Genomic DNA, 144,179 nt, shown 5'->3' with positions numbered 1-144,179 from the left:
ATTGGTGGAGCTCTCACTGTCGCACTATAGGATGGTGGGTAGTGTATTTTTTTCCTATCTGAGAGCAAGTTTGAGGGGGGCGAGATGATAGAATTCTAAATACTGTCAAATTGTATTTGAGACACTAGAATTCAGAAAAATGTCACTACAACTACCATGTCAGTGAAATGTATTTTTTTTCTAGCAACATTGTAGATTTTGTAGTGAATGTGAGGAGAGCATGGCTGGATTCAGAAAGCTCCAACTACATACTGTGATGGAAGTTGGGTGACTCTGGACTGAGCACAGATTCGTTGATTGAAATGATTGGATTAAACACAGGTTAAGGTTAGCAGACAAGACTGGTCAGATGAAGAGACGCAAACAAGATGAAGAAACAGTAACAGCTGGAAATTAGGAACAGGTTGGCCTGATCTAGCTTGAAGCTGCACTAAGCATTTTCTTAACTACTAAAGGGTGACAAACCTAACACATTTTAAAAAAAACATAAACCAAAGACTAAGGCCTTGTTTACACGTAGCCGGGGATCTGGGAAAACTGTGATATTTATCTGCGTTTGTACCTGTCGTTTACACGTAAACGGAGGTTTTAACCCACTGAAAACAAATATGCGACAGAAAATGCATTGCGTCAGGTGTGCAACCTTTGTTTACAGTGTGTTTGGTCCTCTAAATAATACAACCAAGGTACACACTCAACAAGTGGAGAAAAAAAGACAAAGCACGAAAGCATGGAAAACTTACAAAATGGCACAGGAAACTCCAGGGACAATGCACAGCTACAGCAAATAATGAACAAAGAACTGGGCTGGGGGAGCTACATGTAGGCTACATATACACAGACTAAGCTGGGAACCAATCAAACAATCAGTGGCACGGGTCTCCTCTCAATCAGAATCAATTTAGCCAGTTGTAGTCATAGGGTCCGCTATTGGGGCGGGGTTGCCAACAAAAATGTCTCTGATTGGTGGAAACATTGCTGTTACACTATAGGATTGTGGGTATATTTTTTCCTGTATGAACAGCAGTAGTTTGAGGGGACAAAATGAGGACATACTGTACTTCAAAATACTGTCAAAAGTTCAGTTTTTGAGATAAAATTCTGAAAAATGTCACACTACATCTACTGTACCATGTCATGATAGCTCCATACAGTAGTTTATAGTAAACATTTGATGCACTGTGGGCTCAATTTTTGATATTTAAAAAATATGTGAAGATTGTTTGTGGAGGACTGTATGAAGATGCAATGTAGCAATGGGGGTATCAATTGACCAAAAAATGTGGGAGGAGAAGGGTTTGATAGGTTTTACAGTTATTGAGGAACAAAACATGGATGTATTAATAGAACTGGATAGGGTCACTCCATTCACTGACTGCTCGAAAGAGTGAAGAGCGATGAAAAGCGGCTTGCTTATTAATGTACTTTCGTCAAATATACTGTATCCGTTGGAAAACATATTTTTTTATCCAGGCATCTTAGTTTTAACAGTATAATTGTGACTGAACATGTTTTGTTTGCTAGTAGGTGGTATTCATTCTGTTCACAACAACGTGATGGGCAGCCAGGCGAAATAGCTCCAGGGGACCTGGTCCCAGGCGAGTTGAACAGCTGTCCACCCAGAGACGGGATCTCTTGTTGCAGCATGAAGCTTGCGGCTAACCCTCCGAGCTCGAAACAGAATGAATACCACCTATTAGCAAACAAAACATGTTCAGTCACAGTTATACTGTTAAAGCAAGCAAGCCGCTTTTCATCGCTAACTCAGAGCGGGCAGAGCAATCTGTTCGTGGACTACAAGAACGCGTCATTGATACCTTTGACTGCGCATGTCAAAGGTATCAGTGATGCGTTTTTTTCAAAGATAGCGCGGTTCAATAGGGCTTCACTTTAGATTTAGAATCCTGGGGGCCTGGAAAATACGAGTGATGGACTTCAGAGTTCCTGCCAGCTCAAAGCATATGGACGTTTCTACTCACTTCAGCCTACGTTTTGGTGGTGGTTGCAGTGATAGCACCTACGGCTGATTTGTTATGATCTTTAAACGTTTTAAACATTTTACTGTTGCTGTAGCGCCACCATCAGGAATATTGGCCCCCAATGCCAGTTGAGGACTTCTAGAATAGGACTGGACATATGTGCAGCATTTGGTGATTTTTCATGCAGTCAGACTTCCTAGTTAGATTCAGATTCAGAATATTGGGAAATACAAGAGAGACCAGCAGCTGAGCTGCCAGCCCCTGAATAGATATTTTTCAAAGAAAATGCTTCTGAGTCTGTATGTTTCTCAGAATGCCTGAAAGCATTCCTTAAAACTTGGTTGTACTGTAGTAGTGGTTGGTAGACATGTTTGAAAGTTAGCAAAATGGGTGGAAAATTATGTCTAAAAGGGGCACTATACAGTATGGTGGCCCTTGAGCTTCATTGCATCATTGGCACCAGCAGTGCCCTGCTGAGGGATTTACTGTGCAGTATGTGCAGGTTATAAGCTCAGGGACAAACCAGTCAAACACAACAGACCACTTGTGGGTGGAGGACACCTAAATTGACTGACCCAAGGTGAGAGATGTTTTTCTAGCTGTGACTGCTGAAAAACATCTATTGAAATCGATATGGACTGCAATAGACTGTCAGGAATGTGAAACATTTTAAAGAGAGACCATGCTGTTTTAGTGCACACACCAATGTAAAGGGTGAGGTAGAATGGGAGTGGAGGTGAGCTATTGTCTGTTGGGCTGTAAAATTACTGCCAAAACGTCCTTTGTGTCTTTACATAACATACAATGCTGTGAACAGGTTTAGTGAATCTCTCACTAATACAGCAACACATGAGAGACATATTTTATATGTATTATATCTTTGATACCGGTCTGTGTACTGTCAGAATCAGAATCGATTTATTGCCATTGTAGTTTTGCAACATACTAGGAATTTGCTTTCTGGCGTGGTGCATAACATTGAGACAACATTGGACAGGGTGCAGAGACGAGACAGGACAGTGAAAGTACAGGGCGAGTAGAAAAGTACTGTCATGGGTTGAAATTAAAAAGAACACATTGTTGCTTTCACGGTTCATTGAGATTGTGAAGGGTGATGTTTGATGAGCAAGTGGACCAATCTTCTGCTCTCAATGCTTTACTTTACCCTGTACAGTAGATGCCCTGAGCTGGATTTCTACAAAACACACATGCATGCAATTAGCATTAATCTGGTTTCGCTCAAACAAGAAAAGCATAATTTTCTCCATAGCATGTGACAAGGGTATTTTGGCAAGGGTTTTGCATCTTTGTATCTGTTGATACTTTTGGAAAGAGTCTGTTGTCTTGATGTCAAATTGAGGGATAATGTGAAGCTGGCTTTGTCTCTTTCATGTACTTAGTGTATTGTTGCCCAGACACAAAAGATGTATTAGTTGCATTTAACAAAAGCTAAACTTGCCAATGGGTAAAAGCACACAAAGGCATGAAAGGGCTTTTAATATACTGGTTTGGCTGCTTCCACAGCTGCTTCACAGTCCCAGCTATGTTTACATAACATGTTTAAATGCATTTTTAAATATGTAATCACTCTAATACTTATTTTTCAAATGCAAATTACTCGTGCCTGAATATTTAAACTAATATGTGATTCCACTGTGCCCTGCATTCCATGTCTGTTTAAGAACGCTCGCAAAATCCGTTTTTTATCAAGGGATGATCAGAGAGCTTGTTGGAAGGTACAGAAATCTAATTGTTATCTCAATACTCAATAGCACTGAGCAATAAGATAAAAAGTCCTAAAGCTAAATTATATGACATTCTCAGCCACATATACTTACACTTACACCATACAGTACTTGTCCATATTAACATGACAGTTATTCTTGTCAGATGTGTGTGTGTGGGGGCACTGACTTTTCATGTTATCTTAAAAGGTCTGTACTAACAGTGATATCACTAAAGGCGCACCCATGTATACATTGGTATGTATTGGCCCTTCTTCTTCTTCGTCGTTTGGGTGAGTTGATTCGTCCTTTCCCCCCAGGCTCGGGGCTGAGGGGCTATTCTTTTACCACCGCGAGCCTGGGTGAGGGGGTCACCTAGGTTATATATCCGGGCACACCTCCAGAAGCCACGTCACTGTTTCGTCATCCATGACCATCAGGCCACGCATTCCATTGGGTGCGATATATTGGACAGTCCTGGATGACGTAGTCTGCCGTTTGTTCCTCGGCGCCACACTTGCACGCCGCACACGATGCCAAGCCCCATCTGTGCATCGATGAGCGGAAGCCCTGAGAGGAGTGAACAACACCACTGGGATGCCATATATTTTAAACCTTGGGGAGAAGAGATTCGAATCAACTTCTGATCACTGCCATCTGCGTGGCAAGGGTGCAGTCCAAAGAAGATAATCAGTCTTGCCAATAAAATCCACCCCTTAATCTATCATCTGAGTTGACAGCAGCAACAGTGATGAATATCCCTGCTGAGTGCCTTCTTTCTGCAATGTGACACCAGCCTGAATGTGAACACTAGGGCATCCATACATAAAGGCCCAACTGTATGTATAGTCATTGTACTTCTTTTTATGAGTATTTCTACTATGCACAGTCTGTACAGTATCTGCATTTCCAACCTCTGCTGTAATTTTTCCACTGCTGAAACGCCAAATTTCCCCCTAGGGGGATCACTAAAGTATCTATTAACAAGACACCAGCGTGACATTGGACAGGTCGCTCACGTTCCGCTGACACCTCGAGTCACTGCGCAAGAGGTTAACAGCTCGTGTGGCGTTGATGAGGCAACTGGTCCGATCAGGCTGGAGTGCGGGCGCAAAAACACTGCGTATGGCAGCCCTAGCCCTGGTCTACTCGACCAGTGAATACTGTGCACCGGTTTGGTGTCGCAGTGCTCACACCTGCCTCATTGACCCGCCTATCAACCAAGCCTTGCACATTGTGACAGGATGCCTGCGTCCCACTCCTGTGGACAACATTCCCATCCTCGCAGGCATCCAACTCGCTGGCCTCTGCCGCACAGGAACCACAGCACGTCTCGCCTGCCGGGCCGTGGAGCATAACCATCTGGACCTCGACAGACTCACTGTAACAGCAGAGCCTCCCCGGCGTCTCAAGTCGAGACACCCTTTTGTGCCTGCCACATGGGATCTCCTGCAGCAATACAGAGATCTTAACACAGGCATGAAAATGGGTCAGGGGTGAAAAAGGTGAGAAGGGCGTGCACAATTTTATGGGGGGTGCGCTTTCAAAGCATGCCCTAATGGGAGGTTTCATGACACCAGAAGGGCACTGAGCATTGGCATTTTTATATGTAAAAACATACAGGAAAACTACAGTAGCCCAGGCTACTGTTGTTTTTTAACACATCAACAAAGGCCAATAATTTGAGAGCGAGTGAATAAGAGGGCAATATTTAGGCCAAAACAACCAAGCTTTTAGGGACACTAAATAAACTACAGAGCCATTATATGACAACAATGGCCAAGCACCACGAAGAGGAATGACAGGACGATAAAATACACCCCCTTAGGGCACAGCACTCAATAGCCTACGCCCCTACTTCACTAATCAGTGTTTAGGCTACTACTAGCCTACTAGGCCTATTAGCCCACTCTCCAGGAAGCAAAGTTCACACTCTTGAGTGCTGATTAAACTAGGCAAAGCAAAACGCACAGCCATAACCACTGGTAATTAATCACAAAAGGCCTACCTTATATCCTAACCCAAACTCATTTAATCCATTTCATTTTGGAATCAACTTTCAACATGTACTCAAGATCTCCGTTTTCCATGTTCATTGATGCTGCCAGTAGCTAGATAGCTAAAGTGGGTAACGTGATTGACAGGTGATGTGAATGACGGGATAGTCATGACAAGTTTTGATTGGATAAACAGTCCCAATGATAAAATGTCAATGGGAACTCCAATGTAAGAACTTCGAGAACTGGCTTACCCTACACCCACTTTTAAGCATTTTGACAAATTACAGATTAGGTTTCATATCGGCTGATGATGACATTGTTCGCGGTTTTGTATGTGTGGGCTAATTTGAATGGTTGATTCCTTTTTTTTAAATTAGTCAACAATACACATTGTCTGTACCGTCAACAGCTGTACAGCTGTCTTTCTGTAGATAAGACTCCAGAATCCTTTTACCTGGCCTACAATGTTAAGTGAATGACGAGCTAGTAAGACTGCTGTCAACAGACCGTAACGTGGACTGTATTTTCACGAGGCCTGTAGGGGGTGAAGGAGCACTACCAAAACAGTAAACACGGATGAAAATGAAGCAATATAGCAGAATACAAGATGCATTTAAGTCAAAAACAAAAATCTGAAAGTCAATTTTCGTGAAGGCGCAAAAATCATTTTTATTAGCGATTTGTATGGGTAAACCAGGTTTACCCTGGCTTATAGGAGCAATCGCCACTGCTGCTAGGGCTATGTAACGTTAGTAATGTTAGTACCAAAGTGAGCCATCTAACGTTAGCTAGCAATTCATGTTTCGTTAACGTTACATTCTTACCTCGGGCTTTGCAACTACCATAACCAGTTGAGCGACTTGAGTCCTTGTCTTCTTTCTCTCAGCAATCAAAAAGGGTGGCTGATATATTTATCAAAACGTGCAGACAGACCCGGCGAGTACTCCACGAAAACGATATAGCAGGCGAGAAAATGTAGCTTGCTACTCAAGTCAGGTGACGGGAATGCATGGGTTATGTCGTTACGCTCCACTGGCTGGCTAACTTAGCTGGTAACATTGCGTTTCCATGGCTACAGGGCTACTACTGTAGTTAGCTACAACATTGTGAGTTCTCAAAATCTAATTTTTACCTCACATATAAACACAAAACTGTATTTGTAGCTCTGTGTCGTTATAACTAAGATATCTGACAGAAGAAAAAAAAAGTATCTACAAATTAAGTCAATACTTAGATTTACAACATGTTTTTTGAATGATTTTTCACGGTGCCCAGCCACATCCATTGTATGACCAAAACGGTGGTAGAGCAATTATCAGACTTTCTCAAAAGTGTTAGTTTTGTCAACGTTTTGATCTGAACCATTGTATATGATCATAAGTAACCTTAAAACAGGGCTAAACATACTACTCCTTTAATCGTATTAAAATTCATTCCGGTCTTTCTGCGCAAACTCATTTCCTTGCCCTTCTGGTGCGATTACATACATAGCGTGCGAGAAGATGGATCTGTGCCTTGTTCTATGCAACTTATATAAATTTGTCAAAAATGTTGATTATTTTTTATGTAGGCCTATAATGTGTGCATACGACCTTGATGCAGTTACACTTTTGTAGTTATATTTTCTACAATAAATGGAAAGAAAATAATGTGTTGTTGCTCTGAGTGTTTACCTCTGGGGGATGTACAGTGATGCCCCCGATATGAGTGGTAAATGACCCGCTACCGTTAGCAGGTCCCGTCATAATCCCTTCTCCTCCTCAACAGACGAAGGGTAAGCAGTAAAAGGTTTTGGTCGTACTGCTGCTTCACAAACAGAAGCAAAATTAGTCCGAAAAAGGCACTAATAACCAAGTTATTGATGGTCAACCATCAACCATCTTGCTGCTATCCGGAACAAGGACTACAGTGTTTTACTCTGGTAAACGTAAACCCCTGTCCAATCAGAAGCCTTCCCAGCCCCAAACCCTACGCGGACCCGAATAAATGCAATTAAAAGTGTCTCCCATGTAAACCCTCATTTGGAATGACTATTTCCCATGTAAACTCGCAGGAAAAACTTTAATTCCGAATTATTTCATTTGGATTATTTCATTCCGAATGAAAAGCCATCATGTAACCGCAGCCATTCTGAGAGAAACGGCTTTCTGAGAGAAAGAGTTTAATCTGCGGTAAAGAGGTTATTCAGAGAGCGGTTTTCATTGTGTTTTGTTTTCATTATTTTCCGCAGTACTTGGGCATATCTGTGAAGGGGCAGGGATGAATTGTATAGATGGGGATATCTCGGAGAGCCGTTCCTCTACTCATTGACAGCCAAATGTCAAATGACAGCCAAAACCAGGCCCCCAGGTTTCGAAATCTAAAGTGAAGCCCTATAGGACCGCACCATCTTTGAAAAAAACACGTCATTGGCGCCTTTGACATGCGCAGTCAAAGGTATCAATGATGAGTTCTTGTAGTCCACGAACAGATGTGAAACGCAAACGCGCGTTCATGGCTCTCCCCGCTCTGAGTTAGCAATGAAAATCGGCTTGCTTATTAATCTACTTTCGTCAAATATATCCGTTGGAAAACATATTTTTTTATCCAGGCATCTTAGTTTTAACAGTATAATTGTAACTGGACATGTTTTGTTTGCTAGTAGGTGGTATTCATTCTGTTCACAACAACGGCGATGGGCAGCCAGGCAAAATACCTCCAGGGGACCTGGTCCCAGGCGAGTTGAACAGCTGTCCACCCAGAGACGGGATCTCTCGTTGCGGCATGAAGTTCGCGGCTAACCCGCCGAGCTCTGGGGGCTCACAGGCCAGTGCGGAGATGTATTACCAGTAGGCTAAGTATAGTGGAATTGCTGAATGACAGTTTATCATTTCATCTTCATGCCTACACAACATCAACTCATTTCCATGTATGTGAATAAAGTTAATTCCAGTTATTTACAAAATATCACGTCTGTCCATTTCTGGAAAAGGCAAATCATTTCTGTCAAATGATCACTCAAGTTTTATCACCAACCCCACAACTATTTTGAGTGAGTATTGTGAAAAGCGCTATATACATAAAATGCATTATTATGCATAGGATGTTATGCTGTGGTCATTTTCAATAACACATTTGATTAATCAGTCAATAGTATTAAGCCCTTTTTGATCGTTTTCTGTTTGCAGTGTTTAGTGTAACCTTATGCAGCCTCAAAAATGTAATGGTTACAGCAGTCAAACTGTGAATGTCTTCATGTAGTTGTTTGTTCCAAGGTCCATCTGGCTAAGCGTTGGGCCTGGCCTCGACTTCCCATGTCTGCGAGGAACCTGGTGGTTGTTGTGCCCATGAAGCCTCTGCAGCCAACTTCCACAGGGCAGACCTTGGCTCTCCAGCCATGTTGTTCAGCATCGACCGCCAGCTCAGCATACCTTAGGCGCTTGCGTTCGTAGGCCTCCTCCACGGCATCCTCCCAAGGCACTGCAAGCTCTATGATATAGCACAAGATCTGGTCTGAGGTTGGTCGTTGTGATCTCTGGTGGGAAGCAAAGCTTCTGTCCCAGGTCTGCCAGCAGCTTCCAGTCCCGTGCTGCTCCCAATTGGCCCATATGTGTCTTTGGTGCACAGGCCTTGGGTAGCTGCGCACCTTCACAGACAAACTGGCATGTACCCGCCAGATGGGATGACGTGGGAGGCAGGACATTGATGGTTGCCCGTCTGCTCTCCAGCGTAGCTGCTAGACACTTCAGTACCTGGTTATACCTCCAGGTGTACCGGCCTTGTGTGAGGCTTGTCTTGCAGCCAACCAGGATGTGCTTCAGGTTGGCTGGAGATGGACAGAGGGGGCATGTAGGGTCTTCGCCATACCATTGGCTGAGGTTCATAGGAGATGGCAGGACGTCATACGTTGCCCGTATGATGAAGCTGGTTCAAAACGCCTCCATGTCCCAAAACTCCTTCCAAGAGAGCTTCCTTTTCTCAACTCCCTCCCACCTCATCCACTGCCCCTGCCTTGCCTGAGAGACAGCCTTTGCACACCTCGCTGCCTGCTCCTGCCGGTGTACCTCTTCGACCACGAGGGCTCGCCGCTGAGATGGAGTTGCCTTGTACCAAGCAGGTTTGCTCTCGCCAAGGCCTCCTCTCCCTTGTTGTACGTGGCCAACGATGTCCCTGTGCTCGAGGGCTGACTTCGCCTGCTGAGTCGCGGTTGATGGGGTCCATTTCATCCCCGTTGTCAGGGTGGGAGCAGTTTGGGCCACACATGGGTCACACGAAGCCGTGTCATCTCCAGCCCTACTTTAGAGCAGTTGAACTCCTCTGAGAGACTGGAGATGGGCAGTTCCAGCAAGCCTCTTCCATAAAGCGCTATACTGCTGAGGCATCTGGGGACCCCCAGCCACTTTCTGGCAGAGGTGCGGATAATTCTCTCCAGCTTCTCGATCTTTGAGATTGGGGCCTCGTAGATGGTCATAGGCCATATCAGCCGGGGTAGGAAGCCAAACTGGAGGCACCAGAGCTGCAGACTACCAGGGAGCAAGGACTTGTCAATTGTCTCCAGACCGCTGATGGTATCCTGCCTGAGCTGGTCCACTTGGTCTGTGTCCTTGAGGGTTGCATCATACCAACGTCCCAGGCTTTTGACTGGTTTCTCTGACACTGTTGGAATGGGTTCGTTACCGATGTGGAAATGTTGATTAGCCAGCTTCCCCCTGACAATTGATAAGCTCCTGGACTTGCTCGGCTTTATCTTCATTCGGGCCTCATTCTCCTGCAGCTTTCTCAGCAGTTGCATGGTACACGCCTTGGTTGTAGTGAGAGTAGTCATATCATCCATGAAAGCCCTGATGGGAGGGAGACGTAGGCCTGATTTTAGCTGCTCTCCTCGCACCACCCATCGTGAGGCTCGAATAATGACCTCCATGGCCATAGTAAAGGCTAGTGGGGAGATGATATAATCTGCCATGATGCCCACTTCTAGTCGTTGCCATGCTGTGCTGTACTCTGCTCTTGTCAGACATAGCTGCACGTCCTGGAAGTAGGCTTTGACAAGGGCGGTGATAGGCTCTGGGACCCTGAAGAAGTTGAAGGCCGCCCAAAGGAGGTTGTGGGGAACTGAGCCGAAAGCGTTGGCAAGGTCCAGGAACACGACGTGGAGATCTCTTCCGTCCCGTTTTGCGGCCTGGATTTGGTCCCATATCATACTGGTATGCTCCAAGCATCCAGAAAAGCCTGAGATCCCTGCTTTCTGCACTGATGTGTCAATGAAGTGGTTCCGTTCTTGGTACGCAGACAGCCTCTGGGCCGTGACGCTGAAAAAGATTTTGCCTTCAATGTTCAGGAGGCTGATTTGGCGAAATCTCCTTTGGGATTAGGATACCTCCTGCTCTCCGCCACACTGTTGGTATTGTCTGCTTCTGCCACACCACCTTCATCAGTTTCCACAAGAATCGTAGGACGTCTGGAGCGTACTTGTAGACCCTGTATGGGACCCCATTGGGGCTGGATCCAGCTCTTGCCTGATGAATGGTTATTTCCACTTCACTCCACTTAGGAGGGCTGACATCCGTCTGGTGTTCTAGGGGGTGTATTGGTGGCATGTCCGGTGGAAGGGGGACATGTTCATGGTGTCGGCTGTCGGTGAGGGTTTTTCCCAGGTGGGCCTCGAGATCTTTCTTTGATGTTACAATCTTGCCGCTTTTCTCCTTTGTGAACATGCCCTTAATAAACTTGAAGGGGTCTTTGAAGAAGCTTGACCTAGCCTGTTCCTTCTTCCTGCACTTCCTTCTCAAGTTCTCCGCTTTCCTCAGTGTTTAGTCATTCCTTGATCTCTGCCTGCAGCAGGTCAATTCCTACCTTCTCCTCCTCCGAGGCTTTCCTCCACAACTTCTTCAGCTGCCTTCTCTCCTTGATCAGCCGATCAAGCTCTTGCTGCCTCCTGGATTTAGGTGAGGTGGGTGATGTGTTGTTTTTCTTCCCTGCTGCTTCTCCAAAGCGTTTGGCTCCATAGCCCTAGATCAGCTCTTCCATCCTCTCCAACTTCTTTACTGCTGTTCCTCCCATGTGTGACAGTATCTGGTAGAGGTCCAAGTTGACCGTTTCCAACTCTTTTTTCTCACAGGCTTTTGGCCACTTGATTAGCGGCTTCCGCCCCTGCATGGGCCTTCTATCTAGCTATCCAATCACACTTGAGCGACAATATGTGACGGAGTCAGCGACATAAGAAAATAAAGTTGGTGCGCGACAGCCCTCGGCGACCCTTTTTTTCCAGTGTCGCCCATGACGTCAAAAGTGTCAAGCGACGGTTTTAAAAGTGTCAAGCGGCAAAGCATAAATTCAGCTTAAGTGTTGACTAACTCGAGATTTAGTCACTACTAAATTTAAATGGGTTGCACCACTCACGACTAGTTCTAGTAACAACTAAATATTTACACCACCCTGGAAGGTGGTGTATGTGATGACTAGTGTGAGGAAGTAGCTAATATTAGCGTCTTCAACTCTGCTATTAGGACAGAGGTGGGTGGAAACATTGTAGCTAAATCTGTCGGTGGGAAAAAATATTTTTTTAGCAGATGTCTTAGTTATAAAGATTAAGCTAACTATTGGTACCGGTGTGCTTATTGGTGTCATATTTATTCAGTTTGAGTAATTTCACGATCGAGCTTGCTCAATTGGCTCAGTTGCTGGTTAGCGAGTCCCAGCCCAGTTGATGACCCTCCGTTGCGGGTTGGGGGGATGCAACGGTCAGCTGGGATCCTGCTTATCATAGCTAACCAGCAACTGGTCAGTGGACTGTACCAGGCAGCCTATGTTATGTCTGAATCAAATAACGTTATCAAACAAGCTTGGGAACTAGCTGGCTCCGATAATTTATGCATAACACTCCAACGGCTAACTCCCCCAAAAGATCCACTGCACAAGCTTCTCACCAACCAAAATAATAATAATAAGCGCTACCGAGTACAACGTTAGCCCTGCTAACGGAGATAATGAATTTGGAGGAGAGTGTTGCAGTTGGTGCTAAATGAGGCAAAGGAAGAACATTTTGTGGACTATTATCACAGCCATCCCACAGTTGGGATTAAACAGAAAGGTGAGGATCGAGCCTGTTGGATCAAACTCAAATGCCTGGCTAGCTCAATATGTAAGTTTAACATGAATTGTATGCGAGCCGGAGCCCGTCACTTTCACTGGATGACTTGAGAAGCATGCTACATTTTTCGTGGAGTCGTATGTACTAAATAGCATGTAGTAGGCGAGTTGCAGTATGTACTATATAGTATGTAGTATGGACATTAGGACAAGGCCCAAGCTCCTTGGTACTGTAAGGGCTGGGTAAGGGTATGGATGTATTAATAGAACTGGATACATCCACTCCATTCACTGACCGCAAACCGTGGGGGCTTGGGTAAGGGCGATCAACTTCCTTGTTTACATTTTTACTTGCTTGCGATTGGCTATTTGGATCCTGACGTCACAGTCATACGACGACTATTTTTTAGTAACTAGTTAGTAGTTACTAGTTAAGACAACGCCTATATTGCCGTGGTGCAACCAAAATTAGACACCAACTAGTATGCGACTAACTAGTAGCAACTAAGAGTTTAGTCAGGGTTTAGGCGTGACTAAATGCTTGGGTTTAGTCACACAATAAAACAAACTGGTGCAACCCAGTCCAGGGCTTGTAGGCACACTTTAGACCCCAAAGTACACAAATGACATCATCAAGAGATGAGTCATAATGCTTTGCTTTTGGATAACTGAGTGTTACATTTGGTTGGAGGCATGGACAGACTGAGGTAGCGGTTTGTTGATGGAATTATCATTTTGCTTTGCCACTTGGCAGAGTGTCCAACTTATTCATAGTTTGTCATGTTGAATTCTGAAACAAGTAGTGATTCTAGGCCTTATCATCATGTGAAATATGGACTTTTGGATAGAGTTTGTGGATGCTACAATCACACTCATTTTGAGTTTTGACATAGATATACTCAGAGCTACTCTGCACACACGCACATGCACACACACTCTCTCTCTCATTGTACCCTTTAACCAAACCTTCATATCACTCATTTTAAGCATATTTTTTGACATAGTGAATAGACCTACACACAGTATCCTGAATCTCACTCAACACCCTCTGACCTACGACCCCTATACTCAGTACTTTTGGTGTTTTCTTAATGATGTTTCTTTGTCTGTTGGTCTGCGTTGTGTTTTTCGAGTTCAATAAAGAAGCGCAGCATCACACAGCTAAAACCACAATCTTGTTTGATCTTCCAGCAATGAAGAATTCCCTCCAACACGGGATTGAGGTGGTTATGAACGCAGGTTTATTGTACAATTTCTGCATACTGTACAGAGGTTATTAGACATTTGCTCTCTGTCTGTCCCTCGCTGCCTACCTGCCACGTTGAATGCCTGCCAAAATTGCCTTCAAGGCCAGAATGCTCTCCTTAAGTACTGTACTACCCTGCATATCAGTATCAGATAGGGTTCTGATAGAAGGTGCTGAGGGGTACAGGGTGACCTTTACTCCTATGCTTGCCTGCTGTAGCCCTCTCACCCTGCACTCCGTCACTCTCCCCAGACACTTTGTGCTCACTTGTCACCATGTAATGTTTGCCTGCATTTTGTCACCTTTGTATTATTTTGCCTCCTAGTGTGTATTGTCCTGTGTTCGTTGTCCTGTCTTCAGAATCAGAATTCATTTATTGTACATAGATACATAGGAATTTTTTTCTGACCTGTGGTGCTTACAGCGATACAACAATGGACAAGTGCACGGACAGGACAGTGCATGACAAGACTCGGAAAGTGCATTGATACAAACATAGTGCAAAAACTACAGTTTGTTTGTTCCCCCTTTCTCCTCTAGTGCCCCTTTTAGTTCCTATCCGCAGTGTCTCCACTAACTCCCCGTCTGGTTTCCCCTAGTGCCCCCAGCGTTTTTGCCCCCCCAGCTCCTAGTGCCCCCTGCTCTTTCACTCCTCTCCTAGCCCCCTCAGGTTTCCCCCATGTGCTCCCTGCTCCAGCCCTAGTCCCACTCCTAGGGTCCCTAGTACTAGCTTCTAGTGTTACTCCCTCTAGTCGTGTCCTCTAGTCTGTAGTTCCCTCTCGCTCCTCTGGCCCCTCTGTTCCCCTCTCTAGTTCCCAGCCCCTAGTTCTGTTCCCCTCTCTAGTTCCCAGCCCCTAGTTCTGTTCCCCTCTCTAGTTCCCAGCCCCTAGTTCTGTTCCCCTCTCTAGTTCCCAGCCCCTAGTTCTGTTCCCCTCTCTAGTTCCCAGCCCCTAGTTCTGTTCCCCTCTCTAGTTCCCAGCCCCTAGTTCTGTTCCCCTCTCTAGTTCCCAGCCCCTAGTTCTGTTCCCCTCTCTTGTTCCCAGCCTCTAGTTCTGTCCCCCTCTCTGGTTCCCAGCCCCTAGTTCTGTTCCCCTCTCTAGTTCCCAGCCCCTAGTTCTGTTCCCCTCTCTAGTTCCCAGCCCCTAGTTCTGTTCCCCTCTCTGGTTCCCAGCCCCTAGTTCTGTTCCCCTCTCTGGTTCCCAGCCTCTAGTTCTGTTCCCCTCTCTGGTTCCCAGCCTCTAGTTCTGTTCCCCTCTCTGGTTCCCAGCCTCTAGTTCTGTTCCCCTCTCTGGTTCCCAGCCTCTAGTTCTGTTCCCCTCTCTGGTTCCCAGCCCCTAGTTCTGTTCCCACTCATGTTCTGGCCCCATCCCATTTCCAGTCCCCTGTTCCTTCCTAGTTTCCTCTGCCCCTTTGTTGGTGTCTTGTTCTTCTTCTTTGTGTGGGTTTCGATGTTTCTCTCCCCCCCCAGGCTCGGGGCTGAGGGGCTATCCATTTACCACCCCGAGCCTGGTTGAGGGGTCACCCGGGCTATATATCCGGTCACACCTCCAGGAGCCAATCGATATATTGGACAGTCCTGGATGACTGTGCATCGATGAGCGGAAACTTTGCTGAGTTTTGGAATAAAAGGCCTGTTCCGTATAGACACCTGTCCCAAATATAGGCCAGTTGAGTTCAGCAATTGAAGAAAATAAAAACCTTGAAGTTTTACAGTATTCAGAAAATTGCCTGTCCCATTTACAAACAGCAAACATATACATTTTAGTCATTTAGCAGACCCTTTTTATCCGAGTCGTCTATGTACCTATGTAACAAATGGGAATTCTGTCATGCACAGTATCAGGATGATGTTGTGAGATACAGGAAGAGTTGGCCAGTGAGGAAGGTTGAGGTCGGGGAAGGGAATAATGCCAGTCTAGTCCTGACCCTGAACCTAACCCTAACCATAACCCAACCATTATTATCCATTTAGAATTTTTTTTCTAAAATGGATGGTGTACTGCGTATCAATCCGTTTTAACAGACAACATAATAGTACTGCTGTATGTCGATGTAAAGACATTGTTAATATTACAACATGACAGGACATCCCCAATGACACCCTCATAGCCAAGGCTGCTGTAATGAGGTTTTTCATCAAATCAGAATTTGACTTTGTTTTGTCACAAGTAAAAACTGTTTAACTTTGAAGTATTGAAGTTGTGTTTGAAAGTCGGCCTTTTTATTTTTAATTTTTGAATTGTACCCTTAAACTGAATGAGTCACCACCCTTGAGCAGAAGACCAGAGCTTGGTCCAAAATAGAGCTTTCATCACGATTATGATCCAAAGCAGTCATCTCAACCTCAATAACTCGACTCACTAATAGTAATTTATTGAAAACAATGTTGTCCCTCTGCACAGTCCTTCATTCAATACATAACATTACATGATATGACAAACAACCTGACCCAATACGTCTATAAATATTATTGATGAATGGAATTCCAATTAATTTTAAATAAATACATACATACATAAATAAGTAAATAAATCTGTAACATATGACTTACTGACCGTACTACCAACAGTCTTTTTTTTTTTTTTTTTTAAAGATAACTCAGATTGAGCTTGTGATCGAACTTAAACCATGACTGACTCATGTGTCCAGCTGGGCCCCTATCCTGGAATTAATATATTGAGCAATGGAGGAATGGAGAGAGTTCAGTGAGCTGTTCAGATGAAGGGAGGGTGTGAGAGAAGGAAGGAGGGATGGAGAGATGTTCAGATGGAAGGAGAGAAGGGTGGAGGGATGGAGAGAGTTCACTGAGCTGTTGAGATGGAGGGAGGGAGAGAAGGGTGGAGGGATGGAGAGATGTTCAGATGGAGGGAGAGAAGGGTGGATGAGAGTTCACTGAGCTGTTCAGATGGAGGGAGGGAGGGAGAGAAGGGTGGATGAGAGTTCACTGAGCTGTTCAGATGGAGGGAGGGTGGGAGAGAAGGGAGGAAGGATGGAGAGAGTTCACTGAGCTGTTCAGATGGAGGGAGGGAGGGAGAGAAGGGTGGATGAGAGTTCACTGAGCTGTTCAGATGGAGGGAGGGTGGGAGAGGGGTTGAGTGTTTCAGCCCTCTGCTGACTCTCTTGGTGTATCCATGTTGTCGGAGGGAGAGATTTTGTTTTGTAAGGATGATTCTTGTTTGACTCTCATTAGCCTGTGACCTACATCTGAGAGCAATGTGCTGAGAAAACTGAATAGATAGCATTACCGCTTGCTTCTATTCTCTTCAAAATGACTGCTCTTCAATTCTGCTCCTCCGGGGACGAGCAAGGTTATCTGTAGACAGTTTTGGAACAAACTGCCCCAAGTCAATAACTCCATTATTGAAATGTGGAAGTCATTGAACATGATAAAGATATTGCAATCACGATTGCTGGGGGATGACTGGATCTTAGTCAGACAAAGACATCTATTCAGAGATCATTTCAAGGAAACATGCAAGAAAGGCCTTGAAATCAAATTCTAAAACAACTTTTTGGCCATTTTCAGTGTGTCCTTTTAATACATACATTCAGGTGCAAATCTTCAAGATTATCTTAAGCCAAAGAGATCATGATTGCCATTTAGGTTCTTCAATGCCAGTATGGGTTCCCAAACAGCAGTAATCTAGACAATACAATAGGAAAAGGAGACTTACTAACTAACTAACTAACTAACTAACTTTCCTGCTCCCCGGGAAGCAGAGCTACACACTCAAACAAGGCCTAGTGAATTATAATAATGAGCCATGCATGTGTTTGTTGATGTGTGTGGATGATAAGCATGTTGCGTGCCGCCCCCAGGCACAGTATATAGTGTGCAGGGTAGTACTGTACTGTATGTGCAGTATGTCTAGAGAGCGTGCTTCAACCGATAGGCTACAATGTGCCCTTCCATCAAGTGATCTGAAAGGAATGTGGCGCTCATAATTTTTTTTTTTTTACGTTTTAAAGTCCTGCTCCAAATAACAAAACGGTATGAATTTGCTTAAGGTGTTGGTGTTGAATGAAGCATGTGTTATGCTGGAAGCCAAGGCTGGTATGGGATTTAATATGTGATCAGCATTGTTGCCATAGTGCATCTGGTCTTAAAATAACATTTGGCCTACAAATATGGAATACTTAACTAACCCAGACGCTGTTACACATACAGACCATGCCAGCCCATACTGGCACGTTCACACACCCACACGGACACACAGACCAGCATGTGGACACACACAGACCAGATACACATGCACAAGCACAAACTCTCTCCCACATACAACCCTGTCCCTAGACAACCCTCAATGTCTAAGGGCCTGTACAGACTACACAATTTTTTGGGTCTTTCACAATGTCAGATTAGGCGATCAAAGTTGCATAAATTCTTGCCGTGTTGTGGCTGGTGTAGTGGTGTCGGACATGACGCCGTTCTACTGACCACCAAATAGTTCTACTGTTATTGTGGGAGACTCTCCCTCAGGTTGGAATGTGGGATCTTGATAAGAGATGCTCAGAAACACACTCTGTGCTCCCCCATCCCCCTGCGACCGGTCAGGCCACATTCCACATCCACAGACACTCACAGTGAGACAAAGGAAACTCTATTCTTTGCCTTGTTTCTTTAATAAAGTGAAATTGCTTCATCTCCACCATGTGATGCAAACACCACGTGAATAAGCCCGGTGAACCAAGTTATTGTGTGATGCACTGTATTGGTAATGTAACTGTACTGTGTGTTATAAATAACTGATTATATGCTGCTAAGTCTACCATAGTCAAGTTTGGTATCCATCTTTGGCTAAAATGAATCAGTTGATGCATGTTGTGGAAATGTCATATCATGTTGAAACCATAACAAGGATATGTGATGATTTCTAGACCCCTGAGCTCAGCTTGCATAGCTTGGCTGCTCAGTTTTACGATGGTAGCAGGGGCCACTGGGTGATCTGACTTTGTGCTGGCTGGTGAGAATCAGCCTGTATCTGGAATTCTGAACTGCTACTTAAGATCTCTGAGTCGACACAGGGGCTTAGGAAAATACTCTTCAACGATCCACCTGAGAGCAGAGGTTTTGAATGAGATATTTGCAACTTGTGAACTCTGACACTGAACTTTGAACTCTGCGAACATCAACTTCATGCAGCAACGCTACTATCACTGTTTCAATGGGAGTGCAGGCGCACTGCCCCCTTCATCAAACCGAGGGACCATCAGTCACGTGCCTCCTCCATGCTTCGAGCCAGACAACACCGCCCGGACAACACGCTTCACACACCACTGTAAGGTTGACATCCATGCATTCTCTTTGATGTGGGCTGATGCCAAAGTGTTGTTTAAGCTTAGAAGATTTAGGATAGGCTGTGATAACCGCGGTATAATCATAAATTATACCAAGTCATAGTCATAGTTCTAGAACCCTAGAACTCTACGCTACACTGGGACACTGGTAACACTACACGAATGACCGCAACAAACCATCTACAGTATCTTTTTTTGAGTTTTGAGTTATCTTTTGACTGGCTAACCATGATAGCCTATGTAGGCTACCACAACTAGGCTATATCTGTCTCATTAGAACTACAGTTGATACAGTTGAGGTATTACGTTTCCCCTGGGATTCATCCCCTTTTATCTACCGACTCAGTAGCCTACCATCCAGTGACAATACATGTGAGGAGGGATAAATAATAGTCTATGACTTTATATGAATAGGCCTATTACTTGTAAACTATTGTAGCCTAGGTTCTTATTCCAAGTGCTCTCGTAGTTTATTATCGTGGATGTTATAGCAGTAGCTAGCTATAGGTTCGCATTGCGATGTGATCATCTTAACCTAAAATAGCCTCTCTTTTCGTGACAAGTTGCTATCTTGTGATGTCCTAGTCTTTACCGAGTGGTAGAAACTATAAAAACTGACTCGTTTTGTCAGAAGAGCGCAGATCGAACTAAACGCAAATGGGAGTGGGATTCAGCCAGGGAGTCGGAATTCAGCGCAAGCTGGGCTCAGAGTCGAAGAAGAAAAATAAACTAGTGCTGCGAGCAGCAGTGAGCGGGCCCTCGCACCCCACGCGGGTCGGGGTGTGGCGCCGTTAAAGGGTGTGCTATTTCGGTGTCCAGTACTGACAGAAACTTCCTGTCACCAGTAGGTGGCGCTCTAAGCGTGACTCAATACCGACGCATAGATGTGTTCAGGACAGTACCTTGATGAAGCGTGAGAAATGTTGTGTAAATCGGACAATGTATGTAGGAGTTATGATGACTTCCTGTAAGCAGTAGGTGGCGCTATTTGTATGACCCAATGCTCATGCAGAGATGTGTTCAGGATGCGACCTTCATCAAGCGTGAGCAATTTGGAGTAAATCGGATAACGTATGTAGGAGTTATGAGTACTTCCTGTTTCACCAGTAGGTGGCGCTGTAAGAGTGACTCAATCCGGACGCATAGATGTGTTCAGAATGCGACCTTCATGAATCGTCAGCAATTTGGTGCAAATCGGATAATGTATGTAGGAGTTATGAGGACTTCCTTTTTCACCAATAGGTGGCGCTATAAGTATGACGCAGTACTGACACATAGATGTGTTCAGGACTGAACCGTCATGAAGCGTGAGATATATCGGACAGATTGGATAATGTATGTAGGAGTTATGAGGACTTCCTGTTTCACAGATAGGTGGCGCTATAAGTATGACGCAATACTGACACATAGATGTGTTCAGGACGCAAACATGATGAAGCGTGAGATATATCGGACAAATCGGATAATGTATGGAGGAGTTATGAGGACTTCGTGTTTTATGGCGAAATGTCAAACTTTGGCGGGGCGCCACGGCAAGGGTGTTTGGTGAAAACTCAATTTTTTTGATAACTTTTGATCACAAAGGTCTTAAGATGAAGCTGACCCGATATGAAGTTGATCGGATGAAATCTGTAGGAGGAGTTCGTCGAAGTACGAGGCATGGAAATGGTCAAAACAAGGACAAAATGGCACATTAAGAGCAAAATGGCGGCCTTCCTGTTGCATGTTGGGTATAGCTCCAAGAGACATTTTAGTGCGTCTCGATGAACTACATATGCCCTCCGAATTTCGTTCGCCTACATCAAACTGAAAGGTGGGGCTCGCCATTTTAGATTTTCCAGGGGGCGCTCTTGAGCCGTTTTGCCACGCCCATTTCCGTCACCCATGAATTATCAAATTTTTCACCGGGACTGACGTATCTGCAAAGTTTCATCCGTTTTCATCGATGTTTAGGCCGCCTAAAAGGCATTTGTTTGGAGTAAAGAAGGAGAAGGTAGAAGGTAGAATAATAATCCTTCGAAATACAATAGGGCCTCGCACCGCCAGTGCTCGGGCCCTAAATAAAGAAAAAACAAGTGTGGACCCGTTCCTGGCTGTCAAGAAGAGGACAGTATGGGCTGTCTATCCTTCAAGGAGAACTTGAGGTAACGGATGTGTTAACAAAGATAAAGAACACTGTCATCCTATTGGTCAATGTCAAGGTATGTCATAGGCATGGTCGCAGGAGATGTCAGACTAGGCAGGAAAATACAAATAATTCTGACATGCTAGACTTTTCATCGGGGAGTCGTAGGGCGTCCCAGATGTCAAATTGCTGATCTTCGATTATGTCACACTGCGCGGCTTTTCATCGTACCCGATGTTCAAAATCAGGCCCGACGCTGGACACTTTGTCTGCAACAAAAAATCGGCCCAAAATCAGCCTGAATTTGTGTATTCTGCACAGGCCCTGAGAGGGGCCCCCTTCCCTCTCTCTGGTCGATAAGAGAGGGAGGGGAAAGGCTGATGGACATCTGTCTTTTCTACAAATTGCACTGTACTTTAGATTGTGATTCTTGCACTTTGCCTTCAGCACTAGATTATGCTCTTAGTCACTTGTTTGTTTTAGAAAGAAGATGCACTTGTGAGTTCTGGCAAGTAGTAGTACATTGGCTCTTCCTACGTTAAATGCAATTATTGTTAGTCGCTTTGGATAAAAGCGTCTGCTAAATGACTGTAATGTAAAATGTAATGTACAATAATACCTCCATGATTGTAGCAGGCTACTTCGCTGTCATACCATCAATCAATCAATCAATCAAAGCTTTATTTGTATAGCGCATTTCATACCCGGAGGCAACACAATGCGCTTTACAGAGAACAAGGGAGGTGGGCATACGACCCACTCTCTACATATTCCAGAGGGAAGCAAACTAACAGTAATCACCCGGGGGCCAGATAAGTGAGCTGTAAAAATTCTTCCCTGACCCCTCTCAACAAGGCAATCGAGCAAGCTCCAGGAGTATGTTTGTCTAAGAACATTTATAAAGCAATACATTACATTAAATTACATTTCAGAGTAAGAGAGGCTAAAAACCATCATAGGAGAGAGAACATTCTACGGACATGCTACCACATCCACAGCAGACACGGGGGTATCTATCGGACTCCGGGAGGTCTGCTGGTGACAGTGGGGCATCCACTGGACCTGGTTAGAAGATAGGAGGGAGAGAGAGAGGCACTAGGGAGAGGGAAGGCAGAACAGGGTTAGTAGCACATAGAGCCATACAGACCACACAGATATTGAAATAGGCAACCTGGGGCAAGCTCCTGGAATATATTTGTCTAATGGCTAAGAACATTTAAAGAACAATAAATTACATTAAATTAAATTTTCAGAGCAGGAAAGGCTACCAGTTGTACTAAGCACAGAAAGTTATATTTTGTGTCCTTCCTTTAGGCTACTCCACATTCTGTTAAATCAAGGAAGAGATGCAGCTAACTGGGCAGCTAACGTCAATATCTTTAGTAGCCTGTAAATAATTGACAAAATGTTTTTGAATAAATTATTAAATTTGAAGACACTCATTTTGAAGATTCGTTGAGCATATTGACTGTCACAATATAAGTAGAATTTTCTCCTCCGTTCATTTCCATTGTTTTCGAGATACCCCTACTCGAGTTAGAACAAAACACAACAGTGTTTTTTCATATCCCATTAGTCTCCCATTAATTAAATGGATTGTTGTTGTTAGGTGATGAGCGCACGCTCAAGGCTCTCCCGTCTTACTATCTAGGCTATATTAAACTAACTTGAAACGAAAAAGCACCTCTGTCAGTCTTGTTAAATGTCTAGAGGGGCGCCTGGACTGTAGAATGACCAGCGGCTGCTCGAAAAGTAGGAATATTAAAGCTAATCGAGAACCTCCAGCAACGCGTTCTACTACAAGTAGCTTAGCAGTAGAGAAGCTATCAGTAATGGCCGCGGGCGGAACAGGTGCCATCACTATGGAGCAACTAATTGCGGAGCTGGATAAACAGCAAGGCAGTTTAAGAGCGGATACGTCTACTTTGATAAAAGAGTTAATCCAGCCTATTCAGACTGGCTGGTGAAAACCTTGAGAAACTTACTGCAGCTGAAGCTACTATAACTACTCCAGACGCAGAACATTTTTCTACTTGACCGCCCTGATGACCTGGAGAACAGATCCTGTAGGGCTAACCTGCGCATCCTGAATATCCAAGGATATCTGTGAAACCCAGAGGCAGGCCATCTATTTGAAAAGCTTCACACGGTGCCTCCTCTTAAATTTGTCAATCGTATATCTTCAAGTGGTCAAGTATCACAGTTCTCCCTTTGGCCCCTCTCCTCTTGCTCCGTTCTAGATGCTCTGCTAGGTATCGACCGACCCCAGGTGTTCCATTGGGGAGGATAAGATGGACCCATTCTATCTTAAATTAGCTGCCCCCTTTATTGTAGATTATATGACTCATATATTTAATTTATCTTTTGAAACAGGCAGTTTCCCTTCTATCTAGAAAAAGGCACATACAGTATACTCCCTATACATAAAGGTGGAGACAAATTGAATGTAAAAATCTACAGACCTATTTCAAACCTATGCTTAACTAAAACTCTAGAATCACTGGTTAACACTCAACTCAAGTATTTTCTTACCAGTCATTCAGTACTGAGCTCTAACCAGTCGGGATTCAGACCCAGTCACAGTACCACTACAGCAGTTACCTTGGTTACTAACAGCATTATGTCTGCCTTAGATAAAAAGAAACATTGTCCCGCCCTTTTTGTAGATTTAGCAAAAGCTTTTGATACTGTCAATAATACATTACTTCTACATAAATTGGCCGATATGGGTTTTGATGATCTGTCTTGTGATTGGTTTAGAGATTATTGTCTGTCAGTGATGTCGGGTAGCTCGCATTCAGATTTGTTTTGTCTCCAAGGGGGTTCCACAGGGCTCAGTCCTTGGCCCAGTCCTGTTCATGATCTACATTAATAATATTGTTAGCTCTCTACCACTGTGCCACACCCATCTTTATGCAGATGATACAGTCCTATATTTTATTGCTGATTCCGTTGATGGTGCTGTTGACAAGCTACAGCATGCTTTTAATGCTCTCCAAGATGCTAGTAAGTAAGTAAGTTAGTAAAATTGTATTTATATAGCACCCTTCGTGTGCTTTACAGTGGGAACATTAAAAACAACATAGTCCAATCATATACATACATGCACTGAATACAATCAAGAAAAAGAGTGCATGCTCTGATTGAGCTGAGGCTGTTCCTGAATGCGAGCAAGACAAAATGGATGTTATTTTCTAGATCATCAAATTCTATGCATAATAACCTGTCTATATAGATAAACTGGATAACTATCGTCCTATCTCCAGATTACCACGCTTAGCCAAAGTTCTGGAGACCTTGGTAAATAACCAATGGAAATCATTTATTTCAAGTCATATCGTTTTAAGTACTCACCAACATCTGGATTCAGAGCAAATCACAGCACCCTTTCTGCTGTTACTCTTGTTACTAATGACATCATCTCGGCATTAGACAACAGGAAACATTGTGCTTCCCTCTTTGTAGATCTTTCAAAAGCATTTGATACAGTTGACCACTACCTGCTTTTAAATAGACTATCTAGTATTGGTCTGGATAAAGGTGCTTGTGATTGGTTTCAGGACTATCTGTCGTCAAGGTGTCAGTGTGTGAAATTGCGATCTGATTTCTTGTCTCTAACTAAAGGTGTGCCCCAAGGCTCAGTATTGGGTCCTGTCCTTTTCACCATCTATATCAGGGGTCTCAAACCCCCGGCACGCGGGCCATTTCTGGCCCACCTCACCCTTCCATCCGGCCCGCAACATGATGTCAAAAATATAATAGAATCCGGCCAACAAAATAATTTTTTCTACAGCAGGCAGGCCTACAATGTGAAATTCAAGCCTCTCATACGTGGGGCGAAATGCTGTTATTGTGTGCAGCGCACGAGGTGAATGCTGCCAACGTGCAGCATACAGTCACAGGTGCGATCAATCCACACGCGACTATGAACTATGAACATAACTATGAATGCAGCTAGCCACTGAGAGGTTTTTTGTGGTTAACTAACGTTAGGAACACACACAGTTTCAAGAAAGATGGACATTGCAGTATGTTTTCATGGAGTTCAATGGAAATGCTACCTGCCTGATATGCAAGAAAAAGCCGTTCTAAAGCAATATAATGTCAAGCGTGATTCATTACTGAACATGGAGAACAGTATGAGTCGTAGGGAGATTTTAGGAAAAAACGAGCCACGCAACTAAGAGGGCTGACGTCGCAGTCTTTCAAGATAAGTGTCTGACAAGAAATGGAACAGCAGCCTTCAAATGTACATTAGGCTATTCAAGTCATGTCTGGCAAGAAATAGAATAGAAGCCTACAGATGTTGGCTATTCAAGATAAGTGTCTGGCAAGAAATAGAATAGCCTACAAATGTATTCAAGTGTCTGGCAAGAAATGGAAACAAACTTGAACTTTAATAAATAAAAGTACAGGTCCAGGCCAGGCTTAAAGTAGTGATGCACATCAAATAGAATACAAATGTAGGCTATTCAAGATGAAAATAAAAGTAAGGAAAAAATATTTGCACTAACTGTTAGAATATATAAAAAGGTACAGTACAGAAACGGTTTGAATTTGTATGATGAAGATGTTAGTTATGGAATAGTCTCGCAACATTTAAAGACTTGTGAGTTTAGTTATGGAAATAAAAAATGTCATTTTCAGAAATATTGCACTTTCTTATGGTTACAGTAGTAGTATTTGAACATTTAAGTGGCCCTCCTATGTGATGGCAATACCAGCAGTGGCCCGAAGCCAATTTGAGTTTGTGACCCCTGATCTATATTAATGAGATTGTCTCTGCACTAGCTGGCTGTCATGCTCATCTATATGCTGATGATGTCTATTGTATTGCATAAACTGTTCAGGAAGCCATTGAGAACCTGCAGCTTTCTTTTAATATGCTACCAGAAGCTCTCACTAATCTGAAACTAGTCCTTCATTTTAGCAAATCTAAATGTTGTTTTCTAGAGCCAGGATTACAGATTATGATAGGCTCCATTTATTAACGGCTAATGGTTTGCGTATTGAGAGAGTCACTGAGTACAAATATCTGTATTTGTCTGTGGCTGGATGATAAACTCTCTTTCAAGTTTCATGTAGACAGTCTACCCTCTAAGCTGCGGCAGAAAATTGGCTTCCTGTACAGAAACCTTTCTAGCTTTCCTATGTTCAGCAGGAAGAGAATTGTTCAAGCTGTCTTCTTATCAGTATTAGATGACACAATCTATAGAAATGCTTCTTTGACTATACTGAAACCCCTAAACTCTGTCTACCATTCCGCCCTACGATTTATTATGGGTGATAGTTATGACACCCACCACTGTGTTCTTTATGATAAGGTAGGCTGGTCTCCTCTCTCTTTAGGGCGTACTGTAACTATCACTGTAACTGGAAGGGTTGCTTTTTTCCATGATGCTCCTTATACCGGGAATACTTTACAACAGACTCTCAGAAGCTTGAGGTCCTTTCTTCAGTCGCAGTCGGAGTTTAAATCCATGGCTCTTGACATTTGTACTTCGACCTGAAACTGTTTATTATTATTATTATTATTATTGTTTATTGTATTTGCTCTGTTATTTGTGTATTTGTGTGAACTTGTCAACACTGTAAATGAGGGAAACCTCAGTGCTTTACGAGTATAAATAAAGGTTTGAATGAATGAATGAATACAGTAGATTAGTAAAAAATAAAAAAGATGTATAAAATAAAAAATGATTTACTTTTTTTTTTTAAGACCTACCCCAATCTCTGAAAAAGAGACAAATTAGGCCAGTCTGAATAGGGGATTGGAGAACTTGAGAATGCTTACTCTTCACCAGATTTGCTGAGGTATGTACAGGTTTGTACCAGGTGTCCTACATCACCAAAGAGTCCGAATGTAATTTACCTATACAAATACTGAAATATAGTACTGTAAACATAGCTTTAGTTTAGGCGGAAATTGTACTTTTGTGATGATAGGAAAAGAGGACTCCTTTACTTTTCTCTCATTTATCAGAAAAACATAACTTCCTCTCAAATACATGGTTACTGAATTGCCTAGGGTGCTATTGAACAATAGCCAGTGGTTGTTTGGAGATATCTAGTACAGTTTTATTGCAAATGAGATTTCTTTAGACATACCCCTTCTCTTAAACGTCCAAATTACTGTAGATCATTCCAAATGGGGGATAGGTGGTATAATAGCTTATAAATTGAGAATACTCACTCTGATAGTCATCATATTTAAGGAGGGAAAGACCAGGTGGACGTACTACATCACCTAACAGTCAGAAAGTGAGTAACTAATGTAAAGTTTAACTACAATCACAAGCCTATAAAACATAGAGATAAGGTGTAAATAGCATAAGTTTTATTGAAACGTGTTTATTAAAACAAACCATTTAAATCAGTATTTCCTACTTAAATCCAGGTAGGAGATGCCATTGAACTTGTCTTGACATGACAAAATAATATAATTATTATCTTATTATTATTATTATTACTATTATTATTATGATTGTGATGATACATGTATTTTCTATAGTGTCAAATCTCAAAGTGATTTATGTAATTTCATAGCCAACGAAAACTAGAAAACATACAAAAGAACCATCAGCCTCTACAACAAGGATTGTGCACACAAACTCCACCACCGCTGAGAGACACTGTCGATGTAAGCAGACGCTTACAAATATGAAGATTTTGAGAAACTGCATTCTCGGTGCCCCGATTACCGTCATTACATGGATATACTGGCTCGCGCTGGATTTTAAATTTCTTCTACAGGCCTCCGAACTACACCAAAGTGATCTCGGTGAGTCAAACTTCTTATAATATGTCGTAAATAAGGTCCAGGTTGTCAAAAACGAGCACTGCCCTTTAAACCAAGTGTATGTGTGTTTCAGGTTGGAGCAGACAATGTGAGGGCCCTGTACAAGAGGCAGCTGGAGGTAGACATACGCCTGAAAGAGGCTGACATCCTCCTAAAAGAGAAGCAGCGGCTGAAAGTGAGCCTGGAGATTAAGAAACTGAGGCTGGAGGTGGAGAAACTGGAGTATGAAAAGAAGGTATATCAGTAAGAATGTAATTTATTTCCCGGCATGGATGACAATTCAACTAACATGTATCTCTCTTTGTTCCTAGCAACGAGAGGACAACTGATTTACATTTCAATAAAGAGTTGTTACTTCACAAAAGGCCTCCTGTTCAATGTTCATGCAAAAAATTGCTGGGTGATGAACTCTCACAGCCCTGCCAGTAGGGTAATCCAAAGTGATGGGGTCCACGACATCAGGGGGTTGCATGGTGACCGGTGGGGCTCTCTCCTTTCTAATGCCAGCTATGTTGTGGAGTACAACACATGCCGACACAATCTGGCAGGCTCTCTCTGGGGCCAGCCTGAGCCCGCGCAGACAGCTGAAGCGGGCTTTCAGAACCCTAAATGCCATCTCTATCCTGACCCTCGTCTTGGTAAGGGCCACATTGACTGTGTTTCGTAGCCCTGGCTCTGGGTTAGGATAGGGTGTCATCAAGAAGGGCATGCACACATACCCCCTGTCCCCAAGCAGCACTCCATTGAAAAGCCCTGAAGGTGAAGAGGAATATTGCCATGGTCAGTATTGCACATGCATTGTGGGAAATAACATGAGAAACACAATATGTAGGCTACAGTTGCCATACCTTGCTCAAACTTGTGGCACAGTGTAGACTCCCTAAAGATCCGGGAGTCATGCACTGACCCAGGCCACTTCACATCAAGGCTGGTGATCATGCCGTTGTGGTCACACGTCATCTGCAAAAGTATTTGTGGTTCACAACATAAGACCATAGAATTAAAAGTGAATGTAGCATGTGCGTTTGACTGAATTACTGCTACATGTCTGCTGACTATTTATTATTGAATGAACACAGGGACTGCACTAGACTGTTGATGGTGTGGGGGCGGGAGTATGATGGTTTCTTTTTTGATATTATGTGATGACATATAGTTGTTCCGTACTGCTCCTGTTGACACTAATTTGGTTGTACATGTGCTTTTCTCATAATCATAATGAATTGAATTGAATTTGGAAGGTGGGGGTGATATTTATTGATATTATTGTGAATATTGTGCCATGAAGGAATTAACTTTCATCAGCTCCTGCAACAATCATATCAAGGAATGAGTAGGCCATCCTTAAATACTGAAGTGTCTTTACCTGCACATTGATGCTGTGAAATGACTTGCGGTTCACATAATCCCCCTCATTCTCTCCAAGGGCGGCGGAGATTGGGATATGTGTGCAGTCTATAGCACTGATCACACTGGGGAAACCTATGCAAAGAGTGGGCAGCATTGGCTACAACAGTAAACGTCATAATGGTTTACAGTAGGCTATATCAAGTAGGTTCTTACCTGCCATTTCATAAAAGCCATCTTTTATGGACTGCATGGGCAAGTGGCCACTACCCCTCTAAGGTCTCTAAGGAGTCACCTCTCTACATGTCTAACCAATACTGCCTATGTACTGTAGCAGACGTTGTTTTGAGGTACCGAGCAGCCAAAATATCACCCCAGATCTTAGGGAATTCTTTTTTGGTCTAGCAGTACATGTTTGGCTACCTTCATGTAGAAGGTTGGTCATGTTTTGGGAACATTCCATGAATATCCCCCAATATAGCAAAAAAGGGCAGACACCTGTTAAATTGTTTTCTGATGAAAATGCAGGCTATTTTAAAGAATTAATTTTATAGCGTTATAACGTATAACGTTACCTTAACGTCACCATCAGTTCGGAAGATTGGCAAACTCGTCGGCAGCTTCTAGTTGCATTGTAGTTGCTATGCAACCGGTCCACGGCAGGCATACACAGTCGATCTATGCACTCTGATACTGATTAACCAATGGGAGTAAGGGATCACCATCCCTGGACAGTCCCTTAATTAGCATACAAGGGGCGAGCAAACAAAGAATAAATAAATGTGGAAATAAATGTGGAAAAGAATGTGGAAATGAATATATAAATAAATAAATGAATAAATAAATGAATATGGAAGTAAATGCAATAAATAATGAATCAAACAATAAATAAATATATAATTCTATACATTTATATCAAATTTAATGTATTTATTTACACATTACTGCATGCATTTATTCATTATTTTATTTATTTTTATGCATATTTATTCATTCATTTATTTATTGGTCATTTGTTGAGTCATTTATTTATTTATGTATTTATTTTTTAATTTTGACAGGTTTGGTCCTCCATAGACTGTACTACTTTTTGTACATTGTTCTTTTCTGTAGCTTCTCCCTTTTTCACTAGCTTTTTGTACTTGCCCTTTGCACTGTCCTGTCTTTGCCCTGTTCTGTCTCGTCCTGCACCAAGGTTATAATAGTTTTGCTTTTCTCATTAGTTTTTATTTTCCTATCATTTTAACTTTTTGTTTTCAATTTCAGTTCAGTTTTAATTCGTTTTTAAAGCAGGTTTGCTAGTTTAATGTCCTGCATGTATGGACTCCATAACAGGGGTTTAGGGATGTGACTGGCACCATATCGCATTGCTCTTTGTTGTTCAAATGTATCCTCTTTCTTGCAGAGGCTATGTCTGTTGTTGATGCAATTATGAACCTCAGTTCATCCAAGTTAGTGCACATTCTTTTCCTTTTTCTTTAAAGCAGAAGTGCATATTCTCTTGCTACTGGACATCGCTAATGCCTTTGGGTCTGGGGTCCGTCCCCCACAAGCTGGTCAAAGAGGCACTGAACCGGCATCATAACCCAGGCTAGTTCAGGGAACTCATTCTAGACTAACTACAACAGCCTCACTCTGAGAGTCTCTGCTGGGTCGACAACCTCAGAGTGGCACAAGCTGGAGAAGGGAATCATTACTGGATGAACCATTTCAGTGATTCTTTTTGCACTTGCCATGAACATGCTGGTGAAGTCTGCCATCAGAACGGTTTTAATGTGCAACGTAAATTACAGTATCCACATGGTTTTCCAGGCATCTAACAGGATTGCCATTATAAAACATTGTTTTATATTGAAACCAATCATGTTTAGTAAATGTGCCATATCACAAATATTCTCAAATATCACACATTGCAAAAAATAAATCTTTCTTGAAGGAAAATTAAACGGAAAAATCTTACACTGGATTTATGAAATTATACTCATTCTAAAGGAATGCCTCCTATATGCTTTCTCTTCGGTTTGTAATCATACACAAGAGAGGCAGTCAAGTTACACACACACACAAACACACACACACACACACACAGCCGACCTCTCCCACTCCCTCAATTATATAACCTTAATGCAAGAGACAGCTTGACTAAGACATCACAGCCCCATCTTGTGATTGCAGTTTAATTCAGCATGGTTTGGAATTCATTCATTACCATGTTGAGCGTTGTGTGTGTGTGTGTCTGTGTGTGTGTGTGTGTGTGTGTGTGTGTGTGTGTGTGCGTGCGTTGGAGAGTTGAATCATGTGGAAGGGAGGGAATGTCCTGGAGGGGTGTGGACTGCAGAGGAGAGAGAGGTGGGGGGGGGGGGGGGTGGTGTCCTGAGAGGGGGGCGGGGTCCTGCCCGTATTGACTGCATCACTACCCCATCACACACACATCCACTTGGGCACACATTCTCTCTCTCTCTCTCTCTCTCTCTCTCTCTCACACACACAAACACGCACTCGCACGCACCTTAGGGTATTGGGGGGAAAATAGAGTTGGGGTCGTAGAGGTTTAGGGGGGGGGGGGGTTACTGTGTCCATCGCCCCCCCCTCACCCACCTCCAGGATGGGTGAGCAACAGGCGGCCAGGCTCCGGGATGGCGGATGCGTTGGTGGAGACGCCCGGCTCCCAGAAGCCCTCGGTGCAGCGGCCAGGCGTCACTGGCAGCCGGGCACGGAGTCGACGGTGACAAATGGAAGTGGACGTGTTCCGCCCCAGTGGCTCTCTCTCCCCTGCGCCTCGCCCCTTAATGACAGGAGGAGGGAGGCGCTGTCTGGCCACAGCTCTGGGCTTTCTAGGACTGGAGAAGCACGTCAGAAATATTACACTCCGTCACATCCTCCTGAATCTCGGCCGGGGCAGGATACAGGAGAGATTAATCGAAAAAGGTTGCAGTGGTAGATTTGCTGCCCTGTCAATTTTAGGTAGGTACGGATGGGGTTGTAGTACAGTATGTGTGCGCGTGTGTGTGTGAGCGTGTGTGTGTGAGCGTGTGTGTGTGAGCGTGTGTGTGTGAGCGTGTGTGTGAGCGTGTGTGTGAGCATGTGTGTGTGAGCGTGTGTGTGTGTGTGAGCGTGTGTGTGTGTGTGAGCGTGTGTGAGCATGTGTGTGTGAGCGTGTGTGTGTGCGTGTGTTTGAGCATGTGTGTGTGAGCGTGTGTGTGTGTGAGCATGTGTGTGTGAGCGTGTGTGTGTGAGTGTGTGTGAGCATGTGTGTGTGAGCGTGTGTGTGTGCATGTGTGTGAGCATGTGTGTGTGCGCGTGTGTGTGTGAGCATGTGTGTGTGCGTGTGTGTGTGAGCATGTGTGTGTGTGTGTGCATGTAAGCATGTGTGTGTGCGCATGTGTGTGTGAGCATGTGTGTGTGAGCGTGTGTGCGTGTGTGTGAGCATGTGTGTGCGCGTGTGTCTGTGAGCATGTGTGTGTGTGTGTGTGAGCATGTGTGTGTGCGGTGTGTGTGAGTGTGTGTGGGCGAGCATGCGTATGTTCTGTATGTATATTGAGTTTATTGAGAGTGCCTGATGTGTGAATGGACTATATAGATGAGGCATGTCTTTGATACTAATTCCCATGGCCTACAGTATGCTGACTCTGCTTTATGTTGCCCCAATTCGGCTTAGCAGCTTTACTTCTTCACTTCTTATCATTCTTTACTAGCCCGTCTGCTAAGTGCTTATTATTTGATACACTTCAATAATGATCCTATGGACTACAGGGCAAACCAACATACTGTAATAGCCTACAGTACCATGTAGGTAACATCTCTGTAACTATTTATCTACTCTACAGATAGTCATGTCTCTCTTATTTAGTATTTAGCCCATGTTTAGTGCTCTGTAAATGTTCCTAGCCAATAGACTTAAACATCTTCCAGGAGCTTGCTTGATCGTCTCATTGAGAGGTCAGGGAAGAATTTTTACAGCTCACCTTTTTGGCCCTCGGGTGAACTGGTTATTTGCTTCCCTCTGTAATACGTAGGGGTGGGATCTATGTCCATCCCCCCATTGCTCTCTGGAAAGCGCATTGTGTTGCCTCTGTGATTACGCCTAGGGCAACATTTCAGAATCCCTCTATTTAACACTCTTATTCTTACTGTACATATTTACTGGCTCTGGAACTGCTCCTAATGTTTTACTATGTATATTTTTGATATGTTTTATATTCTTGCCCTCATTTGTGACTCATCATCATCATCATCTTCATCCGCTTATCCAGGGTCGGGTCGCGGAGGCAGCAGCTCCAGCAGGGAGCCCCAGACATCCCTTTCCCTAGCAGCATCAACCAGCTCTGCCTGGGGAATCTTTAGCCGCTCACAGGCCAGTGCGGAGATGTAGTCCCGCCACCTGGTCCTGGGTCTACCCCGCGGCCTCCTCCCAGCCGGACACGCCTGGAACACCTCCCTAGGGAGGCGCCCAGGAGGCATCCTCACTAGATGCCCGAACCACCTCAACTGGCTCCTTTCGACGCAAAGGAGCAGCGGCTCTACTCCGAGTCTCTCCCGGATGACTGAACTTCTCACCCGATCTCTCAGGGAGACCCCAGCCACCCTCCGGAGAAAACTCATTTCGGCCGCTTGTATCCGTGATCTCGTTCTTTCGGTCATGACCCATCCTTCATGACCATAGGTGAGGGTGGGGACGAAGATAGACCGGTAGATCGAGAGCTTTGCCTTTTGGCTCAGCTCTCTTTTCGTCACAACAGTGCGGTATAGCGACTGCAGAACCGCACCAGCTGCTCCGATTCTCCGGCCAAACTCCCTCTCCATGGTTCCCTCACTCGTGAACAAGACCCCCAGATACTTGAACTCCTTCACTTGGGGTAAGGACTCATTTCCTACTCGGAGCGGACAGGCCACCGGTTTCCTGCTGAGAACCATGGCCTCAGATTTAGAAGTGCTTATTCTCATCCCAGCCGCTTCACACTCAGTTGCGAACCTATCCAGAGAGTGCTGGAGGTCGCAGGCAGCTGATGCCATCAGGACCACATCATCTGCAAAAAGCAGTGACGTGATCCCCAGCTCACCGAACTGCAAACCCACCTCCCCCCGGCTACGCCTCGATATCCTGTCCATGAAAATCACAAACAGGATTGGTGACAAAGCGCAGCCCTGGCGGAGGCCAACACCCACCGGAAAGGCAGACGACTTACTGCCGAGGACCCGGACACAGCTCTCGCTCTGGGTGTACAGGGATTGGATGGCCCTAAGTAGGGACCCCCTCACCCCATACTCCCGCATAACTCTCCACAAGACCTCTCGGGGGACCCGGTCGTAAGCCTTCTCCAAGTCCACAAAACACATGTAGACAGGTTGGGCAAACTCCCAAGCCCCCTCCAAGATCCTTGCGAGAGTGAAGAGCTGGTCGGTAGTTCCACGACCAGGACGAAATCCGCATTGTTCCTCTTCGATCTGAGGTTCGACTATCGGCCGGACCCTCCTTTCCAGCACCTTGGAGTAAACTTTCCCTGGGAGGCTGAGTAATGTGATGCCTCTATAATTCGCACACACCCTCTGGTCCCCTTTTTTGAATATTGGGACCACCACCCCAGTCTGCCACTCCTTCGGCACTGACCCAGACTTCCACGCAGTGTTACAGAGGCGTGTCAACCAAGACAGCCCCTCTACACCCAGCGCCTTCAGCATTTCTGGACGGATCTCATCAGTCCCTGGGGCTCTGCCACTGTGGAGTTGTTTGACTACCTCAGTGACCTCCTCCAAGGACATTGACGACCCCCCATCATCTTCCGGCTCTGCCTCGATCGTAGAGGGTGGATTAGTCGGGTTCACATAACCCGGAAGGCCTCCTTCTTCAGTCGGACGGCTTCCCTCACCACCGCTGTCCACCACGGTGTCCGAGGGTTACCGCCCCTTGAGGTACCTATGGCCCTCAGGCCACAGCTCCCAGCCGCAGCTTCAGCAATGGAGGCTTTGAACACCGACCACTCATGCTCGATGTCCCCAACCTCCACAGGGATGCCTGAGAAGCTCCGCCGGAGGTGGCAATTGAAATCTCTCCGGACAGGCTCTTCCTCCAGACGTTCCCAGTTCACCCTCACTACACGCTTGGGTTTTCCAGGTCTGTCCAGAAGTTTCCCCCGCCATCGAAACCAGCTCACCACCAGATGGTGATCAGTGGACAGCTCTGCCCCTCTCTTTACCCGAGTGTCCAAAACGCATGGCCTCAGATCAGATGATACGATAACGAAATCGATCATCGACCTTCGGCCTAAGGTGTTCTGATGCCAGGTGTACTTGTGGGCATCCTTGTGTTCGAACATGGTGTTTGTTATGGACAAACCGTGACTAGCACAGAAGTCCAACAACAGAACACCACTCGGGTTCAGAACGTGGTGGCCATGCCTCCCAATCACGCCCCTCCAAGTTTCTCCATCATTGCCTACGTGTGCATTGAAGTCCCCCAGTAGGACACTGGAGTCCCCTGCAGGAGCCCCCAAAAGGACTCCACTCAGGGTCTGCAGGAAGGCTGAGTACTCTGAACTGCTGTTCGGTGCATAAGCACAAACCACAGTCAGAGTCCCCCCCCCCACAGTCCTAAGGCGCAGGGAGGCGACCCTCTCGTCCACTGGGGTGAACTCCAGCACAGAGGCGCTCAGCTGGGGGCTAGCTAGTATAGCCACACCTGCCTTGCGCCTCATACCGTGAGCAACTCCTGAGAAGAACAGGGTCCAACCCCTATCCAGGAGTTTGGTTCCGGCGCCGGTGCTGTGCGTGGAGGTTAGCCCCACCAGGTGTAATTGGTATCGCTCCACCTCCCTCACAAGCTCCGGCTCCTTCCCCCCCAGCGAGGTCACGTTCCATGTCCCCAGAGCCAGCCTTTGCCGCCCGGGTCCGGTCCGTCGGTGTCCCCCGCCTTCACCGCCACCTAGTTGGCAGCGCACCCGACCCCGACAATTTCTCCCGCGGGTGGTGGGTCCACGGGACGATGGAGGAGGAGATGGTGCTTCCACGTGGCTTTTTCGGGCTGGGCCCGGCCGGGCTCCGTGGTAAGCCCGGCCACCAGGCGCTCGCATGCGGGCCCTCCGTCTGGGCCTGGCTCCAGACGAGGGCCCCGGGCTTCCTCCGGGCCGGGTCTCTCTTCCATTAGTTTGTAATTTCATTGGGGTTTTTTTCCTGTAACCCCAGGTAGGGGGGCTAGGGGGTACTACCACTTGCCCAAGGTGGACCCCCAGACTAGTGGAGGGAAGGAGGCGTCTTACTTCTCCATTCTAGTTTTGCAACTAGCCACTGCCCGTATTTGTGACTCATTTTAACATAAAAAATACCATTATTTTTATGGCTACTACATCGCTGTTGCTTGCCATGTCCTAAGAATTTCATAATTCAGAATGACCTTGCGACGTTGATACTGTGCATTTGATGAATGAAACACATTGATTTTGATGGATGTGATTATCTCTCAGTAGATCAGGTGGGGCAGTGAGGCCAGAGTCAGGGGAGTAATACATCTGATTCCCTGGAGGGAAATCACCCCATAACTTTGGACTGGCAGCTGATTCATTACTCTGTCAATGATGCTATCCCTCTGGTCAGACCCATCTCTAGAGTCCACCTGGGTCCTCTCCATCTCTACACTCCCCAACAGATATCCACTGTTACTTAAACTCTATGTATGTATGTATGTATGTATTGTTGTAGCCTACATAGTGTAAGTTGCTTTGGATAGAAGCATCTGTTGCATGACTGAAATGTAAACGTAAATGGAAGGTTGTTTTTTTTTTACTTCCAATATTAGGCATGAAAATGATTGAGTTTGCTGTACTGACTATTAGATTTCCAAAACTATATGTGGTGTTTTAGATTTTTCATCAGAATCCAAATGTATTCCCCAATTTGTTGTATTCGTGCCCAAAATCATCAAATGATTTGAAATGAAAGTTATTAGACAGTAGAGAGGGTGCTCAGAGAGCACAGGTCTCCACGCATGAATGCATTTGGTTGGTGTAACTCAGTTGAAACAGTTAGTCACACCTCAGTTTATATGTAAAAGCTTACCACAGGATCCAGGCTAAGAACATTTTTCCTAGTAGTGAATCAGAATCAGATATTATTTTGTTTTACATGCATAGAACGACCATGTAATAGTGTTTGCTTAAGCAGCAAATAAATCGAGTTGATATCCATCTAAAGCTGATTTGACTCTTTGTAATGAAGTGCCAACATTATTTATATATATATAAAAAAACATCTTTATAATGACTCGAACCCGGAACTACAGATTATTACTGCAATGCCTTAACCACTGGGCCAGCGGGCAGTATGGTCAACCTGGCAGAAGATGGAAAGATGAAGCGAAGGGAAATGGTCAAGTTTTGTTTTAATTTGTGTATCCGCCCAGTGATTCAGGTAGTATATGATTTATATGTAATACCACAGGATCCAGGCTAAGAAAATGTAATTTTATAATACAGTGTTTATCTGATTTGCTTGTCATGAATCAGATATTATTTTTGTTTTTCATGCATACAAAGATAGGATGATATTGTTTGCTTAACCAGCAAATGAATAAAGTTGATATCTAAGTTGATACTGTATCTATCTAAAGCTGATTTGACTCCTCATTGTAACAAAGAGCCAACGTTCTTTAAAAAAAACAAAAAACATCTTCATCAAGACTCAAACCCAGGACTACAGATTACTACTGCAATGCCTTAATCGTTTGACCATTGGTCAATACATGAAACCTGGCAGAAGACGTGAGGGAAATGGTCCAAGTATGGTAAAATGTTTTCTTTTAATTTGTCTATTTGCCCCGTGATTCGGATCCACTCCAAAATATAATGGATTCTAAGTTGTCCCATGCTACACCCCTCTACCAAGTTTCTTGAAAATTGCTCTTGTAGTTTTTGTGTAATCCTGCGAAAGAATTAACTAACGAATGAACAAACTAAATAAACACAAGCAACTGGAGTAGATTAATTCTGACAAATCCTGTTATAAATTTTAGAAAATGCTTGTGACTCTTGCTGATAGTCTATGTGTTCCGCTGAGACTTATAGGATTCATCACTAACAAAGCCTTTATATTGTCAAAATTTTTAATGTCACACCAAATTATAAAGGTTGCGTTGGTAAATGCGGTCGGAGCGCACCCGGAGTGCCCTCTGGTCGTTGGGAGTCAGAGTGCTCTGAGCGTCCCCATGGGAACATTCTGGTGCACATGTTGGTGGAACGACCTCCCCACTGAGGTCAGGACAGAGGAGCCCATCTTTCACCGCCGGCTCAAAACTCACCTCTTCAAGAAACACTACCCTGATTCTTCCTCATAGCACTTATTGTATTTGTACTTAACTGTTCTTGCACTTCTACTTTAGCACTTTAGCAGGCTCATGTTTGGGTTGTGAGGTTATTTCTGCTTTCATAAACATTCATTTATATATGGAAATGGGACCTGGACTTAGACCTCTTGCTCAGAGAGGAGATGTCTCTATTGAGGAGATGTGCTGCTGTGTGACCAGGTAGTGAGAGATATCAGGGGCAGGTCCCTTCACTGACAGACTGTATCCGATCCCTCATTCTACACCTTAAGGCTCTGTTCCAACACTTTCAGACTGGCTTCCTTCCCTTGTCTCCTTCCCTCCTGGAACACCAGTTCTGGAGATTGATTGTGCGGATACACCCATGTGTAGACCCACGTGTGATGGACAAAAAAAGGGTTAAAAAGGACAAAACATACATTAAACTTAGCTATTAGTGATACAATACAATAATATAATAATATTATTTTGTTAACTCAAATGAATCATTGTTCTGTGTATAAGAAAATACAGTTCATAGCATATGGTGTGACAAATTGATCATATGAAGTAACAAGCAAAACCTGTCGCACAATATGATGTAGTGTCACACCATATGAGGTTTTATGCAGTTAGCACAACATTGGGCCTTGTGGTTATACACTAGCATGCTAACAGCATACCCATTGCAACATGATGACATAGCATTTCTGGGACAAAATATTTTTGATCAAAGCTGACTCAAAATATTATGCCTGCATTTGGAAAAGAGAAGACTAGAAATATGGTGGTCATTCGGTACTTTACTGAGTTACATTTAAAAAAAAAGTTTTATTCAAGTTGAAACTTTTTGAAACACTCTTGGGGTTATGGTTGGGGCTGGGTCCGCCCCGGCTCACCCCCTGCACCCAGTCCAGACCCTCGCCCCTGCCCTGGACCCCTGGTTCATTCTGCTCGCCCCATGCTCCCGGTTTAGACCAAGGTTATTATAGTTAACGAAAACTAACTATAAAACTAAAACTAGGTGTGAAAAAAACATTTTATTTAACTGAAATAAAAATAAAAACTAGGCTTTACGAAAAAAACGATAACTAACTAAAACTGTATTGTGTGTCTCTGGGAACTAGAGAGGGGAGTTTAGAAACACAAGGAGGGGGCAAGAAGGGAAGACTAAGCTAGAGGGACGGGAGTGACGTGGGACTAGTGAGGGACCGGTGTCTAGAGCTGGGGCAGGGAGGACACAAACCAACATAGAAGACAAGACAACGAACACAAGACCAAACACATGGAGGCAGAACAGAACCTGGTGACAACGGGAACAATGTGCTAAAGTCTCGAGGGGAAGTGCAGGGTCAGTCACTGGGAGGGGAGTGTGAACCAGGGGTCCGGGGCAGGGGCGAGGGTCCCCTGGTTCACCCTGCTCACCCCCTGTTCCCGGCCTGGATTCCTGACCCTGAGCTCCTGTGCCCCCTGGACCCTCCTGGACCCTGAGCACCTCCCCTCCCAGTGACTGTCCCTGAGCACCTCCCCTCCCAGTGACTGTCCCTGAGCACCTCCCCTCCCAGTGACTGTCCCTGCACCTCCCCTCGAGACTTTAGCACATTGTTCCCGTTGTCACCAGGTTCTGTTCTGCCTCCATGTGTTTGGTCTTGTGTTCGTTGTCTTGTCTTCTATGTTGGTTTGTGTCCTCCCTGCCCCAGCTCTAGACACCAGTCCCTCACTAGTCCCACGTCACTCCCGTCCCTCTAGCTTAGTCTTCCCTTCTTGCCCCCTCCTTGTGTTTCTAAACTCCCCTCTCTAGTTCCCAGTCCCTAGTTCAAACCCTCACCCTCTAGTTTCCCCTAGTTTTCTGCCCAGTCCCATTCCCAGTCCTAGCCTCGTTCCCTGTCCCCTTCCCTTCCTAGTTCCCTCTGTCCTTGTGTTGGTGTCTTGTTGGAATCCCTCCATGTCCTTGTCTGGGTGATTGTCTGCACCTGTGTCTCGTTATGTCTTGTTGCACACCTGTATGTTGTTCCTTGATTGTTCTCCCAGAGTATATATGTCCTCCTGTTTCCTGTGTTCTCTGTCGGTTCATTGTCAATGTTAGTGCGTGTCTCCCCTGTGGCCTGTGTTCCTGTTTATTTTGCCTCCTTGAGATTAAAACTTTATTTTTTGAACCTGCGCTGCCTGTCTGCCATCTGTATTTTTGGTCCAACCTCCACCACCCACCCTAACACTTGGGACAGTCACACTATGCAGTATGAGCTTTTTCATGTTGAAAATGATGGGAAAAGTGAGTGATGAATTGCATGAATGTTCAGTATATTCACATAAAGCAGCATGTTCTGAACAATCTAAAAGTGTTTTTTGACAAATGTTACTTTTTTATTTATTTGTGTTTGATGCTCGGAACCACAAAAAGGCCTTGTCACGTCAACCCCCCAGGTACACATTCCAAAGAGTATCTGTACCGAACCTGGTGCTTTTATCTGCTGTACAATTTCACCTATTCTTGGTGCTAAGGCAATGACAAAGTAGCCTACAGTACATATTGATTTGGACTTGTTTTGACTGATATTTTGAATTGTATAAACTCACTCTACAGTATAAATGCCACCCACCCTCGCCATGGAATTGTTAGCTTTTTGGTGGCTAAAGCGATTTTTATGGGAGGTGGTAATGTGCGTTGGCGAGTCAGAGAAGCCGAGATGGGACCCAGCGTGGGCAAGAGAGGGTGGAAGCAATACTGACGAGCAACGAAGTCACACCTACAGTGGTGCCGATGACTCCGGATACACAGTTGGGCTCAGATTGACCAGCTGGTGTCGCTGTGGTGTGTGGAGTGAGTTCAGGGGGGCGAGTACAACCGAGCGTACCGCCCGATGAATTGTTAGCTTTTCTGTGGCATAGCTAGCTAAAGTGATGTTTATAAGAGACAGTCATGTACGTTGGCAAGTCAGAAGTGGAACCCAGCATGGGCAAGTGAGAGTGGAAGCAACACTGATGAACAACACAATGTCATCTGTTACACCTAATCACTTGCACTAAATTGCTAACACCGTTAACCAACTTCAAGTTGAAATAATTCAAGAAATGTAAGGATTTTTAAATAGATTGGATGTCATCAGCAGGAGTCTAGATGAATGGCAGGTGGAGCATGTTAGAATGGGGTTGGTTGTCACACTGCTTATATCTCGCTCCCTAGAGGGTGCTGTTCAAAATGTTCAGCTGTGGACTCAGTTCACCCATATGGTCATTTCAAGCCTCATCATTCTAAATGTTTTTCACTTCTATGCTATTAGTTTATCTTTAAACAAGTAACATTGAAAACTGTGCAGGGAGAACTATCATTGAGACAGGTTTTTCTTCCACTAGGCTACAACATGTGGTGGCTAGCTACAATGGTAGCAAGAATGCTTGGTTAGGGATGGTTGTCACATTTTTGAGGGGATTGGTTGTCACATGAATTACTGTGTATAGTGTATGGAGTTGGTTGTCACGTGCACAAGCTATATTTGAGATTCCATATCTTTTGATCAGAATAAGCTGATTGAGAGCAGAGTAGCTCCATTCCTACCTGACACCTTCAGCTCCCAATACACACTGAAAGGAAATAGATATATTGTGCCTTTAAGTTGTTGCCCTTAAAGAGGCATCCACTGAATTTCATATCTGAATAATCTCAAAGTGTCTTACTGTCTTCAGTAAGTCACACTGGTTATGTACAGCATACAGTACTTCTATGTGTAAATAGTGCAAACAGTGCACTTCATACTGCTGGTAAGATTCACCTCCTCTGATTCCATGGAGAGGAGAGGGTTTATTTATGGGATCATTCTCATAATGGCAGGGCAGAAGTCTGTGGGGAGCTTGAAAGCTACCATGGCTCAATGTCTCCATCTGAGCCAGTCACTCTCCAATTGGTGGAAATGCAAATTACTTATATAATCAGCCGGAAAATGTAAAGTTAGCTCTTAACATCAGCCTTGATAAAAATGTAACCTAAAAATATCCAGATATAATAAGTCATGATGAGACAGTCAATTTGAAGTTTGGCCAACAGAGCAGAATAAAACAGACTCTTGATGGGTGTTCGTTCCTGGATAATGAGGGTTATCCTCCTCCCAACATCTACTGTTCATCAACCACTGAAGTTGGCTCTGTGTTCAGTGTGTGCCTGAAATACATTGTTATTGTTATTATGCATCAGCCTTTAGTGTGCATTAGAGCAAACAATGTACAAAACAATTATTCATCATATGTGTTGCAGCATGATTAGGGGAAATGAGTGTCAGCATTTTTAACTAATTCAATATGTGTACAAGGACAATATAGCATATAAGGCCAGACAGACAGCCTCCCTGATATGTAGATTTATATCATGATTAAGGCTGAAACAGATTTTCCTCGAGGTAGATTTTCCAATTAATTTAAAATTCAGTCTGCAGATCTTGACAGTCAAAACAAATGGCTTTTTTATATTCTATTGAACCACAGCACCAAGTATACTGCTGCCATCTACTGGACTTGTATAGCTGGATATATGACTGGATTTTTACAGTTCTAACAGAACCCTTTCTCACATATGGTTTGCCTTGCTGTAATTGAAATGTCTGCAGTTCCATCTTCCAAGGAGTTTAACGTCAGGTTATATTCAGCCCACTGCACAGGGCTGAATATAAGGGTACCCACCTCCACAAATACACAGCACAAACAATAGCCAATCCAATCACAGCTTTGAGACACTTTCATACACTCAGATCACACGCACGCACGCACGCACGCCCAGACTCAACCCTGAGATTAGCTTGACCCTGAGAGTGAATGTCTGCGGGGATGAAGGCACCGTCCCTCCTGTCACCAGAAACACACTGACGAGTGTCTCCTCTGTTTGTTCCTACGGAAACAAACTTCCTATGAAGGTGAAAGGTGAAGGATAGGAGAGTTCGGCTGAACACAGCCTGTGTTTGAGCACATAGAGAACACAGCCTGTGTTTGAGCACATAGAGCCAGGAGCCCATGATCCAGTGCAGCCTGTGTTTGAGCACATAGAGCCAGGAGACCATGATCCTGTGTTTGAGCACATAGAGCCAGGAGACCATGATCCTGTGTTTGAGCACATAGAGCCAGGAGACCATGATCCTGTGTTTGAGCACATAGAGCCAGACCATGATCCAGTGCAGCCTGTGTTTGAGCACATAGAGCCAGGAGACCATGATCCTGTGTTTGAGCACATAGAGCCAGGAGACCATGATCCTGTGTTTGAGCACATAGAGGCAGGAGACCATGATCCTGTGTTTGAGCACAGAGGCAGGAGACCATGATCCTGTGTTTGAGCTCATAGAGCCAGGAGACCATGATCCTGTGTTTGAGCACATAGAGCCAGACCATGATCCAGTGCAGCGGACTGCTGGGTGAGGTGTGCCGCTGCAGGGAGGAGATAGGTGTGATCCGTCATGCGCGGAGGCTGTTTGCATGCAGCGGGAGGAGAGCTGTCAGGTGTAATAGGCTAGTATTTGACAACCAAATGAGTTGGCTTCTTAGCTACAGTAGCCTAGCTATAGGGGGGACTGTTATTAGCACATTATTCAGGGATTCACAGGAAGCAATGGTGTGACATTTTCAATTATGCCAATTTGTAATATTTCTAGAGATCCAAATTAATTAAATATAGCCTACCATGACTATTGATTTTGAAGAATATCCTGAATATGCCTACCATAATGATATAATTTGTTCATGAGAGAAAATTCTACAAATGGCCAGCCTAAGAAAACTAGCATTTTAAGATAGCCATGTGATTGACTGCTACGACGGAAATTTCAGCGCCATAATATTTTCCTCCCTGAAACAAGCCCTCTCATTCAGCAAGGCATGAGTCACCACGCCTACATGACTGCCTGCTCGAGAATTCCTTCATTCATTAAAGAATATTCACCCTAATTGACTTTTCTTCTTCTGGACAGTGAATTTGACAGTAAATGCTTTTGTAGTTTAGCATATTCAGGTCAGGCACACAGGGGAATCGGTCCATACCCTACAGGATTCTAGGGAATATTATTGATAGTCTTACCACTAGTTTCCATCAGACTTTGCGTCAGAAACAAAGTACATGTAATAATATCCTGGTAAGTGCCGCCATCTTGTGTTGATAAACCATAACTGGCCAGTAATGATCTCATGTCTGCCTCAATGGCAAAGTCTCATCCCAGGATTATGATTTGTGAAATGAAGTCCAGGGACTGCGATAGTTGGCACTTCTACATTGTGCTGTTGTCATTTATATGTAGTGGAGGTTAAACGCAAGTAAACTGCAAAACTCCCGACATTTTCTGATCAACTGAGTTGATCATTGAGGGAAAACAAGGTCTGCACTCAACAGCCCCCCCCCCCCCACATACATTTACAAATACACCCCTGTATATATATATTTAATATATTTTACAATAAGTAGCCTACCATTGTCTAAACTAAGTGAACCAGCCGTACATACTGTACCAGTCAATGCCATTAAAACCTTCACAATTTGAATACACACAGTGATAATGACACAAAAATGATCCCGTTAGTGTTTAATAGTGTTTATTTCAACAAAAATTAAGCAACCTCCAGAACACAAAGACAGACACAGTGATACAGCAGTTTGATTAATTTACTGCCGTCTTTGAGGCACACATCGAAAAGAATGGTGTAGTGTGATAAGGTGATTCTACTGGTCTATTAAATACAATAAAATAACATGGTTTGTATATAAGCCAAAAAAAGAACTTCATTTCTTTAAAAATCTACAAGGTCATCTACAATGGTAAAGGCAGGAGAGCAGTCAGTTTGATGTCATTCAACACAAAGTCAGGGTTGAAAACTTTGGCTTCAGTGGATAAATCCCTCATATAAAATAGTATGCCGACACCTTACTTGAAGCACATTCTGCTGAAGTTTTACCTCTCTGTGTGCAGTTATATGATTTAGCACAAGAGGCACCTTTGCTAGGTTAATACATGGATACACAACAACCTGGCCTGCCATTGGTCTACTGGAATTTCATAATATTCCATGACTGCTTGATGTTGTTGATGTCCATAACACACTTATATAACACATAACACATAAGGTGCTTCAAGTCAAATGTCAGCAAGATAACATATCCAAAAAACAAAACTTAAGTTTAAGAGCATCAGTAAAAATATGTGTTAAAAAATGGAGAGATCCACATCTTAATGCAGAAAGGAAATAATATTGTTGCTGTTGTAGCTGGCACCCGAGAGGTTATGTCTAGCTCATGAAGTCATGCGCCAGGATGGCGTTTCTGCATGACGTTGTTTTGGTCCGCTGATCTTAACACTACACTTGGGTATACCAACTGTGGTGTTGGTTGCTGACTCTCCAGACAAGAATATAGATCAGATAGCTAGACTGCATGAATAGGACACTCATGAGTGCTAAACTCATTTATGTATCCTGTGATTGGTGAAGTTGAGAGGGCCCCTGGGTTATGACAGGTGGTGACAATAGACACCCCCCCCCTCTCTCTCCACCACAAGCTAGTCTTTCTTCCCCCTCCTCAGTACGGCTCTGCCTTCAGACTTCGATATAGACAGCATGTAAACACCATCCCTATGACCTGAGACAGAGAGAAGCACAGGGATACACCATATAAGTGGCCTAATTAAGCTCAAAAACATACTCATTACTGTCAACTTCAAATAAAATATCAGAGATACACCTAAAGACAATACTCTCTACGCCTGGTAAATGGACTGCACTTATATAACACTTTTATCCAAAGCACTTTACAATGAAGGCCTCTCATTCACTCATTCACACACACACAGCAATGGTGGCAGCTGCCATGCGAGGTGCTAGCCTTGGACGAGCCGCTCGACCTGCTGAGCTACACAGCCGCCCTGGCCAGGACTGAATCTCCTGAAATGTAATAATCTGGGTTCATACCGGTCATTATGGTCGAGCTCCTTTTCCTCATGCGGAAATAACGAATAAACAGTCACTTGTAGCTCCATATACCCAGCCAGGGAATGAGTAAAAACATCAACCTGTTGTTTTACTTCATCATTTGTATCACCAGCCTCAATAAGAGCATTTATTTCATTAGACTTTGGCGTGAGGACACCTACATTTCCTCTACGTGTTCCATTCATTTACCAGTTCCCTTCCCTCTCCATGGGACAGTGAGGCGTGGTTTGTTGTCTTGGCTGGTCTATTAGTCTATTATCTATTAGTACTGAAATGATACAATGACTACGAGGTCAGCTGTAGTATTTGCCCAGGGACTGCGGGTGGAAATTAGCCGTTTAGCTATAACCTTGTACAGTGCATCTCTCCCTATTCTATAGGGTAAATGTCTACTGTACCTTGCCCCTGTCTTAAAAATAAATAAAATCAATCAAATAGAATCAATCAAGCTGCATGGATCACTGGTAGTTGTTTTTCCCGACTAAGTTTCTCATTTGACGTTCAATAGAAGTGACCCATGCCTACAGCAAGGCCTGGCAGCAGCACTGTGGTATTGAGGTTCCATACCTCAGACCCTGGATCAGATGCGTTGCCCTCAAATGAAAGCAGACTGCCTGCATGTAACCTGGTCATTGTACTACAGTACTTCAAATCCAAAGTACTAGAGTAGAGTCAAAATAACTCAATTGCTTCCCTGTTCCAATATGTCCAGGCCACTGCTCCCCTTGTTGAGTAGTTCCCTCACTAAAGACATGATGGCCTCTGCTCACTGTACTTTAGATTGCGATTCTTGCACTTTGCCTTCAGCACTAGATTATGTTCTTAGTCACTTGTTTTAGAGAGAAGATGCACTTGTGAGTTCTGGCAAGTAGTAGTACATTGGCTTTTCCTACGTTAAATGCAATTATTGTTAGTCGCTTTGGATAAAAGCGTCTGCTAAATGACTAATGTAATGTAATGTAATGTAAAATGTAATGCTCACCTGCACACAGGCGATCCCGACGCCCACGGCTCCGATGATCTTCAGGTGGTCTAAGATGAACTTCTCCAGTTTAGTGATGCATCCACCCTGGAGAGAGCATGCAAGAGCCTGTGTAAAATGTTTGTTTGTGTGTGTGTCTTTGTGTGCATCCCCTTCCTCCACAGACCAAAGTGTCACCATGTTCTTTCGACACAGACACACACGCACACACACACGCACACACACACACGCACACACCCCCCCCCCCCCCCACACACACACACACACACACACACACACACACACACACACACACACACACACACACACACACACACACACACACACACACACACAGGTCTCCCTACTGACACCGCCTCTTCCCTGCGGGTATCTCTGCCCCTTACCTCCACCTTGTAGATGTTGGAGGGGTGATCCCGGTGTCTCACCTCCACCTTGTAGATGTTGGAGGGGTGGTCCCGGTGTCTCACCTCCACCTTGTAGATGTTGGAGGGGTGGTCCCAGTGTCTCTTACCTCCACCTTGTAGATGTTGGAGGGGTGGTCCCAGTGTCTCACCTCCACCTTGTAGATGTTGGAGGGGTGGTCCCAGTGTCTCACCTCCACCTTGTAGATGTTGGAGGGGTGGTCCCAGTGTCTCTTACCTCCACCTTGTAGATGTTGGAGGGGTGGTCCCAGTGTCTCTTACCTCCACCTTGTAGATGTTGGAGGGGTGGTCCCGGTGTCCGCAGCGCTCCGTCTGGCTCTTGCAGCAGCTGTCGGGCACCACCCTGCCCTGCGCCGCGCTGGACCGCACCCACACGCTCTCCGCCCAGTCCCATGAGCTGTTGCTGCCGCAGCACTTGAACTGACCGGGGAAGGGGACATTAAGGTTAGCAATTCAGGTTGGGGTTTTTTCCAATTTGGAAGTTGAAAGCCAAATAGTACCACAAATCAACCGAACGCATTGAAACACACCTGAAACATGTCAATCTGGAATACAAGTTGAATTTCCTAAATAAAAATCGGTAACACTAAATTAAGGATTATAAATTCTACATTTCTGAAATGGAATGTCTTATAAACATCAATAATACACTATAGCATCACTTTGTGAGCTTTAAGTAAAATGACAGGAATTGTATAATACTATAACATAATTATGAGGTCTTATGAGCAGTATTTGTTGGCTGTAAGTAAATTGTAAGACAAACATTCATAATTGTGTTACAGTATGATACAAGCTACAGTAATAACCTTATACAGTGCTGTGACTTTACTTAAAGCTCACAAAGTCATGCTATACTGGTGCATATTATTGATGTTTATAAGACATTATTCTATTTCAGAAACTTAGAATGTATAATCTGTTATGATACGTTAGAAGTTTTCATGTGTCTTTATAACTGGCTTAAGTTTAGTAGTTATAACGTGCTGTGTAGCATGGAGTTATAATACATTATCTACTAATAATAATTCATAAACCTTATTGTCAGGTGTCATGCACGTCTATAAACATTTATAACGAGTTTTATAATGTGCTTATGATGTTTGATAAACATGACGTTTATCAAAAGTGTTACCAAAAAAATCATACAGTATCATATACAGCATAAAGGAAGAATTTCAATCAATAAAAATGAGGAAGTAAAAACCCTCTAGAGGCCTCGTTCCTACTGATGCGTCCAGCGTCCTGTCCTACCTCCTGCTGGAGCTTGTCCACCGCCCCGGTCACGTGCTCCTGGCCCGGCTGCTGGTACTGCTGCACCATGGTCTCCCTCAGGTTCTGCTTCAGCTCCTCATTCAGCTGCGGAGCACGAGCGCATCACACAGAGGACGTCAGGCCAGACGCTCGACAGAGCAGCCGGCGCCCGTCTGGTCCAATCCAGGCCCTGTTCCAGACCGTTCTCAGCTTGTGTGTTGGGCTTGGATTGGACCAGACTCACGTGGTGCCATTTTGCAGTGTATTTGTCTCCTCTCGTAGGTAAAATAGCTTACATGTTTCTGGTTTTCTGAAAAATACATTTGTATGCATGGGATATGTATACCAGGTAGTGATAGCCAGGGTGTAGTTGTCACATTACCCAAATCATTCTATGGTTTACATTTCACCATTTGAAGAGCAACTCTAAATACACGCAGTAAGACCAACAAATCAATGGAGAACCATAATAGTAAGATAATCTTGATAGGGTCTTAGATACTATAAAAGTAATTGAATATTAATTATTTGGGCAAATCTGTAGAGGTTAATCTTCAATAAGCCTACCCAATTTAGAGTATAAAAAATATCACATCACGATTATAGCGACCAAAATAATCACGGTTATCAGTAATATAGTGGTATTGTTAAAATGTGTTGAAAATGTTCAAAAACTACTGATACATGGAAATCATTTCACCAATATATTGAAATATTGTTATATTATATTGAACAGACAAATACAATTACCACAAATAAAATTAGTAGCACTATGCACTTTTTGTTTGCGTAAACATTAAAATAATGCATCTTGGAGACTGTTGCCAACTTTAGTTGATGCTGGACAGTATATACAGTGAGTTTTTCAAAGCACGGAAATCAAACACGGCTTCAGTGATAATTTGCATATTGTATTGCAATATATTTAATCAGATTTTATCGTGGTTTATCATTATACCAGTTATCGTTACATCCCTAACCCAATTAACATTTCCTTTTGTTGTTTTTGTTCTTCTCATGGACCTCAGTTCTAGAAAGGGAGTGGTAGATTCAAGAGAAGGCTGACACACCAGGGGAATGCTAGATCTGGCCCTGCAGTTTCTATGGTAACATCCGAACTGGGTAATGTAAGAGCATTAAGGAGGAGAATGCATGAGTGAGGGATTAAGAGACATAATGAATGAGTGAGGGATTAAAAGACAATGAATGAGCGAGGAATTAAGAGAGAATGAATGAGTGAGGGATTAAGAGGCAAAATGAATGAGTGAGGGATTAAGAGACAATGTATGAGTGAGGGATTAAGAGACAGAATGAATGAGTGAGGGATTAAGAAACAATGAATGGGTGAGGGATTAAGAGAGAGAATGAATGAGAGGGATTAAGAGAGAATGAATGAGCGAGGGATTAAGAGACCAAATGAATGAGCGAGGAATTCAGAGAGAATGAATGAGTGAGGATATTAGAGATATAATAAATGAGTGAGGGATTAAGAGACAGAATGAATGAGTGAGGGATTAAAAGATAGAATGAATGAGTGAGGGATTAAGAGAGAGTGAATGAGTGAGTGATTAAGAGAGAATGAATGAAGGATTAAGAGACAAAATGAATGAGTGAGGGATTAAGAGACAGAATCAATGAGAGAGGGATCAAGAGATGGAATGGAGTGAGAGATTAAGAGACAGAATGAATGAGAGGGATTGAGACAGAATGAAGGAGTGAGGGATTAAGAGACAATGAATGAGTGAGGGATTAACAGACAATTAATGAGTGAGGGATTAAGAGACAGAATGAATGAGCAAGGGATGGAGAGAATGAATGAGTGAGGGATTAAGAGACAGAATGAATGAGTGAGGGATTAAGAGAAAGAAAGAATGAGTGAGGGATTAAGAGAAAGAATGAATGAGTGGGGGATTAAGAGACAGAATGAATGAGTGAGGGATTAAGAGACAAAATGAATGAGCAAGGGATTAAGAGAGAATGAATGAGTGGGGGATTACGAGACAGAATGAATGAGTGAGGGATTGAGAATGAATGAGTGAGGGAATGAGTGAGGGATTGAGAATGAATGAGTGAGGGAATGACCGAGGGATTGAGAATGAATGAGTGAGGGAATGAGCGAGGGATTAAGAGACAATGAATGAGTGAGGGATTAAGAGAGAGTGAATGAGTGAGGGGTTGAGAGAATGAATGAGTGAGGGATTAAGAGACAAAATGAATGAGTGAGTGATTAGGAGACAGAATGAATGAGTGAGGGATTGGGAGACAGAATGAATGAGAGGGATTAAGAGACAGAATGAATGAGTGAGGGATTAAGAGACAGAATGAATGAGTGAGGGATTAAGAGACAGAATGAATGAGTGAGGGATTAAGAGAGAGAGGAGTGTGAGACAGAATAAGAGAGAAAGAAAGAATAGCTTTTCATGTTACCTGTCAGCAGTATGGGAAACAGCAGCAGTGAGATGAAAACAGAAAAAGAAAGTAAGCAGAGAAATCACAAGATACAGGTAGAGAAGAAGGAAATATGGCAATGACTCTAATGGAAGCTGCTTGTTCACACAAGCACATGCAAGCTGGAAGCTGTACATTCACAGATTTGTAGTGTAGTCAAGCAGTGGCGTAGTCATAACAAAAGGGGATTATGTGGTGATAATTGTCACAATACCTCTGTTGAAACTATGATGATACATAGGGTAAAGATGCAGTCAGAGATGCCAGAGCAGAGTGAGTGAGAGAGCGATGCAAGAGCAGTGAGAGAAATGTGAGAGCAGAGTGAGTGAGTGACAGAGAGAGAGAGAGAGAGAGAGAGTGAGAGGGAGAGAGAGACAGAGAGAGAGAGAGAGAGAGAGAGAGAGAGAGAGAACAATGAGAGGAATGGCTTTGAAGATAAAAGTGAGAGTGACAGCAGTAGGACAAAAGAGAAACAATTGCAAGAGAGAGATGAATATCAGGTTTGGGAGTATTAGAATTCTATAGTTGAGTTATTCTGAAGGAAAAGGCCAGAAGGAATATTATCTGGGTGGCTATATAGATTACAGGTCACAAGGGAAAACTCATCTATTGTGACAAAATGTTTGGATTCTGCCAAGATCTTCAGGGCTGTGCATCTCTGTATATATTGAAGTCGCATGAGTTATAGTATATATATTGCATGGCAGAGCTGCCAACTTTCATTTTAATATGCATTGATGAATAAATTCTAGCACCGATACCATACTGGCTCATAAGTATCAGTTCTAGTATCTGTGATAGGATTATATATATATATATATATATATATATATATATATACTTATATACTTATGTATACTCACTTTACAGCTTTATATATATATATATATATATATATATATATATATATATATAAGTATAAGTATACTATAGTATCTGCTTCTGCAGATGTTGAACAGTGAGCGACTCGGGGCAGTGCCCTTCATGGTGTATGAGTGTGTGTGTGTGTGTGTGTGTGTGTGTGTGTGTGTGTGTGTTACAGAGACAGTGGCAGGTGTTGAGGGCGGCAGGGTGATTACCTGCTGGTAATAGATGTAGGCCAGGACACCGGCCAGGATCTCCAGCAGGAAGATACACAGCAGCAGGACAAAGTACTGCGGGGAACAAGATGGAGGCGATGAGGACAGAGACATAGAGGGGGGGGGGGGGGGGGGGGGCAGACAGAGGGAGCGGGGGTCTGATGGGATTCAAGGTTATCACAATGATCTCATGTGAGGAAAGTAGTGGCGGTTATTTTATTAGCCTGAAGGCTGCAGGCTGCATATCCATCTCTATTCCATTCATCCTTTCTTCCCTGAGATGGTCTGATCTCTGATCTCAATCAGGGTGGTATTTCATCCAGCTCTCAGGAGCAGAACTGTCATCCAAAATGAAGCTCCCTCCCTGTTCCCTTCCTTGTGTCCTTGTTTCCTCTGCCCTTGTATTGGTTCTTGTTTGGAATCCCTCCATGTCCTTGTCTGGTGACTGTGCCCCTGTGTCTGGTCTCGTCACCCACCTGAACCTCATCCCTTGATTGTTGTACCAGAGGATTTCACCCTCATGTTTCCTTCGTCCTTGTCGGCCCATCGCCTGTGTCAAGTGTGTTTCTCCACCGTGTTTCTGTTATTTTTGATTTGAAGATTAAAACTCAACTAAACTTGCTTTGCTTGTCTGCTGTCCTGCATTTCCAACCTTCTCCACCCTCAAAATCTAACACACACTCACTAACACTCACTCACTCACTCACTCACTCACTCACTCACTCACTCACTCACTCACTCACTCACTCACTCACTCTCTCACTCTCTCACTCTCTCTCTCTCTCTCTCTCTCTCTCTCTCTCTCTCTCTCTCTCTCTCTCTCTCACCTCTGCCTTTCTCCCTCCTGCAGATTGTTTATTCTTCAGTGTGATTCATTCTTCCCTTAACTCCTCAGGAGACACACACACACACACGCACACACACACGCACACACAGTGTATCCCACTGCAATTATTATTATTTTTGGATAGAACTAGGCCACCTTTTGAAATATTGTATGAGCCGTTATATAAATATCTTGTCATCCCTTTAATGTAAGTCTGGCATGCTGCTAATTGCTCTCTATACATTCCTACTCATTCACATTATCCCCCTCCATGGATGCACGCACGCATGCACGCACGCACGCCCGCACGGACGCACGCGCACACACACACACACGTCCCCCCCAACCCTTCATTTACCTATCGCCACCTGAAGAAATAATTCTGAACACACAGTTGCTTTCAGTGGAAAACAGTCACAAAGAGTGGTTGTGACATCCTTTTCATCCCACCTCAGTCATGACACTACTAATTGGCTATTTATTTCTCAGACGAGCATTCCATTCAGCAGTATAATACGTTTCCCCAACGTCTGCCCCTCTGACACACATACTGTGAAATAGAGCACAGCCCTCTTCTAAGCATGCTAGCACACAAAATGCAAGTCTCAGGGCTTGAAATAGTAGGCTAAATTATGCAATCTGTCTAAGTTTTCCATTGATTCATACATTTAGACAGACGGAGAGAGAGACTGGTGGAAAGAGAAATGGGTGGAGAGAGACGGGTGGAGAGAGAGACGGGTGGAGAGAGAGACGGGTGGAGAGAGAAACGGGTGGAGAGAGAGACGGGTGGAGAGAGAGACGGGTGGAGAGAGAGACGGGTGGAGAGAGAGACGGGTGGAGAGAAACGGGTGGAGAGAGAAACGGGTGGAGAGAGAGACGGGTGGAGAGAGAGACAGGTGGAGAGAGAGACGGGTGGAGAGAGAGACGGGTGGAGAGAGAGACGGGTGGAGAGAGAGACGGGTGGAGAGAGAAACGGGTGGAGAGAGAAACGGGTGGAGAGAGAGACGGGTGGAGAGAGAGACGGGTGGAGAGAGAGACGGGTGGAGAGAGAGACGGGTGGAGAGAGAGACAGGTGGAGAGAGACAGGTTGAGAGAGAAAGGTTGAGAGACACAGGTGGAGAGAGAAACGGGTGGAGAGAGACAGGTGGAGAGAGAGACAGGTGGAGAGAGACAGGTGGAGAGAGAAACAGGTGGAGAGAGAGACAGGTGGAGAGAGAGACAGGTGGAGAGAGAGACAGGTGGAGAGAGACAGGTAGAGAGAGACACAGGTGGAGAGAGAGACAGGTTGAGAGAGACAGGTGGAGAGAGACACAGGTGGAGAGAGAGACAGGTTGAGAGAGACAGGTGGAGAGAGAGACGGGTGGAGAGAGAGACGGGTGGAGAGAGAGACAGGTGGAGAGAGAGACAGGTTGAGAGAGAAAAGGGTGGAGAGAGAGACAGGTGGAGAGAGACAGGTGGAGAGAGACAGGTGGAGAGAGAGACGCGTGGAGAGAGACAGGTTGAGAGAGACACAGGTGGAGAGAGAAAAGGGTGGAGAGACAGGTGGAGAGAGACAGTTGGAGAGAGAGACAGGTGGAGAGAGAGACAGGTGGAGAGAGAAAAGGGTGGAGAGAGACAGGTGGAGAGAGAAAAGGGTGGAGAGAGAGACAGGTGGAGAGAGACAGGTGGAGAGAGAGACAGGTGGAGAGAGAGAGACAGGTGGAGAGAGAGAGACAGGTGGAGAGAGAGACAGGTGGAGAGAGAAGTAAGTAAGGCTCTGGCCCATGGGAGCATATGAGGTCAGGTTTTCCATTCTAGGGCCCAGAGGGTCTTTCTGACTCAGCAAGTGATCAGTTCATTCTGGGAGGAAAGAATTTCCTTTCCACTCCCGGTGCCACCTTAGTCACTTTGACCATGAACAACGGGCCTGAGTGTTTGCACACACATACCACACCCCCTCCTCTCTCTCTCTCTCTTTCTCTCTCTGTCTCAGTGTCTCTCTCTCTCTCTCGCCCTGCAAAGGGCAGTCTCATGTCCTCATCCATAAAGCGTGTGTGTGTGTGTGTGTGTGTACTCATTCTACAGTACAATCGTGAGAATGTGGGCATGACCCATAAAGGCTACGTTCATGGGTTTGTATAAAAGCCAGGCAGGTTTTTGAAAAAGGTTGTGTTTGTGTGTGTTTATTTCCTATGTACATAAGATCAAGCCAGTTGTAAGTGTGTGTGTGTGTGTGCGCGTTGTCCATGTGCAGGTGTGTGGATGAGGAGCTGGCCGATGAGCAGAGGCTTTCCCAGGAGAGACACGCTGCAGGTATCTCTGCTGGCACAGCTCTCCTCCAGTCTCACAAATCAGCCACAGCGCATACGGCTGTGTGTGTGTGTGTGTGTGTGTGCACGTTAGGGATGCTCCGATTGGAATTCTTTGGGCCGATACCGATCACCGATTATTTTCCTCAGGATCAGCTGATACAGATACCTTTTTATAAAAAGACAGACACAAAAAACGACTTCTCCTCTTAGAATGGTCTTACCCATATTATTGTATTGATATGATGACACTGTCTTTGCTGGCATAGATTTAGATTAAGGTTGCCCATTATTATCATTTATTAACTGATAAATAGGCCCTCCAAATATTATTATATATATATCAGATTCAATAGACTTCATACTTCAGTGGCCGATCGATCGGAGCATCCCTAGTGTGTGTGTGTGTGTGTGTGTATGTATGTGTGTATGTGTGTGTGTTTGTGTGTGTGTATGTGTGTGTGTTTGTGTGTGTGTTTGTGTATGTGTGTGTGTGTGTGTGTTTGTGTGTGTTTATGTGTATGTGTGTGTGTGTTTGTGTGTGTTTATGTGTGTGTGTTTGTGTATGTGTGTGTTTGTGTGTTTGTATGTGTGTGTTTATGTGTGTGTGTGTGTTTATGTGCGTGTGTGTGTGTGTTTGTGTGTGTGTTTGTGTGCGTGTGTTTATGTGTTTGTGTGTGTGTATGTTTGTGTGTGTGTGTGTGTTTGTGTGTGTGTGTTTATGCGTGTGTGTGTGTGTGTGTGTGTGTGCTCTCACCACTCTCAGCAGCCTCCTCTGCTCCTTGAAGGTGGCGCAGCAGCCCAGCACCCCCGTCACCATGACGATGGCCCCAGCCAGGATGAGTATGTAGGCGGAGGCAGCGTAGGTCTTGGAGGACAGCAGGCTGATGTAGTCGCTCTTCTCCACCAGCGTCCACACGCCCACCGCCATCACAACGCCCCCTGCCAGCTGGGAGGACGCCACACGCAAAAACTAGCATCACACTCATCAAGAATACAAAGCCTCTGAGAAGCTTAAGTAATAATGAATCAGTGTTACTGTCCGGCCAAAAGTCAAGACTCAAGATTTCTTTATTGGTCACATGTAATGTACGTGTACAGTTACAGTGAAATGTTACTGCCGGCTCCAAGATTATGCTCAATACAGAGAAATTAAAGTTAAAATTACAGTATTACAGATAGGGGTAAAATAAGATAGATACCGGTCTGGATGGATTATGTACATGCTATATATATATATATAAAATGTTTTATAATTAGAAATATCATGTACTATAAGTAGACTATACTGTAAAACATAAGATGTTTTCTGCACAGCAGTCTCAGTTGCAGTTCCCAAAGGTCTTTAATATACATTTTTGCCTGGGTATACAGCGAAAATCAAACAGGCTACTGCAGTGAAGTTTAAAGAATAAAACCCTAGAACACTTGAAACACTAGGCATGATGTTGTCTAAATTAATCAAATTCATATAATATGTCTTATGTATATGGCTGAATCGATGCCATGTGACAAGCACAGCATATTGTTACAGTAAATCAGAGATCAGATCTACACTTTTGAATGTAACCTGCAGGACGATAAAGAAAGGATATGACACTAATGACACTACAATAAGCAGATGTTGCAGCACTGCGCCAAAAACTTGCCAACCCAATCACTCAAACAGCCACTGATTAGGTTAGCTATGTGTAATGAGGGACCCTTCATTGAAGACAGTGCACAGATGCTTGCAGGGATATTTAAGGCGTGTGTGTGTGTGTGTGTGTGTGTGTGTGTGTGTACACAATTATCTCATGTACACACAGGTACACAGTTTAAAGCAAGTGGTACAACATCTCATACTGACTGTATATTTATATGTTTCACAGACAAGCACACCAGAGGGGTGTACTCCGAAGCAGGTTTGAGGAGTTAGCAAGCTAACTTTGGTCAATTCTGACTTGAACTCCAGGTAAGTGGCATCACGAACACAGCTCACCTTTTAGACAGGTACATTTCCATGGTAATATATCCTTCAGAACTAACTTGCCCCAGGGCAGGTTAACCCGGAGCAAACTCAATTTAGCCTGAATTAATTGTCAGACTTACGTGTTAAGAACCAATCAGATTCCCTCCCGCAAAGATAATCAGAGGAAGACGACTGATTCAATATCTCATTAATTATTATCAAATATTTTGCATGTTGAAAAACAAGTGTTCAAATATTGATCATAGAATGAATTTCACACTTCACACAGAAATGTTTGGTAATTTGGAGCGCCAATTTGATTACTAGAACCATGACTGTCAGTTGGTATTGTGTAGGCTTGTTTAGGCTAAATATTACGAATGCCTAATAATTAATACATTGCAAGACTTTTCAAGACCTTCAAGGAGTGCCTGATCACTGGGTTCATAGTGTGTCCGAGTATAGGCTCAGGTGGTGGGAACTTAGAGCAGAGCAGAGCATGTAGAGAGGCAGGTCCACAGGACAGATTTTCTAGCTGCAACCATTTTGGGCCACTATCATGTGACGCTGGAGCTGCTGCCTCCGCGACCCGACACCGGATAAGCGGATGAAGATGGATGGATGGATGGATCATGTGACGAGTTTAGCCAATATAACATTGCGTGTATATTAGCTGCCGAATAATAATATTGAAGGTTGGGTAAAGATAGCCCTCCATGCTCCCGGTGGCGCTGTAAAAGGCTCTTACGTATTCAAGGGTTTTTCTTATTCCAGATAAATGAGGATATTAATTTATCTAAAAGCATAAAGAAGGACTTTGTCAGAAATATAGGAATACATTGGAACAGATGTTCCATGGTGTTAATTCTACCTTTTAATGACAATGATAATAAGTTCCAATGTTCAAAATCTTGTTTCAGAGTCTATGACGGGGGAGAACCTAGCTTTGTAAAGGTATTTAAAATCGTGTGTAATCCAGATTCCTAAATATATAAATTTATTTTTACTTACATTAAAAGGAAGTGAACTGAACGCTATCTGTTTAGCTGTAGGGTTAATAGGCATAAGTTCACTTTTTTCTGTGTTTATTTTATAAACCGATATTTTCCCAAATGTATCTAGTAAGGTACGTGGTAGACTACAAGAGCATGTCATCAGCATAAAGAGATACTTTATGTTCAGAAGTCTTCCTCTGTATACCTTTAATCGTGATGTCGTCACATATCGCAATCGCTAATGGTTCGATTGCCGCAAGACTTGTTTTATATAAAAAAGTTATAAGAATCCCCAGCACACCAAGTTTTAATAATAAAATAATAATAATAATAATAGTAATTATACTAATAAAATATATTCATAGGATAGATCCAGAAGCGCATTGTAATAGGCTACTAGAAGAAAATGAAATTTTGGTGACTGAAACTGTTTGTTGTATCTACGAAATATTTGTTTGTGATGACATCCCATTTGGAGATGTAATCAGGTTGTAGAACAGGTTGTAGAGAAAAATCTTAATGTAGCTATGTAGTCTGCAAACTAAGTTACAAAACTGCTTACAAACAATATGTCTGAGTGCAAAGACTCTAGAAAACTAGAAAACTACTGAGGGATACAGGAATGATATTAAAAAGTCAGTTGTGTGACTAAACAGCAAAAACAAACACCTATGTTTTTGCTGTTGTGGAAGACAGACGTCTCATACAGGGGCCTGTTTTGAACATGACCTCTCTTAGGGGCTTGTTTTTGACCTGTTTTGATAAAGTTCAGACTGAGGACTAGGATGCTCAGACATGTGATGAAGTAAGATTATCCTTCTGAAACAGTAAACAGTACATTCTCTGTTCAGAGAGGCATTCTACACCTAGCAAGTGTGTTGTCTCCAAGTTTATCAAGATTAAAGAACTAGACTGGGTGTGATACTGTACTACACATTGACAGCATGTAGTGGCAAATTCAGCAACAAGGTGTATTCTGAAATTATGTGAAATGTTTGGCCGGAGAATCGGAGCAGCTGGTGCAGTTCTGCTGGTGCAGTTCTGCAGTCGCTTTACTGCACTGTTGTGACGAAAAGAGAGCTGAGCCAAAAGGAAAAGCTCTCGATCTACCGGTCTATCGTCGTCCCCACCCTCACCTATGGTCATGAAGGATGGGTCATGACCGAAAGAACGAGATCACGGATACAAGCGGCCGAAATGAGTTTTCTCCGGAGGGTGGCTGGGGTCTCCCTGAGAGATTGGGTGAGAAGTTCTGTCATCTGGGAGAGACTCGGAGTAGAGCCGCTGCTCCTTTGCATCGAAAGGAGCCAGTTGAGGTGGTACAGGCATCTAGTGAGGATGCCTCCTGGGTGCCTCCCTAGGGAGGTGTACCAAGCGTGTCCGGCTGGGAGGAGGCCGCGGGGTAGACCCAGGAATACATCTCCGCACTGGCCTGTGAGCGGCTAAAGATTCCCCAGGTAGAGCTGGTTGATGCTGCTAGGGAAAGGGATGTCTGGGGCCCCCTGCTGGAGCTGCTGCCTCCGCGACCCGACCCCGGATAAGCGGATGACAATGGATGGGATGGATGCACACAGGTGGACTCCATTCAACTAATTATGCGACTTCTTGGGTGAATACTTATGCTAACAATTATTTTGGATTAATGTTTAATTATTTTCTGGTTTTTATTTGTACTTAAATTTAGAAAAAAATGTTTTCTACTTCGACAGTACTTTTGTGTTTATCAGTGACAAAAATAAATAAATCAAATAAATTCTGACTCCATGTTCCTCTTGGTATAAACATGGCTCTCATGTATAGGCCTATGCCTAAAAAACTACAATCCCCAAGAGGTGGAACTTTCTGCCACCAGGGTGTGCACAGGTGTTTTGCATTCTGCTAATGATGGATTTATTTGCTATTTCTACCTGTCCTTCCATCATTATGCCATGTATGCTCTGGAAGGTCTAGCAGACTGAAAGCTTAGCCTAAAGTGAAACACATAGATCTAAGTGTGTGGAAATTCCTTTCTATCATGTTGACTCCATGTTGTAACACAATAAAAAGTGAATAAGTCCAAAGGGTGTGAACACTTTTTATAGGCACTACAGGCGGTCAGCAACGTTCTGCCAAAACCTCCTCATGGGCTTTGGCAGCCGTGAGCATTTTAATATTGGGAGCTACAGTATGTGTTTAACTTCATCCTAGGTTCTCATAATGAGCCTCTGTTCTTTCTGCAAAAATTATCTTTCCCCTTCCTGTCAATTATGGTAATAGCCTGAACTGGAAGGTGAAACTATAGGCTTCTAAAAGCTTGACTAGATCTATTTTGCTTAAGAATATATCCCTCAGATTCGTCTGAAGAAGTGGTAATCTCGAACTTACCAGTTTAGTTAGTTTTGGCAACACGTATGGCAATGAAGTTTGCTCACCTGTGGGCAACAAGACAAGCTACCAACATGTACATGCTAATTGAGGCTGTCAGTTTCACCTATCATCTCTGGCGGACTAAACACTGCTGTTTGACATAAAACATGTCATCACCTGTGTGCAGCTTGGGATTTTTGTCAGGAATGTCGCCACAGACACCAGGCTCTCAGAACTGCAAATGGAAAGGCTTTCATGAATCGGCGATAATAGCGAAATTGACATTTATTTATATGAAATGTTTGAGATGTTCACTTAATGCATATATTATTGTGTTTATTGGCTTGAGAACGCATACATGATGCACGTTTCGCTATTAAAATTTCATTTACTGTGATTTTGGGAATGTGTTCAACCATATGGCAGATTTACAATGTCACACTTAAGCACTTGACTGAGAGACAGTGTACCCTTCTTGCATGCCAAGTGAGGAAAAAAAAAAAAACTGACAAAAGTTCCAAACAAGACAGACGTTCACACATTCACTGTGACATACATCATAGGGGACAGGCTAGCAAAGTCCATATGCACAGCCACACACACACACACACACACACACAGAGAAACACACTATGTAAAGGATCTTATCCCCATGCGTGCCTATCCCCCAGGCTGACCTTTACACCTATTGTTTGTTTGATTTAGTTTGAATCAAGAGCGAAACTGTTAGTTTGTTACCTCTGCCCCAGCGACAGCACAGGGCGAGAGGTCATGTTTTCAGTGGCGTGTGAGTGCGTTTGTGTGTTTGTCTGTTAGCAGGATTACGCAAAACTACTGGACCAATTTTCACCAAACTCGGTGGAAGGGGGTAGCATGGTCCAATTTAAAACCCATAAAATGTTGGAGCGGATCCAAATCATGGGGCGGGTCCTCGAGCCGCCCAAGCACGACTGGCCATTCACCTCCATTCATTTTTTAGACCAGGTTTATACAAAAACTACCAGACTGATTTTCAAGAAATTAGGTGGAGTGGTGTAGCATGGGTCAACTAACAGCCCATTAAATTCTGGAGCAGATCCGAATGACGGGGCGGGTCCATGAGCTTGGATTTCTGGCTGTGGGAGAGCAGAGTGTTGGTGCTAGTTTCCAACTCGGTGGCCTTGTGGTTAGAGTGTCCACCCGGAGATGGGAAGGTTGGGGGTTCGACCCCCGGCCGAGTCATACCACAGACTATAAAAATGGTACCCGATGCCTCCCTGCTTGGCACTCATCATCAAGGATTGGATTGGGGGTAAATCCCTGCGACATACTAGCATCATGTCCAGGAGGTGTACTTGTACATCAAGCTGTCTCACGCTAAGGAATCAGGAGATCCTGTCCTATGGGCCACTATGCTCCAGAACCATTGGTTTTCAAGGCTACTTATTACTTTACTCTATTGGTATAGTTATACAGTAGGACCCCACTCATCCGAACTTCAGAGATCCGAACCTCCCGGTCTACCGGACAGGCTCAAAAAACTTTTTCTTTTTTTTTAGCCTGCTATCTGGTTACTGGTGGGATTTTCATTACAGTACTGTATCCTACTGTGAATAAAAACAGAACTGTATGTAGACCTACATGTTGCCTCTAGGCTGTAGCCTACTGTCACGTTTCATTTCTTTGTTACTCTAATGTCGAGCGCAAAACGCAAACGAGTCTGCTGCGCGAGAGCTGCATTCCTTGGTAGCCAGAAAGCGCGTCAGCAGAGGAGCATCGAGTCATTTTTCGTTCCCAGTTAATGGACTTCAGGAACACAGACGTGTTGTGGGCATGTGGATTAGCCTACTAGACCTACTGTATTTGTTAAATAATAGCCTACAGCCTAGGCCAAGTTAGCCTAAATCGGTTGTTTTAGAGACTTTCTTTTAGGCTACAATAGCTAGACACGACAACTTGTCTGTCATTTCATTTATTTATTTATTGATTATCATTTGCTCTAATTGTTCTAATGTTGGGTTGTTTTTAGGCTATACCATTTTGTTCTGCGAATACAGTAGCCTATCGATGCAGCGTATGCCTCATTTGAGAATAAAGTACTGTATTTGATCAAAGCACGCACTCAAGTGGATATTCGGTTATTTTATTATAGGCTACTGTAGGTCTATTATAGGCTAGGCTATATAAGTTTAGTTGGCTATTTGATTGCAATTTTGATGCATTTCCACAAGTAATTAAGGGCATTTATTGGTCTATTATGAGTCTATATGAAACAAGTATACCACTTATTGAATTTGGTGCATTTTAACATAAGTTTCAGTCATCCGGACATTTCAGAGATACGAACGACCTTCGGTCCTGTTGGGTTCGGATAAGTGGCGTCCTACTGTATAGGTTTCACATTGCCCATGAACAAATTATACTTAAACAAATTGAAATGAACTTTTAATTTATTATATCAACACACATCACTTTCCATTTTCATTGTAAAGTGCTTTGGATAAAAGTGCTAACATAAGTGCAATCCATTTCAATCAAATCAATCAAAGCTTTATTTGTATAGCGCATTGCATACCCAGAGGCAACACAATGCGCTTTACAGAGAACAAGGGAGGTGGGCATACGACCCACCCCTACATATTCCAGAGGGAAGCAAAAAACCAGTATCACCCGGGGACCAGATAAGTGAGCTGTAAAAATTCTTCCCTGACCCCTCTCAACAAGCAATCGAGCAAGCTCCTGGACTATGTTTGTCTACTGGCAAGAACATTTAACCTCCATTTACCATGATATAGTGTAGCTAATAGGGCTGTCAAATAAATATTAGAACTTCGACTTGTCATCAACTTTGGGGGAAAATGTGCAATAGATCTTAAAAATGTAGATTGGATTAGTAGGCTACCGCACGTGTCAAACCTCATACCCATCTTTAATCATGCCAAAACACATTCCATATTAGTATTCCTTCTTTTCAAAATGGGCGAAAAACAGCCAAACGACTGCATCTATCCATCTCTATCTAGGAGGCCGTACTTACTGTATCTATCCATCTCTATCTAGGAGGCCGTACTTACTGTATCTATCCATCTCTATCTAGGAGGCCGTACTTACAGACTGTATCTATCCATCTCTATCTAGGAGGCCGTACTTACAGACTGTATCTATCCATCTCTATCTAGGAGGCCGTACTTACAGACTGTATCTATCCATCTCTGTCTAGGTGGGAGTACTGTATCTCTCTATCTCCGTCTTATCTCCATCTGGCTGTAAGATCTGAGCGCGTCATCTCCTCAGCAGGCACATTGTAAACCAGAAACACTGACTATCTCATATTTTTGCAGAACAGTCTAGCCTGCCAGACATGAGTTGATTTGTGTCATAAATGTACATGGGACTGGGTGTTAATCCCATGAACACTTGAATGTTGTTGGAGACAGACACGGAATAACACGTTACCGTTTGTGCTCGTTCTGGACAATAGGCGGTGTGCACCCACCTACATTATGCATTATTACTATATTATTATTATTATACCAATAATCGAATATATATTAGAAATATTTAAGAGAGAAAATCGAATATCATTTCTGAGCTCAGTTGACAGCCGTTATATCCAATGTTGTACAAACCCTAAAACAGCCCTAAATGTTGGGTCGCACTTGGCCGAACCCTAGCATACATAAAGTTGTTGATGATGAGGGAAATTATGAATAGATATGAATGCTGATTTTAGCACAAAAATGTGTCAGTGAACCATTAAGTATGAAAGTGGTACCACAGTTAATCGCACTTAATACTCATGATTAAATTATAAGGCACAATTGCTATATAAATTTTTGTCACAATCGTGCAGCCTCATTTCAATGCGCCCTCAAAAGTTATCCTGAGCCATCTGTGTCTGCTGTTTTCAAGGGACATGAATTCCACAGCTTGACTCACAGTGAAAGACGTTAGGAGGGTCTTTCCACTTTTCAATTTGGCCATGACCTCCATATTCTTGCAGTTGAAAATTAATAGCCTCTTTCACACATTTCATTGTACCTGGCACTGGGAAGTGTTTTCCAATCTCTTCCCAGACTGTTTACACCTCTCACCCAATTTTAAAATATTTCAAATCCTTTGTCAAGCAATTGACATGCATTTAATGGATCATTTTCAGATATGAAAACATGTTCAAACAGACACTCGATATAGCCTACCTCTTTGCCTAATTATGGGGAAAAAAACAACACAAACTCACCCAGAAGAGGAAGTTAAATGTGAAGAGCAGGTACTTCAGGCAGATGGTCCCACATGTTTCTTTCTTCTCGTCATATGCCCCCATGCTGAGAAATAAAGAGGGTTCAAATGTTAAGTCAATTTTGGATCCCTTTATATGTTTAATGTTTTTCATGCTGTATCGCGCCAGCAAAATACATCCTGGCAGTCCATGTGTGAGCATTGAGCAAGCCATGTTGCTGAATACCACCAAGGCAAGGCAACTATCAATCAAATATACTTTATCCTAAAGAACACAAGGTTTGGGGAGCATGGAGGGGCACACTGGCCTTGCTGACTACATTTATCAAATTAGAGGCTGCCGACAAGGACAGAGATACAGTACTGCCCAGAAGGGTGTGAATATGAGCTCAGTATTGAGGGCAGGGTCAAAACATGACTGAGCCGGCCAAGATACCACTGGAGTATTCTGAGAGAAAAACTATGACTAAGCATTGAGTAGGAACTAAAAGTCTGCCAAAGGCACTGAATTATCACTCCCACGGTGATTTGCACAGTGCACAAATCAAACGGGTGAGGGTTCTTCTTTTAAGAAAGATATAATGTTACCAATCCCTTTGATATTAATCACATTAAGGCAGAGTTTTCACCCACTGTCAGGATTGTGAGCCCCCCAAAAAGCTGTGAACTCATTCTGGCAGCAACTAAAGAAAACTGAGACAATGTAATGATGATTGAGAACACGTTGGCACATAAACATAGCAAATACAAGCTTTAGAGGAGGGACATTTGAGGGCCACAGACAAGTGATGTTGTCACTTTGTAGGCCAATACTTGCATTATCAACTTCTGCTGTTCCATATAGGCTTATGGTGAAATGAATGTTTATTATTATTATTATTATTAGTAGTAGTAGTAGTAGTAGTAATAGTAGTAGTAGTAGTAGTAGTAGTAGTAGTAGTATTGTTATTATTATTATTATTATAAAGGTTTAACTATGGGTTACTTCTCTTGTACCTTTGTGTATGAAAGAAAAGTTGACACATTTTGTATTTTGGATGCTTTGGTTTATTTTTAATAAGAAATGTCTAACTATCTACCAGTCACATTTGTGTTACGTCACTCGCAAAGTGGCATCCACTAGGCTACATAACGGCTTCAGTGGTCAGCATGAGAAGAATTTACTGAAAGCCTAATTTATACTCGGTCGACAAGTGTCGTACGACAAATGTCTGTCGACACAAAGAAAATGTTGACCAACATTTAGCATTTATACTCCAGCAGTGTCTGATCACCTCCATGGTAACTTGCAGACACGTGGCTGATTGATCCATGGCAACGTGTCTTCTATCTAGCTATCCAATCACACTCTGTGTGACAAAAGTGACGGCGTCTGCGACATTAGAAAGTTTGGTAGGTGCAAGACACCCCTGACCGACACAAAAAAGTGTAGACAGTGCATTTCTGTCTGTCGACACTTTCAAAAGTGTCGTACGACGAAGTATAAATTAGCCCTTAAGGCAACACATCCACCTGGACAAATCCTGTGTTAACAAGCCCTTATAAAATCACATTCATTTTTCTCATAGAGAAATCTGCCCAGATCCAGAAACCTTATTTTGGCAAAGCTTGGACTATGCTCTACAATGTGACGTCAGACTTGAGATCTATTGTCCCGGGCCAGTCACTGAGGGAGAGGGGTCTATTGTCCCGGCCAGTCACTGAGGGAGAGGGGTCTATTGTCCCGGCCAGTCACTGAGGGAGAGGGGTCTAGTGTCCCGGTGGGTCTAGTGTCCCGGGTAGGGATGGGGATCAAAACCCGGGTCCAAAAAGACCCGGTTCCAAATTTCTCAAGCCCCGGTAATCAATAAGGTCAGAGCTTATCGGGTCTGCTATCGAGCCTACAGCCGAGTGACCATTTTAACCGGGACAATCAAAAGTGTAGGCTAGGCTAACTGCACGTTCATGCAAGCGCACAAGTAGGCATATATAATTCTTGGGCTGACGTTTTCATTCAGAATGATACAAGTATTTCAGTTTCAGCATCATGGACAGGGTGGACTGGGGAAATAATTCAGGCCGGGAAATGTAGCCCCAGTCAGGCCACTTCTTAAGCCTGATCAGAACAGTGATCTTGCGACGAGATGGAACACTTTCAGTTTCGTTTTGTAAACGTGAAATCAACAGGCTTTCCGATTGTGAATAATAAACTGTCGGCAAGTTGTTGAGCGGGGGGGTAAAGGCTATTCTGATTGTCGTGCTTGTGCGATTTGTTGACGGGGGAGGGAGGGGCAGGCCATTTACCGCGGACCAGGCCAGTTAGCATGCCAGACCACCAGGAAAACTCCCGGTGCTCCCAATGGCCACCCCGCCCCTGATCATGGACAGCTTCCTAGCAAGCAACATATTGGTCTGCACACACACTTGGCTACACTTTTAGTCTTGTAGGTAGGAATGCCGACGTAAAGATCATATTAACTTGATAAATGTCATGTGAGCACTGTTAACAAGCATCACATTATGTTGTGGTTAAAACCGTTGGCAGTGAATGTTGAAAACTAGTGTTCTACAGATATTTCTCGGTAGGGGAGGACCGGGACGGATGAAACAGGGGGACAAATGAAACACGCTTGTTTCATCCACAATAGGGAGACCTCCAATCACATACTTATACGTGCTTGTGCAAGTTACTGTGGACGAGCTTCATTCGAAATTTGAGCCCCATCGGACGGTTTTTGACGGAGCTAGCAACGGAAAACGTATTTTGCGCCACATAAGTAAAATTGTGGTCCTACATGTATTTTTCGATTGTAGAATTGTGCTTACTTCTCAATGTTTGTAAACACGTCATTTTATTAGTACATCTAGTGACTGCATGATAGCCTAGGTTTCAAGTTTCTTGCAAGCAAGTGTTTGGAGCTAGCCAGGCAAATGTGACAGGGGTGCCGGGCGGGAGAGTGAAACAGAGCGAGCTGCGGGTGGACGCGTAGCTAAATGGCTCCTGCGCTTAGAACGAGAGGGCCGCTTGACATTTTGCCCATGGTTTTCAAATATATAGCATCAATTGCATTAATGGAAACATTAATTTGGGTCTAATTATACATGTGTTGAAAGTTAAGATAATTACAAACCCCAAATAGACCGCTACAAAACACAATAAGCAAAACAATCTCACTGTTTCACTCGTCCCACTCACCCGTTTCACTCGCCCCGCACAGCAGGGACGAGAGAAACAATGCACATCTTCCGTTCTCGGCCGTCTTGAATTGAACTGTTACACCACAGAACGAAACTTACAACTAATAATAGTAAAGGACATGTACAAGTTGTTTGTCATCAAAAAATGGAATCTCCATCTTTATTCATTTCTGTGTAAATCTGATCAAACCAAAAAGTGTTTCATTCGTCCCGGTCCTCCCCTACAACCGGCTTGACACAAGCAATCGGGACGCACATTATAAAAATCGAGAGTTTAACATGTTTTTTGAATGATTTTTCAAGGTGCCCATCGACATCCATTGTATGACCAAAACGGTGGTAGAGCAATTATCAACTTTCTCAAAAATGCTAGCTTTGTCAACGTTTTGATCTGAACCATTGTATATGATCATAAGTAGCCTAACCTTAAAAGAGGGCTAATCATGCATTTTCCCTTTACTACTCCTTTAAGCCCATTAGTCTGGCATGTTAAGAGTAGCTATCTAGCTAATGTTAGAGCTGAGCTAGATAGCTACGTAGCTAACACTCTAGCTTATAGGTTTAGCTATCTACTGCTAGCTAGTTTATATCATTTAGCCAACACATAGTTAGCTAATGTTGAAAAGATAGTTAGCGAGCTAACCGTTAGCCAACTAGCTGACGGAAGGCGCTAATTTCCGTTTTTGCAGAAGTTTCAAAATAAAGGTCCGCGGAAAGTAGGCCTGGGTTCAAAAAATCGATTTACCGATTTTGAATCGATTCTCATTTTATTCCCTAGAGATCGATTCGTACGTCCAGAGATCAATTTTTTAAATGTATTTATGTATTTCCCCTGTTAGTGTTGCACGTTCGGTACTTTGTAGTTCAAATGTGTCTCTTGCGTAAGTCCTCGAGAGGATATGCGCCTAGTTGACCGCACATTTGTTTAGTCTCCGCCTCAAGCTTCTTCTTTTTTTTTTACTATTTATAATGGGTAAAATCAGATCAGATCGAGTGCTTTATTCGTCACATGTAGTGTACAGTAAAATGTTGCTCTATTTGATTGTAGAACTGCGCACAGCGCGTTGCGCTCAGCCCCTCTCTCCCTCGCACACACACGCTGGCCCCGTCTGTAAACAGACCCTCCTCCGCTCCTCTTCGTGCGCTCACATGTGGAAGACAGCTGAGTAGAATCAATCTGGAGTCGCCCTACACGAATGGTTAGTGATATCACGAACACCCCTGCACAAATTTGTCCAAAACTGATGCAGTTCGTTAACTCTGATAAGTTAGTATGTTAACACAACACTGTCAATCTCGTAGAGCAGGCACGTTATATTAGCTAGCCAGCCAGCTAATTAGTGCAGCTGGCATTAACCAACATTTAGTTAACTTGCTAGCCTAGCTAACTGGCTACTGAACTCAGTTAGTGCGATCCACAACTCTCATTTTTGATCTATGATTAACTTGTGGTTGTGCAACATATGATGCTGACGCCCGGAGAAAACAATCTGATGATGACCCAAATGTGTTCGACCTTTGACAAGTTCCAGAAGTCCCTCTTGAAGTGGTTCCACATCTGAAAACAAAGTTTATGGTGTGTAGAAACATGGTGTATAGAAACACTGGAGAAGGTTTCATACTTTAGTCATAAAATGCACAATATCTTACATATAAGCTTATCTGCCACTCCACTAAGATGGCGGCCATCTTTAAAAATGGTCGCCATCTTGAAATTTCAAGTGGCTTCTTGTTAAGTGACCCATGGAGACAGCTCATCCCAATTTTCATACTTGTATCACCACAGCACCACTATATATGCCCCCTGCAGTCAAAATAGACTGAAGCGCCCACCATTTTGGCAGCCATTTTGAAAAATGGCTGCCACAGCCGTAAAGGTTCCCTCCTGAAGTGGTTCTACGTCTGAAATGAATCCTTGGGGTGTATAGATCATATGCTGAAAGTTTCATGCTTTAGTCATAAAATGCACAATACCTTCCATATATGAGCTTATCTGCAGCACTAATTGGGTGCTTCAGCGACCAGTAGCCAATGTGAATCGAGTTCAAGGACGCAACACGATGAGACAGGAAAATCCCCCATAATTAAGATCAGTGATGGAATAGTGGCATTCGAATGTTTCGGTAGCCACCACATTTGGGCTGTTATGGCCACATTTTTTTCAGATTTGGTATCATTTTAAATGAGCTATTGATGGGTCATCACTAATGGACAGTGGGTAGAGTAGACACCTTGTTCCCAACACAAGAGGGAGAGATGGGGAGAGGCACAGGCAAGTGACTGTAGATGTTTACAAACATCACTACATTTGTATTTAACAGCTTTGGGGTGAATAGAGTTCCAGTACAATTACAGCTTTTGTTCTGATAACCTTTTTCATATCCAAGAAATATTTGTATTAATTGAGTAACTAACTAAACACTAATTTCATTTTGAATCTAATTCTGCCCACAGCATGTTTTTGAAAGCAATACTATCAACATAGTTGGGGATTGGTCCTTACCATTTTCAACAGTTTCAGGCTTTCAGCCATTAACTACCAATATTTCATATTCATTTGCTGTCAAATGTCAATATAATACTAGTATTGATGTGTTGCATAACTGGGCAGTCATCTAATTCAGGTAACAGCTAAAAATAATCAGATTTTAGATTGTCTACTCTACTCACTAACCGAATAGATATTGAATCGAATTGAATCGAATCAAATTTAATCCCGATAATCGATTCTGAACCTGTGAATCGGAATCGAATCGATTCTTGAAATTCAAATCGATACCCAGCCCTAGCGGAAAGACACTCATTTCTCCAGACTGGTCACTCTCACTGACTCTAGTCTGTAGAGTTGCACAACTTGCACTTGTGTTGACAGCTGTCGTGTGTTGGTCATTTTAAATAAAAATGTAACTGCTTTTGGGTCAGTTCTTAATTTTTAAATATTGCACCAGGTTATAAGGTCCTTCCTTGTAGGCTACAATTTATAACAGGGTTTCCATTATGTACAAAATGATTGCCGCAGCTGCTTCAGAATGGGAAGCTTCAACTGGAACACTGACAGGATGTCCATCACTTGTGAGCTGAGCTCATGACAACTAAATAAACAGAGAAAGCATTTTCTCCACTGAGCCTGGTGATTCGAGCGAGGCTACCTCAGGCAGAGCGATGCAGGCATGAGAGTTAGAGCAAATAGCTACTGGAGAATAGGAGAACAAGAAAAAAAGGTAGATAAACACTTATATGAAGTTGGTTTCAAGTTGGATATTCAAAAGATATTCGGACAGCCAGTTGTATCTTATTTTCCGGACTTCAATCTCAACGCAAGGTCTTCACGACCTGCCGGTTAGTAGTCAATGCAAATGTCTAGGGATCGTCAACAAATTACCTTACAAATGTCAAAATATCTCTCGTTTTGTTCCCATGGCATGTGACCCTCTGACTCCAAAACAACATTTTCTGTTGGATATTTTTTATCTATTTTATATTAATATTTTGATGGAAATGTTGTTTTGTTTTTTTCAATAGCCCCACTGACTCCAAAACAGCATTGAATATTATACTAGGCTACATTTCTCACAGCCCTTGCTAAAAAAAAATCCTAGAACCACTATTAAAGCAATAGTTCTCTGAGAATCTTTTCCATATTACGCCAAATTGCTGTTGTAACTGAAATATCCCTTACCTAATCATTATAGAATTGAAACGGAAATCGAATCAAATCTGGACCTTGTAAATCGTAATTGATTTTTGGGGGGAAATCAGTGAGGATATATCCTAGTGAGAGGCCTACTGTCCCAGGCCAGTCATGGAGGGTGAGAGGTCTATTAACCCAGGTTTCTGCTCAATCATTGAAGGTGAAGGGTACTTTCTATTAGGGAAAGAAAGTGGCTGAATAGCTGAATTGGACCAAATCACAAGGTTTGAATCTTCTGCATTGCCAATAGGGGAGGGAGAAATTGCATATTTTCCTTTCCGGCATAACAGCCATATTTCTTCCGGTTAACCGGTTACCCGTTGAGCAATTTGCGTTAATTAATGAGACTAAAATAGGCCTAACGTTACCTGGGTTTTGATACAGGCAACTTTGCAAAAAGCATGCGAGGTGCACTTATAGAAATTCCTACTATCAATCATAATAATGTGACAAAAACACCACGATGAAGAGAGAAACACGCTTCAATAAACAAGCACTGCTGTAGCACCAAAGCTGTAGGCTACAGATACAAAAACGGACAGAGACACGGAGCCTGCATTCAGAAAAGTATAGCCCATATATCAGAAGTTGTTGGCTCAAAAAAATCACGGACACAAGTCTGATTCAATCTCTAAAATAAAACCCTATAGGCCTATGGGCCAACTCAGTCAAACAATCTGCACTTGATCCCGTCTCGCCTATCCTTACGCATAAGAGCTCTGTCAAAACCAACAACGAACTACTCTCGATATGACAAAACAATAAACATTTGTCAGGAATCAGGATCAGATTAATATATTCAGTTTAGTGTCAGATGAAGCTGTAGACTTCTTCACTCGTCCCTATTCCCTAGTGAGCCTTCCTATAAAACAAAAGACAAGACGGAACTAGTGCTGCGAGCAGCAGTGAGCGGGCCCTCGCACCCCACGCGTGTCGGGGTGCCGCGCCGTTAAAGGGTGTGCTATTTCGGTGTGCAGTACTGCGAGAAACTTCCTGTCACCAGTAGGTGGCGCTCTAAGCGTGACTCAATACCGATGCATAGATGTGTTCAGGACGGTACCTTGATGAAGCCTGAGAAATGTTGAGTAAATCTGATAATGTATGTAGGAGTTATGATGACTTCCTGCTTGACCTGTAGGCGGCGCTATAAGTATGACTCACTGCTGACGCACAGATGTGTTCAGGATGCGACCTTCATCAAGCTTGAGCGATTTGGAGTAAATCGGATAACGTATGTAGGAGTTATGAGTACTTCCTGTTTCACCAGTAGGTGGCGCTGTAAGTGTGACTCAATACCGAAGCATAGATGTGTTCAGAATGCGACCTTCATGAAGCTTCAGCAATTTGGTGGAAATCGGATAATGTATGTAGGAGTTATGAGGACGTACTGTTTCACCAATAGGTGGCGCTATAAGTATGACGCAATACTGACACATAGATGTGTTCAGGACAGAACTGTCGTGAAGCGTGAGACATATCGGACAAATCGGATAATGTATGGAGGAGTTATGAGGACTTCCTGTTTCACCAATAGGTGGCGCTATAAGTATGACGCAATACTGACACATAGATGTGTTCAGGACAGAACTGTCGTGAAGCGTGAGACATATCGGACAAATCGGATAATGTATGGAGGAGTTATGAGGACGTACTGTTTCACCAATAGGTGGCGCTATAAGTATGACGCAATACTGACACATAGATGTGTTCACGACAGAACCGTCATGAAGCGTGAGATATATCGGACAAATTGGATAATGTATGGAGAAGTTATGAGGACTTCGTGTTTTATGGCGAAATGTCAAACTTTGGCGGGGCGCCGCGGCAAGGGTGTTTGGTGAAAACTCAATTTTTTTGATAACTTTTGATCACAAAGGTCTTAAGATGAAGCTGACCGGATATGAAGTTGATTGGATGAAATCTGTAGGAGGAGTTCGTCGAAGTACGAGGCATGGAAATGGTCAAAACAAGGACAAAATGGCACATTAAGAGCAAAATGGCGGACTTCCTGTTGCATGTTGGGTATAGCTCTAAGAGACATTTTAGTGTGTCTCGATGAACTACATATGCCCACCGAATTTCGTTCGCCTACATCAAACTGGAAGGTGGGGCTCACCATTTTAAATTTTCCAGGGGGCGCTCTTGAGCCGTTTTGCCACGCCCATTTCCGTCACCCATGAATTATCAAATTTTTCACCGGGACTGATGTATCTGCAAAGTTTCATCCGTTTTCATCGATGTTTAGGCCGCCAAAAAGGCATTTGTTTGGGGAGAAGAACACGAACAAGAAGAACAAGAAGGTAGAATAATAATCCTTCGAAATACAATAGGGCCTCGCACCGCCAGTGCTCGGGCCCTAATAAAACAGCATTAAAACAGCATTATTATAACGAACGGCAGAAGAACGGCTGAACGCGATCACATCGTCACTTGCATTACGTCCATAGAAACGGACTCGAAAGATTAATTTAATTTAATAATTATAGATGACATGATTTAAATTGCAAAAAACGAAAAAAACGAATACAGGTTAGTGATTTTTAGTAACCGGTAAGGCATTTGAAGGCTCTCCAATCCGGTTAACCGGATTACCGGTTAACCCCTCCCACCACTAATTGCCAAGTAACATGGCTGCCTTTTGCTACAGTCAAGAATGGTACATTTATTTGTCTAGGGGCTGGAGACCTGAGAACAAGACAACATTTCATTGTAACTAAGAAAGTGGACTAAAACATGTTGCTGTCCTTTTACAGACTATACGGCTGAGCATGCTCATGCCAGCCAAGCACCACAGCATAGGCCTGCCCTACAGGCACAGCTCTATTTGCCGGTCTGACATCCTCTCTACCCCACAAGTCTCTTGGCTTAGTCACTGCTCAAGTCCACACTTGCCCCTAATATTCCCTCTTGCTTAAACTCCGGTGTTTCCCTCCTCCTTGCTCTCTCACTCCCAGAGACCAAAACTTGGCTGTACCAGAATATACTAGTATCAGCTGATTGAAACGGCACTGAACTCTTGAAATGCTTAGTCAAAACTTTAGCGCTGAGAAAAGGACAATGCTTTTTCACCCAGCTGACAGTACACTTATAGCCTACTTTTAGAAGTAGAACAAACACAGACTTGCCTTTTAAATTAAATTTAAGACCTTCTGTTCTAACAATGCCATCACATTCATAATGAGCTGGTAGACTAGGCCTCGTCCGAATATTCAACTTATGAGAAGAGAACACATCTATTATATCACCCCCTCTCTAGTCCATAGAGAAAGAAATTCCATTCTCCTTTCAGAATGTGTGTGAGTGTGTGTGTGTGTGTATGTATGTATGTGTGTGTGTGTGTGTGTGTGTGTGTGTTGGAAAGGAGCTTCTGACTGCTAGCCATCTGCCAAATGTAGCGCAGTGTTTAGCGCATCCCTGTCAATCACATCCAAACAAAGCTTTATTGACAGCACTACATTACTCTGTTTACAGAAATGGCCAACAGCTGAGTCAAGAAAAGAGTCTATGTGCACAAAGAACAACTCAAAGAAACATTTGACACAAAAGACAGCTGACAACTCCACAGACCCCATAGGCCTCCCACACCTGTCTGAAAGCCTCGCCGTCTAGACCACAATGAGTAATCGCTGACTTGCCTGTGTTAAATCATATGTCAAAATATATCTGATGACCCGGTTGGTGCTCACTTTATTAGGATATACAAGTGTAGCCTACATCATGTATCCGTTCCCATCGTCGTTGTCAACATAATGTGGTCTGAATGACCATGCAGGGCTCTCAACATGTGAACTGCTGCTGACTAGTTACTGCTACCAGGATACCAGCGACAGAGAAAGATGTCCAGACAGGACATTTGTCCAGACAGGACATTTGTTGCTACTTTGTGGCATAGCTAACGGTAGTCTGTCTACATACATCAGCACGAGTCGGCAAAGTGGATGATTCACAAAGAAAGAGCATTTATGTAGCTAGATGTGACTTATCTTCTGCTAGATAGACAGAAGGGTAACAATTGTTCAAAATCACAGCAAGCATAGCCTAGTAGAAACTGTAAATCAGCAGTAGATAAGAGAGCTGGAAGCTGCTTGTTGCGGCCGATGCTAACGACAATGTCCAAGTGAGGCCATTTCCTGCTCAGCCTACCTGTTGGTTGGTCACAAATATCCACTCGGGAAACAAAACTAGATGACAGAAGACTAAAACTCGCTCGTTTTCATTCCAAGTTCTCCTACTAGCAGGAGTGAGTTCGGTGGTCCGTGAAGGGAAGGATACAGCTAAAAATGTTAGGATCGGGTGTTTCTACGTCGAGTCTCCACCCCGTGGATGTATGCTCCACCCATGGAGGTGGGAAGACGGTTGGATGGTCTTTCCGCCTTGCCAGTCTCGCGATAACAGAGCGGTCTTTCCGCCTTGCCAGTCTCGCGAGAACAGAGCGGTCTCCCATCCCTCACTGCCGTAGCAACAGCAGGGCTTTCAACTAGCATCTAGCATTAACCAGATATATGTCGAGGTAGATTTGCAAGCCTTGCAACTAAACAGAATTCCCCTTAGAAGATGTCTGAAATAACGTTACACATGCTGAGACTGTTTGTCGACGAGCGGCTGTCTGCTGCTTCCGAGGAGATATTTAGGATTATAGAGAAAACCATTAGCGAGCAGCACGCCGAAGTTTCCCGTTTAAACAAGGAGATCGATTATCATCGCAAACTACTGGATACTGTTCTCAAACCAGAAATAAAGTTATATAGAACAGGTTGGTAACCGATCCATGAACTATTCGTGTATTTTATTAAGAGAGTGGTTATTTAGACAACTAGCTATGTTTTGTTAGATTCGCCGATTAATGTATTGTACCATAAGAAGCCCAGTCGGGTTGACCATCTTTAGCCACTAGGGGTGTAAAATCCAAGTGATGCAAAACATGGATGTATTGCAAAATGACTGCGCAAGAAGGACATTTTTGTCCCTGTTATACTTTAATGGATAAACAATGGTGAAGAATTAGTGATACTAAAATGTTCATGTATGAGTGGTTCATGACTAAGAATGGTATTTTCTTTTGACCACTTCATTAATATTGTATCGTGTTGCACTGTATCATATTTGTATTGTCCTGATGTCGTTAAAAGACACATCAGAGAGCTTTTTATTATTTATGCCTGCATTGGGTAGTATCATTGGTTATAATGCACAGTAAGTCTGTAATCTCCCCAAAACAACGACACCCTTTTACAATTCTAAAGCAAAGTGGCTTTGGAAACAAAACATAGCCTATTTATTAATCTGAGAGAGAATTTTGGCCATGTAGCTCCATTTGATTTTCACTGCTATCAGAGATGCTTCCTCCATCATCTTTGCTGATATGCACTCACGTAGATTTGGCAACCCTAGCGGCAGTGTGTCTTGCAAGTAAAACAGACATTAGGGCTCCTATGGAGTTGTGTCAAAATGGCTGTGTTTAGACATATTACTGTCTTCATGTGTAATCTCCATCTCTTCTGGGATACCACATTGTTAACGTTTATTTGTCCTTTGTCGTCTCCACCAGACCACCAGAAGCTCTCAAGTGTTGTTGTGACTGAAGAGGTAGTTCTCCCCGTGCCTCAGCTGTGTGAGCCGGAGCGGAGCTCGGCTCTGGTGAAGGTGGAATCAGAGCCCCGGCAGATCAAAGAGGAACAGGAAGAACTCTGGACCAGTCAGAGGGAAGAACATCAAGGGCCGGAGGCAGACGCCGAAGAGTCCTCATCCGCTCAAACATGTGTGCAAACTCAGCACAACGAAGACCAAACTCAGTTCTCAGACCTAACCAGAAGTGTGGAGAGCAATGAGGGGGACTGTCTATCTCCCATAAAGACCAAACAGACCAGAAAAGAGCCTGATGTGAGGGAGCGGGTTCAACGGAGAGCAACCAGGAGGACCACCAAGGACGTCTGGCCCGTCTCTGCAGCTCAGCCAGAGAAAACCGGACGTCTAGATGGAAGAAAGAGGGGAGAACCGCAGTCGGGTTTGAGAATACACAAAACTCCGGAGAGGCGGGCAGTGAAAAAACAATGTTCATGTGGTTCACCCAATCCAAAACCACACAGTCAAAGTCACGCTGCTCGTTTTAGTTGTAAGGTGTGTGGAAGACGTTTTCTTTCCAGCGGTTCCTTGATGAGACATGTTCAATTTCATACAAAGGGTAGAAAATGTAGATTGGTTGTCTGTAGCGAATCCTTCATGGAGGGCTCTGAAGGGAGAACCCACGCGAGTGCAGGTCTTAATTCTCACATGAGGACACACGTACGAGAGAAACCATACTGTTGCCATGTGTGTGGTAAAGATTTCCGCACCTGTGGAAACCTGAACAAGCATATGATCATCCACACCGGGGAGAAGCCATATTCCTGTCAAGTTTGTGGTAAAAGAGTTAGCTCCAGTACAAATCTGGCCAAGCACATGAAGACCCACTCCAAGGCCGAGCACTATTGAATGATCCAATAACCTGGAAAACAAATCTAATCATCTAAAATGGCTGTGCCCTACAATGTGATTGTTCATAATATTCACAGTATACCAGTTGAACATATACCTGGAGAACTCTTGATTTAACTACGCAGGACGTGTTTGGAGAGTGAAAGAGGTCCTGGACAGACATTGAAGTTATTTGTAGCGGAGAATGGTATGTTGTCATTCTACAACTGAATACAGCCATCAGATGCAGTTTGAGATGCTCTCTTGACGGCACTGTCGCTGACTGACTCAATGTCGCTGAAGAAGAGGTTCGGCCCAAACAGCAGCCCTGTGAGTTGGGAGTGGACCTCCAGTCTGGTGAAGGAGGAACCCAGAGATTAAAGAAGTTAGGAGAAGAACGTTAGTCTGTCCGAGGGCAAAGTGAAATTTATGAAATCATCTTGCTGGTGCATATCAAATACTCTAAGATCTACATCAATGTCCAAGGACCATTTAGGGCCTTTTTGTAACTTCTCTTTTTGGACACTTCAACTAGATCTGACAAAACCAAATAAAACCAACATTTAATAGCTAATATTATGTGTGAAACCTTTGTGTTATATGTAAATATGTCTAAAATATATTTTCACAACTATTAAATGAGTTGGAAAAAAATGTAGGCTACACAACCTTCTTGTTGGGCCAGGGGTACATGGGGACTTTTATTATCAATTCATCTGCAACACAACCACTGAAATTCAACAACTATTTTTGGTAGGTAGTCACATAGGAAACTATGTTGTCACCTTTGGTCATTGCCAGGGTTTCTAAACTAAACTACAATGTTCATATTGCCTACATATTCTTAATTGCCTTACTTTTCTTTCTTTTTTTACTATGTTTACAAATAAAATAGTACAGTGCCACACTGGACCCTTTCATTTTATTATGTTTTTTTTTTTCAGAACACATTTCACTCACTCAAAAAGGGTAGTACCTGTTTCCCCTATAAGGGACTTCAGTTTTGCATTTATTACATTATACATTTGTTCTTTCATCTTCATGCCAAAAATAATTTCTCACTATGTCATTGGCTCTCTATCAGATTTTATTTTTAATATATCTCTATACATATCTGCCAATCACCAATAGCAGCACCAGGAGCAGAAAATGGTTCCAAATGGAACTTTTTTTCCAGGGTTTTTCTGCATAAGAGGGTGGGGGGGGGGGGGGGGGGCGTATCCCCTGCGTGTTGCACGCACCACCCCCCCACCCACCACCACCATTTCACCCAAAATAATACAGGATTCAGCCTACATGAGTGTTGACTGCACACTTTGTTTAGTTGTTTTTGATTGTTGTACTCGTGTCTGGTGAGTTTCAGAACTGAGTTTGGTCATTCTGGTCACTTCTGGAACAAGTCTGAGTGACTGAATTCTTCTGTCAGCCTCCAACCCTTCATTTCTTTGTTCTTATAGTGTCTAGGGGAAGCCACAACGGGTGGCTGTCCTGACAGTTGATAATGGACAGGACACTGTCTGGTTGGTCTGTCCATGTTTTGGTACTGAATCTAAACCATGTACTAGCGCTGAGTCACCACTAGATGGCACTGGTTCTTCCCTTTATTAGGTTCCCGGTTTCATTTCAAGCGTTACCATAATCTTTAGGATAGCGGTCATGCAAGATGAAATTACATTTTGCGCACAAACTGTCAATATTAAGGTTGACTACTCTTATTTTCACTGTCGTGCTTTTATGTTATCATGATGATTGTTAACTTATTAGCCAACTGACTAAGAATAATTCACAAAAACTGACTTTTGTATGGTTTAATTACATTTTGTTTATTTGAAATTCATGGGCCAATATTGACAGAGAGACTGATGTCTCGTCATGATCCCAAAAAATTTTGCCCTTCTTTTAGGAGTGTGGTGGGACTTGGCCTGTTTCCAGGGAGCCAGAGCCGTGTCTCTATATGACTGCGGGGAGCCTGTTGAGTCTGTAACCTACAGCTCAGCGCGTGGATACATGCGTGCATCATTTGGAGAGAATTACGCAAACAGAGACGTTGGCTCCTGAATCTCATCATCGCCTTAAAGGAATTTCAAGGTAAAGAAAAAAATGCAACTTTACTTTTTATTTTTGCATTTGAAGTAAAGATTTGGACTCTATTGAACATTGGTCTTATTATTTGTCAGGCTGTTTTTATACGACGGCAAGCTGGCAGGTAGTTTACTAAGAAGATTAAGTAGCTCACACGCGTCTGAGAACCGTTGGTGAATGACTTGGAGAGACTGACAATTGTAACGTTAAATGTGACCATGCCATATATGTAGTGTAGCCTGACCTACTGAAGACTGATTTCATATCTTTATCTACCTTTCCTGGCACATTGGACTGTACTAGCTTGGCTAGTTGTGTGGAGATGTCGTGTGAGCTAAGCAACAGTCCATTTGAGCAATAATTACACATGAATATAGGCCTATTAAACTTTCATTTCAGTTACAGTTCAGTTCAAGATTAGTGCTCATCTGATATTTTGGAAACTAGCATACTTATAATAGCTGAATATTTTAAACACAATGGCAATTGCCACTGGTACCACACAGTAGTGCTTTTATTATAGACTCATATGTTTTCATAAAATTTGATAATAAACCAAAGTAGCCTACAGTATGTAAATAAATCCACAAAAAAAAATCGGTAATCTACCATTACAATCCGTATCTTAACATAATATCAGGGTACTTGTAGTCTTATGAGCACATAGGCCAGTATTGACAGTAGCCTACGTGCTATAGGGTTATACGAGGTAGAGCTTTCTCGAGGCATTGCCGCCGTAGTATCCCGTCTGTGAAACCGTCTCTAATCCCTCTCACCCCTGCCGCAGTGCCACACTATTAATATGTTCATATGCGTCCGGGGTCATAAGAGGATCCACATGGAGTCATCATTGCGAAGACTGGACAGTGAGCCAGGCTCACAAGATGCCCTCGTGCCAAGGGCAAGCACTAGGCCCTGCTAACTCGATAAGCTGCTACCCCTTTCACCATGAGTGGCTAAAGCTGCAAAATGTTGAACAAAACAGTAGATAAGTATTATCTATCTAGTAGTATATCAGCTTTACTTTGTTACTTTGAGATATAGGCTAATAAAGTTACACGTAGTGATCTTGAGGCCCTCTTGACAGGATTGGGAAGACAGTCGTACTAATTGTGTTTCAACAAATAGCTAATATGATTAAAAAACACATTTCAAAGTGGTAAGAGGGATTTTTATTTACATTAGAATGCTCCATTGTTTTTGTAGACTGAAATAAACATCAACATATATAAACATCCTTAAATACCCTTCAGGGTAAAGTAAATTATCTATCTATCTATCTATATATCTATCTATCTATCTGTCTGTCTATTTATCTATCTTTGTTTGCTAAGACAGCACATATACTATCTATCTATCTATCTACAGTATCTATCTCTCTATCTCCTATGACTTCATCGGAATGAGATGAACAGTAGACGCCATTTGAAAATGACTGACAACTAAATAGAAGAAAACTAAAATCTACAAGGTGAACTTGAAACACATAATAAAAGTTAGATATACCTTTATTGTTCTGCACCTTAAAGGTTTGCTCTTCTAATTTCGTTGTACTTGTACAATGACAATAAAGACATTCATTTATTCATTCATTCATTCATTCATTCATTTATTCATTCATTTATTCATTCATTCACATCAAGGACCAGATATGCATGCTTCTATGCCTGCTGTAGTTTGATTTTCAAACGACAAACAATTTGACAGAACACTGACCCTACAGTACGTGTGATACAAACAGTTATGCTCTTTATTGGAAGGCCTACAGTACATACTGCACATCTTATACCAAAATTACAAAAAGCTTGTGCCACTTGGTATACCACAAATCACCAAAAGTAGACCCATTGTATTACATGAATTTGTGGAGCATTTTAGAAAATCCTTTATTAATCCCAATATTTGTGTTGCAGTAATCTTCTCTCATAATCAGACATGGCCTGTCCTATGTCCTCTGTTCTGTCCTCATCATGTCGCTCATCTGAGGCTAAATATCTTTTGGTCTAATCATTAATCTAGCAGGCCCTCTAACTACCACTAATCAAGACACTGCACACCAATTCTTATTTTGCCCTGAACAATTCACTGGGAATCTCTCCACTCGCCTGCATAAAACCAACGTGTGACACTCAAAGAACGGACAAATGCAGAGTTCAGGGACAAAGGTTGATGACTGGGAAGTTGGGGATGACCCATAACCCTATTATCTATCCTATTGTCTGTGCCAAAGGACACCTACATTACCGGACTCAAGTTGTGTATTGTAGCAGTAGTTGTATTAATAGTTATAGTAGTACTAGTAGCAGTAGTAATAATATTTACTGTAGTTTTCATATTCATCTGTATTTATAGTAGTTAGTGTTTAGTTAGTTATTGTAGTATTAGTGTAACTGAGTGAAACATGGAGTATCTGGTGGAACTCACTCCTCAAAGCTGACAGGCCGTCCGAGAGGGACGTTCCTATTGGCTCATCTGTCCGCGCGTCCGCCTCCTAAGCGGCAGACCCGGGTTCTAATCCTGTCCTGGACACGCCCAAATGGATGGGTTGCACCAGCAGTGGTTGTAGTAGTATTTATAGTAGTAGTAGCAGTAGTAGTATTTGGGGGGAGGAAGAGGTGGGAGTGGAGGAAGGAGCACCAACCCATAGTAGCAGTACAGCCATCTGCGGCAGCTAGCCCACCTCACATGTTCTCCAGGAAATGTAATTTCTAGTTGTTGTTATTTTTATTATTATTATTGCATCTCTCCCTCTATGGCCAGAGCACTGTGGTTCTAGCAGGGAGCCAGCAGCTTAATCCTCCAGGTCTCTCCAGGTCTCTCCAGGTCTCTCCAGGTCTCTCCGGCTTCAGTCAGTGTTGGAGAGTTCGTGGCTGTGGGCACGGGGCTGGATCACAAGTTTATTCAGCCTTTAATCTCCTGCTACAGTATGTGAAACATACTCAAGGCTGTTCCTAAGCCTAAATCTAACCATTCTATTTTCATGCCTAAACCTTAGACCAATACGGTCACTTACACCACAGAAAATAAGGTCACTTATACCACAGACAATAAGGTCACTTATACCACAGACAATGAGGTCACTTATACCACAAACAATGAGTTCACTTATACCACAGACAATAAGGTCACTTATACCACAGACAATAAGGTCACTTATACCACAGACAATGAGGTCACTCACAGTACCACAGACAACGAGGTCACTTATACCACAGACAATAAGGTCACTTATACCACAGACAATAAGGTCACTTATACCACAGACAATGAGGTCACTTATACCACAGACAATAAGGTCACTTATACCACAGAAAATAAGGTCACTTATACCACAGACAATAAGGTCACTTATACCACAGATATGAGGTCACTTATACCACAGACAATAAGGTCACTGAAGCTGCTGCTGTTTCCCCTGAAGTTAGTCATTCTGTAATGATAACCGGTATGATGATAAACCACAATAAATTTTGTTTAGACTGATCTCAATAAAATTATCATTAAAACCGTGTTTGAATTCTGCGCTTCAAAAATTAAAAAAGAATGTCAGTGTAAATACTGCCCAGCATCAACCACAGTTAGCAACACTCTCCAAGACACATTATTTTAATGTTTGTGCAAACAGAAAGTGCATTGTGTTGGTAATTTTATTTGTGTTTCATTGATGTTTCAATAAAAAACTTGGTGAAATTATTTCGGTGTGTTGGCCTATCAGTTTTATAAAATATATTAAAATATTCAGCACATCTTATAACAATATAATATGATAATAGTGATTATACACTTATATAGTGTACACAGTAGTTGTTCCAGTGTGTATGTGTTTGTATCAAAATAACTTAAAAAGAAATGGTGGATACAGTAGCTTCCATTTGGTAACATTACCCTCTCTCCTTACAAATGGATTATAGAAATCAAGTGCTATTTGCAGTTAAACTTCTTGGCATGCATTTCCTCAGCTGGTAACTGTTTTAGGCTCTCATTAGTCTTTGATGGCATGTGTGATAACACACGTGATAATAACACCAAAATAATCACACGTGTGCTCACTCCATTTTACATACAAATAGGGTCTGACTTCTGTTATGTTTATATCCACGATACATGTTTGACATTTTCATTAATTAACTTGTTTTACATAAACGTTAAGTCAGTAAGTATGAGTAAGTCCATAGTTTTAATTATTCATTCATTCATTTTTATTGAAAGGCAATCAAACTAGTTTAATTTAATGTCATAGAGCAGATATCCTGGTCAGTTTACATTGATATTTTTGGGAAAACAGACTATTTCAGGGTCAATTGTTGATTTCTGACAGCAAATGTAACTACAGTAACATTGGTAGAGGACAAGCATCTCAAATTAACTTTAAAATATCCAATAAATTGGAACTGTTTTTTAGGAGATCAACATTATACTTCCAAAGCATAGTATTCTGAGTTTTATGGTCAACTTTGCTCCAATTTGAACCATTGGTGTTCATACAGAAAGTAATAGTACCTTATGTACTATAGGATATGTTATGGGAATTATATGGAAAATGCAGAGTAAGCGGTGGCTTTGTCACATGATTAAGAAATGTATACTCCTGCTGTGTTTTTAACCCTTCGGCTCAAATGCTGACCATGACTCAAATGTCATTACTCCTTTTTCATCTTCAAATCTTCAAATGCTTTTGACACTTAATTATGTTTCTGAGGCATCTTTAAATTCTTAATGACACTTTCACCTCTCACCTCTCTGTCTCCATCTTCTACAGAGTCTTTGCTGGATGTAGCAGGGGAATTATGTTCCAAGAAAACACAACCCATATCCAGTTGGAAAGGATCTACCACCATTGTTTTCCAGTTGTTAAAGCTACCACCATCACCTGAAAAACTGGGTTTCCCCAACTCTCCATTCTGTTAGTACTTACTGGACTGGGACTGAGATTCTTCACAGTTCCACAATGCTAACGGACAACAATTCCAGAGAGCTCGTCCAATGGCTCCAGCCAATAACAGACTTTGAACAGGCCCCGATGCTTCATAGTCAGTGGGATTGATTCAGTTGACTCCAAATGGAATCCTGAGGTGGAGTTTGCGCCACAAACGGCAACAGACTGTACCAGCGTTTGAACAGTCATACGGCAATACAACGGCATCGAGCTGCACCTCCAGACAGCCGGCCAACTCACCGAGCACTAGTGTGTCTGTGCGTCTCTATGTTTCTGTTTAATGAGCGCATGAGCGTGTGCAACCTTGGATCCGTCGTGGAGCCACACACCGCTCGGACGAGCAGCGCTCGGGCCGGAGATGCTTCAGACCAGCAACTACTCACTGGTGCTACTGATTCAGCTGAGCCTGCTCACCTTTGACCTGTTCGTCAACTCCTTCAGTGAGCTGTTGAGGGCGGGACCAGTAGTCCAGCTTGTACTGTTCATGTAAGGAATGGATTGTAGTGGCGGCAGGAATTTGCGGGAGGGGAGTCAACTCGATAGACTATAAATATGAGGTGTTAGACCATAGCTCAGGCTATAAACATATAAACATACATGAACTTAGACACCACGCAATTTTGTCAGTTTCAGATGCACAATGGATGATGATTTGTGAAGCATCTTTTGTATATATAGGCATTATGAAGGAATACTATGACAAACATTGTTCATCTATGTTGGTGGAGGGCTATATTAGGTGGGATAAGCAGAAGGAAAGTTCCATTAAGCTTTGAGATTGGTGTTAGTTTTGCCAGAAATGTTTATTCTGTTCTCTTGGCTCAGAAGGACACCAGGCTTAGGTCAAAGGTTCAACCGTCGTCATTTATTAAAAGTGAAGGATGGGTGTTTTCAGTTCGCAAGGAGTGGTAGCAAAAAAATATTTAGTTTAACCAGGGGGAGGGAAGTATTTTTGTTACTTTCAAACCCTTTACCACACCTCTGATTGTCACTTTCAAACCCCCTACCACATCTCTGATTGTCACTTTTTACGGAATACCCTCTTCACTCTCTTTCTCTCTCCTTCTCTCTCTCTCTCTCTCTCTCTCTCTCTCTCTCTCTCTCTCTCCCCCCCCCTCTCTCTCTCTCTCTCTCCCCCCCCTCTCTCTTAGTATTCAGGACATCTGTATCCTGTTCAACCTGCTCATCATCCTGCTGATGCTGTTCAACACCTATGTGTGCCAGGTTGGGCTGGTGTCCCTTCTTCTGGAGCGCTTCAGAGCTATGCTGCTCATCTCTGTCCTCTACCTGACCCTCAGCATCGCCCTCCACTCCTGGGTCATGGTGTGTGTGTGTGTGTGTGTGTGTGTGTGTACTCTACAGTATGGGACATGTGTTGACATATTCAGATTAATCCCATGGATAATTGAATCTAGAAAGTATGGTAATAAAAATGCCTGTTGGAGTTTGTCTGTAATCAGTAGGATTGTTTAAATTGGTAGGGAACAAAAACAAAACTCTTAGTTAAACAATCTCATGAGCTGTAATGGGGATTTTACAGCTGTGAGACTGAATGAACAGGGGTCTAGTATATCGGAAAGCAAGCTACATTTTGAACTACCTTGTTAAGTTTGTAAAATGTTTACCTGTTTTTCTATCCTTTACAGAAATGTTAACTTGTTTTTCTATCCTTTACAGAAATGTTTACTTGTTTTTCTATCCTTTACAGAATCTACGCTGGGTAAATTCGAACCGCTATGTGTGGACTGATGGTCTCCAAGTGCTGTTTGTCTTCCAAAGAACAGGTGAGACCCTTTTAGTACTATCACCCTTTAAGTTCCATGCAAAAATGATCAATTACACCCCAAACTCAACACATTTATTTCGGACTCATTTTAACCAAGAGGTTGTTTTGGAATCTCATTCCAAATTAATACTTGATTCATGAATTTGATCTCACATGCTCTCAGACAGGCATTTGTCTGACCAGATTCAACATCAGTACATACAGAATACTACATACACACACACACACACACACACACACACACACACACACACACACACACACACACAGAGTAATTACTTCACTTTTTACCGACGCAGCGCTGCAGAACAGAAGGTATTATGCAGCACTTAATAGAGTGCAACCCTGCAATGACCTTAGAGTAGCATATGGGTGTGATTTTCATTCCCCTGAGCTCTTAATTGGCTAAAAGGATTTATAGCCTGTTTGTTTTTGTTGTCTTTTCTGTCTAAGTTGTAATATCTTGATTTATCATATGATGTCAGTATTGAGTACATGCTTGCAAATGATACGTCATGTGTTTTTTGTCTGTGCAGCTTCCGTGTTGTACTACTACTTGTACAAGCGCACCACAGAGTATCTGGGAGACCCTCGGCTCTATGAGGACTCTCTCTGGCTTCGAGAGGCCTTCGCTAGAGCCCGCCAGTGAAACTGGGATCAGCAGAGCCAAAATGGACTCCTTCTGCTAGAGCCTGCCAGTTAAACTAGAATCAGCAGAGCCAAAATGGACTCCTTCTGTACACTCAGAGATACTGCTATGTACAGTGCCAGTAAAGGATGCCACAGTGCTTATGGCACTCATTTGGGGGAAAGAGATGCCAGATAGCAGGCAAGAGTCAAAGGAAAGCTCAAAGCAAGTTACCTCTTAAGATGTGTCATATTCGAACCAGGGTTGGACATGTGATCAATAAATGAAACATGTGACACCAAGATGAAGATGATGTGATGCTAACATCTGGGAAACTGTGGGGTTGACATGGGTTCAGTAGGCTTCTACATGTCCTCTTTGTTTTAAAAAGTGTAAATACATTCACTACTACTAACATTATTTGAAGTTTAAGGCTTACTCTTACACTTCCGGTCCCCCATAATTCTATGTGCCCATCCATAATTTTAAAAAATAAAATCACCTACAAAAAATGTATTTATTTATGCCATTTTAGGTGCCTGCACTTGAGAAAACCCTCCCCAAATATGTTCTATTGCTTACTATTTCTAAATGTTTTCTATTGCTTACTAAGGACAGCAGAGAAAGAGAAAAGCTCTTAAATGAATGATATATAACGTGTGAGCCTCCTCCTATCGCTTGAATCAAGTGAAAGAGGCAACACTAATGTGGATAAGAAGAAGCTGCAGAGCACACCTTTAACTTTGATCTCACCATTAACTTATGTTTTTTATTGGGATGGTTTCTGACATTTGCAAATTGTCTGCCAGATTGCCTTTTCTGTTTGTTGGAGGTGTCTGGAAGCCTTTGTGTTTCCAAAGGCTCACTCACTTTTTTGTTGTGTTTTTTTGTACAAATGTAATAAATGAAACCAAGATGGAGTACTATATATCCTGTTTGCTGTTATGCCTGTCAGCATCAGTATCGCCTTACAGTTTCTGAAGTATAGACATGCAAAGTTAATCCTGTCAAGCTAGTGTAGGCGTATATATTGCATAATCTTCTAACACTTAAAATGTAGGCAATTGTTCATATAAAAACACTTTTTAGACACAGTCTCACAGTATTATGGAGGTCCATAAGAAACCCTGCTGGTGAGAAGCTAGTATTGCTCCCCAGAACAGTGGGTTGAGTCATTTGCTGACGATAGATTGGCTACAATGTTTGACTGTAGTCTACAGCTGTCTCTAGTGTTCTGTACTCCCAATGCAGCACATTCACACTGTGACGTTACCACTGCGAGGCTTATCTCTCTCCAGAAACAATAAATAACACCTTCCTTACAGAGCCACAGGCTGTTCTATTCTTATCCCTCGGATTAATTCAAGCCTTAAGGCTCTATCCTGGTGCCAAGAGCGTGTAGAGGAACAGATTGTGAGATCACGTGACCAGATGGCGAAGGCCTACAAACGGGACATGACAAATGCACTGCATTTATATCGAGATTTTATCAAAAGCGCTTTGAAATGGCCTCTCATTCACTCATTCATACACACATGGTGGCAGCTGCCATGCAAGGTGCTAGCCTGCTCATTGGGAGCAATTTGATGTTCAGTGTCTTGCCCAAGGACCCTTCGACATGTGGACAGGAGCAGCCGGGATTCAAACCACCGACCCTGTGGTCATTGGACGACTCGCTCTACCTCTTGAGCCACAGCCGCCCCAAACAAGCAGCTATAGAGCTGTTTACCTCAGTGACTTCATTTATTGGGGTCACACTTATTTTAAGACGTATTTTGACACACACAGACACATGGGAGAAAAAGCCAGGCGTATGGATAACTGTTCATACCAAATACAGTGGCTATCAGCTGATTTTGGTGAAATCCAGAGCAGTCCAAAGAGGAATTGAGCTATTATCTATCACTGTCAGTTGATAGATGGCTACATAGGTTACATTCTATAGTTAAGCTACTGAATCAAGCTGTCAAAGAAAAACTTATCAAGAGAATTATTATCAAAAGTGGAACAAGATAGGAAAGCATGTTGTTGGTATGTGCTTTGTAAAGCCACCTAGTGGAAATAAAAAGTACAAAACGCATGAGTCTGACAGATGATTCTCTTGCGCTAAGTGTTTCAGTTAGTACCTAGTTAATTAGTAGAAGTCAATTGTGAATATGAATATGACTTGTGTAAAGTTTTTTTTTTAAATAAACTTTTCTTCTGTGAAATAAGAATGTGATCTGTTTTGACCCCGCTCCTCAAAGAACCGTAATCGAGCAGAACCGGAATTGGAATCAGAATCGTTAAAATCCAAACAATGGGGTGTAACATACAAGTTATCATCTCAGGATTATTCACAGGTTCTACCCAGCAAAATCTTTCGGGCGGGACATTGAGTCTGACTGCTCGTTGTGTAATAACTCAGATGAAAATGTTTCACATAGTATACTCTGGAATTGTTCTCATACAGAGACATTTTGGTCAGACATTCTAGAGTTCATACATATTTTATTGCTGATTTATATTTTTGTTTAAAGGATGTCTTCTTTGGGATGTTAGGGTTTGGGATTTGGGATTTTAAGGATAGTGAAGACATTTATTTTTAAATAATAAATATTTTATTTCTACTTGGTATAAATACCACATCCACAAATGTAAATTAAAAACCATTCTTCCCTGTTTTTAAAGGAGAATGCTCGTTTTTGACAACCTGGACCTTATTAACGGCATATTATAAGACGTTTGACTCAACGAGATCACTTTGGTGTAATTTGGAGGCCTGTAGAAGAAATTTAAAATCCAGCGCAAGCCAGTATATCCATGTAATGGCGGCGGACGGGGCACTGAGAATGCAGCTTCTAAAAAATCTATTTTCTGCCGCGAAACGGTTGTTTTCATCAATCTATTTTTATGAATCACTAGTTGTGCTTACATAGAGCGAGGGCTTGTTGTGGTTGTTCACATGCCTCTGTAATATGATCTTTAGAAACGTCTTTAGAAACGAAATAGCTTCCCCACTTGCTCCAGCACAAATGCGCACAGCACGCAGACTGGCTATTCTCTGTTACGTCTGTAGGCTACACATTCTCTACTCTACAATTGGCTTGTTGGTGCCTGGAATATTGTGTGCAATATAACTGAATATTTATCAGATTTTGAGGATATAGAAGATGACTTGATGATGGACGGCGATTGTAGCGTAGAGAATGTGAGCCGCGAGTGTAGCCTACAGACGGAGAAAAGCCAGTTTGCGTTCTGTGCGCATGCGTGCTGGAGCAAGTGGGGAAGCTATTTCATTTCTATATGAATAGTCTAATTTATTCATCAATCTCAGTCTGCAGGAGGAGTTCTTGACTCAATCAAGTGACCTAAGATATGAATATGAAAACACAGCAGACACATGAAAATATGAAAACACAGCAGAAATGAAAAGAATGATGTCATAGATTATCACAGCCTATCCTAAATCTTCTAAGCTTAAACAACACTTTGGCATCAGCCCACATCAAAGAGAATGCATGGATGTTGACCTTACAGTGGTGTGTGAAGCGCGTTGTCCGGGCGGTGTTGTCTGGCTCAAAGCATGGAGGAGGAAATCGAAAGTTTAATACGTTTTTGAATGATTTTTCAAGGTGCCCTTCCACATCCATTGTGTGACCAAAACAGTGGTAGAGCAATTATCAACTTTCTCGAAAATTCTATTTTTGTCAACGTTTTGATCTGAACCATTGTATATGATCATAAGTAACCTTAAAACAGGGCTAAACATGCATTTTCCCTTTACTACTCCTCTAAAGGGATATTCTGGATTTCCCATTTTGAACTAGGGCCTCATTTTCGACTTAGTCCGACCTAAAATAAAGTTCAAATATTACAACGGTTTGTTTACTTTCTGGTTGCACTTTGCGTGAATTGTGTGGCGTCGCGAGACTAGACTATGAGAATTACAGCTCATGCGCAAAACACCTTTCAATGGAAACACCTGCAAGTCGCAATTGTACTTTGTCGAAACTTTAGAAATATCACTTTTATTTTGCGAAAAGGTGTAATGGAAACACACCTAATGGGACTTGTAATTGGTCATTTAATTGGTCACCCAGTTTCTGCAATCAGTTTGACACAGTTAATTCATCTGCAAAACTGTACATTTCCTTAAAAAAAAATAATAATAAAAAATGTTCCCATGGGATCTCTCCCGTCCGTCTGAAAAAAGGGGGCAGAGAGGAGAGGAAGAAAGGTTGTGGCTAAAGTTAGGAATCAAACAGGTTTGTCCTCAACCGGGATCAAACCCTGATCTCCCATATAGGAGTCTGACGCTTAATCCACTACACTACCGAGGAACTAGCCTGGTACGACCATCCGGTTCTCGCGAGCTCACATTCTGTTTCACTACCAGGGTTGGGAAGGTTACTTTTAAAAAGTAATCCCTTACAGTTACAAGTTACTTGTGAAAAATTGTAGTCAGTAACGTAATCCGATTACCACAATTTAAAAGTAAAGTAAGGGATTACTTTCAGTTACTTTTGGATTACTTTAAATAAAATGTACTGTGTATTTCACCAGATATAAAATGTACTGTGTATTTCACCAGAAATCCTACATTATTTATTCTTTTTCTGTGTTCTAGAGCTGACAACATAGCTAAACAGCAGTTGCCCAGCTCCCGCCCAGTTAGAGCAAGTGTTAATGCCAAGAGGTTAGGGTGCGTGTCATCTTGCCTTGGCTAGTTAATTGCCGTCTGCAAAACACGACACTCGTTGCTAATGTAGCTAACGTTAGGTGTAAACGTCGGAGCCAGCTCTAAACTCCAGCTCTAATGCATTCTAAGCAGCTGTGATTGGTGCTATTCAGCTATACAGCTTGCCAGTGGACACACAGCCTTATATATTATGGATAAAGCACCCACTGACCAGTTTTCCCAGGCAGTTAGTTATAGCTCTTGAATAATGGTGCATTCGTTTATAACTGGGAGGTGGCAAATTGCGACTTGCTACTAGGAATGATTAAATAAAACGCTGCATGAACTCGCACTTCCTCGTCGCAAATTCGGATATGTTTCTCAGCCTCCAGTTGCCGGCTGATGTCCATATCATATCATCATCGTATCATTCGCTATAGCTCGAATGCACACAGGTCGGAGGTAGGTATTTTGCCACTTGCGACTTGCCACCTCCGACCACAAACGAATGCACCATAACACCGACAGGCACTATTGAGTGAAAATAATCTGAATGGGCGCTTGGGTCTGGTTTTCTGGTTGAACATTAGTGCTATACTGTAGAAGCCTACTGCTAGCTAATTTAGCTGTCAGTGGAAGTAAGGTTAACGTTAGCTACCCTAACGTTTGACATTAATTAGTTAACTTACCGGCAGATGTTTTTTCAGGTTGGACATTGAGTCCTGGGCCGTCGAGGCAGGTGGCTGGGAGGCATAGTTTACACTGTGCTGTAATATTGTTGTGGTTCTGTGACAGGTAAATAAAAAAAATGCTGGTATTTCCAGGATTTGAATGCACATTGGGGTATTTCTGCCATGATGCCCGTGCTGCTCGCTGTCTGTCTGGCAGCTGTGGTCCAACGAGCACATCAGTGGGAATCTTGTTGGCGCGCTGCGCGCAATTGGTATTACTAGCCTACTTCTTCTTTCTTTTTTTTAAGCTATTTTGTAAAACTGATGAGGAGGCGAGGGGTGATTGTAATCACGCTTGTAATCCCCGTTACTATGCAAATGTAACTGTAATCTAGATTACATATTTTAAATTGTACTGTAACGGATTACAGTTACTGTTTTTTTGTAATCTGATTACATAACGGCGTTACATGTAATCCGTTACTCCCCAACCCTGTTCACTACGCAGAACGGTCTGGCCTTCGCCTCCTCCAGAGCGATTATGCCAAAATCCAGACCATACCGGGCCAATCAGGGACTGCGTTTTAACTGCTGTCCCGCCCAACAGTGGAAAGCAGCCCCTGATTGGTTCGTGTCCCTGCCGCTCGCTAAACAAACATGGCAGCTCCCGAAGCAACAAGTGGTAACGTTAACGTTAGAAGAATAAACGCAGCTATAAGTGCAGTTATTGCAGAAATAGACTTAATCACAACACTTAAACAAGAACAAGAGTATGCACTAGCGGAGTTTCTTGGTGGAAAATACAATTTTGCCATTCTTCCGACTGGATTTGGCAAAAGTTTGCTGAATGCTCATTAGCTGAAGGTGTCAAGGCAAGTACCCCCTCCCACATAATCGCTCTCTATGGGGCGAAGGCCATACCGATATTGCAGAGCGAAGCAGTGAGCTCGCTAGATCAGGATGGTCATACCAGGCTACCGAGGAACTTGAAAGTATGGGATGTCATAGTGTATTTATTTTGGTGTGCTGGGACTACTGCCTCTTGTGGTGGCAACATAGAAATGCAGGTCAACATTGAACGGAGTAAAGGAGTGAGGGAGTGAGGGAGGGAGGGACGGAGGGAGGGAGTGAAAACCCGACAAATGCTGTCTATGGTGCGCTGTCTTACAGCCATGCACAAAAAGTCTGACTTCACCTCCTAGCACAACGACCTCCCAACTAAGGAGGCGCTGTTGAGAAGAAACAGACACGGTGATCACGCAAAACTTCCGTTTGTTTTTAACACCTTCATGTCCATGGTGGTGGCCAGACTTGAAGAAGAACTAAAATCATTTCGCAGGTGTTCTTATTCAACATTTGAACACCATGTCTTATAACTACGTGGTTACAGCGCAGAAACCGACAGCAGTGAATGCCTGCGTCACAGGTAACTATGGGCCTCGGGTTGTTCTCCTAGTTACTGTGCGACAGAGCCTCAACATGGCTCCCGCGCAGGGCCTGGTAGAAACCTCTAGCTCGCTAGTGATAGCTAACGGTAGCTTTATTGTTTTGCTAAAGGCTAATGGTGCATTCGTTTGTGGTCGGAGGTGGCAAGTCGCAAGTGGCAAAATACCTTCCTCCGACCTGTGTGCATTCGAGCTATATACCATTATATCACAGTTACCTAGTTATGGTGCGTTCGTTTATAACTGGGAGGTGGCAAATTGCGACTTGCTACTAGGAATGATTAAATAAAACACAGCATGAACTCGCACTTCCTCGTCGCAAATTCGGATGTTTCTCAGCCCCCAGTTGCTCGAATGCACTAGATATAACTAGTTAACTGTGATATAATGGTATATAGATATAACTAGGTAACTGATATAATGGTGTATAGATATAACTAGGTAACTGTGATATAATGGTATATAGATATAACTAGGTAACTGTGATATAATGGTATATAGATATAACTAGGTAACTGTGATATAATGGTATATAGATATAACTAGGTAACTGTGATATAATGGTATATAGCTTGAATGCACACAGGTCGGAGGTAGGTATTTTGCCACTTGCCACCTCCGACCACAAACGAATGCACCATTATATCAGTTACCTAGTTATATCTATATGTCATTATATCACAGTTACCTAGTTATATCTATATACCATTATATCACAGTTACCTAGTTATATCTATATACCATTATATCACAGTTACCTAGTTATATCTATATACCATTATATCACAGTTACCTAGTTATATCTATATACCATTATATCACAGTTACCTAGTTATATCTATATACCATTATATCACAGTAACCTAGTTATATCTATATACCATTATATCACAGTTACCTAGTTATATCTATACCATTATATCACAGTTACCTAGTTATATCTAGTGCATTCGAGCAACTGGGGGCTGAGAAACATATCCGAATTTGCGACGAGGAAGTGCGAGTTCATGAGGTGTTTTATTTAATCATTCCTAGTAGCAAGTCGCAATTTACCACCTCCCAGTTATAAACGAACGCACCATAACTAGCTTGCCAGTATCTATGTCAAGTCATTTTGTTAGACAATTTGTATTTTCTTTGACTTAACGCAACGTTAGCTAGCACACGTTTTAATAAAGAGTATTATTTTGCAAGCAGCCACAGGTCATGCTATATGGCTAGCTATAAAGCTCAACTAGCTCTCTCTTAATGTATGTTATTAGCTGCTAGCTGTTGTTAATCAGGTATTATGAAATTGACATCAATACGGTACTTAGCATTCGGCCAGCTCACGTTAGCTATAGCTAGATCATTTCTGCAACTGAGGTCCAGACAAGACATCCATGCCATACTGCTTACTTTATTCCCCCTAGCTAGCTCGCTACTTTGTGAAATAAAACATCGAAGCCAAGGATTTTCCATGTTTGCACACCATCATTGTTTTGTTGGCAAATACATGATGCATTTAGCAGACGTACAGCTGTAATATAGCTAGCTATCTGTCACCAGCTAGATGACTAGGCATTGGCTTCTTTAGAGACTAACACTATGTAATAGGCTCTTTGCACAAGCTCCACTACTTCCTGAAATTCTATAGGCATCCTTATTTCCTGTCCTATACTATTGGATGGAAGTGATTAATCAGGTGTGCGGCATACCTGATCACACCTGATTAATCACTTCCATCCAATGGTATAGGACAGGAAATAAATATGCCTGTATAATTTCAGGAAGTAGTGGAGCTTGTACAAAGAACCCCTATTTGCTGGCTCTTTGGCAAACCTTTTGTTGGTTTGTTATCAGATTGTAGTAGCTAGTGTAGCCTAGACTATCATGAGCTTCTTAGCTCACGTTAACTTGTTACACTACAAACGGTCTCTCCCATGTTCTACTCGACTCTTCTATAAAGCCAGTTAAAGATGTCTGACTCGATATTGTGTCTTTCTGTATCTTCCTCAGGCCACTTTACCTTCTATAAAGCCAGTTAAAGATGTCTGACTCGATCTTGTGTCTTTCTGTGTCTTCCTCAGGCCACTTTACCTTCTATAAAGCCAGTTAAAGATGTCTGACTCGATCTTGTGTCTTTCTGTGTCTTCCTCAGGCCACTTCACCTCTGCGGAGGACCTGAATCTGCTCATAGCTAAGAACACGCGGCTGGAGATCTATGTGGTCACGGCCGAGGGGCTGCGGCCCGTCAAGGAGGTGGGCATGTATGGGAAGATCGCCGTCATGGAGCTCTTCAGACCCAAGGTGAGTCTGCTACCGTGTCTGGTTGTGTCTGGCATAATCAGACCCCAGTTTGATTGCCAAATCAGTATGTTTTTACTGTTTGTGATGCTTATTTTTTATTTTGCAGGGCGAGAGCAAGGATTTGCTGTTCATTCTCACGGCTAAGTACAACGCTTGTATCCTGGAATACAAACAGAACGGGGAGAGCATTGACATCATAACCCGCGCCCACGGAAATGTTCAGGTAGGCTCAAGCACGGTAGCGCCACGTTGACTATTCCTTTAAGAACCCACGTGAGTCAACACCTCAATGGGAATGATTGAAATGTCATTCCCCCTATGCTTTTTGACCGGTTATTTATGTTCAATGTGCGATTGACGGGGGTAAACTGATTGTGATATACCAAAGACAATAGCCCATATACTCTAATTCCGTCTGTCGTTATGCCCTGTGTCGATTCAGAACAAATGTGTTCCTTGGCAGAAAAGAAAGTATAATCTAATCTTATCATCGGCATTAACGTTCACATCAGTGGTGAAAAAGAAATGTTAACATGCTTGTAGAGCACGACTCTTTTTCATGTGGGAACCGGTGTTTGGGATCACTATAGGAACGCTATCTGCACCTTTTGTGTGTACTCACATACTAGGATCAAAGTGGTTCCCTCAAAGTGGACCTAGCAATAATTTGGCGTGCAAACTAACCCCCTGTTCAGTGAAGGCTATGGGTTGTCGTGTATTCACCCTGGTATCCTGCTTACTTTGAATCGTTCACCATCACACCAGGACCGTATTGGCCGGCCGTCGGAGACGGGCATCATCGGCATCGTGGACCCGGAGTGCCGCATGATCGGGCTGCGTCTGTACGACGGGCTGTTCAAGGTGATCCCCCTGGACCGGGACAACCGCGAGCTCAAGGCCTTCAACATCCGCCTGGAGGAGCTGCAGGTCATCGACGTCCACTTCCTCTACGGCTGCCAGGCCCCCACCGTCTGCTTCATCTACCAGGTAGGGGGGGGGTGCTTCATCTACCAGGTAGGGGGGGGGGGGGGTGCTTCATCTACCAGGTAGGGGGGGGGGGGTGCTTCATATACCAGGTAGGGGGGGGGGTGCTTCATCTACCAGGTAGGGGGGGTGGTGCTTCATATACCAGGTAGGGGGGGGTGCTTCATATACCAGGTAGGGGGGGGGGTGCTTCATATACCAGGTAGGGGGGGTGGTGCTTCATATACCAGGTAGGGGGGGGGGTGCTTCATATACCAGGTAGGGGGGGGGGTGCTTCATATACCAGGTAGGGGGGGGGGGGTCTGCTTCATCTACCAGGTAGGGGGGGGGTGTCTGCTTCATATACCAGGTAGGGGGGGGGTGTCTGCTTCATCTACCAGGTAGGGGGGGGGTGTCTGCTTCATCTACCAGGTAGGGGGGGGGTGCTTCATATACCAGGTAGGGGGGGGGGGGTGCTTCATATACCAGGTAGGGGGGGGTGTCTGCTTCATCTACCAGGTAGGGGGGGGGGTGCTTCATATACCAGGTAGGGGGGGGGGGTGCTTCATCTACCAGGTAGGGGGGGGGGGGGGGTGCTTCATCTACCAGGTAGGGGGGGGGGGGGTGCTTCATATACCAGGTAGGGGGGGGGGTGTCTGCTTCATCTACCAGGTAGGGGGGGGGGGTGGTGCTTCATATACCAGGTAGGGGGGGGGTGGTGCTTCATATACCAGGTAGGGGGGGGTGTCTGCTTCATCTACCAGGTAGGGGTGGGGGGTGGTGCTTCATATACCAGGTAGGGGGGGGAGTGTCTGCTTCATCTACCAGGTAGGGGGGGGGAGGGGTGTCTGCTTCATCTACCAGGTAGGGTGGGGGAGGGGTGTGTGTGCTTCATCTACCAGGTAGGGTGGGGGAGGGGTGTGTGTGCTTCATCTACCAGGTAGGGTGGGGGAGGGGTGTGTGTGCTTCATCTACCAGGTAGGGTGGGGGAGGGGTGTGTCTGCTTCATCTACCAGGTAGGGGGGGGGAGGGGTGTGTGTGCTTCATCTACCAGGTAGGGTGGGGGAGGGGTGTGTGTGCTTCATCTACCAGGTAGGGTGGGGGAGGGGTGTGTGTGCTTCATCTACCAGGTAGGGTTAGGGGGTGTCTGCTTCATATACCAGGTAGGGGGGGGGTGTCTGCTTCATCTACCAGGTAGGGGGGGGGGTGCTTCATATACCAGGTAGGGGGGGTGCTTCATCTACCAGGTAGGGGGGGGGGGGGGGGGTGGTGCTTCATATACCAGGTAGGGGGGGGGTGTCTGCTTCATCTACCAGGTAGGGGGGGGGGGTGCTTCATCTACCAGGTAGGGGGGGGGGTGTCTGCTTCATCTACCAGGTAGGGGGGGGGTGGTGCTTCATATACCAGGTAGGGGGGGGGGGTGGTGCTTCATATACCAGGTAGGAGGGGGGGTGTCTGCTTCATCTACCAGGTAGGGGGGGGGTGTCTGCTTCATCTACCAGGTAGGGGGGGGGTGGTGCTTCATATACCAGGTAGGGGGGGGGGGGTGGTGCTTCATATACCAGGTAGGGGGGGGTGTCTGCTTCATCTACCAGGTAGGGGGGGGTGTCTGCTTCATCTACCAGGTAGGGGGGGGGGGGGTGGTGCTTCATATACCAGGTAGGGGGGGGTGTCTGCTTCATCTACCAGGTAGGGGGGGGGTGGTGCTTCATATACCAGGTAGGGGGGGGTGTCTGCTTCATCTACCAGGTAGGGGGGGGGAGGGGTGTCTGCTTCATCTACCAGGTAGGGTGGGGGAGGGGTGTGTGTGCTTCATCTACCAGGTAGGGTGGGGGAGGGGTGTGTGTGCTTCATCTACCAGGTAGGGGGGGGGAGGGGTGTGTGTGCTTCATCTACCAGGTAGGGTGGGGGAGGGGTGTGTGTGCTTCATCTACCAGGTAGGGGGGGGGAGGGGTGTGTGTGCTTCATCTACCAGGTAGGGTTAGGGGGTGTCTGCTTCATCTACCAGGTAGGGGGGGGGAGGGGTGTGTGTGCTTCATCTACCAGGTAGGGTGAGGGGGTGTCTGCTTCATCTACCAGGTAGGGGGGGGGGAGGGGTGTGTGTGCTTCATCTACCAGGTAGGGTGAGGGAGTGTCTGCTTCATCTACCAGGTAGGGGGGGGGGAGGGGTGTGTGTGCTTCATCTACCAGGTAGGGTGAGGGAGTGCGTCTGGTGAGGGAGTGCCAGGTAGGGCCCCCCCCTACCTGGTAGATGAAGCAGACACACTCCCTCACCCTACCTGGTAGGGTGCTTCATCTACCATCATCTGGGGGGGTGCTTCATCTAGCAGGTAGGGGGGTATCTGGTTGGTGTTGTGGAGTGGGGGGGGTAAGTGGGCATTGAGAAGTAAAAAGCAAGTTATGACTTGCTTGCTGTCAAATTATACTTGCGCTATACAAATAAAGCTTTGATTGATTGATTGAAGTTGAGATTCCATTTGTGTGTGTGTGACGCTGTAGGACCCTCAGGGACGCCATGTTAAGACCTACGAGGTGTCCCTCAGAGAGAAGGAGTTCAACAAGGGCCCGTGGAAACAGGAGAACGTGGAGGCTGAAGCCTCGATGGTCATCCCAGGTAAGGACGGCTCTCTGGGGCTCGGCTCACCCAAGTGCTGTACAACAATCTTTCTCTATAAACCTCAACTTTAGGAATTGGGATTTGTAATGTTTCCTGGGTCAGTCAGGGCTCCAGACTAACCTTGTCCACTGGTAGCACTGCTGACACTCACTTTTTCAGCAATTGGCACCAGCACATAATTTGGTGTCACAACATTTGGCTCCAGCACCTTCAGTGCCAAATAGTCGGCCACTTCGGGAGCCTAATTCACTTCCTCTCATAGGCTGCTGGAGTGGCCAGTTATTTCTATAGATTTGCTTTCAAATCATAGTTCATCAACTGCTTATAAGCAGACATGGTGCACAAATAACATGAACATTACTTGACGTAACACAGTTAAACCACTCAGAGGACATTCCTGAACAACTGATAGTTTGTTTTGCAGTGCAGGTCTTGACATTTAGGTACATTAGATACTGGTGACCTGGGACCAGGGCTCTAAAGTGCGACCATTTAACTCGCATTTGCGACTAAAAATAGTTTTGTGCGATCAGAAAAAATCATTTAGGAGCACACTGTGCGAGTACCGTTTTCAACTATTTCACTCGCATTTTTTTGCCTAAATTCAATCCATGCAAATTGGATCAAACTAGAGTCAAAGGTTCGCGCACCTGTATACAAAACTACAAGTCCCACAACTTTACTATTTTATTTTTTATTACAAGTCCCACGACTGCAACCTGCAACGCGCAGAACTCTCGTGATGACGCGCGATGACAGCTCAGCTGCCCTCACTCAAAAATGACTGTGCAGACGCCGAATGTCCCTGCCAGTAACGTTAACAAAATGAAGAAAATGAAGCCCATTCAATCGTATTTTTCCCGGCAAAGTGGAACCAAGGAGAGAGGAATTCGGTGAGGCCCGGGGGGAGTCGAATCAACTGTCACTCAAAAATCGTTGTTTACACAAAGTTCTATTGATTAGATTAGATTCAACATTGCACCATAGCCTACCAGTAACTTACTGGATCCACATCAAAACACAATGAAATACCGTTTACATCGTACATTTTTTTTTTTTTTTTCCCTTTAATGCGTGTCATAACGATCCAATGACATGTCCCTTTGCATCTACACTAAACTAAGCTTTTCCACAGATTTTACAATTTTTTAATGATTATTTGCGAAGATATTGGGCTTTCTTCCCACGTTTTTTCACGGCACCGGCAGCTATGTTTCATATCCCTGCCTAAGTTCGCAAAGCATTGTGTGAGTTTTCATCTACCCCTCGGTTTCAAGTCGGCATCTGAAAACGCTCGTTTTGGAGGACTGTTTAAACATCCACTAGCCCTCGATATGCTCCCTTGTCCTAGAAGCTAAAAGTGGGATGAGACACACTACCCTACGCATGAACACGTACAATGTAGGGGTGGGGCCAAGGGCTAGGGCTAAGGGGTATTGGGATTGGGCCATAGTCTTCATAAGGACCAATGCACATGATGAAGTGTGTGGGAATAGTATAGTCTTCATTAGGACCAATGCACCTGATGAAGTGTGTGGGAATAGTATAGTCTTCATTAGGACCAATGCACATGATGAAGTGTGTGGGAATAGTATAGTCTTCATTAGGACCAATGCACATGATGAAGTGTGTGGGAATAGTATAGTATGAGAGGATGAGAGCTCCTATGGTGAGCAGGTTATTATTGTTTATTGTTGTTGGCAGTAGGCCAAGGCAGTAGGTGTGTGTTGCTAATAAAAAAGTGTTATTTAAAAATGTTCGTTGCGCTCCTAAATTTCTCATTTCTTTCTGTGCTCCTACAGTTTTTCATTTAGGAGCACATGTGCTCCTAGTGCAACATGTCAGCTTAGAGCCCTGAGGACACCTGGCTTTTCACACTGACTGGCCCATGTTCAATCAGAGAAATTGCAACAGGCGTTTGTTTAGTGTTGCATATTTATCAGGGGTCCTTCTCTGGATCTGTAGGACCCCGTCTCATTGGCGCTTGCGGCTCTATACTTCAATTTCATACGCTGTTGTAAATAAAATTACCTTTCAATAACTTTTTAGGCGCTAATGTGAAGGAGTGTCTCGTTTGAAAGGCAAATATTAAGCACAGTACAACAGCCATGCGTTGCCTTACCTTTTTCCTATCCAGCTTTGGCTCCCTATAAAAATGCCTTTTTGATTGAATGGCCCCTTTAAAATACACGACACAGACATGAGCAAAGACAGCTTCTGAATGCCAGCGTGACCGTGTATTCTACAGTTCACTAAACCACTCGATAAATGGTTCATTCACAAAGGCCTTTCCTGGATTTGTGCTTTTCCACCTGCCTCTCCACACAGTCCTCTGAAGGTGCACTAGACATGTTGAACAAATGGACATTTGTTGTGTTAGGTAGGTACTGCATTTGTAACGCGCTCCCCATCCAGTTGTTACACTGGCCCGGAGCGCCATTCACCCACCAATGGCGGCAGCTGCCATGCAAGGCGCTTGCCTGCTCATTGGGAGCAAATTTGGCGTTCAGTGTCTTGCCCAAGGACACTTCGACAGGTAGTCAGGAGGAGCCGGGATTCGAACCACCGACCCTACGATCACTGAACGCTCTACCGACTGAGCTATACCTCCGCCCCATGTATGGCCCCGTGTTCATACCACTACTGGCCTAGGCAGCCTAAACTGAGCCCATAGGTGCTGGAAATGTTCTGCACTCCGAAAAAGAAAAGAAAATGTAAATGTGACCCAGGGCTGCTGAACATGTGGTCTCACTGGACAGAATGGTCAGTCTCTGGAGCCCCGGTCAGTGCTTCAAAGCAGCATGCATTACTTTGTCTTTCACTAAAGCTGTTCTAAGACATTTACAGAGCATAATTGAATGAATAAATAGATAAAATGTTATCATGTGATCCACACCCCAATTGAATGTTTTATGTGTCTGTCTTTCAGTGCCAGAGCCATTTGGGGGTGCTATTATCATTGGACAAGAATCTATCACCTATCACAACGGAGACAAATACTTGGCTATTGCACCTCCGACCATCAAGGTAACACCCACCTCTCTTTGAAACGTCTTCTCTTTTCATAATTCATCCAGCTCGTTATGTTGTCCTCGCTTTAACAAACAAAAGAGCAAGTCGGTGATGGTTGCAGGAACATAATCAGCTGTATTTATTTGGATCAATGCACAAACACACGCTCACGGAGACGCTAGCAAAGCTTATGGTGCGTTCGTTTGTGGTCGGAGGTGGCAAGTCGCAAGTGGCAAAATACCGACCTGTGTGCATTCGAGCTATATACCATTATATCACAGTTACCTAGTTATATCTATATACCATTATATCACAGTTACCTAGTTATATCTATATACCATTATATCACAGTTACCTAGTTATATCTATATACCATTATATCACAGTTACCTAGTTATATCTATATACCATTATATCAGTTACCTAGTTATATCTATATACCATTATATCAGTTACCTAGTTATATCTATATACCATTATATCACAGTTACCTAGTTATATCTAGTGCATTCGAGCAACTGGGGGCTGAGAAACATATCCGAATTTGCGACGAGGAAGTGCGAGTTCATGCGGTGTTTTATTTAATCATTCCTAGTAGCAAGTCGCAATTTGCCACCTCCCAGTTCTAAACGAACGCACCATTAGAACAGGCAGCCAGGATTCCCACTGCGTCCGTTCTCTTTCCCACTCCGCCCATCCACACCGACCTGCGCTACAACCTCAGTTCACGGGTTTGATTTCCAATGTATCCCGTAGCAAAGCACCATCGTGTGCCACAACCGCGTGGACCCCAACGGCTCGCGCTACCTGCTGGGGGACATGGAGGGCCGTCTGTTCATGCTGCTGCTGGAGAAGGAGGAGCAGATGGACGGGAGCGTGGTGCTGAAGGACCTGAGGGTGGAGCTGCTGGGAGAGGTACCAGACAGATAGATGGGACTGGGAGAGGTACCAGACAGATCAATCAATCAATCAAAGCTTTATTTATATAGCGCATTTCATACCCAGAGGCAACACAATGCGCTTTACAGAGAACAAGGGAGGTGGGCATACATCCCACCCCTACATATTCCAGAGGGAAGCAAAAAAACAGTAATCACCCGAGGGCCAGATAAGTGAGCTGTAAAAATTCTTCCCTGACCCCTCTCAACGAGGCGATCGAGCAAGCTCCTGGAGTATGTTTGTCTACCGGCTAAGAACATTTATAGAGCAATAAATAACATTAAATTACATTTTCAGAGTAAGAGAGGCTAATAACATCATAGGAGAGACATGGCAAACATTGGTGTATGTCTGTGTGTGCATAAATGTGCCTGGGCCCAGATAGAGGCAGGGGTTTGGGTAGGGTGGGGGTAGGAAAAGGATACGGACCCGGGTTAGGGTGAGGGGATCTGAGCCCAGGACTGGTGTATGTCAGTGTGTGTGTGAGTGTGCCTGGGTCCAGGTAGAGGCAGGGGTCAGGGGTAGGGTTGGGGTAGGAAGAGGATACGGACCCGGGGTAGGGTGAGGGGAAGGGGGTACTGGACCCAGGCCTAAGGCCGGAAGTGGACTGTTGTATGTCTGTGTGTGCGTGCGTGTGTGTGTGTTAACTAATTTGCTACGACATCTGCAGCAGATACAGGGGTATCTATCGGACTCAGGGTGGTCTATTGGTGACAGTGGGGCATCCACTGGACCTGGTTAGAAGATAGGAGGGAGAGAGAGAGGCACTAGGGAGAGGGAAGGCAGAACAGGGTTAGTAGCACACGGAGCCATAGATGGGGCTGGGCTGGGAGAGGTACCAGACAGAGGGATGGGGCTGGGAGAGGTACCAGACAGAGGGATGGGGCTGGGAGAGGTACCAGACAGATAGATGGGGCTGGGAGAGGTACCAGACAGATAGACGGGGCTGGGAGAGGTACCAGACAGATAGACGGGGCTGGGAGAGGTACCAGACAGATAGACGGGGCTGGGAGAGGTACCAGACAGATAGACGGGGCTGGGAGAGGTACCAGACAGATAGATGGGGCTGGGAGAGGTACCAGACAGATAGACGGGGCTGGGAGAGGTACCAGACAGATAGACGGGGCTGGGAGAGGTACCAGACAGATAGACGGGGCTGGGTTAAAAAAACAACAACTACGAATCGATTCTGAATCAATCAAATGATTCAGAATCGATTCATGAATCCCAAAATCGATCTTTTATTTAATGAATGAGTTAATAAATGAAGGAATGAATAGTTCATTTGTTCATTCAACGATTCATTCATTCGTTCATTTTTGGAAATCAGTATCGATACCCAGCCCTAGTGTTGATGTGTTGCATAACTTGGCAGTCATGTAATTAAGGTTACAGCAAAAAAAAAAAAGAAAAGTGTTTTAGTAACACTAACCGAATCGATATCGAATCGAATTGAATCGTGATAATCGATTCTGAACCTTGTGAATCGGAATCAAATCAATTCTTGAAATTTGGACTCGATACCCAGCCCTCCAGCTAGAGACCATCTCACGGGATGTTCCTGTTCAACACAATGACCCCACAGTTTACTGGGGCGCAAGACGTCGTTGCCCTAGTGACCGAAAGTTCCATTGAAAGGGTCAATCGTATTTGTTTCTCATTTCACACAATTCCGGGCCAGTGGTTGTAAAAATGGTCGGTTTGAATCCAGGACGTGACAGCAGAGTGGCGTCGTTAGGACTGGCCAGCCGTAACTTCAGCCCCAGATGTTTTATGAATAGCCTCAGATCTCAAAATGATTTCCAAAAATAAGATTACGAATAATAAATAAATAAATAAAAAGATATCCCCGGGCTGGATCTATGCATTAAATCCCTCAGAAATAATATGATGATTAGAAATGCAAGTAGCCTGCGTTATGGGTCCTCTGTGTGTCATTCAAGCAGCAGATCTACTTGTGGGGTCACCAATAACCACGGCACCCTTGGACCCTAGCACCCTTAGACCCTAGCACCCTTAGACCCTAGCACTTAGCACCTGACCCTCTCTGCTTTAGACCCTAGCACCCTTAGACCCTAGCACCCTTGGACCCTAGCACTCAGCCCCTGACCCACTCTGCTATAGACGGCCAGTACTGCTGCAAAAAAACAACACTGACACACTTCAGCTCCTTCAAAACTCTACAGCCCAACTATCAACAAAAACCAAGAGGAGAGAGCTCATTAGTCCAGTCTGAGCTGCTCTGCATCGGGTTCCAGTAACATGTAGAGTTGATATTAAAGTCCTCCTCCTAATATACGAAGCCCTTAATGGGCGAGGACCGAGCTACATTGCTAATAACTCCCTTGTCAACTACGTGCCTTCAAGAACACTGTGATCATCCACTGCTGGTTCACTAGAAGTTCCCAGCATCAGTCAGAAGAAGATCAGGAGTGTAGTCTTCATCAGTTATGGCCCAAAGCTGTGGAACACAATACCTATAGATATCAGGGAAGCCAGCTCGCTGAATAGTTTTAAAAGAAACCTAAAAACGTATCTCTTCCCTTGACCTTTTAACTAGCTCCTTTTGCACCTGCGGGCTACTGCACTTTTTTTTCCCTTTTTTTTTCTATATATCTCCAGTATAACATTTTATTAAATTGTGCACTGTGAAAAGCCAGTAATTGTTTGAATGCGCAGATCATATGCTTCAGCCTAGTACGCTATAGGACAGTAGCCAATCAACAGGTTTCCATCATACCAGACAGCCCAAAGGGAGCCATAGGCCACTTCCTCTAGACGGGGTCAGACATGGGGGCACAAAGGAGGCCCAGCGGGTCGAAGGTCAGATGATTTGGTGCGTTTATGACCAGGTACCGTGTGATTAGGTGCGTCCTACACAACTGACCCGTCGCTTGAACGATGAATTAAAACCTAGATAAAGGTTACATTCTGTTAACCCGTTGGTTGCGTCGGCCAAAATATTGCCCTTCTCTTATCTTCTCTCTCTCTCTCTCACTCTCACACACACCCACACACACACACACACACACACACACACACACCACACACACAATGTGCTAAGCAGCAATTTAGTCCAGTGTGCGCGTTGTGTCTTATAGTGGTGCTGACTGCCCTGTCATGTGTTCTGGTTGCGTCAGCTTAAATATTGTATTCATTTAAATTTGTGCCTCTGACAGTATTGCTCTCCTTCTCTCCGTGCCTCAGCGCTCCCTGCTGTGTGTGCGTGTGTGCGCGTGTGCGTTCGTGTGCGTTCGTGTGCGTTCGTGTGTGTGTGTGTGTGTGAGAGCGTGCAGTAGTTTTCCTGTGGGGGGGTTCATTTCTGAGTGCAACTCACAGTTCTGCAGTGCCCTAATTAGCAGGGCATGCCCGTGGTGACAGCGTCTAGCAGCGCTTTGCTGGCTCTGGCTCTCTACCTGGCAACAGTACCCACCAGACGCCACCGGGGGCTCCACCGCTCGAAAATACACCCCACTTAATTGGCCAGTTGGTTCTTAACTGGTTTAGCGCCACAAACGTGGTTATAGGCTCTGTGCACCAGCTCCACTACTTCCTGAAAGGAAGTGGGCATCTTTATTTCCTGTCCTATACTATTGGATTAAGTGATTGATCAGGTGTGCGGTACACCCAGCGCACACCTGATAAATCACTTAATCCAATAGTATAGGACAGGAAATAAAGATGCCCACTTCCTTTCAGGAAGTAGTGGAGCTGGTGCACAGAGCCTGTTCCCCTGGAGGCAGTTGAGGGCTGAGTATGAAGGGGCTCTCCGAGATTCTCAAACACTTGTTTCTGCTCTAACTGGGAGTGTAACAGATCGGTGCAGAACAAGGTTATTATAGTTAACGAAAACTAACTAAAAAACGAAAACTAGGTGTGAAAAAACATTTTAGTTAACTGAAATAAAAATAAAAACTAGACTTTACAAAAAAACGATAACTAACTAAAACTGTATTGTGTGTTTACAAAACTAACTAAAATAAACTAAAATTATTGAGAAAATGTCCTTAGTTTTAGTCTTTTTCATTTCATACATAAGCCTAGTCTTTTGGGTGGATATGAAATCTATCCTCCAATTTATTTTATTTGTGCCCCTACGCAGAAGTAACCTGACGTGCGCCAGATGGATTGTTTAACACGGAGTGTGAAATGAGCTTGTGAGATCAGGATAGTCTCATGAGGCTAGCGCAGAAGAAAAAACAACTAAAACTAATACTGAAACTAATAAAAACTAACTAAAACTAAGCATTTAAAAAAAAAAAAAAAAAAAAAAAAACTAAACTAGCAAACCTGCTTTAAAACAAATCAAAACTAAACTGAAATTGAAAACAAAAAGTTAAAACGATATAAAAATAAAAACGAAAAATGAAAAAAGCAAAACTATTATAACCTTGGTGCAGACCTTTCTGACTTCATTCCAGGCACTTTGGAGAAACTCCTCACGTTGTACACGACGTATTTAAATAAATGTCAAAGAAATCCGAACATGCCGGTCTGATGGATGTCTGTCCGTTCCTCCCACAGACCTCCATCGCAGAGTGCCTGACCTACCTGGACAACGGCGTGGTGTTTGTGGGCTCCAGGCTGGGGGACTCCCAGCTGGTTAAGGTGAGCAGAAACATACGGCCGGATCATGTTGAGACGGTGCGTATGATGAGTGGGTTTTGACGTCTCTCCAGCTTTCAGAATGTAGCTGATATAGAGTCTTACTTGACTTACAGTGCAAAATACAATAAGGAAGTGGCGAGGGCTTTCACAACCCTGTCCTTTACCTTGTAAACTGGGACATTAGTCAGCTGCACGTCCGATTCACTCTTTGATATTAGCCTGATGAATGCAAAGGCTTTTGGACTTTGTTTGAGCAGTCCGTTCAGATATGTAATGAGGATGTGGTCTTCTCTGGCCCAGCTCAACGTGGACAGCAACGACCAGGGCTCGTACGTGGCTGTGATGGAGACCTTCACCAACCTGGGGCCCATCGTGGACATGTGTGTGGTGGACCTGGAGAGGCAGGGCCAGGGACAGGTGAGGGGACACATGAAGGGACATTTTTCTCTAACAGATGATCTGGACTCTCCCTATAGAAGATCTAGATGCTCAACTAACTACCCCACAACATTAACATCAAACATTAATCGAACTGCCCCATAACCTTAAAAAGAGTTGTTCTGTATTAAATGATTTCCAGTTGATACTTTATTGAAAGTTTAAGTCTGTATATCATGTTGCCATATTTTCCAAATGGGGAATTACTAATTATTACTTAATTAGTAATTCCCCAATTGTAATTCAAATCCAAATGTGGCAATTACTGCAACTCAGTTTTATTCAAGTTCAAGTTCACTTCATCTGTTGTCCCCATAGGGCGATTTTGAGTACAGCACACATAAATCATACATCATCACAATTAAAAACAACACAACAGGAACAGATTGACAGTGAGAGTGAATATAATTTACCGTGACAGGTAACAAACTCATAGATAAAGACTCATAGATAAAAGGAAATAGAGGCTGGCCTGCAAGAATAAATAAGTGCTGGATGTAGATAGATAGACAGATAGAGAGACAGATAGAGAGACAGATAGAGAGACAGATAGAGAGACAGATAGAGAGCTATTCCCTCTTCCTCTCAGCAGCATTCAAAGATCTGACGAAGGCACGAAGGAGTACTTTTCACTTTTATTAAAAGTTTTTCTTTTTGGGGTCACGAGGGCCAGAAAGCGAGAGCCCCATGGAAGCAGTTTGTACTCGGAGCTGAGAGGATGAGAAGTGTCCATGCAAATGGGATTGGCTTTCTTGAGCACCTGCAGTTCGAAAATCTGATCAAGGCTGTTAAACTTTACTCTGGCTAATTTTGAAGCCACCTTTACTATCGTCCCAAGGGAATTCTTATCCTCGACACAGAGGTTACTGTACCAACAAATAATAGAAAAGGAAATAATACATTCAATAAAAGCGCAGTAGTACAATTTCATCAAGGTCCTATGGACCTGAAATCTGTCCAGGTTCCTTAGACAGTACAGGCGTTGCCTCATTACAAATACCAAGATATTTGTAATGAGTCAGCAGGTCAACTGGCTGACCGAGGACAACGCCACGCTCAGGACTAGGAGATGGACGCCTGTAGTCGATGCAGATCTCCTTTGTCTTAGAAACATTGAGTTGAAGAAAGGCTTCATTGCACCAGGACAGGAAGTCATCAAGAACTTGGCCATGAGCAACTTCATCACCGCCGAGCAGGCTGACGATGGCGGAATCATCAGCATACTTGACGATGAATCTGATGGCGTGACGGCTAGAACAATCATTTGTCTATAAGATGTAAAGAAAAGCAGTTAGAACCCAGCCCTGAGGTGAGCAGGTAGAACACAGCTCTGAGGTGATCAGGTAGAACCCAGCCCTGAGGGGAGCAGGTAGAACCCAGCCCTGAGGTGAGCAGGTAGAACCCAGCCCTGAGGTGAGCAGGTAGAACCCAGCCCTGAGGGGAGCAGGTAGAACACAGCCCTGAGGTGAGCAGGTAGAACCCAGCCCTGAGGGGAGCAGGTAGAACAGCCCTGAGCAGGTAGAACCCAGCCCTGAGGGGAGCAGGTAGAACCCAGCCCTGAGGGGAGCAGGTAGAACACAGCCCTGAGGGGAGCAGGTAGAACACAGCTCTGAGCAGGTAGAACCCAGCCCTGAGGTGAGCAGGTAGAACAGCCCTGAGCAGGTAGAACCCAGCCCTGAGGTGAGCAGGTAGAACACAGCTCTGAGCAGGTAGAACCCAGCCCTGAGCAGGTAGAACCCAGCCCTGAGCAGGTAGAACCCAGCCCTGAGCAGTTAGAACCCAGCCCTGAGGTGAGCAGGTAGAACACAGCTCTGAGCAGGTAGAACCCAGCCCTGAGCAGGTAGAACCCAGCCCTGAGCAGGTAGAACCCAGCCCTGAGCAGGTAGAACCCAGCCCTGAGGTGAGCAGGTAGAACAGCCCTGAGCAGGTAGAACACAGCTCTGAGCAGGTAGAACCCAGCCCTGAGCAGGTAGAACCCAGCCCTGAGCAGGTAGAACCCAGCCCTGAGGTGAGCAGGTAGAACCCAGCCCTGAGGTGAGCAGGTAGAACAGCCCTGAGGGGAGCAGGTAGAACCCAGCCCTGAGGGGAGCAGGTAGAACCCAGCCCTGAGGGGAGCAGGTAGAACCCAGCCCTGAGGGGAGCAGGTAGAACCCAGCCCTGAGGTGAGCAGGTAGAACACAGCCCTGAGGTGAGCAGGTAGAACCCAGCCCTGAGGTGAGCAGGTAGAACAGCCCTGAGGTGAGCAGGTAGAACCCAGCCCTGAGGGGAGCAGGTAGAACCCAGGCCTGAGCAGGTAGAACCCAGCCCTGAGGTGAGCAGGTAGAACACAGCCCTGAGGTGAGCAGGACACTATTGAGAGGCAGCAGGTGCATTACGAGAACCCTCCTCAAATAAGGCTGCCTACAAGGAACATTACAATATCATTAGAGCGTAATACAACAACTCTCCCAAGTAGACAAACATTCAAGTTGTTTCAAAGTTCCAGTCAGGAATGAGAATTGGTGTATTTTTACTTGACTAACTGGGTGTTGTCAGTGTATCCAGTTCCGTACACACACAAGCCACCCATTCCCCTCTCTCTCTTCCTCTCCCCTCTCTCTCTCTTCCTCTCCCATCTCTCTCTTCCTCTCCCATCTCTCTGTTCCTCTCCCATCTCTCTCTTCCTCTCCCATCTCTCTGTTCCTCTCCCATCTCTCTCTTCCTCTCCCCTCTCTCTCTTCCTCTCCCATCTCTCTGTTCCTCTCCCATCTCTCTCTTCCTCTCCCATCTCTCTGTTCCTCTCCCATCTCTCTCTTCCTCTCCCCTCTCTCTCTTCCTCTCCCCTCTCTCTCTTCCTCTCCCCTCTCTCTCTTCCTCTCCCCTCTCTCTCTTCCTCTCCCCTCTCTCTCTTCCTCTCCCCTCTCTCTCTTCCTCTCCCCTCTCTCTCTCTCTTCCTCTCCCATCTCTCTCTTCCTCTCCCCTCTCTCTCTCTCTTCCTCTCCCATCTCTCTCTCTTCCTATCTCCCCTCTCTCTCTCTTCCTCTCCCCTCTCTCTCTCTTCCTCTCCCCTCTCTCTCTCTCTCTTCCTCTCTCCAATCTCTCTCTTCCTCTCCCCTCTCTCTCTCTTCCTCTCCCCTCTCTCTCTCTTCCTCTCCCCTCTCTCTCTCTCTTCCTCTCCCCTCTCTCTCTCTTCCTCTCCCATCTCTCTGTTCCTCTCCCCTCTCTCTCTCTCTCTCTCTCTCTTCCTCTCCTATCTCTCTCTCTTCCTCTCATCTCTCTCTCTTCCTCTCCCATCTCTCTGTTCCTCTCCCATCTCTCTTCCTCTCCCCTCTCTCTCTCTTCCTCTCCCATCTCTCTGTTCCTCTCCCCTCTCTCTCTCTCTCTCTCTCTTCCTCTCCTATCTCTCTCTCTTCCCCTCATCTCTCTCTCTTCCTCTCCCATCTCTCTCTCTTCCTCTCATCTCTCTGTTCCTCTCCCATCTCTCTCTTCCTCTCCCATCTCTCTTCCTCTCCCATCTCTCTCTTCCTCTCCCATCTCTCTCTCTCTTCCTCTCCCATCTCTCTCTTCCTCCCCCCTCTCTCTCTCTTCCTCTCCCATCTCTCTCTGTTCCTCTCCCATCTCTCTCTTCCTCTCCCATCTCTCTCTTCCTCTCCCATCTCTCTCTTCCTCTCCCATCTCTCTCTCTTCCTCTCCCATCTCTCTCTCTCTTCCTCTCCCATCTCTCTTCCTCCCCCCTCTCTCTCTCTCTCTTCCTCTCCCATCTCTCTCTGTCCCTCTCCCCCCTCTCTCTCTCTCTCTTTCCTGTAACTCAAGCTGGTGACCTGCTCGGGGGCGTTCAAGGAAGGATCTCTGAGGATCATACGCAATGGGATTGGGATCCACGAACACGCCAGCATCGACCTGCCGGGAATCAAAGGTTTGAAACCGTCTCTGGTGAACAGATGCTCAGCTAGCAAGACTAAACAAGTAGCAGGAGGCAGAAGTTGGATAACAGAATGACTGTCTGGCCCTAGAATAATGTATATATGACTGAATTCTATCCTTAATTATCTATATCTATTCGGTCTTCTGTATATTTTCCTTGTGCAAAAAAAAAAAATCTTACTGTATCGATACTGTACCGTGGAAAATCGATACAGTATCACAGAAAAAAATATTGCAATGTATTGCTGTATTGATTTTATTGCGCCCAGAAGACACTTTCTAGCGTTGTCTTATTGGGAGTACACATTGGCACGAGACCAGCCAGCCTAGCTAGCGAACTTAGCTGGCTGGCTAGCTATCAATGTCAGCCAGCTAGCTAACAAAAGCTAACCCCCTACATTTAGCTAGTAAGAGTGACTTACCTGTCTGACAGAAAACAAACCAACTCCGAGTCACTCTTCATCCCCATCCTCTGCGTCAGTGTTCGCCAGCGGTCGAACGCCAACCCCACATTCTCTCTCGTTTTTGAACAAGCTAGGCGTTTTGCCGCGCTATATTTTGGTATTTTAGGTCCTGCCTCCGCAATTATCTTAGCTTCTCACTTAGATTCAGTCGAATTACACTGCACGGATATGGCAACTCGTGGGGTACCCCCACCTTCCCCCAACTCCCCACCCCCACAGCCCAAAGGTCGACGCCTAGAAACGTCCCAAAGAATGAACAACAACAAAATACAGCCAGACGGAGGGGCCTCTGAGTAAAACACACCATCACACGCTCTAGCGAGACCTAAGTGATCATTGAGAGGGATTAGTTTGGTATGACTATACTTTATTTTTTGTAGGCAAATCCTTCCAAGTATACAAATCTACAAATCTAGATTCTGAAAAGCACTTCTAACACACATGAAACCCACATCAATGTACAAGTGCCTTGAGTTGACAAACAGCTTGCTTACGCTATTTATTTGCAGTTGTTCTCTAGAGCCTGTCGTTTTCTTCCAGTTCTTGATTGATACACAGAGGACTTCAAGATCCACAGGCTCTTGTTTAATTTGTGTGGTTTATTAAATAACTTGGCCCAACACACGCTGACTCTCCTACATCCTGGGCCTCCTGATGAGAAGCAATTACTCACTTAACCAATCCATGATATGCAGAGATTGACCCAGCAGCCCTCCGGGTCAGCGAGGGAACCAGGTTAAATATGCTTTCTCTCTCATGAGCTGAGTAGTGAATGTTGTTGAGAGACTCATGTGTTCTTTCCCTGTCCCCGTCCCTGTCCCTGTCCCTTCTCCTGTCCCTGTCCCTTCTCCTGTCCCTTCCCCTTCTCCTGTCCCTGTCCCTTCTCCGCCCAGGTCTGTGGCCCCTGCGCTCCCAGGCTGGGAGGGAGACTGACGACATGCTGGTCCTGTCTTTTGTCGGCCAAACCAGGTGGGGTGATAATCAAGTCTCTTTCAACCCGGGTCTCTTTTTGCATAAATTGATTGTAACTTTAATAGATTTGAAGTGTAATGCCTTTCATCAGCAACTGTATCATTGTCCCCCACCTGGGTGGAGGACAAGCGTATAGGTTAGGGCTGTAGGATTGTATCGATACAACGATGCATCGCGGTACGTAGTCTCACGATACTGTATCGATCTTTCAGCCCGGAGTATCGATACAGCCGGGCGCTGTAAATTTTTATTTTATTTTTTTTATTTTTTTTTATTTACATTTTTAAATCCAGTTTAAAAAGCATATTCTACAATATTAAGTTAAAAAAGCATACATATAAATAATTTTGAAAAACCATAAATACTACAATGTTGACAGTTTAAAAAGCATGGATATCAAATGTAAAATATTTATTAGCTAGCTCTCTGTCCAGTCATTGAGTTTGAGTTATCTATATAGTGCATTTGAGCCATTCAGTTTTCAGTCTTGAACACTTAAAATCTTTCAGTAAATGATGTGTGTATCGCAATACGTATCGTATCGTATTGTATCGTGACCTCTGTATCGTGATACGTATCGAATCGTGACCTGTGTATCGTGATGCGTATCGTATCGCGAAATCCAAGATGATATACAGCCCTAGTATAGGTATAGGTACTGCATTTGTAACGCGCTCCCCATCCAGTTGTTACACTGGCCCGGAGCGCCATTCACACACCAATGGCGGCAGCTGCCATGCAAGGCGCTTGCCTGCTCATTGGGAGCAATTTGGGGTTCAGTGTCTTGCCCAAGGACACTTCGACAGTTAGTCAGGAGGAGCCGGGATTCGAACCACCGACCCTACGATCACTGAACGACCCGCTCTACCAACTGAGCTATACCGCCGCTAGGGTGGGGATATTCTTTTGACCCCTGTACTAGTTTGTACGTACATCAGTTCATTTGTGCTTGAGACTGCTGGGGGCTCTGGAGATCCGTGATCATTGGCTAAGAGTTTGTAACAACGGTGCATGCTGACGCCGTGCATGGTGGGTGGGGGACCACAGGTTCACTGTGTCAGAAGGCTTGGTTGTTTCATGTGTGGTGTGTTCACCAGGTTGCTTGTTTCATGTGTTCACCAGGGTGCTTGTTTCATGTGTTCACCAGGGTGCTTGTTTCATGTGTTCACCAGGGTGCTTTTTTCATGTGTTCACCAGGTTGCTTGTTTCATGTGTTCACCAGGGTGCTTGTTTCATGTGTTCACCAGGGTGCTTGTTTCATGTGTTCACCAGGTTGCTTGTTTCATGTGTTCACCAGGGTGCTTGTTTCATGTGTTCACCAGGGTGCTTGTTTCATGTGTTCACCAGGGTGCTTGTTTCATGTGTTCACCAGGGTGCTTGTTTCATGTGTTCACCAGGGTGCTTGTTTCATGTGTTCACCAGGGTGCTTGTTTCATGTGTTCACCAGGGTGCTTGTTTCATGTGTTCATCAGGGTGCTTGTTTCATGTGTTCACCAGGGTGCTTGTTTCATGTGTTCACCAGGGTGCATGTTTCATGTGTTCACCAGGGTGCTTGTTTCATGTGTTCACCAGGGTGCTGATGCTGAGTGGGGAAGAGGTGGAGGAGACGGAGCTGCCTGGTTTTGTAGACAACCAGCAGACCTTCTACTGTGGCAACGTGGCTCACCAGCAGCTCATCCAGGTACACACACACACACACACCTTTACCTCTACCCCCCCCTCCACCACACACACACATCCACACACTCACTCTACTCTCCCACACACATCCACTACACACAAAGCTCCTTTGACTTTGCCGTTGTAGCATTTGTGGCTGAATCTAATGACCGTATCAAATGAGCCGTATTTAAATGGGATCAGAGAACTCAGCAGCTGTAGTCAATCATGATCACTCACAGGAAGTCAAGAGACCGTGGTACAAAGCTCATTTGATTGGCACAACCTTTTACATCACCAAATTTGATAATTCATGTTGCTGTATGTATATTTTTGAGCCAGCAGATTTGGTTACATTTTCAGAAGAACCCTAATAATCTCATAAAATGTTTTTTGTAAGAAGTATGTGCTCCAAATACTCTATCACAGAAATATGAGTGAAAATGATTGGAAACTCAAGATTGCCATCCAGATGATGCATTATTGTAACATATAGGCAATTTCATGGGGCCTTTATTATGCGGCCACAATTATGAATTTAAATTGTTAGCATTATAGCAGTTTGTAAGCTTACTTAAGCCACGTAAAGCAGGCCTAATGTTACCAATCAGACATTATTGCAATGCATGTTGTTTTTGAGTGAATGTGGTTGTCCTGTGTGATGTGTGTGTGTTTGTTTGTATGTGTATATATGTGATGTGTGTGTGTGTGTGTGCGTGTGTTTGTATATATGCGTGTGTGTGTGTGTTTGTATATATGTGATGGGTGTGTGTGTGTGTTTGTATATATGTGATGGATGTGTGTGTGTGTTTGTATATATGTGATGGGTGTGTGTGTGTTATGTGATGGGTGTGTGTGTGTTATGTGATGGGTGTGTGTGTGTTATGTGATGGGTGTGTGTGTGTGTTATGTGATGGGCGTGTGTGTGTTATGTGATGGGTGTGTGTGTGTTATGTGATGGGTGTGTGTGTTTGTATATATGTGATGGGTGTGTGTGTGTGACCCTCAGATCACGTCGGGCTCGGTGCGTCTGGTGATGCAGGACAGCAAGGCGCTGGTGAGCGAGTGGAAGGAGCCTCAGAGCAGGAACATCAGCGTCGCCGCCTGCAACTCCTCCCAGGTGGTGCTGGCCGTGGGCCGAGCCCTCTACTACCTCCAGATCCTCTCTGGAGAGCTCAAACAGATCAGGTATCTCTCTACTACCTCCAGATCCTCTCTGGAGAGCTCAAACAGATCAGGTATCTCTCTACTACCTCCAGATCCTCTCTGGAGAGCTCAAACAGATCAGGTATCTCTCTCTACTACCTCCAGATCCTCTCTGGAGAGCTCAAACAGATCAGGTATCTCTCTACTACCTCCAGATCCTCTCTGGAGAGCTCAAACAGATCAGGTATCTCTCTACTACCTCCAGATCCTCTCTGGAGAGCTCAAACAGATCAGGTATCTCTCTCTACTACCTCCAGATCCTCTCTGGAGAGCTCAAACAGATCAGGTATCTCTCTACTACCTCCAGATCCTCTCTGGAGAGCTCAAACAGATCAGGTATCTCTCTACTACCTCCAGATCCTCTCTGGAGAGCTCAAACAGATCAGGTATCTCTCTACTACCTCCAGATCCTCTCTGGAGAGCTCAAACAGATCAGGTATCTCTCTACTACCTCCAGATCCTCTCTGGAGAGCTCAAACAGATCAGGTATCTCTCTACTACCTCCAGATCCTCTCTGGAGAGCTCAAACAGATCAGGTATCTCTCTACTACCTCCAGATCCTCTCTGGAGAGCTCAAACAGATCAGCTACTTCGCATGTGCCTGGCTCTCTCTCTCTCTTCTCTCTCTCTTTCTCTCTCTCCTCTCTCTCTCTCTCTCTTTCTCTCCCTCTCTCTCTCTCTCTCTCTCTCTCCCTCTCTCTCTCTCTCTCTCTCTCTCTCTCTCTCTCTCTCTTTCTCGTGTTGTGACTCTGTTTAAACCTGCAAGCCTTGTAGTACATCCAGCTTGACTGGAGAAAGCGGTTAAGGTAGAGGAACAGTGTTTGCTCTACCAGACCCAAAAAGACACAAACAAAAATCGAGATGGCGGGACAGACTTGACGACAACCTGGCGCACGAAGCAGGGTTTCCGTTAGAGAAACTCGGTACCGGTCAATGTGTCCTGGAAGATTAGACTTTTCCGGACAAACTGGAGAAATTCCGGTCATTATATTATAATATGATATTAGGGCTATTATAGGTGTTTGTCGCAGTGATTGGCCGTCGTGTAGCTTATATATGCCATTTATTGTCTTATTTCACATCCGTATGATTAAATGTGTGATAGGCTGTCATGATTCCATGCGCTAGGCCTATAGCCTATGTAATTGCACAGCCACAAAAATAGTCACCTTTGAATTGCGACTGTAGGCTAGAACATGAATGTTTATTTCAATTGCATGAATTGGATTTCGCAGTAGGCTATGAGGATGAGGAGGACATAACTGTTGAGAAACAATTGATAGGCGGGCTGGGCTAAATAAAGAAATACCACAATGCATGTCTAGATATAGAACATTTTTATTTAAAAGTGCAAGAGGTTAGGCAGCTAGGCTTCTCATAACATTTTAATTTAAGGCCTACGGCTGCGCTGATTGGAATTCATAGGCTAGGCTTATAGTCTAATTTCGGCCTTTTGTCAGATAGGCTAAAATAGAACAAAACTCTGAAAATAAATAGCCTATAGCCTACTTAAATAAAGTCTAAGAACTTACAATGTGCATAGGCTATTTTCCATTCAATATTAATAGGCCTTTCCATTTTCGCCTCAAGCTCCGTACCTCGATCAGGCTCCCTCTCGCTTGGTGGCCCGCTAGCCTATAGGCAGGTTTATCTATGGTGGCCCGCTAGCCTATAGACAGGTTTATCTATGGTGGCCCGCTAGCCTATAGGCAGGTTTATCTATGGTGGCCCGCTAGCCTATAGGCAGGTTTATCTATGGTGGCTCGCTAGCCTATAGGCAGGTTTATCTATGGTGGCCCGCTAGCCTATAGGCAGGTTTATCTATGGTGGCCCGCTAGCCTATAGGCAGGTTTATCTATGGTGGCCCGCTAGCCTATAGGCAGGTTTATCTATGGTGGCCTGCTAGCCTATAGGCAGGTTTATCTATGGTGGCCCGCTAGCCTATAGGCAGGTTTATCTACGGTGGCCCGCTAGCCTATAGGCAGGTTTATCTACGGTGGCCCGCTAGCCTATAGGCAGGTTTATCTTACGGCTGTTTTTTCATCGCATAGGTCTATAGCCTACACATTAACGGAACAAAATGAATTGGCCTATTCAAAAGCAATCATAATATATGGAAATTTAATTTTAGCCTACTGTAGGCCTAATACAATTAGGGGGAATTATTTTGTCCGGACATTATGACCGGAGAGATTTTAATATATCGGACTTCAACGAATTTCTCCGGACAAAAAACGGTAATTACCGGCTAACGGAAACCTTGGCACGAAATAGCCTAGTAGCAACCTCATGAAAAAAAATATTATAATCCCCAAAATAGCTGATATATTTTTTAGCATAAGTCAGTGAAGTTTAACATAACGAAAATTTGCATTGTGTTTTCGGACACTGCGTGCATCTGTGTGGTTGACACCATGTATCCATGACATAACACACACACACACACACACAATGTATCATAATGGTCCTGTTTGTCCTCATGTCCCTCTTGTGTTCCCTCTCTCTCAGCACCACAGAGATGGAGCACGAGGTGGCGTGTCTGGACATCACGCCCCTGGGGGAGGGGGGGGAGTCCCCCCTCTGTGCCGTGGGCCTGTGGACGGACATCTCCGCCCGGGTCCTAAAGCTCCCCTGCTTCACCGCCCTTCACAAGGAGATGCTGGGAGGAGGTGGGAGCAGCAGACAGAGAGAGACGGATACAAACAGAAAGGGATTTTGATCGAGGGGATTGCTGGAGGGAAGTGGATTTTGATGGAGGAGGAATTATTTTGATAATTGGGTGTGGGTGTGCGTGTGCGTGTGTGTGTGTGTGTGTCCACGCCTGTGCGCGTCCAGAGATCATCCCTCGCTCCATCCTGATGACCACGTTCGAGGGGAGCTACTACCTGCTGTGTGCGCTGGGCGACGGCGCGCTCTTCTACTTCGGCCTGGACCTGCAGACAGGTCAGGAACCAACGCTCCACTCCCAAGCTGTGTTCGGAATCGCTCCCTCACTCCCTATTCCCTATATAGGGTTCACCATGTAGTGAACTACCTAGGGAACGGAGAACATGTAGGGTACATGCACTGTTCCCTGCAAATCAAGGTGAATTGTGGGTAATAAATAGTGGACAATATAGGGAACGAAAATTCCGTGGAGAATTCGGACACTACAAACAAAATGGCTGACGCCCTATATAGTGCACTATATAGTGAATAGGGAGCGATTCCGAACACAGTACCAGTGTTGGTGGGAACAGGCAGGGCTTCAATCAAGAGCAGGACTGTGCAATAAAATAAATACAGCAACACATTGCAATATTTTTCTCTGCAATACTGCATCGTAGTATGGATACAGTAAAAAAATAAATAATAAAAATATTATTTTTAAAAAACTTTTTTTGCACACGGAAAATATACAGAACAATACGGAATGGATATAGATATAGAAAATTAAAGGGGTAGTGTGATGTTTTGGACATTTAATCCTATTTTTGGTCTGTCTACCATGAACCTGAAACATATAGACTGTTCCAGTATTGAGCTAGCTGCAGTTTTTATGCAGGCTCTCACTGGGCTACAATGGAAGTCAATGGGGCATACGTAAATGCATTGGAAAAACTATGATAAGGTGGTTTTCCGAGACGGGAAACACAGGGTGTAATGTTACCAGTCTCAGTATGCTCTCTTGTGAAATGTATCGCAATCCGAATGTTTTTACATGTTTGGCATGGCTTGGACATACGCATTCCCCTGGCGCTTGTTTTCACTGCTCCCACAGAGGACTATGTGCAAGCCATGCCAAACACCTAAAAATATTTGGAGTGCAATACATTTCACTGGAGAGCATACCGAGACTGTTAAGATTACACCTGTGCTTCCCGTCTCAGAAAAGCACATCCTAGTTTTACGCATGTACGTATGCCCCATTGACTTCCATTGTAGCGTGGGGGGGGGGATATTGTGATGTCCTTGCCAATACCCAGCCCCAATCAAGGGGTAGCAGAACTTGGAGTAATCACTGGCCCCAGGATGAGTCAAACCCCGGGCTGAATCAACATCCTGGTTCTGACCGTCCTTCCAGGTGTCCTGAGCGAGCGTAAGAAGGTGACCCTGGGCACCCAGCCCACAGTGCTGCGAACCTTCCGCTCTCTCTCCACCTCCAACGTCTTCGCCTGCTCCGACCGCCCCACCGTCATCTACTCCAGCAACCACAAGCTGGTGTTCTCCAACGTGAACCTCAAGGAGGTCAACTACATGTGCCCCCTCAACTCCGAGGGCTACCCCGACAGGTCAGTGGTGTGTCGAGGGCATACTGGGGGGTGAAACGTGAAGAAAGTACAGTTTAAGGAGACGCCATCATACTTTGACATTTGTGTAATTGTTGTGTGCTATTACTTTGAAGAAAAATAGATTTACCATATTATATTATTGATATTCTCCAACTTTGTGTATATTGTGGGAGTACAATAACGGGGAGACAGTAGACGTAAGGCGAGTCGAGTCTAGCTATTTACTCTCACTTAAAAAACAACAAAAGTTACAGCGCAGTCCAGGTAACAACAAAGTAGCAAGTATAAACAACGTAACCACTAACGTCTCCTCTCTCGTAGCCTAGCAACCCAGAAAGTATCCAACGCACAAGCTAAACACATCTGTCTCCATTTGAACTAGCTGTTAGTTCTCGTTCTGAATTCCTAACTCTCTGGTGAATGTCTCAATACTATGCAAATGTGTATCCACCACAATACTTTATATGAAGCAAATAGACTGAATACAAGGTGTTGATGAGTTTGGTTTTGCTGTAGTATCATGTTGGTGGGTATTGTGTAACCCATGTGTGTCCTTTGACAGTCTGGCTTTGGCCAACAACAGCACTCTAACCATCGGCACCATCGATGAGATCCAGAAGCTCCACATCCGCACAGTTCCCCTCTATGAGTCACCCAGGTGAGCGTCTCTGATTGATCAGAGGGAGGGACATGGAGTTACGGATGAATGAGGAAGAAAACATTTACTCAGGGCGGCTGTAGCTCAGGAGGTAGAGCGGGTTGTCCAATGATCATAGGGTCAGCGGTTCGAATCCCAGCTCTTCCTGATGAAATGTCGAAGTGTCCTTGGGCAAGACACTGAAACCCAAACTGCTCCCAATGAGCAGGCTAGCACCTTGCATGGCAGCTGCTGCCATTGCTGTGCGTGCGTGCGTGCGCATGCATGTGTGAGAATGAATGGGTGAATGAGAGGCCTTCATTGTAAAGCGCTTTGGATAAAAGTGCTATATTAAGTGCAGTTAAAAAGCATTTACCATTCATCAATTGCTTACAAAATGCTGTCTCTGTCTCATGTTTCATTCCTGCTTGCTCAATTACTCGTTCACCATCTCTTCTTCATTCTGCCCTTCTTATCTGCTCTCTCATCTCTGTGTTTCCCAGGAGGATCTGTTATCAGGAGGTATCACAGTGTTTTGGGGTGCTGTCCAGCCGGGTGGAAATGCAGGATGCAAGTGGCACCACCTCAGCGGTGCGCCCCAGCGCCAGCACTCAGGTAGCTACGCAAGCAGGTGGCTAAATAAACTAGCACTCAGGTAGCTACGCAAGCAGGTGGCTAAACTAGCACTCAGGTAGCTACGCAAGCAGGTGGCTAAATAAACTAGCACTCAGGTAGCTACGCAAACAGGTGGCTAAATAAACTAGCACTCAGGTAGCTACGCAAACAGGTGGCTAAATAAACTAGCACTCAGGTAGCTACGCAAACAGGTGGCTAAATAAACTAGCACTCAGGTAGCTGCGCAAGCAGGTGGCTAAACTAGCACTCCGGTAGCTACGCAAGCAGGTGGCTAAACTAGCACTCAGGTAGCTACGCAAGCAGGTCATTTAGTAGGTGACTAAATAAACTAGCACTCAGGTAGCTGGGTGTGCCTTTCCTAAAAAGAGCCTCTTACTGTGGTGCTTAACCAAAAAACATGCTTGAAAACGTCAACGTTTGGCCATCCAAACAATTGTGCTAACTGTTTGGCCCATCGGCCCTCAGAGCAGGTAGCGATGCTAGCAATAGGGTGGATAAACTAGCACTCCAGTGGCATGTTAAAGTTCAGGTATCCCCTGGTTGCCCTTGGGGGAAAGACGACAGGATAAGAATTTCATCGGTGGACACTCCAGTCGATGTAAAGATTTTTGTTGTTTTTTGTTTGTTAGCATTCAGGAATCCACTGTGGTACTGCTGGGTTGTGTTCTGTAAAACACAATTCAGCAAAGTGATAATTATGACCAAGTAGCCAGGTGAAATATGTCAAACTCCCTCCATTGATTAAAGCTAAAGTTAGAGATGTAACGGTATGAAAATTTCACATGATTATAGTGTCCAAAATTATCACGGTTATCAGTATTATCGCAGTATTGTTAAAATGTGCTGAAATGTTCAAAAACTACCGATTCAGACAGACAAGTTTATATTGAAAATCATGAATACAATTAGCAGCACTAATCACTTTTTGTTTGCATAAACATTAAAACAATGCGTCTTGGAGACTGTTGTTAACTTTGGATGATGCTGGACAGTATTTACAATGAGTGTTTCAAAGCGCGGTAATCAAACACGCTTTTAATGATCATTTTATCGCAATAAATTTAATCGAATTTTATCGCGGTTTATCATTATACCGGTTATCGTCACATCTCTAGCGAAAGTGGCATTTCAGTTGTAGTGTTTCAGTCACTCAATTAAAAAAAAAAGTCCTGGTGATTATCCCCTATTCACTTGTAATTAGATGTGCGTGCGTGCATATTGAATCATTGTTCCTCATTATCTTCTGTTTTCATGTCCTCACACAGCTCTGTCTTGTGTGTGTTTCCTTCTCTGCAGGCCCTATCCAGCAGTGTGAGCTCCAGCAAGCTGTTCCCCAGCAGTACTTCCCCCCACGAGACCTCCTTCGGGGAAGACGTGGAGGTCCACAGCCTCCTGGTGGTCGACCAACACACATTTGAGGGTAAGGCCCCCTCTAATCAAACTGACATTTCTATACTGTCTCCCTCCCTGGTATCTTTGCCTGTTCCTCCAGAAGGAGTATGCCGATTCGCCATCAAATGTGTTCTCTAACTTTGGCCACAGCATCATGATAATGTCGTATTGAGATTGACAGTGAGCCAGTACTTGGAGTCGAGCGTAATTCCAAAGCCTATTGTGCACATGGTCACGACAGATGGGCTATTGAATCCATCGGCTGTTGTCCGCTATGTCACATTACTTCCTGTTCTGTCCTCTGCCAGTCCTCCATGCCCACCAGTTCCTCCAGAGCGAGTACGCTCTCAGCATGGTGTCGTGTCGCCTGGGCAGAGACCCGGCTGTCTACTTCATCGTTGGCACCGCCATGGTGTATCCGGAGGAGGCGGAGCCTAAACAGGGCCGCATCATCGTCTTCCACTATACTGATGGTTAGAATTCAGTCTCAGACCTGTCTCATGTGCTTCTGTCTCTCACACCTGATCTCGTGGTTAGGATTCAGCCTCAGACCTGTCTCATCTTCTTCTCTCTCTCTCTCACACCTGATCTCGTGGTTAGGATTCAGTCTCAGACCTGTCTCATCTTCTTCTCTTTCTCTCTCACACCTGATCTCGTGAGCTCACATCCTGTTTGTCTCCGTCAGGCTCGGGATCAGTCAGGCCACGCAGCCAGACAAACCGTTTGTGGTAGAGGCACTTCCGATTGGATCAACCCGTTGTGTCGACTAACGTTATCAGCTGAGCTTCCGAACGCAGTCGGATGAAGAACGAAAACATTTTTCAAGTCTCGAATTCAGTTATTTGCCGTTCTTTCAGTGAAGTTATGCCCACCAGGTCTGAGACTAGTGCTGCTCACCAGCCTCCTCAAGGGCAGCGCCGTTGTTATTAGATTAGATTAGATCAGTCTTTATTGTCCTTTGCAAGAAATTCATATTTACTGAACTGTACAAGAAAGTGCAACACAACATAAACCCATTACCCCCCCAAACCCCACATTCAATTTCACATTTACACATATACACCAAGACGAATACCCATACAGTAACTTACGGACATATTTACACATATATCCATACATTTCTACATGTTGCATGGGATGATAGGGGGGTTATTATTGTGGTGTTTTGTCGAGTGTAACGGCAGAGGGAACGAAGATCATCAACTGAACCTGACGCTGATTAGACCGGGCCGCGCACAAATGGATCTGTTCTGAGATTTGCAAGACTGCTCCATGTAGAGAAACAGGATGTGAGCTTGACAGATCAGGATGGTCCTACAAGGCTATATAACTATCCATCTCTCTCCCTCTCTCCCTCCCTCTCTCCCCCTCTCTCCCTCTCCCTCTCTCTCTCCCTCTTCCTCTCTCCCTCTCCCTCTCTCCCTCTCCCTCTCCCTCTCCCTCTCCCTCTCCCCCTCTCTCCCCCTCTCCCTCCCTCTCCCTCCCTCTCTCTCTCCCTCTTCCTCTCTCTCTCTCTCCCTCTCTCTCTCCCTCCCTCCCTCTCTCTCCCTCCCTCTCTCTCTCCCTCCCTCCCTCCCTCCCTCTCTCTCTCTCCCTCTCCCTCTCCCTCTCCCTCTCCCTCTCCCTCTCCCTCTCCCTCTCCCTCTCCCTCTCCCTCTCCCTCCTTCTCTCTCCCTCTCCCTCTCCCTCTCCCTCTCCCTCTCCCTCTCCCTCTCCCTCTCCCTCCCTCTCTCCCTCTCTCCCTCTCCCTCCCACCCTCTCCCCCTCTCTCCCTCTCTCCCTCCCTCTCTCACTCCCTCTCCCACCCTCTCTCCCTCCCTCTCTCCCTCTCTCTCTCTCTCTTTCTTTCTGTCTTGCCCCCATTAACTTAGCTCTCTTGACTTGCTATTTACACTTCTTTCAGGCATCTGTCGTTTTTCCCTTTTGTCCTCCACAAAGTCCCTTGCACTTTTTTTCTATTATCTCCCGTCTCTTCTCTCTGTCTTGCATCCCTCCTTGACAATGTCAAAAAGCAGATCGTTCTTAATCGTCCTTTCACAAGCACTTCCTCTTCCTGTCAAAGTGCTGGATGTGAGTGCTGAGTCACCTGTGTGCAGGGAAGCTGCAGACGGTAGCAGAGAAGGAGGTGAAGGGGGCGGTGTACTCGATGGTGGAGTTCAACGGCAAGCTGCTGGCCAGCATCAACAGCACGGTGAGGGGTCAGCCGGGTGGTCAGCTGGGTAGTCAGCTGGGTAGTCAGCTGGGTAGTCAGCTGGGTGTCAGCTGGGTGTCAGCTGGGTGGTCAGCTGGGTGGTCAGCTGGGTGGTCAGCTGGGTGATCACGGCAGGCTATAAATCACTTATGTCACAAATGATGTAGGGCTTTTCTTTGAAACGCATGCGCGGTAAGGATTGGTATGAAAAATCAAGGAGCATTTTTAATAACCCCTCACTAAAAGATATTTTATGCTCTCATACCAAACATCCCCAGACAACACAAACAAACAAACACACAAACAAACACCCAACCTGAGGAAAGCAGAATCAAGACATAATTGTTTGATCTCCATTTTGAGGCACTAATGAGAAGAAATGGAAAAAACAAAGATTTTTATTATATCTTAACCAGGTTAAACACTCATTGAGATTAAAGTCTATTTTACAAGAGAATCCTGGCCAAGAAAGGCAGCAACACAGTTTCCTGAAAACAAGACATAAAGGTTACGATACACAACTAAACATAAAGGTTACGATACACAACTAAACATAAAGGTTACGATACACAACTAAACATAAAGGTTACGATACACAATGACAACACAAAACAACAATAACAACCGCAACAACAATGACAACAAATGTTAACAAGACTAGCTCAAAGTGCCATATCAGGAATAGTTCATAGTATGACGATCAGTTCAAACAATTACAACTACCAATAGATTGGGTTTCTATAGCCTTTACAGCACTTTTGAATTAATTTAGTGATTCTGTCCTGTAAGAGGAACTAGAGTCTGCGTATCCTTTTTTGTGTGCCTATCAGGGTTATAATAGTTTTGCTTTTTTCATTAGTTTTTATTTTTATATCGTTTTAACTTTTTGTGTTCAATTTCAGTTTAGTTTTAATTAGTTTTTAAAGCAGATTTGCTAGTTTATTTTATTTTATTTTTTTTGATAATGCTTAGTTTTAGTTTAGCTTTAATTAGTTTCAGTATTAGTTTTAGTTGTTTTTTTTCTGCGCTAGCCTCGTGAGACCATCCTGATCTCGTGAGCTCATGTTGTTTCACTCTGTGCAAAACAAACCATCTGGCAAACGTCAGATTACTTCTGCGCAGAGGCACAGCTAAAGAAATAATGGAGGATATTTCATATCCACCCAAAATACTAGGCTTATGTATGGAATGAAAAAGACTAAAACTAAGGACATTTTCTCTACAATTTTAGTTTATTTTAGTTAGTTTTGTAAACACACAATACAGTTTTAGTTAGTTATCGTTTTTTTTGTAAAGCCTAGTTTTTGTTTTTATTTCAGTTAACTAAAATGTTTTTTCACACTTAGTTTTCGTTAACTATAATAACCTTGGTGCCTATCCTGCCTCCTCTTTTTGGCAGTAGTGTAGTTTAACCACTTTCAGCAAACACCAGTCTGAACATTAGTATGTGTTTCATGGTGTGTTGTCTCAGGTGCGCCTGTATGAGTGGACAGCAGAGAAGGAGCTGCGGACGGAGTGTAACCACTATAACAACATCATGGCCCTCTACCTGAAGACCAAGGGGGACTTCATCCTGGTGGGGGACCTGATGAGATCCGTCCTCCTGCTGGCCTACAAGCCCATGGAGGGCAACTTTGAGGAGGTGAGGGGGGAGAGGATGGGCAGCCAGACTTTTGTTGTATGGGTTCAGTAATGTGGGATTCGTTATTTGAGATGTGGGTGACGTTGACTACATGGATAGATTCACCTTCTTAAGCTTTCACAATGTCTTGATGGCATGTTAAATGTGTATTTTAAAGACTTGCATGCGGGAGAGCTTTTAATTACTTTTCGTCCCCTTAATAATCCCTCTGTGTCCCTCCCAGATTGCACGTGACTTTAATCCCAACTGGATGAGCGCCGTCGAGATCCTGGACGATGACAACTTCCTAGGGGCGGAAAACGCCTTCAACCTGTTTGTGTGTCAGAAGGACAGGTGAGAGACGGAGCACACGTGGTCCCTCGTTAGCCCCCTGGTCGTCCCTCGCCAGCCCCCTGGTCATCCCTCGTTAGCCCCCTGGTCGTCCCTCGTTAGCCCCCTGGTCATCCCTCGTTAGCCCCCTGGTCGTCCCTCGTTAGCCCCCTGGTCGTCCCTCGTTAGCCCCCTGGGTTAAGGCTTCTGAAACAATAGGCAGTCTTGGTCTGACTCTTGTTTTTTGATGTTCAAACGGGTCTTGGTTGGGTCAGGGCCTTGACCTGCTGGGTCTTGGTCTCTGGTCTTGACTGAAATGAATAAATACACTCTGCCCATCCCCGAGAGATGGACAACTCAACTCCCCTCCATCACCCAGGGATAATCCATCCAGTGGTAGGGCTGAGTTTATTGTTTATTGTTTCTTATATATGTAACAACTGAATAAAAGCAGAATTCACATCAACAATAAAATAGAAATACTAATAGGCTGCCTACATTATACATCATAAAAAATAAAAAGTACATACATACTGTATCTATATTGCACCCATACATTTACTCAAACTCAGACACATATGCTAATAAACCTACATAAAACTATATTTTAAAAGCAATAAAACAACAATAAATAAAAAAAAACAGCACAAGCCCCATAGACCCTGACTATCCACTTCCATCTAGCTGTGTATTGTGCAGTCTGACTGCTGTAGGCAGGGGTGCTGTTTGTATCTTCTGCTCGTCTGTGGGAGCAAATCATGGTGTAGAGGCTGGGGTGTAGAGGTTGGGGTGTAGAGGCTGGGGGTGTAGAGGCTGGGGGTGTAGAGGCTGGGGGTGTAGAGGCTGGGGGTGTAGAGGCTGGGGGTGTAGAGGCTGGGGTGTAGGGGCTTGGGGTGTAGAGGTGGGTGTAGAGGCTGGGGTGTAGAGGCTGGGGGCTGGGGTGTAGGGGCTGGGGTGTAGAGGCTGGGGTGTAGGGGCTGGGGTGTAGAGGCTGGGGTGTAGAGGCTGGGGGTTGGGGTGTAGGGGCTGGGGTGTAGAGGCTGGGGTGTAGGGGCTGGGGTGTAGAGGCTGGGGTGTAGGGGCTGGGGTGTAGAGGCTGGGGGTGTAGAGGCTGGGGGTGTAGAGGCTGGGGTGTAGGGGCTGGGGGTGTAGAGGCTGGGGTGTAGAGGCTGGGGTGTAGAGGCTGGGGGCTGGGGTGTAGAGGCTGGGGTGTAGAGGCTGGGGTGTAGGGGCTGGGGTGTAGGGGCTGGGGTGTAGAGGCTGGGGTGTAGAGGTTGGGGTGTAGAGGCTGGGGGCTGGGGTGTAGAGGTTGGGGGCTGGGGTGTAGAGGTTGGGGGCTGGGGTGTAGAGGTTGGGGTGTAGAGGCTGGGGGCTGGGGTGTAGAGGTTGGGGTGTAGAGGTTGGGGTGTAGGGGCTGGGGTGTAGAGGTTGGGGTGTAGAGGCTGGGGTGTAGGGGCTGGGGTGTAGTAGAGGCTGGGGGTGTAGAGGTTGGGGTGTAGAGGTTGGGGTGTAGGGGCTGGGGTGTAGGGGCTAGGGGTGTAGAGGCTGGGGGTGTAGAGGTTGGGGTGTAGAGGTTGGGGTGTAGAGGTTGGGGTGTAGGGGCTGGGGTGTAGAGGCTGGGGGTGTAGAGGTTGGGGTGTAGGGGCTGGGAGTGTAGAGGTTGGGGTGTAGAGGCTAGGGGTGTAGGGGCTGGTGTAGAGGTTGGGGTGTAGAGGCTGGGGTGTAGAGGCTGGGGGTGTAGAGGTTGGGGTGTAGAGGCTGGGGGTGTAGAGGCTGGGGTGTAGAGGTTGGGGTGTAGAGGTTGGGGTGTAGAGGTTGGGGTGTAGGGGCTGGGGTGTAGAGGTTGGGGTGTAGGGGCTGGGAGTGTAGAGGTTGGGGTGTAGGGGCTGGGGTGTAGTAGAGGCTGGGGGTGTAGAGGTTGGGGTGTAGAGGCTGGGGGTGTAGAGGCTGGGGGTGTAGAGGCTGGGAGTGTAGAGGCTGGGGTGTAGAGGTTGGGGTGTAGAGGCTAGGGGTGTAGGGGCTGGTGTAGAGGTTGGGGTGTAGAGGCTGGGGGTGTAGAGGTTGGGGTGTAGAGGCTGGGGGTGTAGAGGCTGGGGTGTAGAGGCTGGGGGTGTAGAGGCTGGGGTGTAGAGGCTGGGGGTGTAGAGGTTGGGGTGTAGGGGCTGGTGTAGAGGCTGGGGGTGTAGAGGCTGGGGTGTAGAGGCTGGGGGTGTAGGGGCTGGTGTAGAGGCTGGGGGTGTAGAGGCTGGGGGTGTAGAGGCTGGGGTGTAGAGGCTGGGGGTGTAGAGGCTGGCGTGTAGAGGCTGGGGGTGTAGAGGCTGGGGGTGTAGAGGCTGGGGGTGTAGAGGCTGGGGTGTAGGGGCTGGGGTGTAGAGGCTGGGGGTGTAGAGGCTGGGGGTGTAGAGGCTGGGGGTGTAGGGGCTGGGGGTGTAGAGGCTGGGGTGTAGAGGCTGGGGGTGTAGGGGCTGGTGTAGTGGCTGGGGATGTAGGGGCTGGGGGTGTAGAGGCTGGGGTGTAGGGGCTGGGGTGTAGAGGCTGGGGTGTAGAGGCTGGGGTGTAGAGGCTGGGGTGTAGAGGCTAGGGGTGTAGAGGCTGGGGTGTAGAGGCTGGGGGCTGGGGTGTAGAGGCTGGGGTGTAGAGGCTGGGGTGTAGAGGCTGGGGTGTAGAGGCTGGGGTGTAGGGGCTGGGGTGTAGTAGAGGCTGGGGGTGTAGAGGTTGGGGTGTAGAGGCTGGGGGTGTAGAGGCTGGGGGTGTAGAGGCTGGGAGTGTAGAGGTTGGGGTGTAGAGGTTGGGGTGTAGAGGCTAGGGGTGTAGGGGCTGGTGTAGAGGTTGGGGTGTAGAGGCTGGGGGTGTAGAGGTTGGGGTGTAGAGGCTGGGGGTGTAGAGGCTGGGGTGTAGAGGCTGGGGGTGTAGAGGCTGGGGGTGTAGAGGCTGGGGGTGTAGAGGCTGGGGGTGTAGAGGCTGGGGTGTAGAGGCTGGTGTAGAGGCTGGGGGTGTAGAGGCTGGGGGTGTAGAGGCTGGGGTGTAGAGGCTGGGGGTGTAGGGGCTGGTGTAGAGGCTGGGGGTGTAGAGGCTGGGGGTGTAGAGGCTGGGGTGTAGAGGCTGGGGGTGTAGAGGCTGGGGGTGTAGAGGCTGGGGTGTAGAGGCTGGGGGTGTAGAGGCTGGGGGTGTAGAGGCTGGGGGTGTAAACTCTGTAAATTATCCAAAGGTTTTTTTTGCCCCCCCCCCCCCACCAGGACACTGCCCTCCTCCAGACATGGCCTGACCACAGCAGGTAGAGGCTGACCAGGTCCCCGCAGGGTAGAGGCTGACCAGTAGAGGCTTACCAGGTCCCCGCAGGGTAGAGGCTGACCAGTAGAGGCTGACCAGGTCCCCGCAGGGTAGAGGCTGACCAGTAGAGGCTGACCAGGTCAGGTAGGCCATGTCTGGCTAGAGCACTCAGGAAGTGGAGCTGTTGGAGGCCTTCCTCACTACCTGAGTCCAGGTGGAAGCCGAGGTATTTGTTGGTGGTCATGACCAGGGCTTCCTGTCCCCGGAGAAACCATTTGAGAGGTTGAATTTGAGTGGTTGAGTAGTTGTTTCATAATTCAACAACTCTTAATGCAAACAATATTTAAACGAATAACCTGTGTTGTGTGTTGATGTGATTGTCGCATTACAGACGCTCATAGATGCAGTAGAGTCTAATGAATAGACTATCAGCCCTAAAGGTTACAGCCTGCAGCAACACCATGCAGTTGTATTACCTACAGTGCTGTCTGACTCAATTGGTCATTACTTGGATGAATGAAATACAATAAGGAATAGCCTATCTTGTTAAGATCTTGTGAATGAGGTGAATGAGGCAAAGATGCTGTCATTGGGTGGTGTGAATGTGGATATCCTGACGTCCTGTGGTCTCTGGTTTGATGCCTCAGAACCAGCTAGTTGAGTGCAGACTCTCTTCTTGGTTCATATTTCCATTTGATCCTTGATGGTTTTGCGACAGAATGATTTAACTCCCAACAGAATGTATTTCACTCACAATCTCTCTTTCTCCCACCATCTCTCCTCCCTCTATCTCTTCCTCCATCTCTCCTCCCTCCATCTCTCCTCCCACCATCTCTCCTCCCACCATCTCTCCCTCCTCCATCTCTCCCTCCATCTCCTCCCTCCATCTCTCCTCCCTCCATCCCTCCCTCCATCTCTCCTCCCACCATCTCTCCTCCCACCATCTCTTCCTCCATCTCTCCCTCCTCCATCTCCCTCCATCTCTCCCTCCATCTCTCCCTCCTCCATCTCCCTCCATCTCTCCCTCCATCTCTCCTCCCTCCATCTCTCTCCATCTCTCCTCCATCTCTCCCTCCATCTCTCCCTCCATCTCTCCTCCATCTCTCCCTCCATCTCCTCCCTCCATCTCTCCCTCCATCTCTCCTCCCTCCATCTCCATCTCTCCCTCCTCCCTCTGTCCTTCCCTCGGCAGCGCGGCGACCACGGACGAGGAGCGGCAGCACCTGCAGGAGGTGGGCGTGTTCCACCTGGGGGAGTTTGTGAACGTGTTCTCTCACGGTTCCCTGGTTCTCCAGAACCTGGGGGAGAGCTCCACCCCCACCCAGGGCTCGGTGCTCTTCGGAACCGTCAACGGCATGATCGGTACGGCGTCAGTACTAGACTACTCTGTTTAGCCCATTTTTGCAATAGAGATTTTTGTTGTCCTTTATGCTGTCAGGAAACCCAATCCATCATAACCCCTCAACAGAACATTTGCATACAAGGGAAACGACCAGACATACTATTGTTTTCCTTTTGCAGTTATGTTACAGTTGTGAAACTGAAGGGACACTTGACTCTTGAGTGCAGCTCTAGGGTATGAAGGTCTAAGCTACTTGTGTCAATGAGGTCTGACTGATGTTTATCCATCCATCCATCCATCTTCATCCGCTTATCCGGGGTCGGGTCGCGGAGGCAGCAGCTCCAGCAGGGGGCCCCAGACATCCCCTTCCCTAGCAGCATCAACCAGCTCTGCCTGGGGAATCTTTAGCCGCTCACAGGCCAGTGCGGAGATGTAGTCCCGCCACCTAGTCCTGGGTCTACTGATGTTTAATTCCCCCTATATTAGCTGAACATGCATTATGTCATGGTTGGTATATGGATGCAGAAAAGAAGAACATGAGGCCTGCCATTTGCTGCAATGGTTTTACTGAACCATGAACATAAATCCAAGTGTGAAGAGTGAATGGCTTTGAATGTGCGCTTGTGTCTTTCAACCAGCAAGTCTTCCTCTGGCAGAGAAAGTTGCAATCCAACTTGAAGCACTAAGACATCTAGGAACAATTCATTTAGAGGCAAACTGTCTCTTTAAGAAGGAAGAAGGCGCAAGCCGGCCGGGTGGAATTCTCAGTCCATCGGTGACTCATCTAAGTTCTGTCAGGAGGAAGGAGACATCATTTGGACCTACATGATGACATTTCCTTCATGTTGTCCCATAGCTGCCGCACAACAGTTCCATCATTTTACCCGGGCACCTTCACGCTTCTCCTGAAAGTCTTCACAAAGTTTTACTCTGACCGGTGAAGAGAAACCTACGGCCTAACAGGAAATGGTGCTCAGCGAGCGCAGACCTCCGCCCCTGATTGAGTTCCGTGGCCCTGTGCATGCCGAAATTGAATGGGTTCTAAAGGCCCACACCTCTCCACCGAGTTTCATGAAGAGCAGCTGGCGGGGGGGGGGGGGGCAACGTGGTGCACTCCGGTTTCTCCCCCCACACCCCCCAGCCCAAACCCCGTGTCTCTAGCGCCCCCCCACACAGGGAGCTGGCTTCCTTCAAAGTTGTGTGTTCATTCGTGGATCCGGCCCATGATTTGGATCTGTTCCAAAATGGGTTCTGAGGTGGCCCATGACACATCCCTGCACCGAGTTCCATAAAAATCAATTTGGTAGTTTTTGCATAATCAATAGTCCAAAAAATGAATGGAAGTAAATGAGCAGTCCGGCTGTATTTGGGCGGCCTGTGGACCCGACCCATGAATCTGATCCGCTCCAAAATGTAAGTGGTTGTAAGTTGGCCCATGCTACACCTCTCCGGCAAGTTTCATGAAAATCTTGGTTCAAAAAAATGAATGGAGGAGAATGGCCGGCCGTGTTTGGGCGGCCCGTGGACCCGACCTGTGCTTCGGATCTGCTCCAAAATTGAATTGGTTCCAAGTTTTAGACCGTGCTACACACACACACACACACACACACACACACACACACCATGCTACACCCTCCACCGAGTTCCTTGAAATCAGTCCAGTAGTGTTTGCGTAAATCCTGCTAACAGGCAGGAATGCACGCAGGCGCGCTACTGTACACCTGCACTGTCCCTGGCCAGGGGGGTCAGGGTGGTCAGGGGGTTCAGGGTGGCCAGGGGGGTCAGGGGGGTCAGGGTGGCCAGGGGGGTCAGGGGGGCCAGGGTGGTCAGGGGGGCCAGGGGGGTCAGGGGGGTCAAGGTGGTCAGGGTGGCCAGGGTGGCCAGGGGGGTCTGGGTGGCCAGGGGGGCCAGGGTGGTTAGGGTGGCCAGGGTGATCAGGGGGCCAGGGTGGTTAGGGTGGCCAGGGTGGTTAGGGTGGCCAGGGTGATCAGGGGGCCAGGGTGGTCTGGGTGGCCAGGGTGGCCAGGGTGGCCAGGGTGGCCAGGGTGGTCAGGGGGTTCAGGGGGGCCAGGGTGGTCAGGGGGGCCAGGGGGGTCAGGGTGGTCAGGGGGTTCAGGGGGGCCAGGGTGGCCAGGGGGGTCAGGGTGGTCAGGGGGTTCAGGGGGGCCAGGGTGGTCAGGGGGGCCAGGGTGGTCAGGGGGGCCAGGGGGGTCTTTTATCTGTAAAGGAACCTGTTGTAAAACAGATTGACAAAAAATCCCTCTCTGTTTTATGTTGTCACCTCGTATATTTGTTATGTTTCTTTTCCGAGAAAGAGGTGATTCTGGAGAAAGATTAGGGAGAGACGGAAACAACGGTGCATGAAAGAGAGATTGGGGACGTTGGCGGGAGTGAGAGAGGAAGGTGGAGGAGAAGGAGTGAAAAGGGACATTAGAACGAGGGAGTGAGAGAGTACGGTGGGGGAGAGAGAGTGAAAAGGGACATAAGAACGAGGGAGTGAAAGAGTAAGGTGGGGGAGAGAGAGTGAAAAGGGACATTAGAACGAGGGAGTGAGAGAGTAAGAGACAGGGACAGAGAGGATAATGCATGATGAATTGCAGTGAGACATGTCTGTGACGAGCCACCCTCTGTTAGCCTGGTATGATCATCCCCATCTAGCGAGCTCACTGCTTCGCTCCGCAATATCGGTATGGCCTTCGCCCCATAGAGAGCGATTATGTGGGAGGGGGTACTTGCCTTGAGAGACAAACACCTTCAGCCAATCAGCGTTCAGCAAACTTTTGCCAAATCCAGTCAGAAGAACGGCAAAAACGTCTTTTCCACCGAGAAACTCCACTAGTGCATACTCTTGTTCTTGTTTAAGTGTTGTGATTAAGTCTATTTCTGAAATAACTGCACTTATAGCTGCGTTTATTCTTCTAACGTTAACATTGCCACTCGTTGCTTCGGGAGGCGCCATGTTTGTTTAGCGAGCAGCAGGGACACGAACCAATCAGGGGCTGCTTTCCACTGTGGTACAGAACAGCAGTTAAAACGCAGTCCCTGATTGGCCCGGTATGGTCTGGATTTTGAGATAATCGCTCTTGAGGTGTTGACCGTTGACCGTTCTGCGTAGTGAAACAGAATGTGAGCTCGCGAGAACGGGACGGTCGTACCAGGCTGTCCCTCTATCCCCTGTGAGACGTCTCTGTGACGAGCCAGCCGTCTGTCCCCTGTGTGGCCAGGCCTGGTGACCTCCCTGTCCGAGGGCTGGTACAGCCTCCTCCTGGACCTGCAGAACCGCCTCAACAAGGTCATCAAGAGTGTGGGCAAGATCGAGCACAGCTTATATCCTTTCACTATGTGGGAATATGTCCACACACACACCATTGCTTGTGTGTGTGTGCGTGTGCGTGTGCGTGTGCGTGTGTGCGTGCGTGTGCGTGCGCGTGCGCGTGTGTGTGTGTGAGAATGATGTCCTAACCCAGCGTGGCAGGCCCCCTTGTTAAACCACCCCATGTGTGAAATGGCTGTTGAGGACCACTAGCATGGAATGACACGCTGTTGTTTTTTCGCAACCAGGTTAGTAAGTAGAACTACTTACTAATTACTTTCTAGAGACCCCTGCAGGTGTTGTACTCAACTGCTTATCAATGCTTATTATTATGTGACGGGACTCTCAACTGGAGAATGGAGGCATTTTGGCAGCACACTTAAAAAACAGACACAAAACAAAAAAGAGTGTTTGTGTGAAACTGACCAGTGAGCCTGAGGTATTCACAGTTGCCTGGACTTGATGCACTTCCAAGTCTCTGCATGGATCTATTATTTACTACTCTAAACAGACCTGAGAACTGATGTGTAAAGCTGATGGAGATGAGATGCCCTGTGGTTTATTTTTAGTGCACTACGTGTGATTCTGTCTTCCTTGACTGTCTGGGCACCTGGAGGTCTTTCCACACAGAGCGCAAGACCGAGCAGGCGACGGGCTTCATTGACGGGGACCTGATTGAGAGCTTCCTGGACCTGGGTCGGGCCAAGATGCAGGAGGTGGTCAGCAGCTTACAGGCATGTGCACACACACACACACACACACACACACACACACACACACACACACACACACACTCAAACACACACACACACACACACACCCCTTTACCCCAAACCCCCCCACCACTTGGGGTGGAACGATACACACAACTCCAACACATTTCAAATTTTTATGGTGCCGGAGGCATTATCGTTTCGGGTTGTACGTCCATCCGATGATTGTTAATGCAGTATCTCGGGAACGCATTGACGGAATTTCTTCCCCTTTGGTACAAATGTTCACTGGCCCTCAAGGATGAACTGCTTAGATCGTGGGGGTCAAAGTTCAAGGTCACTGTGACCTCACAAAATATTGTTTTTGGCCTGATGAACACAATATCTCAAGAAAGGCTTAACGGAATTTGTTCATATTTGGGTAAAATGTCCAGTTGGACTCGAGGATTAACTGATTACATTGTGGGGGTCAAGGGTCACTGACTTCACAAAAGGTGTTTCTGGCCTGCTGAACACGATACCTCAAGAACGGCTTGACAGAATTTGTACATATTTGGCCAAAATGTCCAGTTGGACTTAATTAGATTAATTGGATTAGATTTTGGTATTCAAATGTCAAAGGTCAAGGTCACCGTGACATCACAAAAGGCACTTTTGAACGCTAACACTAGCTAGCTAATGCTAACGATAATGCTAACGCTAGCTAGCTAATGATAATGCTAATGCTAGCTAGCTAATGTATAATTCTAACATTAAAGCTAGCTTTAGTGTTAGAATAGGTTAACTGCAACTTGCATTGTTGGGCGGAGGCATTTAGCCGCTACGCGGTTTTTCTAGTTGTATTATGCAGTAAGGTTATGCAGTCCAGCGTAGTTTGTCCAAGCGTTTTAAGCACTTAACTTCATGTGTGACCTGCTCCTGAATGTTCAGTAGTGTAAGACAGGTTAGAGAGACAGTTGCATCCATACAGTTTGAAAGAAGCTTTCCATGCTGTATGTACGGATGTATATACAAACTTTGATGGAATTTTCCCACTGCTGAGATAACAAATTTCCTCCTATGGGGATTATTTAAGTTAATGTCCGTCCGTCCCTCCCTCCCTCTCCCCATCCCATCCATCCAGAGTTCGAATTGAACACCCACCAAGCGACCAAATGCGTGTATATTTTTCATTTGGCGTGCCAGACAGCCAAACAAGCTTAACATTTATTTGAGATTGCTGGCTAGCATAAACAGTTTTGTGAAATTTGTTTTGATAACTGGTCAGTTGACATGTTGCTGCAAACGAGCAGTTGAATATCATTAGGGCTAGGTAGGTAGCTAGCAAAGTCAACTTGCCCAGCTGGCATGGTTAAGGCTCATTCCTATGGAATAGCAGCGTAGTAGTTGGCTACTTGTCACTGTAGGTTGATATTTTCAGTGGGGGACACTTCAGGACTACCACCCCACCTGTGCTGTGGAGCTGTGGCACCAGGAATCTGCTATAACCACTTTTTATTCACCACCATAATGCAATTATTATGCAGATTAAATGTACTGTATGTCTACGCAACACAAAAAGGCTGAATATACTTTTTTATTTTTTGGCTGGTAAAAAAAAGGTTTGGCGGATAGAGTTTTTCCATCTAGCAGACATTTGGCTGGTGAGCTAAAAAGTTAATTTGGACCCCTGCATCTATCTGTCTGTCTATCATGTAAAATAGGTTTTTCAACTCCCACTATTGACTGCCAGATACTTTAAAAAGTCCTCTGTCTTCTCCCATTGACTGGCCAGGCCTTGGAGCTTAGAGAAATATGGTTGAATGTGTTAACAAGTCTGGAAATGAGAGACTTCTGTCTCAGATTACCTTGCTCATGAATGAATGAAAACTAGCTACTACTACTACTACTTGAATACTTCAAATGTAATTTAGCAAGTTATTGTGCTTACTAACCAGCAGGAATGACTGCTAGTTAGCCAGCAACTTTGGTAGCATACTGATCGGTAGCGGCAGTTTACAAATCATTATTTAAACTCTAAAATGTATATCTTTTTTTTTTGTATCATATTGCAATGCCTAACACAGACCTGCTTCCTCACACACACTCGCTCATTGACTCAATCAATCCACTCTGATCACTCTGCACATCTGAACCTGATCAAACTACACATGTCACTGAACACTTTGATGAAAATGAATTCAGTGAAGTATCACAAATAAAGTTCTAGCACCTTTGAAATTTGACACCAACACCATCCTGTCCTCAGCTGCATCAAGACTACTATCATTAAAGGTGCAGTATGCAGTTTGGCTCAGAAGCACTTTTTGTTATTTTTTACCCCCAATTCTCATTACATCACAACAGCAATCAATAAATAATGTGCTGTGACACTAACATGAAATAAGTACATAGTCTGTGGAAGTCGCAGGACTGTAATAAATGCATCCAATCATTTTGATATGCCGAATTGGTAAATGGTTAATGATTGGATGGCCTACCTGCCTATCTAGCGAGTGCCGTCTGTGTTTCTTCAGTTTGGAGGAGGGGCTTTGGAAGGAGGGCTGAAGGGAGGGGTGGGGATTTTGTCTGTTGGATTTTTCAAAATCTGTCTGAATTGTTTCTAAGTAAGTCTAACTGGAAATCACAAACCGCATACTGCACCTTTTAAATGGAGCAGCTTCTCACTTGACTTGCCTGATTAGAGAGCAGTCAATCCTCTTCAGTATTCTCAACTCTGAACTTAAGCACGTTACTGCCAGGCTAGTCAATCCTAACACAGGAGCACATCACTGCCAGGCTGGTCAATCCTAACGCAGGAGCACATCACTGCCAGGCTGGTCAATCCTAACACAGGAGCACATCACTGCCAGGCTAGTCAATCCTAACGCAGGAGCACGTTACTGCCAGGCTAGTCGATCCTAACGCAGGAGCACGTTACTGCCAGGCTAGTCAATCCTAACGCAGGAAGCCTCTGTGTTTTTCAGATCGACGACGGCAGCGGCATGAAGCGAGAGGCCACGGTGGACGAGGTAATCAAGATCGTGGAGGAGCTGACGAGGATCCACTAGCCCCGCCCCTCGGTGGGCCAAGAGGGGAGGGGCCGGGCACAGAAGGAGTGGGAGTAGGTTAGGACGGGGGGGGGGGGGGGGGTGGCACTGCTCTGTAAATAATTATAAATAAAATCCAGGCGTGTGCATGAACGTCCTCCAGACTCAATGAATGGACGCCTTCTGAAGATATATAGGTGTTAACATCAGACACCTGCCATCAAGAGCCCTGTCGACCAGACGACTGGCATCCTGTAGGCCAACACAGACCAAAGGGAGTGGTCAACGTGTGTATGTGTGTGTGTGCACGCACGTCTGTGCGCGTCCGTGTGTGTGTGTGTGCGTGCGTGCGGATTGTTCTTAAACAAAAGCTAAGCACCCTTGGCAGAGGCTCTAACTATAGGGGAAAACTTTGGACTCCACCAGAGGTCAGGGTGAAGTTTGAGGGTTTTCATCTCTGTAGTAACTTGACTGATCTCCTTTCACTGAGATTATTTTTAAGTAGGATTGTTTGGAGTCTGGAGAAAACATGATGTATGAGGAAGGATGGGAGAAAAAAAACAGATTCTTAGTTACTTTGTCTTTGTGAAGTTTCCCCATGTTTCTTTCAATAAATGGTAGTACTCTTGTGATTCGACCCTTTTGTACCTCACATTCAATTACCAAAACACTTACTCTTTGCACTCACAGCGAGTTGCTTGTATAACACCACTAGCTCCTAGCCTGCTTCAAGAGCTCCATCATCATCCCCGTCCCCAAGAAAGCAAGGACGACTATAGACCCATCACCCTGACCACTGTAGCAATGAAGGTTTTTAAGTGCCTTGTTCTGCAGCCTCTCAAATGCATCACAGACCCTCTCCTGGACCCCCTGCAGTCCGCCTACAGAGCCAACAGGTCAGTGGACGACGCAGTAAACATGGCCCTTCACTTCATTCTCCAGCACCTGGTTGATGGACTTCAGCTCTGCTTTTAACGCCATCTTCCCGTTCACTCTGGAGCATGCGCTTACCTGACCCCACCTGCAGGTAGATCAGACTTCCTGTCTGACAGGAAGCAGCACGTGAAACTGGGCAAGCACATCTCTGACTCCATAGTCTCAACACCAAAACCATGTTGGTGCATGCTGCAGATCTCTCTGGTACTGGGACACTTCATGCAAAAATCTGGTGTTCAAATCCTGGCAATTCTTTGGTAGCGCCGGAATCCCGGCGACACCAGTCAGTAACGACTCGCAATCGGGCGTTCCCACCCATAGATATTCCCTCACCTGGGCTAGTGTCTCATTTGCTGCTATTACCTGTCACTCTTTCAATTTTGACCCATCGATATGCCAACAGAACACCTGCTTGGGTGGTGAAGTGGCACAGACTCTTATGTAGTATGCAGAGCGCAGCAATTCAATGTAATATTTGAGTTTGAAGAGAGACGACCATCAGTACAGGCTCCCACCAACGCTGTTTTCTTTCCCCTCTAATCTTCGCAATGTCACCATTAGCAGGCACAATGTTAGGCAATTATTGATAGGAACTCACCCAACAGCCCTTGAGACACCGATTAAGTTCCCATCTTTTCAAGTGGCCCAGCTCAGGATTTGAACCAGCAACCTTTCAGCCACCGGTCTGATCCTAACTGTACTGCCCCAAAGACCAAAGGAGGACATGAGCGGAGGAGAGCAGAGGAGATTGACCCCAGGTGGACGTCAAGTTTCAAGTTCAAGTTTCAAGTTCATGTTTTTTATTTGACACTTGTATGGCAGTTAAAAACAAATGCATGAGTATTTTACAAGAATATTTACATTAAACCTAGGCTAACTCAAATTACCAATAGAACAAACATTCAATATTTAAAATGGACATTCAAGATTCTTGTCAGGGAGGGGATGGGAGACATCCTGTGTCTTTGAGTTCTTGTCCTGGGTGTCTGCAGGTGTGCTTCATGTCTGGGTGTCTGCAGGTGTGCTTCATGTCTGGGTGTCTGCAGGTGTGCTTCATGTCTGGGTGTCTGCAGGTGTGCTTCATGTCTGGGTGTCTGCAGGTGTGCTTCATGTCTGGGTGTCTGCAGGTGTGCTTCATGTCTGGTGTGCCGACCGGACACCTGGGCTCTGAAGGGGGGGGGGGGGGGGCAGTTCTTGAAGGGGGAGGCTCAGTGCAAAGTCCCTACAGAGTAACTTTCTTCTCTCATGGAGGGTGGGGAGAGAGAGGGTTTGGAGAGCGTTTGGAGAGGGTTTGGAGAGCGTTTGGAGACGGTTTGGAGAGAGTTTGGAGAGCGTTTGGAGTGAGTTTGGAGAGCGTCCTGGTAGCCAGAGTATGACATCTTGTGTGACCGGCTGAGCTGTCAGTCATGATCGTCCTGAGCACTCCCGTCTAGTTCAGCCAACCAATAACTCATCTCTTGTATGATTCATTCAAATAAGCATCCGCTGGCGACCCCTTGAGGGCCAAATATACGTATATAAGATGAAGAACACACCTGTAAGTGGTAAGTACATTTTATTTAAAAACCATGTGCTGTACAATAGGAAAATTGAAGAAAATAGGAGTAAAGGAACAATATAAAACATTAAAAAAAACTATACAGAAGGCAAACACACTACAAAACAAAAGTGTTTACGGACCAGACATGTAATGAGGAGGCAGTGGGGAACAGAAGCTGTGGCGCGCAGAGCAAGACCATAACATGCTACTGGCTGTTACACAAGCAGGCTCTGCTCTGACCAAACGAGACTAGATCCCATGGCTGCAGAGGACGTCTATGCCGCTAGCTCTGAGTAAGAGAGTCGGTTAGGCTGTAAAATAGGTGTTGGTTTAAGGCCACTAGAATGTAGTGATTTGAACCTGTCTCCCCAACCTTAAACCTGGTCCCAACCATAACGTAATCCTGTTCCGTCCTCTGCAGGAATAAGACCTAGGCTCAATCCGGCCCCAGTGAACAGGTGGCCATAGCTTCTGTCAACTGAATTGATGGTGGTGGATTGGCAGCGGCCTGGGTATTTGCTTACAGCACAGACGGACGAACAGAGTGGACGGATGGAGGGAGGGAGGGAGGGATGGATGGACAGAGGGGCAGCTGGGCCTGCTTGTCTCTGCTCTGAGGGGTTGTGTTGTATCTTTCAACAAGGGTTCTCTTGTTGGACAGTGGCGTGGATTCAGGTGAGCGTGGGTCCCTAGTTGACGACCCCTCCCATTCTCGGGGCTCC

General features: G+C 44.9%; 3 protein-coding genes across 3 annotated transcripts; 2 read left to right on the top strand and 1 right to left on the bottom strand.

The window, feature by feature from the left end:
- Positions 1-45,440: 45,440 nt before the first annotated feature.
- Positions 45,441-76,801, bottom strand: LOC311307732 (CD151 antigen-like). The gene is made up of 8 exons (XM_084436595.1): positions 76,649-76,801; positions 65,639-65,723; positions 56,885-57,076; positions 53,014-53,088; positions 49,487-49,591; positions 48,494-48,652; positions 47,808-47,894; positions 45,441-46,475 (listed from the first exon to the last, which is right to left on the bottom strand). The coding sequence occupies exons 2-8, from the start codon at positions 65,720-65,722 to the stop codon at positions 46,416-46,418; spliced, it is 762 nt and encodes a 253-aa protein (XP_084292721.1). The 5' UTR covers position 65,723; positions 76,649-76,801; the 3' UTR covers positions 45,441-46,415.
- Positions 76,802-86,277: 9,476 nt separating this feature from the next.
- On the top strand, positions 86,278-88,411 carry LOC311308314 (transmembrane protein 138-like; the record flags this gene model as incomplete). The annotated part of the gene is made up of 4 exons (XM_084437276.1): positions 86,278-86,462; positions 87,128-87,299; positions 87,685-87,760; positions 88,299-88,411. Exons 1-4 carry the CDS (start codon positions 86,335-86,337, stop codon positions 88,409-88,411), a joined length of 489 nt encoding a protein of 162 aa, XP_084293402.1. The 5' UTR covers positions 86,278-86,334.
- Positions 88,412-95,006: 6,595 nt separating this feature from the next.
- Positions 95,007-141,609, top strand: ddb1 (damage-specific DNA binding protein 1). The gene is made up of 27 exons (XM_084436622.1): positions 95,007-95,147; positions 97,307-97,455; positions 97,562-97,678; positions 98,221-98,442; positions 100,918-101,032; positions 103,965-104,062; positions 104,804-104,962; positions 109,511-109,594; positions 109,895-110,011; positions 113,825-113,927; positions 115,293-115,368; positions 116,944-117,052; positions 118,040-118,218; positions 120,745-120,905; positions 121,072-121,179; positions 122,300-122,507; positions 123,070-123,165; positions 123,648-123,759; positions 125,077-125,200; positions 125,481-125,645; positions 127,269-127,363; positions 128,835-129,005; positions 129,229-129,338; positions 133,777-133,946; positions 137,151-137,253; positions 137,850-137,973; positions 140,919-141,609. Exons 1-27 carry the CDS (start codon positions 95,087-95,089, stop codon positions 141,000-141,002), a joined length of 3,420 nt encoding a protein of 1,139 aa, XP_084292748.1. The 5' UTR covers positions 95,007-95,086; the 3' UTR covers positions 141,003-141,609.
- Positions 141,610-144,179: the final 2,570 nt, after the last annotated feature.

The sequence above is a fragment of the Borostomias antarcticus genome (assembly GCF_949987555.1).
Source record: "Borostomias antarcticus genome assembly, chromosome: 4".
Taxonomy (NCBI): domain Eukaryota; kingdom Metazoa; phylum Chordata; class Actinopteri; order Stomiiformes; family Stomiidae; genus Borostomias; species Borostomias antarcticus.
Note: the sequence above shows the minus strand (reverse complement) of the source record. Positions and strands in the feature narration are given on the sequence as shown.

Bases quoted from the DNA above. Each gene is read 5' to 3' on its own strand.
- LOC311307732 (XM_084436595.1), bottom strand. From the start codon at position 65,722: ATGGGGGCATATGACGAGAAGAAAGAAACATGTGGGACCATCTGCCTG. The intron at 47,895-48,493 runs GTAAGAGACACT...TGCTCTCTCCAG, and splicing joins CCAACATCTACAAGGTGGAG to GGTGGATGCATCACTAAACT. The intron at 46,476-47,807 runs GTGAGCATTACA...TCTCTGTCTCAG, and splicing joins TCGGGATCGCCTGTGTGCAG to GTCATAGGGATGGTGTTTAC.
- ddb1 (XM_084436622.1), top strand. From the start codon at position 95,087: ATGTCTTATAACTACGTGGTTACAGCGCAGAAACCGACAGCAGTGAAT. The intron at 110,012-113,824 runs GTGAGGGGACAC...CTGTAACTCAAG, and splicing joins AGAGGCAGGGCCAGGGACAG to CTGGTGACCTGCTCGGGGGC. The intron at 129,006-129,228 runs GTGAGGGGGGAG...TGTCCCTCCCAG, and splicing joins TGGAGGGCAACTTTGAGGAG to ATTGCACGTGACTTTAATCC.